This window comes from Oncorhynchus tshawytscha, linkage group LG15 (genome assembly GCF_018296145.1).
Source record: "Oncorhynchus tshawytscha isolate Ot180627B linkage group LG15, Otsh_v2.0, whole genome shotgun sequence".
Classification (NCBI taxonomy): domain Eukaryota; kingdom Metazoa; phylum Chordata; class Actinopteri; order Salmoniformes; family Salmonidae; genus Oncorhynchus; species Oncorhynchus tshawytscha.
The window spans coordinates 7,709,105-7,811,037 of record NC_056443.1 but is presented as its reverse complement, the minus strand read 5'-3'; the positions used below and the strand labels follow the sequence as shown (position 1 = coordinate 7,811,037).

At 45.2% G+C, this 101,933-nt stretch overlaps 3 protein-coding genes across 9 annotated transcripts; all 3 read left to right on the top strand.

Moving 5' to 3' along the window:
• Positions 1-31,765: 31,765 nt before the first annotated feature.
• On the top strand, positions 31,766-37,174 carry LOC112214930 (intestine-specific homeobox-like). Of its 2 annotated transcripts, none has more exons than XM_024373964.2 (3): positions 31,766-32,229; positions 33,168-33,319; positions 36,687-37,174. In XM_024373964.2, exons 1-3 carry the CDS (start codon positions 31,956-31,958, stop codon positions 36,972-36,974), a joined length of 714 nt encoding a protein of 237 aa, XP_024229732.2. In that variant the 5' UTR covers positions 31,766-31,955; the 3' UTR covers positions 36,975-37,174. The 2 variants fall into 2 exon arrangements, with proteins under 2 accessions (XP_024229732.2, XP_024229731.2); XM_024373963.2 differs by having other exon boundaries at positions 33,165-33,319.
• A 6,693-nt stretch (positions 37,175-43,867) lies between these two features.
• LOC112214322 (protein bicaudal D homolog 1-like) lies at positions 43,868-89,987 on the top strand. 4 transcript variants are annotated; one of them, XM_042298043.1, is made up of 10 exons: positions 43,872-44,589; positions 77,145-77,357; positions 77,534-77,686; positions 77,980-78,456; positions 80,519-81,553; positions 81,823-82,017; positions 82,316-82,467; positions 82,743-82,953; positions 88,674-88,759; positions 89,202-89,987. In XM_042298043.1, exons 1-10 carry the CDS (start codon positions 44,374-44,376, stop codon positions 89,326-89,328), a joined length of 2,865 nt encoding a protein of 954 aa, XP_042153977.1. In that variant the 5' UTR covers positions 43,872-44,373; the 3' UTR covers positions 89,329-89,987. The 4 variants fall into 4 exon arrangements, with proteins under 4 accessions (XP_042153976.1, XP_042153977.1, XP_042153978.1 ...); XM_042298045.1 differs by having other exon boundaries at positions 43,875-44,589; positions 88,684-88,759; positions 89,202-89,302; XM_042298044.1 differs by having other exon boundaries at positions 43,874-44,589; positions 88,684-89,345.
• Positions 89,988-91,477: 1,490 nt separating this feature from the next.
• On the top strand, positions 91,478-99,990 carry LOC112214321 (FYVE, RhoGEF and PH domain-containing protein 4). Of its 3 annotated transcripts, none has more exons than XM_024372971.2 (13): positions 91,478-91,634; positions 91,808-91,901; positions 95,306-96,153; positions 96,262-96,407; positions 96,659-96,815; positions 96,997-97,135; positions 97,376-97,434; positions 97,656-97,802; positions 98,313-98,497; positions 98,602-98,632; positions 98,736-98,813; positions 99,067-99,192; positions 99,383-99,990. In XM_024372971.2, the coding sequence occupies exons 1-13, from the start codon at positions 91,587-91,589 to the stop codon at positions 99,596-99,598; spliced, it is 2,274 nt and encodes a 757-aa protein (XP_024228739.1). In that variant the 5' UTR covers positions 91,478-91,586; the 3' UTR covers positions 99,599-99,990. The 3 variants fall into 3 exon arrangements, with proteins under 3 accessions (XP_024228739.1, XP_024228740.1, XP_042153980.1); XM_024372972.2 differs by having other exon boundaries at positions 91,479-91,634; positions 98,736-98,807; positions 99,383-99,989; XM_042298046.1 differs by lacking the exon at positions 91,808-91,901 and having other exon boundaries at positions 91,562-91,634.
• Positions 99,991-101,933: the final 1,943 nt, after the last annotated feature.

Genomic DNA, 101,933 nt, shown 5'->3' with positions numbered 1-101,933 from the left:
TGGTTTGCGCTTAGTGGGACTATCATTTGTTTTTCAACAAGACAATGACCCAACACACCTCCAGTCTGTGTAAGGGCTATTTGACCAAGAAGGAGAGTGATGGAGTTATGCATCAGATTACCTGACCTCCACAATCACCCGACCTCAACCCAATTGAGATGGTTTGGAATGAATTGGACTGCAGAGTGAAGGAAAAGCAGCCAACAAGTGCTCAGCATATGTGGGAACTCCTTCAAGACTGTTGGAAAAGCATTCCTGGTGAAGGTGGTTGAGAGAATGTCAAGAGTGTGCAAAGCTGTCATCAAGGCAAAGGGTTGCTACTTTGAAGAATCTCAAATATAAAATCTATTTTTATTTGTTTAACACTTGTTTGTAACACTTGTTTACTACATGATTCCATATGTGTGATTTCATAGTTTTGATGTCTTCCCTATTGTTCTACATTGTAGAAAATAGTAAAAAATAAAGACAAACCCTGTAATGAGTAGGTGTGTCCAAACTTCTTGACTGGTACTGTACATACTAAGTGAAATCTCCATAAATTACCTCTAGCCAGTTCCCTGATGTATCCAGCCTCACACAATGTGGCCCTGCTACTATGACCATGGAGAGGATTTACTTTCAAAGCCGAGTGGTCGTTCCCCTTCTCTCAATCCCCACGGCCCTTATTTCTAAGTACTGGGCCTACATGGAGCGTTCAGTGTGTGTGTGTGTGTGTGTGTGTGTGTGTGTGTGTGTGTGTGTGTGTGTGTGTGTGTGTGTGTGTGTGTGTGTGTGTGTGTGTGTGTGTGTGTGTGTGTGTGTGTGTGTGTGTGTGTGAATGAGAGCCCAGGGAGGGGAGATTAAACAGTTTTATGGGAGTGGGAGTCGGAGATGGCCATGTCATTATGAAATCACCCTTGTGCTAGAGTCAGAACCCCACAATGAGAAACTGGTTATTCCGTATACAGGGACCACTTTGTCCAGAGTGTGTCAGTCAACCAGGAAACTAATTATGACCATGGTGACAAAGGTGATTTCACTTGTGGTGCCAAATTGTCGACCTCGTGTATGTTTTTTGCGAGCGTGCAGAGACGTGTCTATTTTTCGGCTTAGATGAGGGGCTGTGTTTTGCCAAACATATGTTCCCAGGCTGTCGTCACACTCTGCACAGTCGCATGCACACACACACACACACCACATAGTACAGGTTGTCACACTGCCGTTAGAAAGTGGGAGATTATACAACTAAGTTGACACCTGGGGTGAGCATCAAGACACACACATGCACTGTAAAAAAAAAATATATATATATATATCTAGCTGTTTCAAATAATAATTATTAAGTAACTTGTTCCACAGCCTATTTTAGTTTTCATTTAAAGTGTTACCTGAACATTTTTAGTTGGCCCAAACTTGGCTCGAACTTTAGAAACCTCAGTCAATTTAAAATGATGTGTTTGCTCAACTTGTCTAATGCAGTATGTTAATCCAGTCCATTTGAACTAAAAAGGCTGTCTGGAACACACAACCAATGCTTTTAACAACAATTTTCTTCAACTTATATATTTGACACAGGCCGACCAGTGGAGGCTGCTGAGGGGAGAACGGCTCATAATAATGGCCGGAAGGGAGCAAATGGAATGGCATCCTACACCTGGAAACAATGCATTTGACGTATATGATACCATTCCACTGATTCCTCTCCAGTCATTACCACGAGCCCGTCCTCTCCAGATAAGGTGCCACCAACCTCTTATGACACTGACTTACATGATTACATCGTGCATGTTCTTTTATGCAGTAATTATTTTTCAACATGTCCTCGCCTGGGATTTGAACTCACAACCTCTTGGTTCATGGCATTCCTATCTACCTGCTACTCCCCCATGTCTGTGCCAGTTATCTGTTAATCTGATTATTCTCTCATCATTGATTTGATTGACTTAATTTCAGCAATCGTTGTGTTTTCTGTAAAGTTGTCTAATGAGGGAATATTTATCTATTTTATTGTTACTCCTTAATCACTATGATATATTATCGTTGTTCATGTGTACTTTTAACAGAGCTCAGATTGAAGTGCAAAAATGTAGCAATACAGGTGAAATCTGTAAAAAAACAAAACAGACATGGTGACATAGCAGGAAGATAGGAATGTCGTGAACCAAGAGGTTGTGAGTTCAAATCCCAGGCGAGGACATGTTGAATAATAATTACTGTATAAATGAACATGCACAATGTATGTCAACGTGTGTCGAATATGTAAGTTGAAAACATAAAAGCATTTTGTGTGTGTGTGTGTGGGTTTCCCTAACCTTCCCCACAGACTTGTTTAGTTAAGATGCCCAAAGAATTATTTCTCGTTGTCACGTTCTGACCTTAGTTCCTTTTTTATGTCTTTGTGCTAGGTTGGTCAGGGCGTGAGTTGGGGTGGGTAGTCTATGTTCTTTTTCTATTTTGTTATATTTCTATGTGTTTGGCCTAGTATGGTTCTCAATCAGAGGCAGGTGTCGTTCGTTGTCTCTGATTGAGAATCATACTTAGTTAGCCTGTTTTCCCTATTTCAGTTGTGGGTGATTGTTTTCTCAGTTTCCTCCATACAGAACTGTTTCGTTTTAGCACACCTTCTACAGATGCCATCAAGGCAAAATGGGAGGAAGAACTAGGGACTGACATTTCGGTGGCTGACTGGGAAGAGAGCTTGGAGTATATCCACACATGCTCCATTAACTCCAGACATCGTCTCATACATTTCAAGGTAACACAGACTACACTATTCCTAAACTGCATAGGATATTTCCTAATACATCCCCTACGTGTGATAAATGTCAGGCTGCGCAGGGTACACTACTCCACTGCTTTGCCCTATGCTCTAGCTTGCATGGTTATTGGTGTGGATCCTCTCTGAAGTTTTGGAGACTTCAATAGATCCAGACCCACTTCTGATAATCCTGAGAGTATCTGAGTCCCTAAACGGATTAACCCCCCCAAAAAAATCTCTTCCGGTCTCATTTTGGCAAAAAAACTAATCTTGTTGTTTTGGAAAAGGAGGGACGCGCCCTCTACCAAATTATGGCTCAGTGAATTGGCAAACACTGTACACTTAAAGAATTAGATATATTCTGAACAATAACTGATCAACATTTGATCAAATCTGGCAGCCTTTCCTCTCCTACTTAGACAAGTCGGCGCTGTGAATTTGTACTTATTAACACACTCTCAATTGTAATATTTGAATCTACCTTCGGGCAGCATGTGCTGGCCCTGCCACCCGAGCAGTTGGGGGATGGGGGGGACAATGGGGGGGGACAAGTGGGGGGGGTGACATCTACCCTCTTTCTTTCTACATGTTTTGCACCCAGAACTCTGGGTCTTGTTGTTCCTGTATGCTCTTATGTTTAGATAAGGATTGTATACCTATACACCATTCTTGTGTGTGTGTTCAATAAAAAAAAGAACTTTTTAGTTTCTGTCTTTCACTTTGTTATTTTGTATTTTCGTGTTCAGTGACTTTTCATTAAAAACGACGAACACTTACCACGCTGCACATTGGTCCGATCTTTCATACTCCTCGTCAGAGGAAGACGAATCGCGTTACACTCATTGAATGAACATGAGACAAGTTGAGCGAACACATTTTAAGATAATGGAATTTTAGCCGAAGTGAAAAGTTGAGTAAACTAAAAAGTTACATTAAGGTTGAGTAAGTTAGAATTTTGTTCTCATATGTACCCACATTTCTATTATACACTGAGTATAAAAAAACATTAAGAACACCTGCTCTTTTCCTGACTGACCAGGTGAATCCAAGTGAAATCTATGATCCCTTATTGATGTCACTTGTTAAATCTACTTGAATCAGTGTAGATGAGAGGTTGAAGATGGATTTTCAAGCCTTGAGACAATTGAGACATGGATTGTGTATGTGTGTCATTCAGAGGGTGAATCGGCAAGACAAAAGTTTAACTGCCTTTGAACGGGGTATGGTAGTAGGTGTCAGGTGCACCGGTTTGTGTCAAGAACTGCAAAGCTGCTGGGTTTTTCACGCTCAAGAGTTTCCAGTGTGCATCAAGAAAGGACATTCAGCCAACTTGACAACTGTTGGAAGCATTGGAGTCAACATGGTCCAGCATCCCTGTGGAAACCTTTCAACACCTCGTAGACTCCATGCCCTGATGAACTGAGGCTTTTCTGATAGAAAAAGGTGTTCCTAATGTTTGGTATACGCAGTGTATGTAAATATTTTATGATCAGTGAATGCCATAATGTAGTTATATTGTTAGATACTTATCCATATTAGCTTAAATATTTATTCATTAAAATTTCAACACAATTTTAGCTGTCACACTAGCTGTTCGGTACGAACATGGCATTGAATCATTGGAATTTGTCATGATATGCAGAAGTTGCCTCCCTCCCAGGCGCATGTGGATAGGCAACCCCCACGGACTTGCCCAGGCAGGCCATAGCTAAAGCCAGTGTGAGAAACTTGCTACCAAATGTTTTTGCTTATGAAACTAAATAAATCTGATCCACAACTTATTTGCTGGATTCATGATAGTTGTGTTATACACAAAGAAAGGAATGTAATGCAGTTTTAATGGGATTTGCAGTTGTTGTTGGTAAGTAATGAATCTGATCGCTTCTGACATAACTTACTCATCCTTTAATAATAGTTGAAACAACTTGAATTGTTTACAGTGTGTCTGAGATTTGGCTTAAAATGTGTTTTTGCCTGAGGTGTTTACAGTGGCGATTTTAGCATGTAAATGTTGGTTGGGCAAAAAAAAAACTAATGTGGGATGCATGTTAGTAAAGCCACAACACAACACTTAACAATATATGAACTGCACTATAACGGTGACAAACGGTGCCCACAAACTGTTAGGGCCCACATAAAGCTGTCCCAACAGCAGAGTCCCAACAGCAGAGTCCCAACACCTTACCACTGCTACAGTTCATTCAGCCTCGTTTACTGCCTTTAAAAAAACATAGCTGATATGGCTGACTTGCTTAAACAAATGTGGTTTCTACCGACAATTGAGATGTACAAACTATGGCATAAGGGGATGACAAGCAGATAAGAGGCAATTGAAATTAAGAGGTGAAAATAGACCAAATTATTGGCACATGGGCTACTAACATCTTACTACACAACATACATTTAGTATTACTTTCTTAGCTACAGTATACATATCTCCCTGGTATATTACGTCATTTATGCAGCAGCATATAATACATGTTTGGACTCCCCTTGTTGTGCTGGGCTCACTTGAACCGGTGGGTTGCGCAGCGGTCCTTCGTGGGCAATTTTTCTCATCAAAGAAGAGAAAGAGGCCAGATTTACAATTCTGAGTTGGATGACCATTCAAAATGTATTTCCCAGTCTGAGCTTGTTTATTCCCGACTTCCCAGTTGCAATTCTGGCAGTTAGCCCCTGTCACCGATTCCTTCCAAACCACTCATTGTTGAATTTGCAATTTCCAACTTATGTACTGTTTATGTCCAATGTTTGATGAGCACCGATACGTTTTATCTATAATTTCTCTTCGTTATTTATTTTCATATGACAAGGATTAAAAAGGATTTGCCAATAGATTGTCAACTTGATTCATGATGATGACTACTGGCTAAGATTTTGAAAGTAAGATATTGACATAATCAGTCCAACGCTACTGTACATATAACATGATTTGACAATTTTATATGTGGCCAATGACCTTGAGCCTTCTTGGAAGGGCACTACTAATGTAACTCTATGGCAGGACCCAAAAGGCTGAATTTTTGATGTCTACCCTTACTAAGGACTTACACTTTGCGGTGAGTAGTGTCCCCATGAGTGACAGAACACTGAGCCAATCACGGCGCAACGCTCCTATTTTCAGCTGGCTTGCCCCATCACCACAGGAAGCACTGAGCTAGGCTGAAACACCTGCATTTTGGAGCTGCCTTACTCAAGAAAACAAAAAAGAGACCATGTTTGTATGCGGCTTTATTAACTCAGTGGTATATTTTTTTTTTTACGTTGTTTGCAAACTTATGTGACTTGTATTAATGCCACAATTGTTTATGAGTTGCACGTGCTGTAATCAATGATGTGTATAAACCCTGGATGACTGATAAGGGCGCTGTATTGAAGCACCAAATATTTTGGAAGCTATAGAAATGCATTCGTTTTTGACTAGTACATTCTATTACAAACACATTCATGCATACTTTAAATTATATTATGTGAACTGAACATACATGCTTTACCATTTATGGAAACCTATTCCTTGAAGTATTTTTTTGAGAGTACTTATGTTACTCTCCCCACTACAATTTTTGTTCAACTAAAATTACACTTAATCTTGTCCTTGAAATGTTATTGAAGTACTGTAGAATTTCATTCGTTCCTACAGTATGGAGGACCGCTCCTTCTGAGGAGTACCAATATGGCGGACGGTTGCTTCAAAGCCTCTATACACATCCTTGGTATTAACATCGCATCTTGTTGGGGTTTGGTAAAACACTTCAGAACTGTCGTTAATAAGCCGTTTAAAAGGCTCATAAATTGCTTTAGAAATACTATTTACTATCTAATCTATCTTTATTTTTTACCCACCATAGAAATACTATTTCCACACTGGCACTCATGCACGTACGCACACACACAACCTCAGTAGGCTACAGTGCATTTTTGTATTCAGGATAGATGAGCCTGTTTCCTGCTCATGTCTTTGAGTGAAAACGGCCCGACTATGAAAGGGCCTTTTTTAGTTGGAGAAGTTCTGCTCCAATTCCCCGGACGATATATTCACCCAGCTGTTTGAAAATGGATGAAATCGCCTGATAGTACTGCTCTCCATTTTCTTGTTGGAATCACTGGTAAGATTTTTTTTTTTACCATGGCAACAACTTTGTCTACTACACGCATGGGCAAAAGGGAGAAAAGACCCGTTTGAAACCAAGACAAATATTTCTACACCATTGGATCAATGTAGTAGGCTAGGCATGTATTCATTGTTTTTGTACTCTTCTGATATTATAGGATGTTCAAAAATTTGGCCAATCAGTTGGTATTAGGAAACATCTCATTTTGGACTTGGTGTCAATTTACACTGAGTGTACAAAACATTAAGTACACCTGCTCTTTTCACGACAGACTGACCAGGTAAATCCAGGTGAAGGGTATGATCCCTTATCGATGGCACTTTTAAATCCACTTCAATCAGTGTAGATGAAGGTGAGGAGACAGTTTAAAGAAGGATTTTTAAGCCTTGAGACAATTGAGACATGGATTGTGTGTGTGTGCCATTCAGAGGGTGAATGGGCAAAACAAAATATTTAAGTGCCTTTGAACAAGGTATAGTAGTAGGTGCCAGGTGCACCGGTTTGTGTCAAGAACTGCAATGCTGCTGGGTTTTCCTGTGTATCAAGAATGGTCCACCACCCAAAGGACATCCAGCCAACTTGACACAATTGTATGAAGCATTGGAGTCAACATGGGCTAGCATCCCTGTCGAACACAACTCAATATTAGGAAGATGTATTATGTTTTGTATACTCATGTTATAGTTTATACAAAACACGCATAATCTATCACCAGAATTACTTTCTTACCTCATTTAGCCACGCAATCCAAAGTCTGACTGTCAAACTTCTGGGCTGACATTTTCCCAACATACGGGTCATAGAATCTCCACAAATGTTGATGACGTACACTGTCACATTCCGGGCTTGGGCCTCGCCTCATAACCATTTGGTGACAGCCAGACAGAATCACCTGAAATTGCACTAACACACACACACACACACATGCACACACACACTTATTTTTTCTCTTTTCCTTTCAGAGTACCTGTCACCCCCTGTGACGGCGTTGAACTTGACACTTTCAAAGGAGCAGGAAATTACGTTTGGGGGTTTTGAAGGGCCTTTTCTCCTCAGTCTCCCATTGAGAGGGCCAGACATGGCTGATTTGGGCTGCTTTCTGACTGGGAGCGGCTCTCTCCTCTCATTCTTTTCTATCTCCTTTCCCTCCTCTCAGCTGACCTCTTCCACTCACCATATTCCCTCATGTCACTCTCCTGTCCCTGTCGTTTCCTTTCCTCTTTGTCGTTCTCCTCTCCCTCTAGCTGTACCTCCCCCCCTATAGCTCCGTGTCTGCACCAGTGAGGTGAATAGTCCACTGAGCATGAGGTCTAGATGGCACCTAAACTATTCATCGCCCCTGTCACTTAGCGCCCGCCTCAACCTAGTCCTTTTAACGGGGCTATTGAGGGCAGCCATTGGGCTGGGGAGAAAGATGGCTGCATTTAAAATGGCACCCTATTCCCTACCGCAGCCCTATGGGCCTTGGTCCAAAGTAGTGCACTATGTAGGGGATAGGGTGCCGTTTGGAATACGTGCATCAAGTCCCATCCATTTTTCTCAGCCGGTGCTTGTTCAAAGTGCTAATGGCCATGACGGCAGCATGTGTGTCTGTGCACAGTTCTGGTATGAATGAGTACACATGCCTCCTGTCTGGACTGGTCTACTTCTCTGCTCTACTTCATAGTGAAGGCTCACCTGTTCACACGCGAGTTCCTGTTGATAAAAAATACTTAATTTAGCGGTGAAATATCTGCAGTAGTGTCGTAATCCAATTTTTATTTGGTAGCAATGCCATCAGAATTTCTCTCTCTGGCTTGTGGGGGAAAAAAACACACACTCCGTCTTGGCAATGGAAGAAAGTAAGGATTTAAAACTTGAGCATGGCAGCCAAGGTTACAGAGACATTATCACGCTGCACGGGGGTATGTGGTTTTACACAGTGGCATCCTACTCTGACATCTGTCTGAATCAGGAAAGAACACACATTCCCACAGACCTGCCCGTGTTGAAATCCTCACACACCTCAGGGCTAGAGGAAAGCCCAGAGAGTGAGAAATGGGAACAACAGTATAGTGGTTATAACCTGTCAGTAGTGGGTATTACCTGTCAGTAGTGGGTATTACCTGTCTTAGAAAAGAAAAGCAGCACAGTCTCATGCCTCAGATGCAATACGTAATAATAATAAACCAACATTTTTGACAGCTATGCTGCATGCTTTCCTCAGGGTTACCTGTCTGAACCTGTCAGTAGAGGTTAAGATCTGTCACTCTGTCACGATGTCTCAACTCTGTCTCAGTTCAGTCTCAGCGCTGTCTCAGCTCCACAGCCAGAGTGGGATTGTACAGCCATGCTGGCAGCTGACAGGAATTCTAATGGAGAACACTGGGCTCTCTCTCCCAGAGCAGCGCATGTACAAGACAAGGAGATGAAATGAGAGCATGAGACGTATTCTTGGACGAGAGAGGAGGAGGGGGAAAAAAGGAGATGGCGTCTGAGTGGACTGCAGATCTGCGCTGGGCAATTTATTTTCCGAAAATGTGTCTATGAAAGGGAAGGAAAAGGAAAGGGGAGACCTAGTCAGTTATACAACCGAATGCATTCAACCGAAATGTGTCTTCCACATTTAAACCCAACCCCTCTGAATCAGAGTTCAGCTTTCAGTACGCAGCATCTGGAAATGGATGGTCTTAAGTGCATTTTTTTATTCCCTTCACATTGCTAAGGTTGGGATGTGGAAAGGATACCGTATGCTGATCCTAGATCTGTGGCTAATTGGAGTTTTTCAGCAATGAATGATCTGCGTCCCAAATGGCACCCCTTTCCTTACGTAGAGCACTACTTTTGACCAGAGCCCTATGGGCCTCACTCCCCCCTATCTGAGATCCCTACAGCAGCCCTCATCCTCCACATACAACACCCTTTCTGCCAGTCACATGCTGTTAAAGCTCCCCAAAGCACACACATCCCTGGGTCACTCCTCTTTTCAGTTTGCTGCAGTTAGCGACTGGAACGAGCTGCAAAAAACCATTCAAACTGCATTGTTTTATCTCCATCTCTTCATTCAAAGTTGTGGCTTCTTCGCGTGATGTATTGTTGTCTCTACCGTCTTGCCCTTTGTGCTGTTGTCTGTGCCCAATAATGTTTGTACCATGTTTTGTGCTGCTACCATGGTATGCTACTGCCATGTTGTGTTGCCACCATGTTGTTGTCATGATGTGGTGTTATCATGCTGTGTTTTCATGTGTTGCTGCCATGCTATGTTGTTGTTGTTGTTGTCTTAGGTCTGTCTTTATGTAGTGTTGTGGTATCTCTCTTGTCGTGATGTGTGGTTTGTCCTATATTTTAATTAAGTGTTTTATTTTTAATCACAGCCCCTGTCCACGCAGGAGGCCTTTTGCCTTTTGGTAGGCCGCCATTGTAAATAATCATTTGTTCTTAACTGACTTGCCTCATTAAATAAAGGTTTTTTAAAAAATGAAGTAGTGCACTATATAGGAAATAGGTTGCCATTTGGGATGTAGCCCAGGTGTAATAAAGCTCCAGGCAGCAGTGGTCTGAGACCAGGAAGTCATCTGACTGAGGCTCTAGTAGAAGCTGACACGTCTCTTCTCCTCTAACTGGTGGAAAGTACTCTCTTTTCTTCTTCTACCTCTCATTTTCCCCCTTTTCCTTTCTTCTCTGAAATGGAAGCCCTGGAGACCTGATTTCCACTGCTGTCTCTTTCTTCTTTTCTCTCTCTCTTTCTCATTCTCTCTTTCTCTCTCTCTCCACCCGTCAGACTGACTCTTTGACTCTGTGCTAGACAGCTGAGGTAGAACCTTCTGGCCCTTATATTAGCCTGTATGAGAGGAAAATACCACAGTAACCCACCATTATGCTGGTCTTTTAAATTTCCTCCTTGGGAGGACAAAATAAACTATTATATTATATATTACAGTTGACATATTCAATACAGCATAAACCTGAACAGCTTGAGATTCAGGCCATGGGGTTTACTAATGTATATAACATTCTACAACACCGCCACAATACTGCACATTGTGGCAGGGGACATCGATTAGTGAGTGTCACACTATGTGAACACAATCAATCAAATCATTTCACGGGAGAACAAACTTGCAAGGGAAAAAACGTATTGCATAAATGTTATGACACTGCAAAGTGTTGGTATGGCTGCAGGCTGTGTTGCCTTTTACATTTTCTGTAGTATGTAAGTAATGATGCATAGGAACTGTGGAGAGAGAACAGCCATTGATTGTAGTTGGAGGCGTTTTGTCATTGTGGCGTTGAGATCTGTTTGTGGACCCTGTTTAGTTTTCTCATAGGTTTCTTCATATTGGAAGAGAAGCAGCATTTAGGGATGGAAATATGTGGATTGTTGGTTTATTAGGTATGCTGTGAAGTCTTCTCTCCATTGACAACAGAGGAACCTTATCGTCAATATAGTATGTTCAACATCAAAGCAAATCTTATGTGTTGTGACAGCCTCAGAGCAGACATAGAAAACACGCGCGCACACACACACACACACACACACACACACATTCTTCTCCCTGTAGTGAAACCAGAGCTTGGTGCTTCTATTTACACACACACTCACACGCAAATACACGTGCACACACAATCCTCTCAGTGAGTAACTCTGAAAATACCATCAAATTGTGTTGCCTGGTGTAATGGTACAGTTTTGTCTCCTCTCTGTTGTTCACTTCCCTTATCTCTCACTGGCTTGTTTTCAACCGAGACCAATGCTAGAAGGAACACAGCTCCTTTCTCTCTCTCTCTCTCTCACCCACTCTCTTTCTCCTCCCTCTACCTCTTTCTCGCTGTCTCCTCCCTCTCTTTATTCTTTGTCTCTCGATTTCTCCTCCTTCTCTCTCTCCTGCGCTCTCTGTCTTCTCCCTCTCACATCCTCAGTTCTCTCTCTCCTTTCCTCTTTCCCTCACTCTAACAGCGTGGAGTATGACTGCAGCAAGCCACAGTTCCGAGTCCCTCTCCAACCTACCTGCAGCACACACACGCACACACACTGTGTTTCGAGACAGCGTCGACCTATGTGCAATGCAGTCTCAAACAACACAACACTCAACCCGTATGATTGAGCACGTCTGGCAAATTTATTTTTCGTGGTCAAAACCAGGGGTTGGAACCAAAAACAAAATCTACTTGTTTTGTTATGAACAGAACCATATTTCTTTTCATTCCGTTCCACTGTTCCGACCACTGTTCGACCCAAAAGAAAGTAAAGGTTTACATCATTCCTTTCTGTTCTTTTTTTAAACATTTAATTAGACATTGAATTACTTCAACAATCAGTGTGGATAGAGCAGCTTGTTATGGAGCGGGCAAGCTATTCTTGATGTGCAATGAACAGAGAAATGTAGGGCACGAGATGCGACTAAAATTTTGCGGGTGGGGAGAGAGCCAGAGATGGTGGAGGAGGAGGCTTGGCTTGAAGTGCTGGGCATCATGTTATGACATGCATTATCTGAATTAGGCCCACACAATTAGGAGCGGCTTTTATGAAGGCACTTTGAATGTCTTTGAACTTCCGAGAGATGGCTTAAAGGTCGACTTTGGACATGTAAAACTCTGCCCCTTTCTACATTTTCAAATAGAAATGGGGTGTGCCTTTGGTGGTTTGTCGATGTGTCATTCTGGTCAGGCTCGTCGCATCAATCATATCTAGTGCGTTAGTTAAACTAGCCACCTTAGCTAGCCAGTAACTCTTCCAGTATGTGTTGACGTCATTTCACAGGAGTGGTTTTTGGATGGAAGCATTAGAGATCAGTAAGAAATGGCACTTCTGTAAACAAATATCTTATCCATCCTTTTTTATAAGCATTAAATGGCCTGGTATGATGGTGCATTGATCCGTTATATGCTGAACAAAAATATAACTGCAACATTCAACAATTTCAAAGATTTGACTGAGTTACAGTTCATATAAGGAAATCAGTCAATTGAAATAAATTCATTAGGCCCTAATCTACAGATTTCACATGACTGGGCAGGGGTGGAGGGCATAGGCCAATCAGAATGAGTTTTTCCCCACAAAAGGGCTTTATTACAGACAGATACTCCTCAGCATGCTGTGCTGAGGGAATAAACACACACTCATGCACACACTTAAACACACACACAGTCTTGTATAACTAACCTTGTGGGGACACACAATTCAGTCACATTCAAATTCCTATTTTCCTTAAACCTAACCCTGACCTTAACCCTAAACCTAACCTTAGCTCCTATCCCTAACCCTAATTCTAATTCTAACCTTAACCCTAAACCCCCTAGAAGTAACATTTGACCTTATGTGGACTAACAAAATGTCCCCAGTTGGTCAAATGTTTGTTTGTTTACTATTCTTGTGGGGACTTGTGGTATAATTAAACACTTCCACACACACACACACTAACATGTCAATGATTCAATGGAGGCCACGTCATTAAAAACACACGCTAACCTCCAGAGTGATAAATGATCACATCTAAATTTGGAAAGACAGATAACATCTGACTCGAGAGTGATCTGTTTGTAACAGAATGTGTCATTTAGCCTATTCAAAACAAAAACTATGTTTCACGTCAGAATTAGGCAGTTCTGATGCCGAAAAATATAGGAAATTCTTGCCTACTTCAACTATATCTTGTTTTATTTTGGCCAAAAAAAGTTTGGCTACATGGCAACAAAAACGTACTGAAAACACTACCAAGATTAGAATTTAGTTCAACCACCACCAAGCTACTGCATAATGTAGTTACAGTTTTTAACAATCACTTTGGCACTAATTTCAGAACCTTGTGGTCATTTAAAAAAAAAAGAAAAAACAGTTAAAGGTCAACTGCAGTGTTCCTTACCTGGCTTACTGTAAAACATCACTGCAGTGTTTCTCACCTGGCTTACTGTAAAACATCACTGCAGTGTTCCTCACCTGGCTTACTGTAAAAAGCAAAACTCTATATTTCCATCAACCGTGTCTAGTGGATTTGGCCACAGGTTCTCATCCACATCACAATGGATGTTTTCATTTGCCAAACATCTTGGGAAGAATCTTTGGGCATGGCGAATCCAGGCCTGACACTGGTCTGCCGTGATGTCATTGCATGCGTCATCCATGGCCCGGAGAAGGGTGGCTTGTTCGTGACGGCGCCTATCATATACCTTCCACCTCCATGTGGAGAAAAATTCCTCAATCGGGTTAAGGAAAGGAGAGTATGGGGGTAAGTACAGGGTGGTAAAATGTGGATGGGCCTAAAACCATGCTTGCACCATTTGAGAATGGTGAAACCTGACATTATCCCACACAGTGACATACGCTCTACAGACCTGATTTAGCTCATCAAGGAAGGTTACATTCGAACAGCGAATCATGTGGCTGCCTGCAACTCAATATATAGAGTATATAGAGTAGAGAGCTTTAGATGCGTAATCTAAGCAACTTTGACCGTGGTATGATTGTTGATGCCACACATGCTGATTCCAGCACCTCAGAAACAGCTGCCTTCCTAGGATTTTTACGCACTACAGTTTCTAGAGTTTACAGAGAATGGTGCGATAAACAAAACACATAAAGTGAGCGGCAGTTCTGTGGGAAAAACACCTTGTTAATGAGAGAGGTCAGAGGACCTCCAGACTCATTCAACCTAACAGAAAGGACACAAATGCTCAAATAACAGCTGCTTAAAACAGTGCTGTGCAGAAGGGGATCTCTTAACGTACAACACTGTGAATAATTCAGGCAGTTGTGGGGGCAAAAAGGGGTCCTACCCAGAACTAGATAGGTGTACCTAAAAAAGTGGCCAGTGAGTGTACTGTAACGGTTTTCGTCTGGTGAAGGAGAGGACCAAAACGCAGCATGGTAAGTGTCCATAATATAGCTTAATGAAATATCACTGGACACAGAAAACAAAAAAGAACAAGCAAAATAAATGAAAACCGACACAGTCCCGTGTGGAACTGACACGGAAAAATAATCACCCACACCACACAGGTGGGAAAAGGCTACCTAAGTATGATTCTCAATCAGAGACAACGAACGACACCTGTGAACCATACCAGGCCATACCAGACATTGAGGACCATACCAGGCCAAACACATAAATGCAACATAGAAAAAGGAACATAGACTTTCCACCCCAACTCACGCCCTGACCAAACTAAAACAAAGACATAACAAAGGAACTAAGGTCAGAACGTGACATGTACAGTAATGTCAAATCTGAAAACATGGTCTGGAAAAGTGGTACATGGGGCCATAGAAACAGTGTCTGATAAAGAGTGATGATGAAATATAACATCCATAGATAATGTAGTCCAATATTCCACGGTAATTGGTGTCAATGGATCTCGTTATCCTGAAACTTTCATGATCTTAACATGGAATATTGTTTGTCAGTTTCCATAAAACTATGCATAAAGAGTAATGCAACAGTTACTTATCATTTTGAGCAGTTGTATCAATTGATAGTTAGATCATTGTAATGAAATGAATAGACAGTCATCTCAGATGTAATGTGTGAATTGCATTTTGAAATGGTAATACTTTGATGTCTAGTTGTGTCATTTTGAACAGGTGATTTCAGTTCAATGAACAAATGATCTTAACTTTATGTGTATTGTATCCAAGCAATTGGAATAAGTGTTAGAGTTTTGAAAAATGTGCATTTTGATCATTGGTTATGAGTTTTGTGTCTAGAGTTTAGAAAAATGACATCAAGTTCCGAAATTAGTTTCAAAGTGATTGTAAAAAACTGTAAAGTACAAGTTCAAATCAAATCCAATCAAATGTATTGGTCACGTACTGTCACGTTCTGACCTTAGTTCCTTTGTTTTGTCTTTTGTTTTAGTATGGTCAGGGCGTGAGTTGGGTGGGTTGTCTATGTTAGTTTGTCTATGATTTTCTATTTCTGTGTTTGGCCTGGTGCAATGCTCCGGGTGTCGTGGGTGTGGAGTCAAATGCAGGAGACAGAGTTCAATGCTGTGCGTCTTTTAATAGCACCAACGCACCACAGGGTGCTCACAAAAGTTACGTTCCCAACCACAGGGAATCAAAATGTACAATGGAAAAAATCACGACCAGGCACTAACACGTACCTCTACAACAGAGCCGAAGGTTACATTGAAATAATCCCGCACAACAACCAGGCGGGCCGGCTGTCTAATAAAGACAAACTAATTAAACATGAACAGGTGCTACCACTAAACATACAAGGAGGGGGAGGAAAACAATCAGTGGCAGCTAATAGGCCGGTGACGACGACCGCCGAGCGCCACCCGCCCGGGAAGGGAAAACACCCTCGGTCGGACTCATGACAGTACCCCCCCCCCCTGACGCGCGGCTCCCGCAGCGCGCCGACACCGGCCTCGAGGTCGCCCCGGAGGACGAGGTGCAAGGCGATCCGGATGGAGGCGATGGAAATCCCTCAACATGGATGGATCCAAGATGTCCCCCACAAGATGTACCCAGCACCTCTCCTCCGGACCGTACCCCTCCCAGTCCACGAGGTACTGCAGGCCCCTCACCCGGCGTCTTGAGTCCAGAATGGCCCGGATCGTGTATGCCGGGGACCCCTCGATGTCCAGAGGGGGGGAGGGACCTCCGGTACCTCACTGTCCTGCAGGGGACCAGCTACCACCGGCCTGAGGAGAGACACATGAAACGAGGGGTTAATACGATAATAGGAAGGGAGTTGTAATCGATAACACACCTTGTTTATTCTCCTCAGGACTTTAAAGGGCCCTACACACTGCGGACCCAGCTTCCGGCAGGGCAAGCGGAGAGGTAGGTTTCGGGTCGAGAGCCAGACCCTGTCCCCCGGTACAAACACGGGGGCCTCACTGCGGTGGCGGTCAGCACTCCTCTTCTGCCGTCCACTCACTTGTCGTAGAGATTCCTGGACGGCCCTCCAGGTCTCCTTGGAGTGCTGTACCCATTCCTCCACCGCAGGAGCCTCGGTCTGGCTCGGATGCCATGGTGCCAGGACCGGCTGGTACCCCAACACACACTGAAAAGGGGACACGTTAGTAGAGGAGTGGAGTAGTGAGTTTTGAACCATTTCAGCCCAGGGAATGTATCGTGCCCACTCCCCTGGCCGATCCTGGCAATACGACCGCAGAAACCTACCCACCTCCTGGTTCATTCTCTCCACCTGCCCATTACTCTCGGGGTGATAACCGGAGGTCAGGCTGACAGAGACCCCCAAGCGTTCCATGAACGCTCTCCATACCCGAGATGTGAATTGGGGGCCCCGATCAGAAACGATGTCCTCCGGCACCCCGTAGTGCCGAAAGACATGGGTGAATAACGCCTCCGCAGTCTGTAGGGCTGTAGGGATACCGGGCAACGGGAGGAGACGGCAGGACTTAGAGAACCGATCCACAATCACTAGAACCGTGGTGTTCCCCTGAGACGGCGGAAGATCGGTCAGGAAATCTATGGACAGATGTGACCATGGCCGCTGTGGAACGGGGAGGGGTTGTAGCTTCCCTCTAGGAAGGTGCCTAGGAGCCTTACTCTGAGTGCACACTGAACAGGAGGAGACATAACCCTTAACGTCCTTAGCCAACGTAGGCCACCAATACCTCCCCTGAAGGCTCCCCACTGTCCTCGTCACCCCAGGGTGACCCCAGGAGGGTAGGACGTGAGCCCACCGAATCAGTTTTTCCCGAACACCAAGCGGCACGTACCTTCGCCCCGCTGGACACGGAGGAGGCGCGGGTTCAGCCCGTAACGCCCGCTCGATGTCCGAGTCCACCTCCCATACCACTGGGGCTACCAGCTTTGAGGCGGGAAGGATGGGAGTAGGTTCGGTGGACCCATCCTCCGTGTCGTAAAGGCGGGACAGTGCGTCAGCCTTTACGTTCTGGGAGCCCGGTCTATAAGACAAAGTAAACCGGAACCGGGTGAAGAATATGGCCCACCTTGCCTGACGTGGGTTAAGTCTCCTAGCTGCCCGAATATACTCCAGATTCTGGTGGTCGGTCCAGATGAGAAAGGGTGCTTAGCCCCCTCAAGCCAGTGTCTCCACACCTTCAGAGCTCTAACCACCGCTAGCAACTCCCGGTCCCCCACATCATAGTTACGGTCCGCTGGGCTGAGCTTCCTTGAGAAGAAAGCGCAGGGGCGGAGTTTTGGTGGCGTACCCGAGCGCTGTGATAGCACGGCACCCACCCCAGCCTCGGACGAGTCCACCTCCACTATGAATGCTAGAGAGGGGTCCGGATGTGCCAACACGGGCGCATCAGTGAACAGCGCCTTCAACTTGTTGAATGCTCCGTCCGCCTCTGCTGACCACTGCAACCGCACCGGGCCCCCCTTCAGCAGTGAGGTGATGGGAGCCGCTATCTGGCCAAAACCCCGGATAAACCTCCGGTAGTAGTTGGCAAAACCCAAAAACCGCTGCACCTCCTTTACCGTGGCCGGAGTCGGCCAATTACGCACGGCCCTAATGCGGTCACCCTCCATCACTACCTCCGAGGTGGAAATGCGATATCCCAGAAAAGAGACGGCTCGTTTAGAGAACACGCATTTCTCAGCCTTGACGTATAGGTCATGCTCCAGCAGTCTACCAAGCACCTTGCGCACCAGAGACACATGCGCGGTGTGAGTGGCCGAGTAGATCAGAATGTCATCGATATAAACAACCACCCCCTGCCCGCACAGGTCCCTGAGAATCTCGTCTACAAAGGATTGAAAAACGTCTGGAGCATTTTTTAACCCATACCGCATGACGAGGTACTCAGTGGCCTGATGTAGTACTAAATGCGGTTTTCCACTCGTCTCCCTTCCGAATACGCACCAGACTATACGCGCTCCGGAGATCCAGTTTTGTGAAGAACTGCACTCCGTGGAACGATTCCACCGCCGTAGCGATGAGAGGTAGAGGGTAACTATACCCCACTGTGATGGCGTTTAGACCTCTATAATCGATACACGGACGCAAAACTCCCTCCTTTTTCCTCACAAAAAAGAAACTCGAGGAGACGGGTGAAATGGAGGGCCTAATGTACCCCTGTCCCAGCGACTCCGTGACATATGTCTCCATTGCCAACGTCTCCTCCTAAGACAGCGGGTACACGTGACTCTTGGGAAGCACAGCGTCTACCTGGAGATCTATCGTACAATCCCTTCAAGGTCGATAAGGTGGTACACGTGACTCTTGGGAAGCACAGCGTCTACCTGGAGATCTATCGTACAATCCCTTCAAGGTCGATAAGGTGGTACACGTGACTCTTGGGAAGCACAGCGTCTACCTGGAGATCTATCGTACAATCCCTTCAAGGTCGATAAGGTGGTACACGTGACTCTTGGGAAGCACAGCGTCTACCTGGAGATCTATCGTACAATCCCTTCAAGGTCGATAAGGTGGTAAGATTTAGTCGCTTTCACTTTACTGAAAGCGATTGCCAAATCGGCATACTCGGGGGGAATGCACACCGTGGAACCCTGGTCTGGAAACTCCCAAACACCTTCCAGAACACTCCTCTGACCACCCCTGGAGAACCCCCTGTCTCCACGAAATTTTAGGATTGTGCCGGGCCAGCCAGGGAGTCCCCAGCACCACTGGAAATGCAGGCGAATCAATAATAAAGAAACTGATACGCTCCCTATGATTCCCCTGCGTCACCATGTCCAGTGGGACCGTGGTCTCCCTGACCATCCCTGACCCTAATGGCCGGCTATCTAGGGAGTGCACGGGGAAAGGAGAATCTATCGGCACCAGCGGAACCCCTAACTTAAGGGCGAGTCCGCGATCCATAAAGTTCCCAGCTGCGCTGAATTGACTAGCGCCCTATGCTGGGAAGAGGGAAAAAAGTGAAGGAAAAAGGTTAAGACAAACATGTGGCCAACAGGGGGTTCTGGGTGAGTTTGATGCTGACTCACCTGGGGTGACCGAGAAGCGTTCCGCCTGCCATCTCTACTCCCAGACGGATCAGACGTGTGTCCTCTCCGACCACAGTTGGTGCAGGGAAGACCTCCTCCTCCGGTACCCCTCGGCGCAGCCCCTCCCAACTCCATCGGAATGGGAGCAGAGGGGCTGGGTGGTGGAATGCACAGGACCCTCTCTGAACGCCCGCGGGCAGCCAGCAGATTATCCAGTCGAATGGACATGTCAATCAGCTGATCCAGTGACAGAGTGGTGTCCCGACACGCTAACTCCCGGCGGACGTCCTCTCGGAGACTACACCTGTAGTGGTCCATAAGGGGCCTGTCGTTCCACCCAGATCCGGCTGCCAAGGTCCGGAACTCCAGCGCGTAATCCTGGGCGCTCCTCCTCTCCTGCCTGAGATGAAATAGTCGTTCTCCCACCGCTCGGCCGTCTAGAGGGTGATCAAACACGGCACGGAAGCGGAGGGAAAACTCTGGGTAGTGCTCCCGCGCTGAGTCTGGGCCATTCCAGACTGCGTTCGCCCACTCCAAAGCACGACCCGTGAGGCAGGAGATGAGGACACTCACCCTCTCTGCTCCTGAGGGAGTGGGTCTGATGGTGGCCAGGTATAGCTCCAGCTGAAGCAGAAACCCCTGGCAACCCGCCGCCGCTCCATCATAAGCCCTCGGTAGCGTCAGACGGAGGGTGCTGGAGTCGGGAGATGGGGAGTCCGGAACCGTGGGTGCCGAAGGTGGAGAGAGGAGACCACTCCTCTCCCATCTGTCCATTCTCTCCATCACTTGATCCATCGCGGATCCGATCTCTCCATCACTTGATCCATCGCGGATCCGATCCGATGGAGGACGGTGGTGTGGTGGAGAACCCGTTCCTCCATCGATGGGAGAGGGTTGGCTGCTGCTCCTGCTGACTCCATTCAATTTGATAGGTGCGGGATTCTGTAATGCTCCGGGTGTCGTGGGTGTGGAGTCAAATGCAGGAGACAGAGTTCAATGCTGTGCGTCTTTTAATTGCACCAACGCACCACAGGGTGCTCACAAAAGTTACGTTCCCAACCACAGGGAATCAAAATGTACAATGGAAAAAAATCACGACCAGGCACTAACACGTACCTCTACAACAGAGCCGAAGGTTACATTGAAATAATCCCGCACAACAACCAGGCGGGCCGGCTGTCTAATAAAGACAAACTAATTAAACATGAACAGGTGCTACCACTAAACATACAAGGAGGGGGAGGAAAACAATCAGTGGCAGCTAATAGGCCGGTGACGATGACCGCCGAGAGCCACCCGCCCGGGAAGGGGAAACACCCTCGGTCGGACTCGTGACACCTGGTATGGTTCTCAATCAGAGGCAGCTGTCAATCGTTGTCTCTGATTGAGAACCATATTTAGGTAGCTTGTTTTCCATTGTGTTTTGTGGGTGGTTGTTTTCAGTCTTTGTGTGTCTGCTCCAGACAGAACTGTTTCGGTTGTTTCTTTGTTATTCAGTGTTCAGTTTTGATTATTATTAAAAATCATGAACCCTTACCACGCTGCACCTTGGTCCTCACCTTCTTCCATCGACGACAGCCATTACACATACACAGGGTTAGCAGATGTTATTGCGAGTGTAGCGATGCAAATGAATTACTTAAATCATACAATTTTCTGGATTTTTGTTTTAGATTCCATCTCTCACAGTTGAAGTGTAGCTATGATAAAAATTACAGACCTCTACATGCTTTGTAAGTACGAAAACCTACAAAATCGGCAGTGTATCCAATACTTGTTCTCCCCACTGTACATATGAGATGAGAAATGCAAGATATGTAAACATTACTAAAGTGGCATTATTAAAGTGACTACTGATCCATTTAATAAAGTGGCCAATGATTTCAAGTCTGTATGTAGGCAGCAGCCTCTTTGTGTTAGTGATGGCTGTTTAACAGGCTAATGGCCTTGAGATAGAAGCTGTTTTTCAGTCTCTCAGTCCCAGCTTTGATGCACCTGTACTGACCTTGCCTTCTGGATAGTAACGGGGTGAACAGGCAATGGCTCGGGTGGTTGTTGTCCTTGATGATCTTTTTGGCCTTCCTGTGACATTGGGTGGTGTCGGGGTCCTGGAGAGCAGGTAGTTTTCCCCCCGGTGATGCGTTGTGCAGACCGCACCACCCTCTGGAGAGCCTTGCGGTTGTGGGCGGTGCAGTTGCCATACCAGGCGGTGACACAGCCCGACAGGATGCTCTCAATTGTGCATCTGTAAAAGTTTGTGAGGGTTTTAGGTGTCAAGCCAAATTTCTTCAGCCTCCTGAGGTTGAAGAGGTGCTGTTGCGCCTTCTTCACCACGTTGTCTGTGTGGGTGGACCACTTCAGTTTGTCTGTGAGGAGGGGGGCTCCCTCTGCTGTTTCTTGAAGTCCATGATCATCTTCTTTGTTTTGTTGACGTTGAGTGAGAGGTTGTTTTCCTGACACCCCACTCCGAGTGCCCTCACCTCCTCCCTGTAGGCTGTTTCGTCGTTGTTGGTAATCAAGCCCACTACTGTTGTATCGTCTGTTGTGCCGTCATCACTTGATGATTGAGTTGGAGGCATGCATGGCCACGCAGTGTGATGGCGATTGCATCGTCTGTGGACCTATTGGGGTGGTGTGCAAATTCAAGTGGGTCTAGGGTGACAGGTAATGTGGAGGTGATGTTTAGTTTAGTTACCGTTGCCTTTTTGGGTACAGGAACAATGGTGGCATTCTTGAAGCATGTGGGGACAGCAGACTGGGATAGGGAGAGATTGAATGTGTCCGTAAACACAACAGCCAGCTGGTCTGCACATGCTCTGAGGATGCGGCAAGGGATGTCGTCTGGGCCCCAGCCTTGCGAGGGTAAACACATTTAAATGTCTTACGTCGGCCACGGAGAAGGAGAGGGAAGGCCCACAGTCCTTGGTAGAGGGCCGTGTTGGTGGCACTGTATTATCCTCAAAGCGGACAAGAAGGTGTTTAGTTTGTCTGGAAGCAAGATGTCGGTATCCGTGATGTGACTGGTTTTCTTTTTGTAGTCAGTGATTGCCCGTAGACCCTGCCACATACGTCTCGTGTCTGAGCCGTTGAATTGCGACTCCACTTTGTCCCTATACCGACATATCGCTTGTTTGATTGCCTTGCGGAGAGAATAACTTTCCATGGTTAAATGCGTTGGTTCGCGTTTTCAGTTTTGCACGAATTCCGCCATCTATCCATGGTTTCTGGTTAGGGTAGGTTTAAATAGTCACAGTGGGTACAACATCTCCAATGCACTTCCTTATAAACTCACTCACCGAATCAGTGTATAAATCGATCTGAGGCTGCCCGAACATTCCCAGTCGCGTGATCAAAACAAGCGTGGAAGCTTTGATTCCGATTGGTCAACCAGCATTGAATAGTTCTTGTCACGGTGTCATGGCCGTCGTTCAAGGAAGACCAAGGTGCAGCGTGGTGAGCGTACATTTTCTTGTTTTTGTAAAATGTCGCCAACAAAACAAGAAATAACAAAAAACAACCATGAAGCTTACAAGGGCTTTGGTGCCCCTAACTAAGACAACTTCCCACAATGACAAAAGGGGAAAAGGCTGCCTAAGTATGATTCCCAATCAGAGACAACGATAGACAGCTGTCCCTGATTGAGAACCATACCCGGCCAAAACATAAAAATACAAAAACGTAGAAAACAGAACATAGAATGCCCACCCAAATCACACCCTTACCGAACCAAAATAGAGACATAAAACGGCTCTCTAAGGTCAGAGCGTGACACACAGGTACATCCTGTTTGAGTTTCTGCCTATAGGATGGGAGGAGCCAATTGAAGTCATGGTCAGATTTGCTGAAGGGAGGGCGGGGAGGGCCTTGTATGCATCGCGGAAGTTAGAGTAGCAGTGATCCAGTGTATTGCCTGCACGACTGCTACAATTAATATGCTGCTAGAATTTAGGTAGCCTTGTTCTCAAATTTGCTTTGTTTAAATCCCCAGCTACAATAAATGCCGCCTCAGGATATATGGTTTCCAGTTTACATAGAGTCCAGGGAATTTCCTTGAGGGCAGTGTCGTGGTATCAGTTTGAGGGGGGATATACATGGCTGTGACAATAATCAAAGAGAATTCTCATGGGCGATGATATTTTCAGCATTTGATTGCGATTAATTCTAGGTCAGGTGAACAAAAGGACTTGAGTTCCTGTATGTTGTTACGATTACATCATGAGTCGTTAATCATGAAGTATACCCCCCACCCTTCTTCTTCTCAGAGAGATATTAATTTCTGTCGGCGCAACGCAAAAGAATCCTGGTGGCTGTACCGACTCCAACAACATGTCCCAAGAGAACCATGTTTCCATGAAACAGAGTATGTTACAATCCCTGATATCTCTCTGGAAAGCAACCCTTGCCCTAATTTTGTCTACCTTGTTATCTAGAGACTGGACATTGTCGAGTATTATACTCGGAAGCGGTGGGTGATGTGCACGCCTCCAAAGTTTGACCAGGAGCCCGCTTCGTCTACCTCTTTTGCGGCGATGTTGTTTTGGGTTGGCCTCTGGAATCAGATCACATGCCCTGGGTGGTGGTGCGAACAAAGGATCCGCTTCGGGAAAGTTGTATTCCTGGTCGTAATGTTGGTAAGTTGACGTCGCTCTGATATCCTATAGTTCTTCCTGGCTGTATGTAATAACACTTAATATTTTCTGGGCTAATGCAAGAAATAATACATTAAAAAAACTAAATACTATATAGTTTCCTAAGGACTAGAAGCGAGGCGACCCTCTCTGTCGGTGCCATGTTGCTACTGGTTGAACTACAGTACATGAAGTTCACTATTCCCCAACACTGGTATGCAAATGGCATGGTATGTGTGTGCGTGCGCATCCGATGTGTGTGTGTTGGATTTGATGAGATGAGTCGGGGACTGAGCTCAGTCCTACGTGGGCCTTACAGTACAGCTAATCCCTGACTCTGGTTCCAACTCACTGACTGTCTGCATCTCTCTCACTCGCTAAGTCTCTCTCTCTCTACACCTATTTCTCTTTCTCTACAGCTCTTTCTTGCTACACCTCTCTCTCTCTACACCCCTCTATCTTTCTCTCTGTCTTTCCATCTCTTTCTCTCTCTTTCTCTCTTCGAAGTCTCCTATTGAGCAGTGGAGGCTCCTCAGAGTGAATTTCATAAAAATAAAAATTGTAAAAGTTATCCTTTTTAAGTAAAACTATGCTAAATATAATCACGTCAACAAATAATGTATTATAGTTTTCCCAATTGTTAACACATGTTTGGGAAGCTACATCTCATGTACTCAAAACTCTAAACACAAAACAGTTAGCCAATTTCCCCAAACCCCACAGACATCTTGCAAAATGAAACACAGCAATCAAAATCATGTACTCCCTGCTCAAAATAGAACTCTGCCTACAAGACACCCACACACAGCAAATTAATCTAACTTAGTGACAACCCGAGATCACACTAATGTGACAGGTTCAAAACACTAATATGAGAAACTATTTCAGTGTAAAGACTAAGATGTTGTTGTTATACTGTATATTGTTTGTGTGTACTCAAATAAGAAAGGAACACAAATGTAAAAAATGTGGTTTTATATTTCAACATGACTCAATACAAGTCAAACAGCATACTGTAAGCACACAGTAAAATTGCAAATATACAGTAAATATATGTTGCATATGCAAAGTGTCACTTTCTGACCTTAGTTCCTTTGTTATGTCTTTGTTTTAGTATGGTCAGGGCGTGAGTTGGGTGGGTAGTCTATGTTCGTTTTTCTATGTTGTGGTTTTGTGTTTGGCCTGGTATGGTTCTCAATCAGAGGCAGGTGTTGTTTGTTGTCTCTGATTGAGAATCATACTTAGGTAGCCTTTTCCCACCTGTGGTGTGTGGTGTGGGTGATTGTTTTTTTTGTCATGTGTCTGTCACCTTACAGAACTGTTTCGTTTCGTTCTCTTTTGTTATTTTGTTTAGTGTTCTCTGTTTAATAAATATAATGATGAACACTTACCACGCTGCGCTTTGGTCCTCACCTCATTCCAACGATGAGCGTTACACAAAGGAAGAGAAATAGGCCTATATCGTACTGTATGTCAGATCAACTGTACAGAATAGATACCAAAATAATAATAATAAAACTGTCGAAATACAGTAAAATCTAAATCTTAAATCAAGAAACAAGTACTCCATTGCGAAAACAAAATCAGTCATGTCTGTTGTTTAGGTCCAGCCACAGTTTTTCATCAACATCACAGGCGATATTCTCCTCGGCCAGACAGCGGGGGAAATATCTTCTGGCATGACGCAACCACCCCTGACAGGAGTCTGCTGGAACGTCACCACAGGCCACTGCCTGGGGATGGGCAATATGTTCATGGGGTTTGTGATCATACACCTTCCGCCGCGATGCTAAAAATGACTCCTCAATGGGGTTGAGAAAGGGGAATATGGTGGGAGATGTAAACCAGTAAACCTGGGATGGTCATGGAACCAGTTGTGGACCTGAGCATGCCGTTGTCTCAAATTAGAACATACATTTGCTACTCAGGATCACCTGGCCCTCTTTGCTCTGTCTGGAAAAAGATTGTCATGTAAGGTGTTCAGGAAATTAAAGAAATAGGCAGTGTTGTATGGTCCAAGGGTGGCATTGTGGCTCATAGCTGCGCATATGGTGGCATTTCCCTCCGCGCTGGCCATGTACCTCAATGATGGCGCGTTAACCAATGATGTTCCTTCCTCTCCTCCTCATCTGTGCTAAATTGAATCCAGCCTCGTCTATGAATAATAGTTCCTAGGGGATGGGACTTGCATCCAACTCCACGATTCTCTGAAATGACAGTAAATACTGTAATTGCTGTATAGTAAAGTTCACTGGCAACATACGTGAGTCTCTAATGTTTCAAGAGAGGAGTACTAGTACATTACTTACTTGCACATGTCGTACCGTTTATCCTTCGCTCGTTGGGAATTCATTTCAAATGGGTCTCTGTGGATCTGCTTCCTCCGAAAGACTGTGTTTCTTAAGGATGGTTATAAGCTCACTCTGATGTTATGGAAGATGGCAGTGTTTTCAATAATCTGTTGTTGGTCTGTAAATAGACGCGTTCTATAAAGACAAAATAGCACCCAGCACAGTAAACACTACAGAAATAGAGCATACAAGATAAACATGTCACAAAGTCGTATAGCTCCCAATGTTATACATACAGAAACAGGAAACATTGACTTTGTTTCCCCTTACAGTATGTATTGGAATCTACAGTCTTTACTGTGCTTTACGTTGTACTATTGTCAAGTAATAAAAGGATTAGATAGGTATGTACTGCAGACATTGGACCTATTCTCATCTTGGAACATCCAGATGATGAATGCTATGGTGAAGCTGCTCAGATTGGGCTGCACTCTCTGCCCAGTCTCTCTCAAGGTCAAGGCATGGTTGACCACAAGGTCCACCACAGTCGCCCGAATTTCATCAGAGATGACTCTCCTTGTTCCTGGTCTTCCTCCACCTCTACCTCTCTCTGTGCACCACTCCATTTAGTTTGATATGTTACTTTATGATAGGTTTCAATATTTTATCCGTTTTGTATGATCTATTACGTTCGACTGCTTTAGTTTGATATGTTACATTTGGTATGGTTACATAAGACAGTAGGATACTTAAGGCAAAACCTTTTTTATTTTAAAGGGTGGTTGGAGGGTGGTTGGTTGCACATGACGTCTACTGTTACAAACCCAAAGGTTGCATGTTTGAATCTCGTCACGGACAACTTTAGCATTTTAGCTAATTAGCAACGTTGCAACTACTTACTACTTTTTAGCTACTATGCAACTACTTAGCATGTTAGCTAATACGTCTCCTAACCCTAACCTTAGCCCCTAACCTACTGTAGCATATCATACTTAAGCAGTCGAATGTAATATATCGCTAAACAGGTCAAAGCAAACTGGTGCAATCAAGATGTAGGATACACTTCGTCCTACAATTCGTAATAGGGCCAATGTCATTTAACCCAATGTAAAGTAACATATCATACTAAATGGAGTTGCATGGATTTGACAAAAATATTGTACGTTTTGCTCTGAGACCAGGTTGCTCTCTCTCTCTCTCTTCCCCCTGTAAGACAGTATCATGTGATAACACAAGTACTCTACTCCTCTAACCTCTCTCTTTATTTCTCTCTCTCTCTCTCTCTCTCTCTCTCTCTCTGGCCTCACCCATTAACATCCAACTACTACGCACTATTCAGAATTATTATATCTACGACATGGAGGGAAAGGAGAGAGAGAGAGACTAAGAGATGAGAGACAGTCCCTCATTCACTGTGCTATATATCTCTCTTGAGACAAAGGACAGAAGGGTTGAGAAAGAGAGAACTCCCTTGAGAAGCCTGTGTAGCCTCACTAGGCCAATGCAATCTATTTGTGAATCTGGGGGCCTGGTGATAGGACATCTGCTCCTTTCTGCATTGATTAGTTTGCCTGGTCAGACAAAACTGGATGATGATGTAACAGTGAGGACAAATGGAGAATGTGGGATCATGTATGAAATGTCCAAATCAAATTTGATTTGTAACATACGCATGGTTAGCAGATGTTAATGTGAGTGTAGCGAAATGCTTGTGCTTCTAGTTTCGACAGTTCAGTAATATCTAACAAGTAATGCCTTTATTCTTTTGGAATTTTTTTGAGTGTAATGTTTACTGATAATTTGTTATTGTCTATTTAACTTTTGTACTTCACTTGATTTGGCAATGTTAAAATATGTTTCCCATGCCAATAAAGCCCTTGAATTTACAGTTTTTCTCAATTGCTAAAACACTAAAACCCATTGGCTGAACAAAGTTCTCAGTTGCCTGGACTCATTTAGCTAATTATGCAGTCTGTTGTCAATACCTTAAACCATTTCACATGGTAAAACACAATTTGCAGATCTCACTTAGACTTTTCAGCAAAACTCTAAACACATTCTCATTCTCAAAACACATTCTGCACTCTAATGCACATGTCATCCATACTGTTAAACACAAGGGGCAACAATCAAATACAAATAGAGAACATATGTCATTGATTGAACACAACTCAAAATGGATTTAACCTGTTTCAAATGCTGCGACACAACCAATATAAGCCAGTTCAGAGAGCAAACAGGTTGTTGAAGGTGGGAAGGAGAAAGTCTGAGAATGGATACTGTAGTACAGTGCATTGTAGGCTGTATACTGTACAATGGACAAATTGTATGGCCCTGAACATTGTGCTTTCCATTTATTAACAGTACTGACTGCTCAATAGATTTTGACTGGTTGCAGGTTCATATCAACAAAGAACAAGAATTACAGTATCACAGAGACAAAGGACAAGTTTTTGAGATGCAGGGTACAGTACTGTAAAAATAGGGGTACAAGGAGGAGGAAGAACAATAAAACAAAATTGCAAAGTGCTAAGCAGAGTAGTAATTTCTGATCAATGTTGAGCTACTATGATAGAACATGTTTTCGTTCATCAAAAGACAATGACGGAAAAATATGAATATTTTTTTCGATTAAAATGTACTTCTCCCTGAAAATTGTATGTTTCGAACAATGTGTTTTCTATTTTTCGGTGTATTGTTTACTGACTGCTTGAGAGTGTATATCATTTTGATCACTTTGTTTATGATTTGAGAGCAGTGTTTGATTTTGAACACAGGTAAAAACTGTTTTGAGGCGAATGTTTCATTTTGCAAGAGGAGTCAGAGGTTATGTAAATAGTGCTTTTGTGTTTAATGTTTTCAGGAAATGGAGCAAGATTTCAGAAATTGTGTTTTAGCAATTGAGAAAAACTGTAATTGAATTGAGAGAGAGGGGGGAGGGAGAGAGAGAGAGAGCCATACAGACAAGATACAGCACAGAGGAGCAAAGAGAGAAGAGGAGAGAGGAGCACAGATGATAAGCTTCTGCTAAAGATGTTCCCTCCTGCCCCGACTAGTCCAAGTGATTAATGACATTCTCTCTCTCTCTCTCTTCTCTGTTTTAGCACAGTGGACACTGCCTCTCCGAGTGTAGTTGGAGTGAACTATGGTGGTTTGGTGTATTAGGCTGCCATCTAGAGGTGCAGTAATTGTAATAACACAATTGTTATTCAGGACCATCTTTCTCTCCAAAATATCCACCCAGAATTTTAGATGTATCACTTTGGATGGAGCAGGAACATCCATCTCCTACTTTACCACACACACACACACACACACACACACACACACACACACACACACACACACACACACACACACACACACACACACACACAGATACACACACACACACACACACACAGATACACACACACACACACACACAGATACACACACACACAGACACACACACAGATACACACACACACACAGATACACACACACAGATACACACACACACCATCCCCCATGCATCCTTAACAGAAGAAATACTCCCCCCTCCACTCTCTCTCTGAAATATATATGAATACACTTCCCACATTGCTTTTCCCAAAACAACTTTTCTCTTTCCTCTCTCTACTTTGTTCTGTGTTTCCAGACTGAGTCCCTAAGTAGGAAGTAGCTCCCAAAGTTCCTGTGGGGTTCTGGGAATCAGCTATGTGTAACATTTTTATTTTATTTAACCTTTATTTAACAAGGCAAGTCAGTTAACAACAAATTCTTATTTACAATGACGGCCTACACCTGCCAAACCCGGATGACGCTGGGCCAATTGTGCGCCGCCCTTTGGTACTCCCAATCACGGACGGTTGTGATACAGCCTGGAATCAAATCAGGGTGTCTGTAGTGATGCCTTTACCACTGAGATGCAGTGCCTTAGACCGCTGCGCCACTCGGGAGCCCAACATGACTAGTAACGTCATTTCCTGGACGCCTGTTGTAGTTTTGTCTTATAGATACAAAGAGACAGAGTAGAACTCATTTTAATTGTGTTAGAAGGGCTCCATAAACAGTGACTTTCTTTCTAATGACCACATGGAGGTGCTATAAAACCCCAGCTAAGTCAGGTCCTAACTGCAGAGCCTATCACTGGATAGAGGGTGCATCTCAAACGTCTAAATTGGCTTCCTCTCCTCCTCTCCTTGTCTCCCCTTCTTATGCATTGAAGGAGACTAGACGAATAGTCTAAAAAGCAGCATAACAATGTTTACCTATCAGGTGTTGGCCCCAAACAGAACAAATCTTCCATATGGGTGCAAAGGAATGAGAGAAGATGAGGAGAGGAGGAGAGGAAGCCAATTTAGACTATTGATACGCAGCCAGAGTTCACCAAAAGGCCACCAACTATTCCATAGATAGATAGTGTTATTAAGTCAGCTAATTCCACATCGTAAACCAACACAACACGTAAACATATGAGCCAAAACGCTATTATGATCAATGAGCACATTGATCTTTTCTGGGCTTTTCTAGTAGCCCCAGCCTCATTATGAGGTATCATTCATTTGGACTCATTTTGTAATTAAACACAAGGACACCTCGGAAAATGGAATATCATTTTGTGGATGTTTATGAGTTTGGCAAAGAGGTTCAGCTGGCTTACTCTGGTTGCTAAATCTCTTTCTGCTGTGGCCAACTTTGTGGCATGTCAACAACAAAGAATTTGGCCCGAGCAGAAACAGAATGCTACCCTTTAACTTAGCTACACTCCTAAGTCTTTAACGATCAAATGATAATCTTCAAAGTTTTCTCGACATTGAATGAGAACAGTCAGCTGTCAAGGTAAAGGAGTTTATGGCAGTGTGTGAGTTGCACAGTAAACCTGCTCCTCCTTCTATTGATCCTAATGATCCACTGCATTAGCCTACAAACCCTATCTGTCTTTACCTGGGGACACAGTTATGACACCTGATAGGAGTTACATGACAGCGAGGTAGAGAGACTAGGAAGGAAGATAGACGGACCGAAATCGACCTACAGCGAGAGAACAGGCTGGACAGAAAGAGACACGGAGAGACAGACAGACAGACAGACAGACAGACAGACAGAAGGAGGTATATAGATACAAAGGGAGGAAGAGAGAGCCCGAGAGGAAGAGAGCGATAGAACAAGACAGTGAGAGAGAGAGAGAAACACACACAGAGAGAGCGAGAGAGAAGTAAGTCTGAATCCTAGACTACAGACAACCAGTGAGGGGACCAGGAGGTGTAACAAAGGAGAGAGTTGTACCCCGTCTACAGAGCTCTGATTCGCAGGCTGGGTCACCCTCTACGGATGAGCCTGGAAGTCAGTGGGGAACCAGATATCCTGCACCGCCGGCCTATGTCAGTGCACAATGGAGGCCCACAGAGACAGACTCCAGAGTGTGTGTCCCTCCCCAAGGTGTTGTCTCACTCCATCGAGCGGATCCTGAGGAGAGCACCGTGTCTGGATGGGGAGGAGAGGGGGGGCGGCGGAGAGGAGGAGAGAGGGAGCATGGCGGGAGAGACGGGGGCTGTGTGTGTGAAGACCACCGCTGAGCAAGAGCCTAAAGTCAACAGATGCCCAGGTGTGTTTAGTCAGTGGTTCCAAAGGCTCAGTTTGTCGGAGCACGCTGTGGATTTGATGAACTGTATGCTGCGGTTTTCATCAAAGTATCTGCTAAATGACCTTATTAGTAGCAGGAGAAAACTTCAATATCCAAAATACAAGGGGGGGAACTAATTTCAATGAAGCAAGATCAATAGATAGATATATTCAATAGTGTAGATTGTGTTTCTTGTGCTACATCCTTCTAAACTGTAGAGTTTAACTCAGAGTTTGGAAACAGAGTAAGTAAATGGCATTGTGACAGTATTGCATGAGGAACGAGTGCTTTATATTTGATTTGAAGAAGGTTTAAGTTTGTTCTGGCTAAGTATTTCTATCCTCTCCAGTGTACTAAAGCTCAGTTACTGCAGAGGCAAGAGTCAGAGGTTGTTTTATGGTTTCGTAGCTTTTTTTCTACCCTTTTATATGGTGCTGCTTTGATGTTGATTTTGAAAAATGTCTTGTTAGTGATTCATAAATGCTCAATGCTCCGTCTTTTCTAAAAGCCGCTTAGAGAATTGGATTACTTCAAATTCCATTCTGGAGGAACATAAAAAAAAAAAAACGACAATAAACAAAACAATTGTGATTAGAAATACACTTGAGACACGTTAATGGGAATTACTGTATAGCTGTGGGTTGTTTTAACCTTTACTTAAGGACAAAAATGTTCTGCAAATGTGTTACCGCCTGTATATTTAGTGCACAAAATAATAACTTATTTCCCGTCATAACCGTTTCTGTAACTGTCAAGGTCTAATTGTATTTGGATAGTTACCTGTAAATACTGTAGACTTTAAGTGCCACATTTAGCTAAACGGCCAAACACATTTACAGAGTTTGCTAAATATCCGCTTTCCATTTCGAAAGCAATAAATTGTGTGTGTGTGTGTGTGTGTTTTGTTTTGTTTGGAGTAGAGTCACGGAGCAGCAGTCGGCGGGTACGAACCACATTCACCTCGGCCCAGCTAGAGGTGCTAGAAAGGTCCTTCCAGGAGAGCCAATACCCTGACATATATTCCAGAGAACTACTGGCCTCCCAAACACACCTGTCAGAGGCACGAGTACAGGTGAGTACACTACTGTGTGTATTTGTGCGCGTGTGTGTGCGCATGCATTTCTGTGTGTTTGGTTGGTTTCTTGATGGTCCTCTAACATACAGTGAGCACCATAATTCATTGGACAGTGACCCTTTTTGGGTTATTTTGGTTCTGTACTCTAGCACTTTGAGTTTGAAAGGATACAATGACAATGAGGGTGAAGTGCAGACTGTCAGCTTAAATTTGAGGGTATTTTCATACATATCGGATGAACAATTTAGAAATTCTAGAAGCTTTTGTACATAGTCCCCCCCATTTTCGGGCATCAAAAAACATTGGACAGTTTAACATAATGTAGAATAAAGTAATCATTGTTAATATTTGGTCGCATATCCTCTGCATGCAATGACTGCTTGAAGTCTGCGATGCATCGACATCACCAGACGCTGGGTATCTTCCCTGGTGATGCTCTGCCAGGCCTGTACTGCAGCCATCTTCAGTTCCTGCTTGTTTCGGAGACTCTTGCCTTCAGTCTCCTCTTCAGCATGTAAAATGCATGTTCAATTGGATTCAGATCTGGCGATTGACTCGGCCAGTCAAGGATTTTCCACTTTCTGGCCATCAAAAACCCCTTCGTCGCTCTAGAAGTATGTTTAGGCCCATTGTCGTGTTGCATGATGAAGTGCAGTCCAATGAGTTTGGAGGCATTTGGTTTCATCTGAGCAGAAAAAATATATCTGTCGACTTCAGAATTCAGTGTTCTACTTCTGTCTGCAGTCACATTATCGATGAAGACTAGTGAGCCTGTTCCACTGGCAGCCATACAGGCCCAAGCCATAACACCTCCTCCACCATGTTTCACGGATGAGGTGGTATGTTTTGGATCATGGGCATGTCTTTTTCTTCTCCACACTTTCCTATTTCCATCACTCTGGTACATGTTCATCTTTGTCTCATCTGTCTACAATACTTTTCCCCCCAGAACTCTTGGGGCTCTTTTAGGTGCTTTTTAGCAAACTATAATCTCGCCTTTCTGTTCTTCAGGCTCATCAGTGGTTTTTAATCTTGTAGTGTATCCTCTGTAGTCCTGCTGGTGTAGTCTTCTACTTATGAAAGACTTTGACACATCTACACCTGTATCCAGGAGAGTGTTTTTGATCTGTTGGGCTGTTGTTAGGGGGGTTTTCTTCACCATAGAGAGTATTCTCCAGTCATCCAATACAGTGGTCTTCCTCAGTCTACCGGGTCTTTTGACATAATTGAGTTCACCGGTTGTTTTTTTCTTGTTAATGATGAACCAAACTGTTGACTTGGGCATGCCGAGGCATTTTGCAATGTTCCTGATGGATTGATTTTCATTTCCGAGCCTTATGACGGCCAGCTTCATTTGCATCGACACTGCTGTCTTCCTCATGTTGTCACACCCCAACAACAACCTTCAAAGGCAATAGCAAAGTCTAGAATCAATACTATTCATCAACAGCTCTCCTGCATTCACTAAAAACACAAATGAATACACCTGCCTAACGACACACATCTGTGAAGCCAACTCAACAAATACAGTGCATGCGAAAGTATTCGCCCCCCTTGAACTTTGCGACCTTTTGCCACATTTCAGGCTTCAAACATAAAGATATAAAACTGTATTTTTTTGTGAAGAATCAACAACAAGTGGGACACAATCATGAAGTGGAACGACATTTATTGGATATTTCAAACTTTTTGAACAAATCAAAAACTGAAAAATTGGGCGTGCAAAATTATTCAGCCCCCTTAAGTTAATACTTTGTAGCGCCACCTTTTGCTGCGATTACATCTGTAAGTCGCTTGGGGTATGTCTCTATCAGTTTTGCACATCGAGAGACTGAAATTTTTTCCCATACCTCCTTGCAAAACAGCTCGAGCTCAGTGAGGTTGGATGGAGAGCATTTGTGAACAGCAGTTTTCAGTTCTTTCCACAGATTCTCGATTGGATTCAGGTCTGGACTTTGACTTGGCCATTCTAACACCTGGATATGTTTATTTTTGAACCATTCCATTGTAGATTTTGCTTTATGTTTTGGATCATTGTCTTGTTGGAAGACAAATCTCCGTCCCAGTCCCAGGTCTTTTGCAGACTCCATCAGGTTTTCTTCCAGAATGGTCCTGTATTTGGCTCCATCCATCTTCCCATCAATTTTAACCATCTTCCCTGTCCCTGCTGAAGAAAAGCAGGCCCAAACCATGATGCTGCCACCACCATGTTTGACAGTGGGGATGGGGTTCAGGGTGATGAGCTGTGTTGCTTTTACGCCAAACATAACGTTTTGCATTGTTGCCAAAAAGTTCAATTTTGGTTTCATCTGACCAGAGCACCTTCTTCCACATGTTTGGTGTGTCTCCCAGGTGGCTTGTGGCAAACTTTAAACAACACTTTTTATGGATATCTTTAAGAAATGGCTTTCTTCTTGCCACTCTTCCATAAAGGCCAGATTTGTGCAATATACGATTGATTGTTGTCCTATGGACAGAGTCTCCCACCTCAGCTGTAGATCTCTGCAGTTCATCCAGAGTGATCATGGGCTTCTTGGCTGCATCTCTGATCAGTCTTCTCCTTGTATGAGCTGAAAGTTTAGAGGGACGGCCAGGTCTTGGTAGATTTGCAGTGGTCTGATACTCCTTCCATTTCAATATTATCGCTTGCACAGTGCTCCTTGGGATGTTTAAAGCTTGGGAAATCTTTTTGTATCCAAATCCGGCTTTAAACTTCTTCACAACAGTATCTCGGACCTGCCTGGTGTGTTCCTTGTTCTTCATGATGCTCTCAGCGCTTTTAACGGACCTCTGAGACTATCACAGTGCAGGTGCATTTATACGGAGACTTGATTACACACAGGTGGATTGTATTTATCATCATTAGTCATTTAGGTCAACATTGGATCATTCAGAGATCCTCACTGAACTTCTGGAGAGAGTTTGCTGCACTGAAAGTAAAGGGGCTGAATAATTTTGCTCGCCCAATTTTTCAGTTTTTGATTTGTTAAAAAAGTTTGAAATATCCAATAAATGTCGTTCCACTTCATGATTGTGTCCCACTTGTTGTTGATTCTTCACAAAAAAATACAGTTTTATATCTTTATGTTTGAAGCCTGAAATGTGGCAAAAGGTTGCAAAGTTCAAGGGGGCCAAATACTTTCGCAAGGCACTGTACTTGTAGTACCTTAAAATGGGTGGACCATGTACAAAAGGTGCTGTCATTTCTAAACGGTTCTTCCGATATGTACGAAAATACCCTCAAATTAAAGCTGACAGTCTGCACTTCACCCCTAGAGTACAGAACCAAAATAACAAAAAATGGTCACTGTCCAATGAATTATGGTGCTCACCCTATCTGCTGTGTGTTGTCATCCTGACCCAGATTTGGTTCCAGAACCGCCGGGCCAAGTGGAGGAAGACTGGAGCTCTGGGAGAGAGCAGAGGATTGGACAAACTCTTAGACATCAACCAACAGCCTGAGAGGATAGTGCCGCTTCCTCCCCTGATTGGATCCCTACAAACCAGGCCACACCCACTACGGCACAAGATCTTCATCTCCAGGCCTCCCTACCATCCCATTGGTGTTTACCAGAACTTCCTGCCCAAGCTCCACCCAGCCCTGGTACCCTACTCTGAGCCCTACCTGCTTCCCCTCCCAGCCCAGTCCTAGTTGACCCCAATGACACACACCATACCTGGACACACACTCAGCTGACAGACGAACACACCGGATGTCTTGTATGTCCAATATGTCTGTCCCTGTACATATGTGTTTTCTGTACGTGAAACAATTCTACTCATACAGAAATCTGCTATTTTCATTAATTTCATACAAAGTATCATAAATAAAGGTCTTCAGTCTGAGCATGACTAGCTGAATCAGGTGTGTTATTGTAGGGCTGGAATGAAACACCCAGTAGAGGTCTCCAGGACCAGAGTGGGAGAGTTGGAGACACATGTCTCAGACTGATCCTGGGTTCTCTGGGATTCTTAGAAACACTCGGACTCAGTCATCATCCTCAGTGTTACGTCACTTCCAGGGTCAACCATATAGTTCCTTGGATCTGAGTAGTCCTCTCAAAGGGTAAAGTAGTTTATGTGATATGATATGATTAATAGGACAATGTTCTGGAGTCGTTAAACAATGAACATTTATGGGTGACGATTGCCAAGGAAACCATTATATATTATCATAAGGTATTTATAGTAGAAACTCAATAAATTACATATAGCCCACACATACGGTGCCAGGGTTTGAGAGAAAGAAAGATAGAGGGAGAAATAAAGAGAGGGAGAGAGAGGGGGGGTGTTATTTCAGATGATATGGGGCCTATAAAAGGGATACTGTGTTGAGCTTTCAGATTATTACTCAATTGGTTTATTGCACTCTACATATATGGTACTACCTTATCTTAATTCACCTGGGGTGAATCTGAGGGCAGGGCATGTGTACAGTCATTATCTGAGACAGACACACACACACACACTACCAGATGTAGAGTCATCATAAAACAATTGTGTAAGATGGTTCAATGTTTCAGTGTTGCAGACAGAAATAGAGTAGATCAGTAGATCTCTGAGAATTATGTTTTTAACTGCAAGTTCTGGAAATGTCATCCCAACTGAACACATGATCATCTACAGTGCCATGCAAAAGTATTCATCCCTTCCTGTTGAAAGATGGATTGGACCAAAGCGCAGCGTGGAAAGTGTTCATGATTTTTAATACCGAACTCCGACAAAAACAACAAAATACAAAACAGAACGTAAAGTTCTGCACGGCTAGACAGCAACTATGCAAAAATAAGATCCCACAATCTAAGGTGGGAAAAAGGAATGCCTAAGTATGATCCCCAGTCAGAGACAACGATAGACAGCTGCCTCTGATTGGGAACTATACACGGCCAACAAAGAAATAGAAAAACTAGAATGCACACCCAAACACACACCCAAACCTAACCAAATAGATAAATAAAAAGGCTCTCTAAGGTCAGGACGTTTTGTTGCATTACAACCTGTAATTTAAATGATTTTTATTTGGATTTCATGTAATGGACATACACAGATAGTCCAAATTGGTGAAGTGAAATGAAAAAAATAACTTGTTTCAAAAAATACAAAAGATTTCAATAATGGAAAAGTGGTGTGTGCATATGTATTCACCCCTTTTGCTATGAATCCCCTAAATAAGATCTGGTGCAAACAATTACCTTCAGAAGTCACATAATTAGTTAGATTGCACACAGGGGGACTTTATTTAAGTGTCACATAATCTGTCACATAATCTCAGTATACATACAGTGGGGCAAAAAAGTATTTAGTCAGCCACCAATTGTGCAAGTTCCCACTTAAAAAGATGAGAGAGGCCTGTAATTTTCATCATAGGTACACTTCAACTATGACAGACAAAATGAGAAAAAAAATCCAGAAAATCACATTGTAGGATTTGGTATTTGGTCACCTACAAACAAGCAAGATTTCTGGCTCTCACAGACCTGTAACTTCTTCTTTAAGAGGCTCCTCTGTCCTCCACTCGTTACCTGTATTAATGGCACCTGTTTGAACTTGTTATCAGTATAAAAGACACCTGTCCACAACCTCAAACAGTCACACTCCAAACTCCACTATGGCCAAGACCAAAGAGCTGTCAAAGGACACCAGAAACAAAATTATAGACCTGCAACAGGCTGGGAAGACTGAATCTGCAATAGGTAAACAGCTTGGTTTGAAGAAATCAATTGTGGGAGCAATTATTAGGAAATGGAAGACAGACAAGACCACTGATAATCTCCCTCGATCTGGGGCTCCACGCAACATCTCACCCCGTGGGGTGATCACAAGAACGGTGAGCAAAAATCCCAGAACCACACGGGGGGACCTAGTGAATGACCTGCAGAGAGCTGGGACCAAAGTAACAAAGCCTACCATCAGTAACACACTACGCCGCCAGGGACTCAAATCCTGCAGTGCCAGACGTGTCCCCCTGCTTAAGCCAGTACATGTCCAGGCCCGTCTGAAGTTTGCTAGAGAGCATTTGGATGATCCAGAAGAAGATTGGGAGAATGTCATATGGTCAGATGAAACCAAAATATAACTTTTTGGTAAAAACTCAACCCGTCGTGTTTGGAGGACAAAGAATGCTGAGTTGCATCCAAAGAACACCATACCTACTGTGAAGCATGGGGGTGGAAACATCATGCTTTGGGGCTGTTTTTCTGCAAAGGGACCAGGACGACTGATCCGTGTAAAGGAAAGAATGAATGGGGCCATGTATCGTGAGATTTTGAGTGAAAACCTCCTTCCATCAGCAAGGGCATTGAAGATGAAACGTGGCTGGGTCTTTCAGCATGACAATGATCCCAAACACACCGCCCGGGCAACGAAGGAGTGGCTTCGTAAGAAGCATTTCAAGGTCCTGGAGTGGCCTAGCCAGTCTCCAGATCTCAACCCCATAGAACATCTTTGGAGGGAGTTGAAAGTCCGTGTTGCCCAGCAACAGCCCCAAAACATCACTGCTCTAGAGGAGATCTGCATGGAGGAATGGGCCAAAATACCAGCAACAGTGTGTGAAAACCTTGTGACTTACAGAAAACGTTTGACCTCTGTCTTTGCCAACAAAGGGTATGTAACAAAGTATTGAGATAAACTTTTGTTATTGACCAAATACTTATTTTCCACCACAATTTGCAAATAAATTCATTAAAAATCCTACAATGTGATTTTCTGGATTTTATTTTCTCATTTTGTCTGTCATAGTTGAAGTGTACCTATGATGAAAATTACAGGCCTCTCTCATCTTTTTAAGTCGGAGAACTTGCACAATTGGTGGCTGACTAAATACTTTTTTGCCCCACTGTACTCCTGTTCTGAAAGGCCCCAGAATCTGCAACACCACTAAGCAAGGAGCACCACCAAGCAAGCGGCACCATTAAGACCAAGGAGCTCTCCAAACAGGTTAGGGACAGAGTTTTGGAGAAGTACAGATCAGGGTTGGGTTATAAAAAAAAATCCGAAACTTTAAACATCCCACGGAGCACCATTAAATCCATGATTAAAAAATGGAAAGAATATGGCACCACAACAAACCTTCCAAGAGAGGGCCGCCCACCAAAACTCACAGACCAGGCAAGGAGGGCATTAATCAGAGAGGCAACAAAGAGACCAAAGATAACCCTGAAGGAGCTGCAAAGCTCCACAGCGGAGATTAGTGTATCTGTCCATAGGACCACTTTAAGCCGTACACTCCACAGAGCTGGGCTTTATGGAAGAGTGGCAAGAAAAAAAGACATTGCTTAAAGAATAAACTCAGCAAACACGTTTGGTGTTAGCCAAAAGGCATGTGGGAGACTCCCCAAACATATGGAAGAAAGTACTCTGGTCAGATTTTTGGCCATCAAGAAAAATGCTACGTCTGGCGCAAACCCAACACCTCTCAACCCCCCGAGAACACCCACTGTGAAGCATGGTGGTGGCAGCATCATTCTGTGGGGATGTTTTTCATTGGCAGGGACTGTGAAACTGGTCAGAATTGAAGGAATGATGGATGGCACTAAATACAGGGAAATTCTTGAGGGAAACCTGTTTCGGTCTTCCAGAGATTTCAGACTGGGACGGAGGTTCACCTTCCAGTAGGACAATGACCCTAAGCATACTGCTAAAGCAACACTCAAGTGGTTTAAGGGGAAACATTTAAATGTCTTGGAATGGCCTAGTTCAAAGCCCAGATCTCAATCCAACTGAGAATCTGTGCTATCTTAATGACTGCTGTACACCAGTGGAACCCATCCAACTAGAAGGAACTGGAGCAGTTTTGCCTTGAAGAATGGGCAAAAATCCCAGTGGCTAGATGTGCTAAACTTATAGAGACATACCCCAAGATACTTGCAGCTGTAATTGCTGCCAAAGGTGGCTCTGCAAAGTATTGACTTTGGGGGGTGAATAGTTATGCACACTCAAGTAAAAAATGTTTGGTCTTATTTCTTGTTTGTTTCACAATGAAAAATATTTTGCATCATCTAAGTGGTAGGCATGTTGTGTAAATCAAATGATACTAACCCCCCCCAAAAAATCTATTTAAATTCCAGGTTGTAAGGCAACAAAATAGGAAAAATGCCAAGGGGGTGAATACTTTCGCAAGCCACTGTAAAAGTTTCTCAACTCCATTCCTAGGGAAACAACTGGTTAATGGCTTGATGATTAGTTTAATTGAATTGAATCGGGTGTGTAAGAGTCAATGAATGGGCTGGAGTAAACACATGCAGCCCTGTGCTGTGAGGCCTCAGGGCTGGTGTTGAGGAAATCGATTCAAATATTTCAGTGAGGTGGTTTGTTCCATCCTTTACCTGAACAGGTTAGAAAAATCTGTAGCCAATTTACGATGGCGCTCTTGCCTTGACTCAACAACACTTCTTCCCTCTGCTGAACTTTTGACCCCCTCTTATCTGTATTTTCAGGCGCTTAGCATTCGGGTGAACCCTGTGTTATAACAGTCTTATCAGACGAGCTAAGATGTGTCCCCGTCCACAGGCTAACGTTAGAACACACACACACCAGTTTGGCCAAAGGCTGGCAGATTTGTGTGGGTGTTATTGAATTTTCCAAGAATTTGTTTGGTGTGTTTCCGAAATGCCTGAAGTGCTGAGCTTTAACCAACGTCCAATGTTCAAAGTCATGCATTCCAAATGGAGGAACATTTCATTTTTATTTTACAGTTCTGTTTAACTGGTTTATTATGGTGTGAACAGTGAGCGGTACGCTGTATATATATATATTAATGTATTGATTTCTTTTTAAAAAATGTGCTTGTTGCTATATCACTTCATTTTCAAATGTATATCAGGAAACAATAAAAATAATAATAAAATAATAAAGGACTGAAATAGGCTACTGAAAGCTGATAAATTCAAACTCGTATTTTAAAATAAATTGGACATATATTTTGATGAGCTTGGCATGGCATGGGTGTCCTCTTGTGGTTCAATAAGGGTGTCACAGCTGTGAGACCGTATTGCTGGGTTCCTGGTTTGAACAGGTGGTGGTGCTGTAGGACTTAGAATAAGCTACTGTGGAGATGCTATCTCCACTTTCGTTTCCTCTCCTGGCTCAAACATGATATTGTTTCCTGTCATCTTTCTCACTATGATTTGTATTAGAGGCCTATCTGGAGCAACTTATAAATGAGCATCATAGGGGCATTGCAGTTGACACGTCAGGATCTGGGCTAAAATATACCAGGGATCCCAATAGGGACCATATACAGTGTCTTCGGAAAGTATTCAGACCCCCTTGACTTTTTAATTAAAAAATGTTTTCCTCCTCCTCAATCTACACACAATACCCCATAATGATAAACAGGTTAATGAATGTTTTGCCCAAAAATATAAATAAAAAAATGAAATATCACATTTACATAAGTTTTCAGACCCTTTACTCAGTACTTTGTTGAAGCACCTTTGGCAGCGATTACTACAGCCTTGAGTCTTCTTGGGTATGACGCTACAAGGTTGGCACATCTGTATTTGGGGAGTTTCTCCCGTTCTTCTCTGCAGATCCTCTCAAGTGCTATCAGGTTGGATGGGGAGCGTTGCTGCACAGCTATTTTCAGGTCGATCCAGAGATATTCGATCAGGTTCAAGTCCAGGCTCTGGCTGGGCCACTCAAGGACATTAACAGACTTGTCCAGAAGCAACTCCTGCATTGTCTTGGCTGTGTGCTTAGGGTCGCTGTCCTGTTGGAAGGTGAATCTTGTCCCCAGTCTGAGGTCCTGAGCACTCTGGAGCAGGTTTTCATTAAGGATCTCTCTGTACTTTGCTCCGTTAATCTTTCCCTCGAACCTGACTAGTCTCACAGGCCCTGCCGCTGAAAAACATCCACACAGCATGATGCTGCCACCACCATGCCTCACTGTAGGGATGGTGTCATGTTTCCTCCAGATGTGACACTTGGCATTCACGCCAAAGAGTTTAAACTTGGTTTCATCAGAATCTTGTTTCTCATGGTCAGAGATTTTTTTAGGTGCCTTTTGGCAAACTCCAAGCGGACTGTCATGTGCCTTTTACTGAGGAGTGGCTTCCGTCTGGCCACTCTACCATAAAGGCCTGATTGGTGGAGTGCTCCAATCAAGTTGTAGAAACATCTGAAGGATGATCAATGGAAACAGGATGCACCCGAGCTCAATGTTGAGTGTCATAGCAAAGGGTCTGAATACTTTTGTAAATACGTTTTTTATTTTTTAAATACATTTTCAAACATTTCTAAAAACATGTTTTTGCTTTGTCATGGGGGTACTGTGTGTAGATTGCTGATGAATTGTTTTTGTTTAATCCATTTGAGTTTAATGCTGTAACATGACAAACTGTGGGAAAAGTAAAGGGGTCTGAATACTTTCCGAAGGCACTGTACAGGAACTATATATGGGGACATATCAGGGGTCCATGGGTGGAAAGGATTGGAAACCCCTGGTGGAGAGGGATGGAATAAAACAAATGATCAGGCATATAGCTTTCCTGACACATGAGTTTATTAATAACCGTGATCACCAACGGTGAAGAAGGGTTGTAAAAAGCAACAGATGTCATCACCAACATAAACATGGTCCTCCTTGTCTGTGGACCGGCCCAGCGTGACGAGCAGTATTCATACCGTACAGCAGAGGGAGAGATGTGCGGGTGAACGGTCGACGTCACAGCCATAGGCAGCAGAAGGATGGGCGAGAGTTGTGTGTACCTTGCCGCTGCTTCATGGCAATAGAGAGAGATGGCGTCCGCATCCCGATGAATAACCAAAAAAAGAAGAGGAAAATGGGTGATGCTGGACCCTACTACGCCTAGAGGGGAAACCGTTCAATTCAACACATCAGCTATGGAGGGATTCATCTCTCTTTCACAATCATTTCGCTCCGGGGATGTTAACGCCCTTTTCATGCGTTTTTAAACTCCTCGTCTGATTCCTTCCAACGGGGGTGTGGGGATTGTTGTCCGGTAGGCTACATCTGTTTTCTTCCTCCGCTTCTCTGCCCATCCGACGCAGGGGCGAGGAGAAGAGGAGAGAAGGGGAAGAGAGGGAGAGCGATGGCTGCTGGAGGAGGATGCGGGGAGACGGTGGAACATTGCCGGGCAGAGGTGGAGCGTTTGACCCGTGAGCTGGCGGAGGCGAACCGGGAGAAGATCCGGGCTGCGGAGTGCGGTCTGGTGGTTCTGGAGGAGAACCAGACCCTGAAGCAGCAATATTCGGATCTAGAGGCCGAGCAAGAGGCGCTCAGACAGGAGCTGGAGCAGCTACAAGAGGTATCAACCACTTAAAACACGCTATTAAATAACACCCGAAGTTAACCATAAACATTGGCCTATGTGATATAAGTTCAGTGCTTCCTGGAAATGTATTCGTTAACATGCATTTATTAGTTAGCCTCCAAATCCAACTTCCTTCTGCCCCCCCCAGGCGGGTAGGCTACATCCCTTCCAAGGAATGCGTGATGTCAGCAAGATTAGGGCAGACCCCCCCCAGACCCGCCTCACCCACAGAAGTTGGCACCAGTCAGACACCACACAGCGGGTCTGAGTCTGTCAGAGATACACAGGCCTCAGCAGAGAACTAGGAGGGGACGGAGAGGTCTTTGTTGTCCGAGCAGGGAGTAGCGTAGTAACTTGATGCTATGCGCAAGTCTGACGCGCAGGTATGGGCTTTCCAAGGTGTGCTAATGATGCGCATTTTGGTGCAATGGAATATCATATGTTTGCTGTGGTAGGCTACTTTGTGTGTGTAGATGGATGTAAACCATGGTTGTTATTATGTGTCAAACAGCTTTTGCATGCCTATTTTAACCGATTTTTAAAGAGATACTGAAGTCTGCAATACACTTGAACGCCTATGGGGGGAAGTGTTATCCGGCTATTCAAAAAGTAGGTCTGTGGAACATTGTGTAAATTATACAGTACTTAGTACCACCGTAGTACACAATTCCCCATCTGGCAGACTCACTAAGTGCTAAGTGGCACACCCACATTTGGGATATTCATGTCCTACTCTAAGAGTCACACCTCTAAAATAATTGGAGGAGGACAGTGCTCTCTCTCTCTCTCTCTCTCTCTCACTTTTCTCCCTGTCCTCTGTTCTCATATTATTATTAGTATTCTCTCTCTCTCCCTCTCCCTCTCCCTCTCCCTCTCTCTCTCTCTCTCTCTCTCTATCCTTTGTTCTCTGCTCAGAATTGGTGTCTGTCTCTCTTCTTCCCCACATCTTTTTCTCTGACTGTTCCCAGTGAGTATGTGCTTCACAGTAAATCAGTTAGTATTTGCAAATTCACTAGAGTTTGATATCAAAACAAAACAACATTACAAAGCAAATCAAGGGCATCATCAAGCCTGATGGAACTTGATTTAACCAGAATGCTATATTACTGGTCTAATCAAAGCAAGCCTTTTCATCTGCACACTACATATAATCATAATATATATTTCTCCATCAGACCTGGGTTCAAATACATTTGTATATGAGTATCTGGTGTAAAAGTTTTTAAAAATCTGAGTATTTGAGTATTTTCCAATTCACAGCCCAAAACAAGTACCTTTTTTTTTGTATAAACCAAATAGTCGACCAAATACTCATTTCAAATACTATTTTCAAATACCTGGGTAAATGCATGAGTGTGTATTTGAGTCAGTGTACAGTATTTGCATTTTTCAAATACTCTCCAAGAGTATTTCCAAATATATTAAAAAGACTCTTCTTTTTAAAGAGAAATCTTTTTGTTTTTGAATACTTCGAATACAAGTAAAAGCAATTGAGATATTTTAATAGTATTTTAACACAAGTATGTTCTTCACTACCATGGTTGGTCATTTATTCCTGTTCATTTCAATAATCAATTCATGCTAATTAGCTACACTGTGCCAAGGTGTAATACATTTTTTTACAAATACTCTGGATTTGCAACAAACAGTGCTTTCTCTGCCATATGGAACCCTATGGCAGTATTCATTCACTGGTTTGTTAGCTATAATACAGACGGGTGTGTCTGTAGGCAGCTGAGGATGCATTTACAGTAACTGAAGGTCAGTGTGTGTGTGTGTGTGTGTGTGTGTGTGTGTGTGTGTGTGTGTGTGTGTGTGTGTGTGTGTGTGTGTGTGTGTGTGTGTGTGTGTGTGTGTGTGTGTGGATTTGGCATACATTCTGGAGTTCTATTAGATTGGTTTGGACGTGGTGTAGGCAGCCAACAATGAAGGCATGCCTGTGACTTGTCCTGTCCACTCTGGATATGTCATATGCATGGCAACAATAACGCCACATAGTGAGGTCATTTTAAGACATCTCAGGTCAGTTTAAACCATGTGTATTTAGATGTCAATCAGCTCAGCATTTGCTGTAGTACCCTGTCTTCCACTCTCTCTATCTCCCCCTCTTTTTTTTCCCCCCCACCTCATTCTGTTTTCTGTGATACTGTGAAGGACATCACACTGCTTGCTGAAAAGCTATATATTCACTGGTGCAAGTGGGGACACTTCAGGCTGAGGAGTAAGTTTCACACATCCCCATTTGCGATACCACCCCCAGTTCTCTCTATTTCTCTCTGTCCCCCTTCTGCTCCTCTCCACCCTCTCCCCCTCTCCTCTCCTCCTCTCTCCCCCTCCTCTCCTCCTCTCTCCCCCCTCTCCTCTCCTCCTCTCTCCCCCTCTCCTCTCCACCCTCTCCCCCTCTCCTCTCCACCCTCTCCCCCTCTCCTCTCCTCCTCTCCCCCCCCCTCTCCCCCTCTCTCTCCCCCTCTCCTCTCCACCCTCTCCCCCTCTCTTCCTCTCTCCCACGCTCCTCTCCACCGTCTCCCCCTCTCCTCCTCCTCTCTCCCCTGCTCCTCTCCACCCTCTCCCCATCTCCTCTCCTCCTCTCTACCCCTCTCCTCCTCTCTCCCCCTCTCCTCTCCTCCACCCTCTCCCCCCTCTTCCTCTCTCCCCCGCTCCTCTCCACCCTCTCCCCCTCTCCTCTCCTCCTCTCTTCCCTGCTCCTCTCCACCCTCTCCCCCTCTCCTCTCCTCCTCTCTCCCCCCTCTCCTCTCCTCCTCTCTCCCCCTCTCCTCTCCTCCTCTCTCCCCCTCTCCTCTCCTCTCCTCCACCCTCTCCTCCTCTCTCCCCCTTGGCCATGGCCACTGATCCTTAGAGAAAGTCTTCATCTGGTCTAGGTTTCCATCAGAGTCAGCTCAATACCTAATTTCATCTCAATGAACTCCTATCGATCACCAGGTTTCTCAGGCATACCGCTGCTGCTGGGGAAAGGGCTAAACTGATCGCAGAATGATCTATCTAGATTGGACCATTTGTTGACAGTTATCTCACGTCGCTGTAATACGAGGTTTTCCTTACCACTTTGAGAATAGGTAGATGTCCTACCTTTACTAGTCCTGTGGGTAGTAGTCTTCCACACGGTGGTCTGGTCCAGTTGGGAAAAGATCATCATAGCTGAAGTAACTGAATGAACTGTCACTTCGTAAACTGAAGCTTTGATTGGTTTATTGGGGCTGACAGTTGGCTTTGGGGTGCAGGGTTATACTTGGGACATATGGCAGTATGCAGGGTTAGTACCTGCTAAAATTGGAAGTATCAAACAACCACTTCTAGGTTTTTCTTGATGTGTTGTGAGCTGGACTACTCTGTTCCTCATTGCTCATTTAGACCAGGTTCAGTTCAGAAGGAAAGCTACTTTAGCACAGACATGCATGCTGGAAACAGTCCACCGTGACCACCGTGTTCCCTCTCTGAGCTTTACTGGAATCAGTCCACCATGACCATCGTGTTCCTTCTCTGAGCTTTACTGGAAACAGTCCACCGTTACCACCGTGTTCCCTCTCTGAGCTTTACTGGAAACAGTCCACCATGACCACCGTGTTCCCTCTCTGAGCTTTACTGGAAACAGTCCACCGTGACCACCGTGTTCCCTCTCTGAGCTTTACTGGAAACAGTCCACCGTGACCACCGTGTTCCCTCTCTGAGCTTTACTGGAAACAGTCCACCGTGACCACCGTGTTCCCTCTCTGAGCTTTACTGGAAACAGTCCACCATGACCACCGTGTTCCCTCTCTGAGCTTTACTGGAAACAGTCCACCGTGACCACCGTGTTCCCTCTCTGAGCTTTACTGGAAACAGTCCACCGTGACCACCGTGTTCCCTCTCTGAGCTTTACTGGAAACAGTCCACCATGACTTTCCTGGATGAAAGGGCAAAAGAGAGACTCTGTCATAAATGATTCATCATAGCATGCTTTGCTTTCATCGTGGTAGTGTTGTGCTCGACTGTCAGTGTTATTTCACGGGAATGTACAAGCCTGATTGGTAATTATCAACTCAATTACCTCACAAGGTCTTCTCAGTGTACAGGTAGCAGGAGTCAGTGTATCTAAGCACTATTGGGTCTGCAAACCTTTCATCACGAATTGCTATCAGCAGGTTTGATGAAAGGATGCTCATGAAAAAGCAAAGGAAAAAGATCACTTTTGGTGGTGGTCGTGGTACATAATGAGTCACAGATTGATTTGTTAATCAATGGAATGGACATTTCTAATTACAAAGGTTCAATTGATAATATTACCATATGTAATCACATTTGTGATGTATAATTTCTTTCTTCAAGAGAATGTCCAGGTGCCAAGTGGTTATGTTAGATATTTCCCTTAGCCAAAATGAAGCCTGCATTTAAACCACCATTTTCTAATTCAGACATTAACCTACAATGACATAGTCTGTCTTCTGTTCTTCGTATTCTAAAACATTAGGTAATTGAGTCCTGGTATAATGTAATCTAATAGCCATTGGTTAACAGCAGGATATGACCCAGAAGGACCAGCCTTGGCAATAAAGATCTACTGACTACTTGATGTTAATCAGCTTGCTCCTCAGTAGCCCATTAGATTGGTTTTGAAGGGAGGTATATTTAGGCTCCACTCATGTTATTTATTTGCTTTGGGAACATAACGTACTCTCACTCCATCCAGGAATTGGTGCATTCATTTGTTCATTGGAAGTGGGTTTCAAAGAGTAGGTTATAGTACTATGTAATACAGTGAGCTCCAGAAGTATTGGGACAGTGACAATTCTTTTGTTTTGGCTCTGTACTCCAGCACGTTGAAATGATACAATTACTATGAGGTTAAAGTGTAGACTGTCAGCTTTCATTTTAGATTATCTTGTGTTCAGTAGAAATGAATGGGAAATTATGTTTTGTGTCATGTTGGAGTCACTTTTATTGTAAATAAGAATCATTCATGTGGATGCTACCCATTGGTGACCCATTATTCAGGGCAGAGCCTCACTTGTTTTGAGCCAACACTTTTAGGTTAAAAAAAAGTGTTCGGGGGCTTGCCTGTTTTGCTTATTATTTTGGCATTAATATGTGTCAAATATCAGTTCTCAAACAATGTAAAAACAAATAAAAATGTCATTGAGTTAATAAAGCCGCATACAAACGTGTTCTCATTTTTGCTTTCTTGAGTAAGGCAGCTCCAAAATGCAGGTTTTTCAGCCTAGCTCAGTGCTTCCTGTGGTGATGGGGCTAGCCAGCAGAAAATGAGTGTTGCGCCTGATTGGCTCAGTTTTCTGTCATGATTGGCTCAATTTTCTGTCACCCATGGGACATTACGTCATCCCCAATTCAAGGTTAGAGGTCGAAAATTTTTGCCCCTTGGGTTCTGCCATAGAGTTAATATTAGAAGTGCCTGTCCAAGAAGGCTCAAGGTCATTGGTTACAGATAGAATGACATCATATCACATTATATCTACAGTAGCTTTGATTGGACTGATCATGTCAACATCATACTGCCAAAGTCTTAGCAAGCAGTCATCACCATGAATCAAGTGACAATCCAATCTTTTTCAGTCCTCGTCATAATGAAGAGAAATTAGAGATAAAACGTCTCGGTGCTGATCGGCCATTGGACATAAACATTACACAACAAGTTGGAAATCGCAAATTCAACAATGAGGGGTTTGGGAAGGAATCAGTGGCTAACTGTGAGTTCAAGACAACTGGGAACTTGGGGAAAAAACGAGCTACGGCTGGGATAATACGTTTTGAACAGTCATTCAACTCGGAATTGTAAGTTCAGCATCTTTCTCTTTGATGACAACATTTGCCCAATGAAGGACCGCCTCGCCAATTTCCTGTTCAATCTAAATCAAATCAAATGTATTTGTCACATACACATGGTTAGCAGATGTTAATGTGAGTGTAGTGAAATGCTTGTGCTTCTAGTTCTGACAATGCAGTAATAACCAACGAGTAATCTAACCTAACAATTCCAAAACTAATACCTTATACACACAAGTATAATGGGATAAAGAATATGTACATAAAGATGTGAATGAGTGATGGTACAGAGCGGCATAGGCAAGATGCAGTAGATGGTATCGAGTACAGTATATACATATGAGATAAGTAATGTAGGGTATGTAAAAAAAGTGTCATAGATAAAGTGGCTAGTGATACATGCATGACATAAAGATGCAGTAGATGATATAGAGTACAGCATATACATATACATATGAGATGAGTAATGTAGGATATGTAAAGGATATTAAGTAGCATTGTTTAAAGTGCCAAGTGATATATTTTACATCAATTTACATTATTAAAGTGGATGGAGTTGAGTCAGTGTGTTAGCAGCAGCCACTCAATGTTAGTGGTGGCTGTTTAACAGTCTGATGGCCTTGAGATAGAAGCTGTTTTTCAGTCTCTCGGTCCCTGCTTTGATGCACCTGTACTGACCTCGCCTTCTGGATGATAGCGGGGTGAACAGGCAGTAGCTCGGGTGGTTGTTGTCATTGATGATCTTTATGGCTTTCCTGTGACATCGGGTGGTCACAACGTGAGTCCAAAAATGTGTTGCGCTGCTTCATACATTTTATAGGATGCCAGAGAGATATGTATACTGTAGCTAAAGTAATACTAAGTGTATGCTGTTAGTAGCCCATGTACCTCACCTTAATAATTTGGTTTATTTTCACCAACGCGGTATTGTAAACACATCGTTCGTGGCTGGTGTCTGCTTGTTTGCCTATAACCTGTTTTTAGAGAAATGTAATCATCGAATATTGTAAGAGCTTTCATTGTCTGTTTATATGTTAGAACGGCCCAGGTTCTGAATTCTGTCGCTGTACATTTCAAAAGTGCCGAACAAATAGTTATATTGACTACGTCCGTCGTCTCTCGCTCATTAATGTCTTAATCGAAATTACGGATTGCCTCTTATCCGCTTGTCGTCTCCTTATGCCATAGTTTCTACATCTCAATTGTCGGTAGAAACCACATTTGTTTAAGCAAGTCAGCCATATCAGCTATATTTTTTTAAAGGCAGTAAACGAGGCTGAATGAACTGTAGCAGTGGTAAGGTGTTGGGACTCTGCTGTTGGGACTCTGCTGTTGGGACTACCAATATTTACATGCTAAAATCGCCACTGATGCTACCATGATTACAGACAGTCCTGAATTAATCGTGAATAATGATGAGTGAGAAAGTTACAGACGCACAAATGTCATACCCCCAAGACATGCTAACCTCTCACCATTACAATAACAGGGGAGGTTAGCTTTTTTGTGGGGATATGCTTATAACTTTCTCGCTCATCATTATTCATGATTCATTCAGGACTATCTGTAGTCATGGTAACATCCACATTAATGTAGAAGTGTTTAGAAACATATTCTACAGTATAAGTGACTCCAAGATGACAAAATACATTATTTACCTTTATTTAACTAGGCAAGTCAGTTAAGAACAAATTCTTATTTTCAATGACGGACTAGGAACAGTGGGTTAACTGCCTGTTCAGGGGCAGAACGACAGATTTGTACCTTGTCAGCTCGGGGGTTTGAACTTGCAACCTTCCGGTTACTAGTCCAACGCTCTAACCACAAGGCTACGCTGTCGCACCATTGACTTCTATTGGGCACAAAATCATCTGAAACACAACCAAAACAAACAGCAAATGCATCCAACAAATGTGTAGAGTCACAAGCTTGATATAGTCCTTGAGTGCTAGGAATATGGGACCAAATACTTAACTTTTTACTACTTTAATACACATTTAAGTGAATTTGTCCCAGTCTGCACTTGTATAACTTCAAATCCAAAGTGCTGGAGTACAGAGCCAAAATAACTTCAAATGTTTCACTGTCCCAACACTTTTGGAGCTTCCTGTATATGTACTGTGCTGTATGTTTACAGAGCTACTTCATTGGGCAAATGCAATCTCAAATGGAGAGGGAGAGAGTATAACACCAGGGAGGGAGGGAGGGAGCGAGAGAGAGAGAGAGATAAACAGTTACTGATATTCCTTAAACACTTAAGAGTCCTTGAAGTGAGCATTTTCCATTTCCTGTGTAAAGTGCACCAGTGTCTGGGAGGAGCTGGGTGGAGTAATAACAAGCTATCTACAATTGACAGGTCAATCTACACCTCTCTGCTATACATTCCTTTATCTAAGCCTGTAAAGCCTCCCTCACTCTATAGCTATACATTTCACACATATTACATCATGCTACATACACACACCTGTATCTAAATCTACCCCATATTCCTCTCTGCTATACATATTACACACACACGTGCCTTTGTGGCCCTAATCGACTTAGAGTACTGCTGTGTTATCGACTATATTCTCACCACTCAACATTTTCCTAAATCCATCTGTCTCGCCATCCTATAACATGGTCCAATAGTCTTTATATTGTTTAATAAACCCTAGGCTATCAGTGATAGTGTAATGAGCTTATTGGAGTGCATTGTCTCTCTACTTGTCTCTTCTTGCATTAAGAATAAAACACTTCAGCGAGCAGGCCTTTCTAATCGACCTGGCCGGGGTATCCTGGAAGGATATTGACCTCATCCCGTCAGTAAGAGGATGCCTGGTTGCTCTTCAAAAGTGCTTTCCTCTCCATCTTAAATAAGCATGCCCCATTCCAAAAATGTAGAACTAAGAACAAATATAGCCCTTGGTTCATCCCAGACTTGACTGCCCTTGACCAACACAAAAACATCCTGTGGCGTTCTGCATTAGCATCGAATAGCCCCTGCGATATGCAACTTTTCAGGAAAGTCAGGAGCCAATATACTCAGTCAGTTAGGAAAGCTAAGGCTAGCTTTTTCAAACAGAAATTTGATTCCTGTAGCACTAATTCCGAAACGTTTTGGGACACTGTAAAGTCCATGGAGAATAAGAGCACCTACTCCCAGCTGCCCACTGTACTGAGGATAGGAAACACTGTCACCACCGATAAATCTACGATAATTGATCATTTCAATAAGAATTTTTCTATGGCTGACCGTGCTTTCCACCTGGCTACCCCTACCCCGGCCAGCATCTCAGCGCCCCCTGCAGCAACCTCTGGCAATCTCTATGGGGGTGCCACAGGGTTCAATTCTCGGGACAACTCTTTTCTCTGAATATATCAATGATGTCGCTCTTGCTGCTGATGATTCTCTGATCCACCTCTACACAGACTACACCATTCTGTATACATCTGGCCCTTCATTGGAGACTGTGCTAACAAACCTCCAAACGAGCTTCAACACCATACAACACTCCTTCCGTGGCCTCCAACTGCTTTTAAATGCTAGTAAAACTTCAACCAATCGCTGCCCGCACCCTCCTGCCCGACTAGCATCACTACTCTGGACAGTTCTGACTTAGAATATGTGGACAACTACAAATACCTAGGTGTCTGGTTAGACTGTAAACTCTCCTTCCAGACTCACATTAAGCATCTCCAATCCAAAATTCATTCCTGCTGCCAAACATACCCTGGTAAAACTGACTATCCTACCGATCCTTGACTTCGACAATGTCATTCACAAAATATCCCCCAACACTCTACTCAGTAAACTGGATGTAGTCTATCACAGTGTCATCCGTTTTGTCACCAAAGCCCCTTATACCACCCACCACTGCGACCTGTATGCTCTCATTGGCTGGCCCTCACTACATATCCGTCGCCAATCCCACTGGTTCCAGGTCATCTATAAGTCTTTGCTAGGTAAAGCCCAGCCTTATCTCAGCTCACTGGTCACCATAGCAACACCCACCCATAGCACGCGCTCCAGCAGGTATATTGCACTGGTCATCCTCAAAGCCAACACTTCCTTTGGCCACCTTTCCTTCCAGTTCTCTGCTGCTAATGACTGGAACAAATTGCAAAAATCTCTGAAGCTGGAGTCTTATATCTCCCTCTCTAACTTTAAGCAGCAGGTGTCAGAGCAGCTTACCGATCACTGTACCTGTACACAGCCAATCTGTAAATAGCACACCCGACTACCTCATCCCCATATTATTACTTACCTTCTTGCTCTTTTGCACCCCAGTATCTCTACTTGCACATCATCATCTGCACATCCATCACTCCAGTATTAATGCTAAATTGTAATTATTTTGCCTCTATGGCCTATTTATTGCCTTACCCCCTACTCTTCTACATTTGCACACATTTTACAGAGATTTTTCTATTTTTCTTTTCTATTGTGTTATTGACTGTACGTTTGTTGATGTGTAACTCTGAGTTGTTGTTTTTTGTTGCACTGCTTTATCTTGGCCAGGTCGCAGTTGTAAATGAGAACTTGTTCTCAACTAGCCTACCTGGTTAAATAAAGGTGAAATAAATAAAAAATAACTGAATGATTTATGTGTGACCCTTGTGACGGGGGTTTAAAATGGGAAAGGTTTTATAGTCACATGTTGGAGCAAGGGCTGTTAAAGGGGAAGTAGGGGGAAAGGTTTTGTGTTTGATTGAAAAGAAAATATGAAAAATTCAGCGTGCATTAGCACTGCTGTCAGGCTAAAAGCAGAAGCGCCCAACCTAACCCTCACCTCCCACGATGTCATACACAAACAACCAATGGGATGTATCCTTCTCCAGCTTGACAACTCTATTATGAACTGTATATAATCAAGTCGTCCCTAGACGCTGATCCCAGGTCAGTTTATGTTCTAAGGCCTAATGGTTAATTTTAGAATGTGTGGGATGGTAGGCTGATCCTAGATCAGTGTCCGAGAGCCACTGCCACCTGGACCTTACCTTGACAGAAAGCAAATGGATCCATGTCTGCATGTCTATAATAAGGCATTCGTGTGAGTTATGGTATAGCTACTGACGGTCTATCATTGACTCTCAGAGCAAGGAGAATGGCTTAGATCTATTAGGAAATACCATTAGCCACACTTGGGCACCCAAATGCATTATGTCTTTCCCACTGTGGGCTATAGTGTAGTTGGCTGGGAATCTATCCCTCATCTGATCATGCTGCTATTGTGCAGAATGATCTGAAATACTAAAGTAAGTACTTCTTCACACTTACTGTAGTGTGTCAGTGAATCTTTTCAGTTCATTGTGGATTCACTGTGGGCAAAAAAAAGAAGTGAGGCCTACTTTGACTGAATGGCTAAAGTCTCACAGACCTTTCAAACCCCAGAGTGGATGAAATCCCTTAACAGTAGGCTAACTGTTTTCTTCAACAGCTACTGTAGCTGGGCTGCATCCAAATGGCACCCTATTCCCTACATAGTGCACTACTTTTGACCAATCAATCAATCAATCAAATGTATTTATAAAGCCTTTTTTACATCATGTCACAAAGTGCTATACAGAAACCCAGCCTAAAACCCCAAACAGCAAGCAATGCAGATGTAGAAGCACGGTGGCTAGAAAAAACTCCCTATAAAGGCAGGAACCTAGAAAGAACCCGAGAGAGGAACCAGAATCTGAGGGTGGCCCGTCCTCTTCTGGCTGTGCCGGGTGGAGATTATAACATGGCCATTTAAGGCCAGATTGTTCTTCAAAATGTTCAAAGGTTCATAGATGACCGGCAGGGTCAATTAATAATCACAGTGGTTGTAGAGGGTGCAACAGGTCAGTACCTCAGGAGTTTATGTCAGTTGGCTTTTCATAGCCGAGCATTCAGAGGTCGAGACAGCAGATGTGATAGAGAGAGAGAGTCGAATACAGCAGGTGTGATAGAGAGAGAGAGTCGAATACAGCAGGTGTGATAGAGAGAGAGAGAGTCGAATACAGCAGGTGTGATAGAGAGAGAGAGTCGAATACAGCAGGTGTGATAGAGAGAGAGAGTCGAATACAGCAGGTGTGAGAGAGAGAGAGAGAGAGAGAGAGAGAGAGAGAGTCGAATACAGCAGGTGTGATAGAGAGAGAGAGAGAGTCGAATACAGCAGGTGTGATAGAGAGAGAGAGAGAGTCGAATACAGCAGGTGTGATAGAGAGAGAGAGAGAGTCGAATACAGCAGGTGTGATAGAGAGAGAGAGAGAGAGAGAGTCGAATACAGCAGGTGTGATAGAGAGAGAGAGAGAGAGAGAGTCGAATACAGCAGGTGTGATAGAGAGAGAGAGAGAGAGAGAGTCGAATACAGCAGGTGTGATAGAGAGAGAGAGAGAGAGAGAGAGAGAGTCGAATACAGCAGGTGTGATAGAGAGAGAGAGAGAGAGAGTCGAATACAGCAGGTGTGATAGAGAGAGAGAGAGAGAGAGAGAGTCGAATACAGCAGGTGTGATAGAGAGAGAGAGAGAGAGAGAGAGAGAGAGAGAGTCGAATACAGCAGGTGTGATAGATAGAGAGAGAGAGAGAGAGTCGAATACAGCAGGTGTGATAGAGAGAGAGAGAGAGTCGAATACAGCAGGTGTGATAGAGAGAGAGAGAGCCAGAGAGTCGAATACAGCAGGTGTGATAGAGAGAGAGAGAGAGAGTCGAATACAGCAGGTGTGATAGAGAGAGAGAGAGCCAGAGAGTCGAATACAGCAGGTGTGATAGAGAGAGAGAGAGAGAGTCGAATACAGCAGGTGTGATAGAGAGAGAGAGAGCCAGAGAGTCGAATACAGCAGGTGTGATAGAGAGAGAGAGAGAGTCGAATACAGCAGGTGTGATAGAGAGAGAGAGAGTCGAATACAGCAGGTGTGATAGAGAGAGAGAGAGTCGAATACAGCAGGTGTGATAGAGAGAGAGAGTCGAATACAGCAGGTGTGATAGAGAGAGAGAGCCAGAGAGTCGAATACAGCAGGTGTGATAGAGAGAGAGAGTCGAATACAGCAGGTGTGATAGAGAGAGAGAGAGCCAGAGAGTCGAATACAGCAGGTGTGATGATGAGAGAGAGAGAGTCGAATACAGCAGGTGTGATAGAGAGAGAGAGCCAGAGAGTCGAATACAGCAGGTGTGATAGAGAGAGAGAGAGTTGAATACAGCAGGTGTGATAGAGAGAGAGCCAGAGAGTCGAATACAGCAGGTGTGATAGAGAGAGAGAGAGTCGAATACAGCAGGTGTGATAGAGAGAGAGAGAGAGTCGAATACAGCAGGTGTGAGAGAGAGAGAGAGAGTTGAATACAGCAGGTGTGATAGAGAGAGCCAGAGAGTCGAATACAGCAGGTGTGATAGAGAGAGAGAGCCAGAGAGTCGAATACAGCAGGTGTGATAGAGAGAGAGAGCCAGAGAGTCGAATACAGCAGGTGTGAGAGAGAGAGAGAGAGAGAGTCGAATGCAGCAGGTGTGATAGAGAGAGAGAGAGCCAGAGAGTCGAATACAGCAGGTGTGATAGAGAGAGAGAGAGAGAGTCGAATGCAGCAGGTGTGATAGAGAGAGAGAGTCGAATACAGCAGGTGTGATAGAGAGAGAGCCAGAGAGTCGAATACAGCAGGTGTGATAGAGAGAGAGAGAGAGTCGAATACAGCAGGTGTGATAGAGAGAGAGAGAGTCGAATACAGCAGGTGTGATAGAGAGAGAGAGAGCCAGAGAGTCGAATACAGCAGGTGTGATAGAGAGAGAGAGAGTTGAATACAGCAGGTGTGATAGAGAGAGAGAGCGAATACAGCAGGTGTGAGAGAGAGAGAGAGAGTCGAATACAGCAGGTGTGATAGAGAGAGAGAGAGTCGAATACAGCAGGTGTGATAGAGAGAGAGAGAGCCAGAGAGTCGAATACAGCAGGTGTGATAGAGAGAGAGAGAGCCAGAGAGTCGAATACAGCAGGTGTGATAGAGAGAGAGAGAGTTGAATACAGCAGGTGTGATAGAGAGAGAGAGAGTCGAATACAGCAGGTGTGATAGAGAGAGAGAGAGTCGAATACAGCAGGTGTGATAGAGAGAGAGAGAGAGTCGAATACAGCAGGTGTGATAGAGAGAGAGAGAGTTGAATACAGCAGGTGTGATAGAGAGAGCCAGAGAGTCGAATACAGCAGGTGTGATAGAGAGAGAGAGCCAGAGAGTCGAATACAGCAGGTGTGATAGAGAGAGAGAGAGTCGAATACAGCAGGTGTGATAGAGAGAGAGAGAGAGTCGAATACAGCAGGTGTGATAGAGAGAGAGAGAGAGTTGAATACAGCAGGTGTGATAGAGAGAGAGAGTCGAATACAGCAGGTGTGATAGAGAGAGAGAGCCAGAGAGTCGAATACAGCAGGTGTGATAGAGAGAGAGAGAGAGTCGAATACAGCAGGTGTGAGAGAGAGAGAGAGAGAGTCGAATACAGCAGGTGTGATAGAGAGAGAGAGAGAGTCGAATACAGCAGGTGTGATAGAGAGAGAGAGAGAGTCGAATACAGCAGGTGTGATAGAGAGAGAGAGAGTCGAATACAGCAGGTGTGAGAGAGAGAGAGAGAGAGAGAGTCGAATACAGCAGGTGGATAGAGAGAGAGAGAGTTGAATACAGCAGGTGTGATAGAGAGAGAGAGAGAGTCGAATACAGCAGGTGTGATAGAGAGAGAGAGCCAGAGAGTCGAATACAGCAGGTGTGATAGAGAGAGAGAGAGTCGAATACAGCAGGTGTGAGAGAGAGAGAGCCAGAGAGTCGAATACAGCAGGTGTGATAGAGAGAGAGAGAGAGTCGAATACAGCAGGTGTGATAGAGAGAGAGAGCCAGAGAGTCGAATACAGCAGGTGTGATAGAGAGAGAGAGAGTTGAATACAGCAGGTGTGATAGAGAGAGAGTCGAATACAGCAGATGTGATAGAGAGAGAGAGAGAGAGTCGAATACAGCAGTTGTGATAGAGAGAGAGAGAGAGAGTCGAATACAGCAGTTGTGATAGAGAGAGAGAGAGTCGAATACAGCAGGTGTGATAGAGAGAGAGAGAGAGTCGAATACAGCAGGTGTGATAGAGAGAGAGAGAGTCGAATACAGCAGGTGTGATAGAGAGAGAGAGAGAGTCGAATACAGCAGGTGTGATAGAGAGAGAGAGAGAGAGAGTCGAATACAGCAGGTGTGATAGAGAGAGAGAGAGCCAGAATACAGCAGGTGTGATAGAGAGAGAGAGAGAGAGTCGAATACAGCAGGTGTGATAGAGAGAGAGAGAGAGAAGTCGAATACAGCAGGTGTGATAGAGAGAGAGAGAGAGTCGAATACAGCAGGTGTGATAGAGAGAGAGAGAGTCGAGTCGATACAGCAGGTGTGATAGAGAGAGAGAGAGCAGAGAGCCGAATACAGCAGGTGTGATAGAGAGAGAGAGAGAGAGAGTCGAATACAGCAGGTGTGATAGAGAGAGAGAGAGCCAGAGAGCCGAATACAGCAGGTGTGATAGAGAGAGAGAGAGAGAGTCGAATACAGCAGGTGTGATAGAGAGAGAGAGAGCCAGAGAGTCGAATACAGCAGGTGTGATAGAGAGAGAGAGAGAGAGAGTCGAATACAGCAGGTGTGATAGAGAGAGAGAGAGCCAGAGAGCCGAATACAGCAGGTGTGATAGAGAGAGAGAGAGAGAGAGTCGAATACAGCAGGTGTGATAGATAGAGAGAGAGCCAGAGAGTCGAATACAGCAGGTGTGATAGAGAGAGAGAGAGCCAGAGAGTCGAATACAGCAGGTGTGATAGAGAGAGAGAGAGAGCCAGAGAGTCGAATACAGCAGGTGTGATAGAGAGAGAGAGAGAGAGCCAGAGAGTCGAATACAGCAGGTGTGATAGAGAGAGAGAGAGAGCCGAATACAGCAGGTGTGATAGAGAGAGAGAGAGAGTCGAATACAGCAGGTGTGATAGAGAGAGAGAGAGAGAGTCGAATACAGCAGGTGTGATAGATAGAGAGAGAGTCGAATACAGCAGGTGTGATAGAGAGAGAGAGAGAGTCGAATACAGCAGGTGTGATAGAGAGAGAGAGAGAGAGAGTCGAATACAGCAGGTGTGATAGAGAGAGAGAGAGAGAGAGAGTCGAATACAGCAGGTGTGATAGAGAGAGAGAGAGTCAAATACAGCAGGTGTGATAGAGAGAGAGAGAGTCGAATACAGCAGGTGTGAGAGAGAGAGAGAGAGAGAGAGAGAGTCGAATACAGCAGGTGTGATAGAGAGAGAGAGAGCCAGAGAGTCGAATACAGCAGGTGTGATAGAGAGAGAGAGAGAGTCGAATACAGCAGGTGTGATAGAGAGAGAGAGAGAGAGTCGAATACAGCAGGTGTGATAGAGAGAGAGAGAGAGAGTCGAATACAGCAGGTGTGAGAGAGAGAGAGAGAGTCAAATACAGCAGGTGTGATAGAGAGAGAGAGAGTCGAATACAGCAGGTGTGATCGAGAGAGAGCCAGAGAGTCAAATACAGCAGGTGTGATAGAGAGAGAGAGAGAGTCGAATACAGCAGGTGTGATGAGAGAGAGAGAGAGAGTCGAATACAGCAGGTGTGATAGAGAGAGAGAGAGTCGAATACAGCAGGTGTGATAGAGAGAGAGAGAGAGAGTCAAATACAGCAGGTGTGATAGAGAGAGAGAGAGAGAGTCGAATACAGCAGGTGTGATAGAGAGAGAGAGAGTCGAATACAGCAGGTGTGATAGAGAGAGAGAGAGAGAGTCAAATACAGCAGGTGTGATAGAGAGAGAGAGAGAGTCGAATACAGCAGGTGTGATAGAGAGAGAGAGCCAGAGAGTCGAATACAGCAGGTGTGATAGAGAGAGCGAGCCAGAGAGTCAAATACAGCAGGTCTGGGACAGGTAGCACGTCCAGTGGACAGATCAGGGTTCCCTAGTCTCAGCTAGAACAGTTGAAACTGGAGCAGCAGCACGTCCAGTGAACAGATCAGGGTTCCCTAGAGAGGCAGAACAGTTGAAACTGGAGCAGCAGGTGTGAACAGATCAGGGTTCCCTAGCCGCAGGCAGAGTCGAACTGGACAGCAGGTCCAGTGGACAGATCAGGGTTCCCTAGCCGCAGCTAGAACAGTTGAAACTGGAGCAGCAGCACGTCCAGTGGACAGATCAGGGTTCCCTAGTCTCAGCTAGAACAGTTGAAACTGGAGCAGCAGCACGTCCAGTGAACAGATCAGGGTTCCCTAGCCGCAGGCAGAACAGTTGAAACTGGAGCAGCAGCACGTCCAGTGAACAGATCAGGGTTCCCTAGCCGCAGGCAGAACAGTTGAAACTGGAGCAGCAGCACGTCCAGTGGACAGATCAGGGTTCCCTAGTCGCAGCTAGAACAGTTGAAACTGGAGCAGCAGCACGTCCAGTGGACAGATCAGGGTTCCCTAGTCTCAGCTAGAACAGTTGAAACTGGAGCAGCAGCACGTCCAGTGAACAGATCAGGGTTCCCTAGCCGCAGGCAGAACAGTTGAAACTGGAGCAGCAGCACGTCCAGTGAACAGATCAGGGTTCCCTAGCCGCAGGCAGAACAGTTGAAACTGGAGCAGCAGCACGTCCAGTGGACAGATCAGGGTTCCCTAGTCGCAGCTAGAACAGTTGAAACTGGAGCAGCAGCACGTCCAGTGAACAGATCAGGGTTCCCTAGCCGCAGGCACAACAGTTGAAACTGGAGCAGCAGCACGACCAGTTGGACTGAGGACAGCCAGGAGTCATCAGGCCAGGTAGTCCTGAGGCATGGTCCTAGGGCTCAGGTCCTCCAGGAGGGGAGGAAGAGAGAATTAGAGGGAGCATACTTAAATTCACACAGGACACCAGATAAGACAGGAGAATTACACCTGATAAAACAGACTGACCCTAGCCCCCCGGCACATAGACTATTGCAGCATAGATACTGGAGACTGAGACAGGGGGGGTCGGGGGACACTGTGGCCCTTGTTGACCCTGTCAAATACCCCCGGACAGGGTCAACGAGGCAGGATATAACCACACCCACTTTGCCAAAGCACAGCCCCCACACCACTAGAGGGACATCAACAGACCACCAACTTGCTACCCTGAGACAAGGCTGAGTATAGCCCACAAAGATCTCCTCCACCTGCACGAGCCTGAGGGGGCACAAAACCGGACAGGAAGATCGCGTCTCAACCCACTCAAGTGTCGCCCCTCAGCCCCCGTAATAGGGTCAAAGGCAGAGAATCCCAATGGAGGGAGGGGAGCTGGCCAGCCAGAGATAGCAAGGGCAGTTCGTCGCTCTAGCCTTGCCGTAGAAATTCTAGGGACAATAAGGAGGCCTGCGTCTTGTGACCGTAGCGTACGTGTAGGCATGTACGGCAGGACCAAATCGGACAGCTAGGTAGGAGCAAGCCTATGTAATGCTTCGTAGGTGAAATCAGCCAGGAGCCCTTTAGGGTGCCATTTGGGACACAGTTGTCCCTGCAAATGATGGATTCTTCCTCTAGGTCACATGTTCATAGGCACTTAAGTGACGGCTGGAAAAAAATCTCTGGATGCCTGATGTCAGTCTGTATTCCCCACATAGAGCACAGGGATAGGCTGAATAATTCAACGATATGAGGCTGTGGTTCTCTCATAATTAACCCTTAGACTCCTGAGAGGGGGGTGGAGAACAGTATCTCATAAGTGTTCCTAGTGTGGTTGTTGATGTAGTGGTTGGAGGGAAGAGGGAGACGATGTGACCTGACTGAAAGATTCATGTTAGTGTCCCTCCCTCCCTATCTCAGAATACCATCCATACATGACACCATCATATTACACACACGGGCATGATGCTCCGAGGTGGAGACTGGGGAGGAAGCTACCCACCCTGCCTCCCAGCCTATCTCCTGTTCTGTTCCTGGTCCTGTCCAGCCAACCCAAGGTTACCTTCCAGAGAGGGTGTACTTCAAAAGGCCTGTGTTGTGCTGCAGTGGGGTTCCTTCTTCAAAGTGCACTGGGTCTCCCACATCTGCAGCCCTCCTGGGCCCTGTATTGATTAGTGTCTGTTTAAGGCTGCTGAGCCAGTTGCTGCCAACCCTTAGCTAGCGAACTCTCTAACTCAGCTAATCGGGACACAGTGAGAGGGGCATACAAACAGGGCACGCAGTAAGGATAAGGTGTATTGTGCTGATTTGATTCTGCATGACACTTCATGCAAAGTGTTTGATGCGAGTTAACCTGCAAAAACACCTCATCTGATAGATAGGTAATTTTTATTCATGTTATGTGTTTGCGTGATTACCTGTTGACTTATGGGGGTTTGATGACAGGGAGGACACTGTACACATAACACTGTGTATGCGAGACGCAAATATACAGATAACTGCCAAGGTAAAGGAAACCCCAACATAAAGTGTCTTAATAGGGCGTTGGGCCGCCACGAGCCAGAACTGCTTCAATGCACCTTGTCATAGATTCTACAAGTGTCTAGAACTCTATTGGAAAGATGTGACACCGTTCTTCCATGAGAAATTCCATCATTTGGTGTTTTGTTGATGGTGGTGGAAAACGCTGTCTCAGGCGCCGCTCCAGAATCTCCCATAAGTGTTCAGTTGGTTTGCAATGGTGGTGTTTCCTTTTGAGATCCCTATTTCAAAGTCACTGAGATCTCTTCTTATAGTCATGGTAGTCAAGATAATGGGCAACTGGGCATGACCCTAAGCATGATGGGATGTTAATTAACTCAGGAACCACACGTGTGTGGACTCAACTGCTTTTAATATACTTTGTATCCCTCGTTTACTCAAGTGTTTCATTTATTTTGGCAGTTACATGTACAGTGCAATGTCTACAGAATGAATTGTCCTTGAATCCCCACACCACTCCAATCCCCTCCCTCAAGCCCACCTCCTCTTGCCCACGGTGGGGGGGCAGCTATAGTCTGATTACTCCAGTCCAGAGGTCCCCCACTGTCACTGACCAGGCAGGAGGAAAGTCAATTAACTAACAGTGATATGTCCTTCATATTGATCGAACTGGGCCCCATGCTGTGAGTTTAGTGTGGCGACGCTAAGATATGACAGCTGTGGTCACCAACCCGTGTCCTGGGAGAGTTATAGGAAGTGCAGGTATTTGTTCTAGCCCAGCACCCTGATTCAAGCATTCCATAATTATCAAGACCTTAGTTACAGTAGTTGAATCGGGTGTGTTTTAGAGTTGGGCCGGAATGAAATCCTGCATCGTGCATACTAGGGGGTAGAAGAGAGGCTGTGTATCTAACAGGAGTGTGTGTGTGTCCAGGGCCATCGACCAGTGTTTCTCTCCACAGGTGTTGTGCTAGTCTGGCACGGGTCAGATGGCTCCTGACAGATCCAAGATGGCGTGAAATGGAGCGTTTAACAGGGTGTCACTGTGCCAGCGCATGGCCTTGTGTGAGCTCAAAGAGCTGCTAATGATGACATCGCCCCTGTTAACGAGTGTGTCAGAGGAGTCCGTCTGAGGGAGAGGGGACGGGGGAAAGGCTACTGTGAAGAGAACAGACGAGTGAAGAAGGGTAGAGAGACAGGGCAGTAATGGTGAATCCGTCTATTGTCCTGGGAAACGCCTGCCCGTGAGAACGGTTGCTGAATACTGCTGTTGTGTATGTGAGTGTCCATTTATGTAACATAGATCAAATAAAGCTCGTAGGTCACTTTCATTCGACCCCTTTGGTTGATGTGTGTTGTTTGGTCTGTTGATACCTCAGCGGAAAGCTATGTGAATCCTTGGCACGGGCAGTCTACAACACTGGCTAGCTCTACGGGGAGGGACAGTGCGTGGCCCATTACTGGTCTCTTAGAGTAGTTGTCTAAAGACACAAAGGGGAGAAGAAAAAGGAGAGATAAAGAGAAATGGAAGAGGGAGGGAGATAGAGGGGGACTGAATAACAGGGAAAGTGCAAGAACCAATTTCAAATGGCTAATATCTCTCCCATTCTTCTCTGTCAGGCTGGCTGTGAGGGAAAGAGAGAGAGAGAGGTTGGGAGAAAGTAAAATAGTCTGTGATTATAGTAATCAACAAAGTTACTTTCCCTGCCATCCTCTCTGCAGACCGTGGTATCCTATGGGATAATAAAGACTGAGAGGGCCTCTGTCAGAGGAGCAGACAGTCTGTCTCAGAGGAGCAGACAGTCTGTCTCAGAGGAGCAGACAGTCTGTCTCAGAGGTGCAGACAGTCTGTCTCCCTCCGCGGGGTGTCGTCTCTTAGTCAGTCTCCGTGGTCCAGTCCCGTGTGGCTCAGTTGGTAGCGCATGGTGCTAGCAACGCCAGGGTTGTAGGTTCGATTACTGGAATTTTCCAATGCTGGAAATCTACGTGTAAAGGATTTCATGCTGCTTGCTTAGCGAGTAACACATCCTTGCGATTTGGCCCATATCTGTCTCCAACTCAGGACCTCTGTCTCACAAACACACGTGACCATCCTCCCTCAAGGGTCTTAGCTGATCGCGCCACCTAAAAAGCTAGCTAAGGTGGCGACGCAAGCGGGGGACCTTAAGGCTGAGGAGTCCGTTTCACACATCCCCGTGTGCTACATATGCACTCACTACCATGAGTCGCTCTGGATCAGTGTCCCCTAAATGACAAAACATTCTCTCTCTTTCTTGGAGCGTTACACCTCCTGTTTGCATGAGGGGGGCCAAGGGCTGATGGACATTGGGTCCAGGGTGACAGCTTCCTGTGCTTTGAGTGTTCACAGAGATGTTTCAAAGCCAGGGGCATGGATAATGGAGGAGCCACATTTTCACAACCCACTTATCCAGATCAGAGTGCTGACCTCTGCCAGCCTGTGAGAGCGTGGTTTACTAGGTCCGGTGATCAGAGTGCTGACCTCTGCCAGCCTGTGAGAGCGTGGTTCACTAGGTCGGGTGATCAGAGTGCTGACCTCTGCCAGCTTGTGAGAGCGTGGTTCACTAGGTCGGGTGATCAGAGTGCTGACCTCTGCCAGCTTGTGAGAGCGTGGTTCACTAGGTCGGGTGATCAGAGTGCTGACCTCTGCCAGCTTGTGAGAGCGTGGTTCACTAGGTCGGGTGATCAGAGTGCTGACCTCTGCCAGCTTGTGAGAGCGTGGTTCACTAGATCGGGTGATCAGAGTGCTGACCTCTGGCAGCTTGTGAGAGCGTGGTTCACTTGTGAGAGCGTGGTTCAGATCGGGTGATCAGAGTGCTGACCTCTGCCAGCTTGTGAGAGCGTGGTTCACTAGATCGGGTGATCAGAGTGCTGACCTCTGGCAGCTTGTGAGAGCGTGGTTCACTAGATCGGGTGATCAGAGTGCTGACCTCTGCCAGCTTGTGAGAGCGTGGTTCACTAGATCGGGTGATCAGAGTGCTGACCTCTGGCAGCTTGTGAGTGGTTCACTAGATCGGGTGATCAGAGTGCTGACCTCTGGCAGCTTGTGAGAGCGTGGTTCACTAGGTCGGGTGATCAGAGTGCTGACCTCTGCCAGCTTGTGAGAGAGTGGTTCACTAGGTCGGGTGATCAGAGTGCTGACCTCTGCCAGCTTGTGAGAGCGTGGTTCACTAGGTCGGGTGATCAGAGTGCTGACCTCTGCCAGCTTGTGAGAGCGTGGTTCACTAGATCGGGTGAACAGAGTGCTGACCTCTGCCAGCCTGTGAGAGCGTGGTTCACTAGATCGGGTGATCAGAGTGCTGACCTCTGCCAGCCTGTGAGAGCGTGGTTCACTAGGTCGGGTGATCAGAGTGCTGACCTCTGCCAGCCTGTGAGAGCGTGGTTCACAAGATCGGGTGACCTGTAAAAAGGGTGGAAATCTGCCAGTGTCGTGGTGGAGGACTCCTCCATAAGGAGGCTGCTGCAGTAGGTGGTGGTGGATTCCTCCATAAGGAGGCTGCTGCAGCAGGTGGTGGAGGACTCCTCCATAAGGAGGCTGCTGCAGCAGGTGGTGGAGGATTCCTCCATAAGGAGGCTGCTGCAGCAGGTGGTGGAGGATTCCTCCATAAGGAGGCTGCTGCAGCAGCTGGTGGAGGACTCCTCCATAAGGAGGCTGCTGCAGCAGGTGGTGGAGGACTCCTCCATAAGGAGGCTGCTGCAGCAGGTGGTGGAGGACTCCTCCATAAGGAGGCTGCTGCAGCAGGTGGTGGAGGATTCCTCCATAAGGAGGCTGCTGCAGCAGGTGGTGGAGGATTCCTCCATAAGGAGGCTTCTGCAGCAGGTGGTGGAGGATTCCTCCATAAGGAGGCTGCTGCAGCAGGTGGTGGAGGATTCCTCCAGAAGGAGGCTGCTGCAGCAGGTGGTGGAGGACTCCTCCATAAAGGTACGTTCAAGTAAAGTGAGGTTTTAGCCTTTAATGATGTAACTATTGGGCCAATAAAGGTAGTATTTTATTTTTCTAAGTTGAGTGGGTGACAGAGATGGCCCTAAGGTACTGTGTCAGCAGGATGTCTCTCTGAAAGTAGGACACAAAACAGTGGAACAGATTTCTTAGTGATGCCTGAAGAGTACTGTAGGACTATATGAGTGAGTGGCACAGATTTCTTGGGTGCACAGATTTCTATGTAAAACCTGGACAATGAGTGAGTGTAGCTGGTTAGAGACCTCTGAATGACTGGAACATCTGTTTGTGATGAGAATCGGAGTGAAGAAGGGGACTAAAACAGACCCAGTTTACTGTAGCAATGTTATAATGACACACACACACACACACACGTCACACACCTCAGACGCCACAAGTCTGTTATTGTCTGTGGTATTGTTTACTTTCTGTCATATTGGAGATTCCAGGAAACGACTCTGGTTGATCATCAATATATCGAGAGGCTAATATCACTTACATGGTACATGATGTAATCTGATGTCCTCCCCTGTGCTTTCTCTCCTCTCTCTCTCTCTCTCTCTCTCTCTCTCTCTCTCTCCTCCCTCTCTTCTCTTTCTCTCTCTCTCTCTCTCTCTCTCTCTCCTCTCTCTCTCCACTCTCTCTCTTTCTTGCTCTCTCTCTCTCTCTTCTTTCTCTCTCTCTCTCTCTTGCACACTCTCTCTCACACTCTCGCGCTCTCTCTCTCTCTCTGAGATGAGGACAACCCTAAAACAGAGAGAGGGTGTGAGAGAAGGAGAGAGAGAGAGAGAAGACAGAGAAGAGAGAAAGCACATGGGATGACATGGGATGACGACGTCTCAGACAGTCTGCCTCTCTGTGGAAACCAATACCAACCTGCGGGTTTGAACTGCCATGTTTTCAACCGGGCCCACCTTGTAGAGGGGCGGATTTAAGAACCATTCCATCACTACTGTTACCACCAACCACCATCTTTGGATGAAGACCATAGACTGTGTTTGACTGCTTGACCAGGCATCCCTGAGTGTGTCTGTGTTTGTCTGTTGGAAAGAGCCCAAACCCTCCATGTGCTCTTAATACCTCTCTAGACTGCAGCCCTAAACCCTCCCATGTGCTCTTAATACCTCTCTAGACTGCAGCCCTAAACCCTCCCATGTGCTCTTAATACCTCTCTAGACTAAAGCCCTAAACCCTCCGTGTGCTCTTAATACCTCTCTAGACTAAAGCCCTAAACCCTCCCATGTGCTCTTAATACCTCTCTAGACTGCAGCCCTAAACCCTCCCATGTGCTCTTAATACCTCTCTAGACTGCAGCCCTAAACCCTCCGTGTGCTCTTAATACCTCTCTAGACTAAAGCCCTAAACCCTCCGTGTGCTCTTAATACCTCTCTAGACTGCAGCCCTAAACCCTCCCATGTGCTCTTAATACCTCTCTAGACTAAAGCCCTAAACCCTCCCATGTGCTCTTAATACCTCTCTAGACTAAAGCCCTAAACCCTCCGTGTGCTCTTAATACCTCTCTAGACTAAAGCCCTAAACCCTCCCATGTGCTCTTAATACCTCTCTAGACTAAAGCCCTAAACCCTCCGTGTGCTCTTAATACCTCTCTAGACTGCAGCCCTAAACCCTCCGTGTGCTCTTAATACCTCTCTAGACTGCAGCCCTAAACCCTCCGTGTGCTCTTAATACCCCTCTAGACTAAAGCCCTAAACCCTCCGTGTGCTCTTAATACCTCTCTTGACTAAAGCCCTAAACCCTCCCATGTGCTCTTAATACCTCTCTAGACTAAAGCCCTAAACCCTCCCATGTGCTCTTAATACCCCTCTAGACTAAAGCCCTAAACCCTCCGTGTGCTCTTAATACCTCTCTAGACTAAAGCCCTAAACCCTCCCATGTGCTCTTAATACCTCTCTAGACTAAAGCCCTAAACCCTCCGTGTGCTCTTAATACCTCTCTAGACTGCAGCCCTAAACCCTCCATGTGCTCTTAATACCTCTCTAGACTGCAGCCCTAAACCCTCCATGTGCTCTTAATACCTCTCTAGACTGCAGCCCTAAACCCTCTGTGTGCTCTTAATACCTCTCTAGACTAAAGCCCTAAACCCTCTGTGTGCTCTTAATACCTCTCTAGACTGCAGCCCTAAACCCTCCGTGTGCTCTTAATACCTCTCTAGACTGCAGCCCTAAACCCTCCCATGTGCTCTTAATACCTCTCTAGACTAAAGCCCTAAACCCTCCATGTGCTCTTAATACCTCTCTTGACTACAGCCCTAAAGCCTCTGCGCTCTTAATACCTCTCTAGACTAAAGCCCTAAAGCCTCTCTGTGTTTCTCCCTGACTAGAGCATCCTAGCAGTACGTCTGCTGACTCACCCTCTTCCTGTAAATGATGTCATTTATTTATCTTTTGAAGGAGCAGAGAAAGTGTCCTGTCCTCTGAGGAATAATATACTGAGACATCTCCTCTCCTCTGAGGAATAATATACCGAGACATCTCCTCTCCTCTCCTCTGAGGAATAATATACTGAGACAACTCCTCCTCTCCTCTGAGGAATAATATACTGAGACACCTCCTCTCCTCTCCTCTCCTCTCCTCTGAGGAATAATATACTGAGACACCTCCTCTCCTCTGAGGAATAATATACTGAGACATCTCTCCTCTCCTCTGAGGAATAATATACTGAGACACCTCTCCTCTCCTCTGAGGAATAATATACTGAGACACCTCCTCTCCTCTGAGGAATAATATACTGAGACATCTCTCCTCTCCTCTGAGGAATAATATACTGAGACATCTCTCCTCTCCTCTGAGGAATAATATACTGAGACATCTCCTCTCCTCTGAGGAATAATATACCGAGACATCTCCTCTCCTCTCCTCTGAGGAATAATATACTGAGACAACTCCTCCTCTCCTCTGAGGAATAATATACTGAGACACCTCCTCTCCTCTCCTCTGAGGAATAATATACTGAGACACCTCCTCTCCTCTGAGGAATAATATACTGAGACATCTCTCCTCTCCTCTGAGGAATAATATACTGAGACACCTCCTCTCACCACTTCCTGACATCAAAAAGCAGGAATTCCTGTCAATGACTATAACAAACTTAAACATGCATACCAGGTGACCAGTTTGTAAGCATTTGTACCGCTGCTGTCTCTGTCCTTGGTGCTGAAATACTAAGTCATGCTGAAGCGTTAGCCCACGGATGCAGTTCAACATGATCTCTATCCCATATAATGTCTGTTTGAAACACTGCTCATATTGGCTACCACACAATTGAGCCAATGTTTCATGTTGGTTAGAAGTGCACTACACAGGGAATACATAGGGTCTCATTTGAGACATAACCACACTAGGATAATGTCTGTCCTAGCCAGACAGAGACAGTCACACTAGGATCATGTCTGTCCTATCCAGACAGAGACAGTCACACTAGGATAATGTCTGTCCTATCCAGACAGAGACAGTCACACTAGGATAATGTCTGTCCTAGCCAGACAAAGACAGTCACACTAGGATCATGTCTGTCCTAGCCAGACAAAGACAGTCACACTAGGATCATGTCTGTCCTAGCCAGGCAGAGACAGTCACACTAGGATAATGTCTGTCCTAGCCAGGCAGAGACAGTCACACTAGAATCATGTCTGTCCTAGCCAGACAGAGACAGTCACACTAGGATCATGTCTGTCCTAGCCAGGCAGAGACAGTCACACTAGAATCATGTCTGTCCTAGCCAGACAGAGACAGTCACACTAGAATCATGTCTGTCCTAGCCAGACAGAGACAGTCACACTAGGATCATGTCTGTCCTAGCCAGACAGAGACAGTCACACTAGGATCATGTCTGTCCTAGCCAGGCAGAGACAGTCACACTAGGATCATGTCTGTCCTAGCCAGGCAGAGACAGTCACACTAGAATCATGTCTGTCCTAGCCAGACAGAGACAGTCACACTAGGATCATGTCTGTCCTAGCCAGGCAGAGACAGTCACACTAGGATCATGTCTGTCCTAGCCAGGCAGAGACAGTCACACTAGGATCATGTCTGTCCTAGCCAGGCAGAGACAGTCACACTAGGATCATGTCTGTCCTAGCCAGACAGAGACAGTCACACTAGGATCATGTCTGTCCTAGCCAGGCAGAGACAGTCACAGGATCATGTCTGTCCTAGCCAGGCAGAGACAGTCACACTAGGATCATGTCTGTCCTAGCCAGGCAGAGACAGTCACACTAGGATCATGTCTGTCCTAGCCAGGCAGAGACAGTCACACTAGGATCATGTCTGTCCTATCCAGGCAGAGACAGTCACACTAGGATCATGTCTGTCCTAGCCAGGCAGAGACAGTCACACTAGGATCATGTCTGTCCTAGCCAGACAGAGACATAACCACACTAGGATCATGTCTGTCCTAGCCAGACAGAGACATAACCACACTAGGATCATGTCTGTCCTAGCCAGGCAGAGACAGTCACACTAGGATCATGTCTGTCCTAGCCAGGCAGAGACAGTCACACTAGGATCATGTCTGTCCTATCCAGGCAGAGACAGTCACACTAGGATCATGTCTGTCCTAGCCAGGCAGAGACAGTCACACTAGGATCATGTCTGTCCTAGCCAGACAGAGACAGTCACACTAGGATCATGTCTGTCCTAGCCAGACAGAGACAGTCACACTAGGATCATGTCTGTCCTAGCCAGACAGAGACAGTCACACTAGGATCATGTCTGTCCTAGCCAGGCAGAGACAGTCACACTAGGATAATGTCTGTCCTAGCCAGACAGAGACAGTCACACTAGGATCATGTCTGTCCTAGCCAGGCAGAGACAGTCACACTAGGATAATGTCTGTCCTAGCCAGACAGAGACAGTCACACTAGGATCATGTCTGTCCTAGCCAGACAGAGACAGTCACACTAGGATCATGTCTGTCCTAGCCAGACAGAGACAGTCACACTAGGATCATGTCTGTCCTAGCCAGGCAGAGACAATCACACTAGGATCATGTCTGTCCTAGCCAGGCAGAGACAGTCACACTAGGATCATGTCTGTCCTAGCCAGGCAGAGACAGTCACACTAGAATCATGTCTGTCCTAGCCAGACAGAGACAGTCACACTAGAATCATGTCTGTCCTAGCCAGACAGAGACAGTCACACTAGGATCATGTCTGTCCTAGCCAGGCAGAGACAGTCACACTAGGATCATGTCTGTCCTAGCCAGGCAGAGACAGTCACACTAGGATCATGTCTGTCCTAGCCAGGCAGAGACAGTCACACTAGGATCATGTCTGTCCTAGCCAGGCAGAGACAGTCACACTAGGATCATGTCTGTCCTAGCCAGGCAGAGACAGTCACACTAGGATCATGTCTGTCCTAGCCAGACAGAGACAGTCACACTAGGATCATGTCTGTCCTAGCCAGGCAGAGACAGTCACACTAGGATCATGTCTGTCCTAGCCAGGCAGAGACAGTCACACTAGGATCATGTCTGTCCTAGCCAGGCAGAGACAGTCACACTAGGATCATGTCTGTCCTAGCCAGGCAGAGACAGTCACACTAGGATCATGTCTGTCCTAGCCAGGCAGAGACAGTCACACTAGGATCATGTCTGTCCTAGCCAGGCAGAGACAGTCACACTAGGATCATGTCTGTCCTAGCCAGGCAGAGACAGTCACACTAGGATCATGTCTGTCCTAGCCAGGCAGAGACAGTCACACTAGGATCATGTCTGTCCTAGCCAGGCAGAGACAGTCACACTAGGATCATGTCTGTCCTAGCCAGGCAGAGACAGTCACACTAGGATCATGTCTGTCCTAGCCAGGCAGAGACAGTCACACTAGGATCATGTCTGTCCTAGCCAGGCAGAGACAGTCACACTAGGATCATGTCTGTCCTAGCCAGGCAGAGACAGTCACACTAGGATCATGTCTGTCCTAGCCAGGCAGAGACAGTCACACATAGGATCATGTCTGTCCTAGCCAGGCAGAGACAGTCACACTAGGATCATGTCTGTCCTAGCCAGGCAGAGACAGTCACACTAGGATCATGTCTGTCCTAGCCAGACAGAGACAGTCACACTAGGATCATGTCTGTCCTAGCCAGGCAGCCAGACAGTCACACTAGGATCATGTCTGTCCTAGCCAGGCAGAGACAGTCACACTAGGATCATGTCTGTCCTAGCCAGGCAGAGACAGTCACACTAGGATCATGTCTGTCCTAGCCAGGCAGAGACAGTCACACTAGGATCATGTCTGTCCTAGCCAGACAGAGACAGTCACACTAGGATCATGTCTGTCCTAGCCAGGCAGACAGTCACACTAGGATCATGTCTGTCCTAGCCAGGCAGAGACAGTCACACTAGGATCATGTCTGTCCTAGCCAGGCAGAGACAGTCACACTAGGATCATGTCTGTCCTAGCCAGGCAGAGACAGTCACACTAGGATCATGTCTGTCCTAGCCAGGCAGAGACAGTCACACTAGGATCATGTCTGTCCTAGCCAGGCAGAGACAGTCACACTAGGATCATGTCTGTCCTAGCCAGGCAGAGACAGTCACACTAGGATCATGTCTGTCCTAGCCAGGCAGAGACAGTCACACTAGGATCATGTCTGTCCTAGCCAGGCAGAGACAGTCACACTAGGATCATGTCTGTCCTAGCCAGGCAGAGACAGTCACACTAGGATCATGTCTGTCCTAGCCAGACAGAGACAGTCACACTAGGATCATGTCTGTCCTAGCCAGACAGAGACAGTCACACTAGGATCATGTCTGTCCTAGCCAGACAGAGACAGTCACACTAGGATCATGTCTGTCCTAGCCAGACAGAGACAGTCACACTAGGATCATGTCTGTCCTAGCCAGACAGAGACAGTCACACTAGGATCATGTCTGTCCTAGCCAGACAGAGACAGTCACACTAGGATCATGTCTGTCCTAGCCAGACAGAGACAGTCACACTAGGATCATGTCTGTCCTAGCCAGACAGAGAGTGTGTAGAGAGAGGCTACATATTGGGATTTGCAGCAAATAAAAAGGCTTGGTGACACTGTGGCTTGTTCTGCTCTGCTCTGTAACGCCCCATCTGTCTCTCGTCAAGCGGGGAGAATGTTCTACTCTACTGTCAGTGGAAATTGGATGACCAGCGTTAGGGTATGCATCCCAAATAGGCACCCTATTTCCTATTTCCTTACCCTAGTAAAACTGACTATCCTACCGATCCTCGACTTCGGCGATGTCATCTACAAAATAGCTTCCAATACTCTACTTAGCAAACTAGATGCATTTTATAATAGTGCCATCCGTTTTGTTACTAAAATACCTTATACCACCCACCACTGCGACCTGTATGCTCTAGTCGGCTGGCCCTCGCTACATATTCGTCGCCAGACCCACTGGCTCCAGGTCATCTATAAGTCCATGCTAAGTAAAACTCTGCCTTATCTCAGTTCACTGGTCACGATAACAACACCCACCCGTAGCATGCGCTCCAGCAGGTGTATCTCACTGATCATCCCCAAAGCCAACACTTCATTCGGCCGCCTTTCCTTCCAGTTCTCTGCTGCCTGTGACTGGAACGAATTGCAAAAATCGCTAAAGTCGGAGACTTTTATTTCCCTCACCAACTTTAAACATCTGCTATCTGAGCAGCTAACCGATCGCTGCAGCTGTACATAGTCCATCTGTAAATAGCCCACCCAATTTACCTACCTCATCCCCATACTGTTTATTATTTATTTATTTACTTTTCTGCTCTTTTGCACACCAGTATCTCTAGCTGCACATGATCATCTGATCATTTATCACTCCAGTGTTAATCTGCCAAATTGTAATTATTCGCTCCTATGGCCTATTTATTGCCTTCCTCCTCATGCCTTTTGCACACAATGTATATAGATTCTAGACTTTTTTTTCTACTGTGTTATTGACTTGTTTATTGTTTACTCCATGTGTAACTCTGTGTTGTTGTCTGTTCACACTGCTATGCTTTATCTTGGCCAGGTCGCAGTTGCAAATGAGAACTTGTTCTCTACTAGCCTACCTGGTTAAATAAAGGTGAAATAAAATCAAATTAAAATAAATGTGTAGCCCATATGGCTCTGGTCAAAAGTAGTGCACTATATAGGGAATATGGTGACATTTGGGATACTCCCTCAGCTTCTCTTCTCCACTTAAAGTGAGTGGCTGCGTTAAGAGTTGATGCCATTGTAATGACATTGGAGGGGGACATTGTTTCTTTTTGGATGACATTTACTGTAGAAAAAGAAACTATGATTTTATGTGGCTTTTATCTTGATGTATGCAGTCATAGTGTAAGTTACTCCTCATGCATGTATATAGGTATGACCCACCTCTTTGACCATAGATTGGTAGACCAGTTGCTTGCCATGGGTAATATAGGCACTGTCTTTCACTTTACTGTGTACTGTACTGTACATGTGTTCTGGAAATCCATCTTTTTGTAAGCTGAAATTTGATGTGCTCTCTTTATTAAAGGACACCTTTCCTGAAACGCTGGCATATAGTGACATCTGACAGAGTGAATGATTGTGTGTGTGTGTGAGCGTGCACACATGCGTGTGTGTGTGAGTGACGTGTGTGTTTTGGCAGATGAAGGGCAGTGTCATCAAACCACACATGACCTTTAAACCTTCAAAAGCTGGAGGAAAGGTCTCGTCCCTTTTCAGCTGCAAACAGCAGAACATATAACGGTCTTAAACTACACGACATCCCAACGTTCCTCAGTGTCTCCAATAGTTCTGATGTTTAATTATGTTGAATATGTTAGTTTACACAAATACAGCCACCGCTGAAGCTGAACTAATAGGAGAGTGATGAACAGCCTGCGGTAGTCCACTGTGGAGTCCCTGCATGGCTGTTTCAGTAGACTGTACTTATTCAGTGGCCCTGTAGGGAACATTACGATCGCCTTCCCTCTTGTCCGACTTTACGTTAAGTGCACTTAATCCCATGTATTTACATGATCATTATATTTAGGTTCCGTTCAGGTTCAGCGCCACGTCATTTAAAGTGCTTCCACGTCTGTGTTCTGTTGCTAGAAGCCCAGGGGAGAGCAGGATTCTTTGCCTCTCTGTTTCTCTATTTTCCGCCCAACAGTCTTTGTTTTATCCCTCCTTGAGTTTACCGTCGCTCTGCACCGTAAATAGATGCACCTACTCTATGATGTACTTCCTCTCAGCCTCTTGCTGAGCTGTGTATTGATTGGTGGTGGTGGTGGTGGTGGTGTGCGTGCGTGCGTGTATGTATTAGGGCTGCACAATTAATCCCTCCCCCCCCCAAAAAAAAATGTTATCAATGTTTTTGCCTATATGATGCAGCCCTACTGTGTGTCCACCAGCCCAGACTAGGCGGTGGAACAGTTTCAGATGGTGGTTTCTCTTTACCTCTCCATGTATGTTTTATAGGAGTCAGAAAATAGCATTTACATAACCAGGACAAAACAACAGGCTATGCTACTAAAATGTCATAACTTCTCTCTCGCCCCTCCTCTGCCCCTGCCCAGGCGTTTGGCCAGACCTTCTCCACCCAGCGCAAGGTGGCTGCGGACGGGGAGACCAACGAGGAGACCCTCTTGCAGGAGTCAGCCACGAAGGAGGCGTACTACACGAGTCGCCTGCTGGTGATCCAGTCAGAGCTCAAACAGAGCCGGGCCGTCACAGTCAACACACAGGCCGACAACGAACACCTCAGTACCCTGCTGCAGGAGCTCAGAGAGGTGAGGCACCAGGGGTTAGAGGCCGGGGGGGTGTGGTTTAGAGGAGACCCAGAGCAGTGGCTACTTACTATATACATGTATGCACAGTTATTGATAATAACCACAGGTCTTGTGTATTTGATAGTAGCCGGGTTGTGTGTGTTAACTAAACCCTGGTGTTTGTGTCTGTCATGTAGAGTAATGAGATGTTGGAGCTGCAGCGGAGCCGGATGAGAGAGGAGATCAGGGAGTATAAGTTCAGAGAGGCTCGACTCCTACAGGACTACACTGAGCTGGAGGAGGAGAACATCACCCTGCAGAAACTAGTGTCCACTCTCAAACAGAATCAGGTGAGAGAACACAGTACATACACACGCATGCGGTTGCACACACACACACACAAACGCACACCTACACGCGCATGCACACACAGACACACTTGCACATACATGTGGTTACACACACGCACGCACGCACTCACGCACACACACACACACACACTCTCTCACACTCACACACAATGTGTCCCCATCCCTAACACCACATTATGCCTCTCTCTCTCTACTTACCTCTTCCTACCCTCCACCTTCCTCCCCCTTCCTCCCTCCTACCCCCCCCCTACCTCCCTCCTTCGCTCCCTCAGGTGGAGTACGAGGGGTTAAAGCATGAGATCAAGGTTCTGGAGGAGGAGACCGAGCTGCTGAACAGTCAGTTAGAAGACGCCTTACGTCTCAAAGACATCTCCGAGGCCCAGCTAGAGGAGGCCCTGGACTCCCTGAAGAGCGAGCGGGAGCAGAAGAAGCACCTCCGCAAGGAGCTGGTCCACCACCTCAGCCTGTGTGACGTCCAATACACGGGCAGCGCCCACCTCACTTTCACCTCAGCGCCACCTAGTGGCACGGCTACGCCTGTCTCCGCCCTGTCGCCCAACTCAGAGGAGCCAGGCAGGTGTAACGGGCATCTACATGGAGGGTCAGGAACTGGGACGGGGACAGGGTCGCTGCCCAGGGCCAATGGAGAGTGTCGGGGAGCGGGGAGGAAAGGAGAGGGGATGGTGTCGGATCTGTTCAGTGAGATGAACCTGACAGAGATACAGAAGCTCAAGCAGCAGCTGCTACAGGTGGGTGGAGAAGTACGGTTCACTCGGTTTGAATGAGTAGAGGGGCGTTTCGGGAGCCTCTGGAGTTTGGTGCTCAGATTTCTCAGTGTTATAAGCATGTAACAATGACATACAGGAGGACATCAGAACACTGTGGCAAACAAACATACTCATTCTAGCTCATCAATGTAAACATAAACAATATTACAAAGTGAACACACCGATGCCGTACAAATGAACACATCTATATCCCCTCAGCAGCCCCATATTGTAGATGTAGGAATAAGTGTTGAATTATTCAGTGAGAGACTGCTGACATAACCTCACTGCATACAGCGCTCTCTCTCATCTCTCTCTCTCTCTCATATCTCATCTCTCTCTCTCATCTCTCATCTCTCTCTCTCTCTCATCTCTCTCTCTCTCTATCTCAATCGCTCGGCCTGCCTCTCCCCTTTTCAACCTCTTAAGAGGATAAATAATAAAGGTTATCCCAGCAGTCAGATAAAGTGTTGTAGCACCAGTGAGAAGCTGTGGGATCAGTCGTTACTGGACCACTGGCTGTTACGTGGACTCTAATCAAAATGGCCGCCATTTTGTTTCATAGTGGGTGTCTTCTCTTCTGTAGTTTCCTCCAGCCCAGTTGGCCAGTGAGATGAAGATGCAGTAGCATGTGTGTGTCCAACCATTTACTGCAGTCCCTATAGGTGAAACTGCATCTCCCCACACATTCCCTCAGCCTCGCTCCGATTGGATGGACTGGAGGAAAGGCTTATTTATATCCTCACTGACACACTAGACTATTGATTCACCCTCAGTCTCAGTAGTGTGCAAGGTTTACTGTTTCCTCTGAAAGTGTGCAGGGTTTAGGCCCTGCTGAAATAAAACAGCATAGACCAGCATACATTTCAAGCTGGTCCATGCTGGTATTTGCTGGTCTATGCTGGTTAGTTCTGGTCAAGCTGGTCTGTCCAGCATGGTCTAGTTGTGTATGATGGTTTACTAGAATAGTCTAGCTGGTTTTGCTGGTGACCAGCCTTCGCTGTGTTTTGGACACATACCAGTTTATGCTGGTGATGTTGGTATGCTTGTCCATGCTGGTTACCAAGCTGGTCCATGCTGGTCAAGCTACCCTGACCATGCCCATCATTATTACATTTCCCAGCATGTTCTATTGCAGTAGATTTTTTAAATTGTTTGTCTCAATATCTCTCTTGTTTGTGGTGCTTTTGCATGTACATTGATTGATTAAATAATCTTATGCTACACAAAGATAAATAACATACATTTTTTCTAAACTAATACAATCTGTTAGTTGGACTTATTGCTCCAGTTTAGATCATTTGGGTAGTCTCATTTATTCCCCTTTCTGCCCCTGGCAGTCATTCTGAATGCATATCGTGGGTGAAGAAAAGTTACAATTATTGGATATCCCCACACTGGCTGGATTCCAATAGAAATTAAACATCACTTTTAAATCCAGCATGATATGACTTGATACTGGTTTTGCTGGTGACCAGCTTTTGCAGGTCACTGTGTCCAAAACACAGCGAAGGCTGGTCACCAGCAAAAACACAGTGAAGGCTGATCACCACAAAAGCACAACGAAGGCTGGTCACCACAAAAGCACAACGAAGGCTGGTCACCACAAAAGCACAATGAAGGCTGGTCACCAGCAAAAACACAGCGAAGGCTGGTCACCAGCAAAAACACAGCGAAGGCTGGTCACCAGCAAAAACACAGCGAAGGCTGGTCACCAGCAAAAACACAGCGAAGGCTGGTCACCAGCAAAAACACAACGAAGGTTGGTCACCAGCAAAAATACAGCGAAGGCTGGTCACCGCAAAAGGCACCAAGAAATCAGAGTGAAGGTTGGTCACCAGCAAAATCAACACCTATGCTGGACCAGCCTATGCTTATCTGTGCTGTTTCTTTCAGCAGGGGGGGGCCTAAGGGATGAGGTGGACTGTGCTGAGTGTGCAGGGAAATGATGCAGCTTATTTAAGGTTGTGGGGTTGGAGATGATAAGAAAGCTACTAGTTTAACAATAGGCTGAAAATAGCTGTTTGTGTGTGTGTGTTCATAGGCAGAGCGGGAGAAAACAGGGCTGTTGATCAGCCTGCAAGAGTGTCAGACGCAGCTGCAGCATACACAGGGTGCCCTGAACGAGCAGCACGAGAGGGCCCTCCGCCTCAGCGAGAGAGTCACCGCCCTCAGGCATCTGCACCGGGAGGCCCATCTCGCCCAGGAGGCCCAGCACGACCAGGAGGCCCACCTCAACCGAGAGGCCCTGATGGAGCAGGGAGAAGAGGAAGAGGAGGAGAAAGAGAAGGGATTAATACACAGCAGGGGCCAGGCATTCTGCCACCAGACCCCGGGTCTGGAAATACTCCAGTGTAAATACAGGGTGGCTGTAACCGAGGTGGTCGAGCTAAAGGCTGAGCTGAAGTCGCTGAGAGAGAGGTACAACCAGTGTGTGGAGGGCGGGGTGGACGAGAGGACACGCGGAGAGGCCCAGCACAGATCTCTGGAGCAGCAGGTGGGGAGGCTGGAGAGGAGCTGCCGGGAAGGTAGGGAGAAGGTGGGGGGCCTGGAGACGGAGCTGAAAACAGCCAAGAACATGGCCAGCGAGAGCCAGGGGGCGCTCAACGCAGCACAGGACGAACTGGTCACCTTCAGCGAGGAGCTGGCTCAACTTTACCACCATGTCTGCCTCTGTAACAATGAGACGCCCAACCGGGTGATGCTAGACTACTACAGACACGGCAGAGGACTAAGGGGCATCAGTGCCTCGCTCAAGGGTGACGACACCCGCGTTCTACTCACGCCCCGCCTCGCCCGGCGGCTCGCAGCCGTTGCCGCAGCAACCTCGTCGTCCACGGCGGAGTCTCGTAGCCCCTCGGAATCCCCATCCAAAGAGCGGTTGTCAGGAGAGAGAGGCCGGGACGGGGGAAGGGACAGAGACAGTCCTGTACCCCGCACCCCTCCTACGGGGTCCCCCAGCATCAGTGCCTCTTCCTCATCTTCATCATCATCATCGTCGCCTGCGGTAGAGCCAGCTGGAGACCTGCGTAGGGAACCCATGAACATCTATAACCTCAACGCCATCATCAGAGAGCAGGTGACTCCGTTTGAATCATTTGAATAAACATGTCAAACAGAATATAGTTTCACTATTCGTAGTACATTCACTAGCAAGCATATATCATCACACCTTTTGATTTCATTGGCAGTTCAAACCTGAAACAGTTTATCCCAGTTTGTATGCCAGGTGTCACCTTTAACCTTCCAAATGGTCATCATGAAGCTAACAGACACAGATTCCAGTGTATCTGACTGACAACATTAGCTAATGTTCGCTAACAACCTCCCTTGATGAACATGCTGCAGGTGAGGCACCTCCAGAGGGCAGTGGACCGGTCACTCCAGCTGTCCAGACAGAGGGCTGCAGCCAGGGAACTGGCCCCACTGTTTGACAAGGACAAAGAGGCCTGTATGGAGGAGATACTGAAGCTCAAGTCCCTGCTCAGCACCAAGAGAGAACAGATAGCTACCCTCAGACTGGTGCTCAAAGCGAACAAACAGGTCAGACATGGATATGGTATCCGAGATATGGATTCGCTGTCTAACACGGCCTTGCTAGAATCTACTTTGAGGCTGGTTCCAATGATTCTCCGAAAGCGGTAGATGGTTCTCACCAGGCTACGGTAGCCATTAGGATATATAGAGTATATAGAGACTGCTGTCACAGTCACACTAATGTCCTCACTTTGAATTTTCAATTGTCTTCTAACTCACTAGGGGGGAAATGTATTCTGACTTCAATGTGGCTTTCTGTTTAAATAAAGGTGAAAGAAATGTCCCTGTTCCCTTGTTCTTGCAGACTGCAGAGAATGCCCTGGCCAACTTGAAGAGTAAGTATGAGAATGAGAAGCACATGGTGACAGACACCATGATGAAGCTGAGGAACGAACTGAAGGCCCTGAAGGAGGACGCTGCCACCTTCTCATCGCTCAGAGCCATGTTCGCCACCAGGTGACTATTTCCCTCCTTGCTCTATCCCTTCATCTATATTTCTTTTATTTAATTTTTACTGTTCACTACCAGGGGAGAGACCAAGGACCAGGGATAGATTGTTAAAGGGATAGACTTCCACATCCTGCCTTTCCTATTTCTCCCCGGCTCTCTCCATTCTTCTCTACTTCTTCTTCTGATCACGTTATTTCTTCTGAACCCATCTCCACCTACACTGTGTAACCAAAACTTTTGTTTTTTGCAAGCACCCAACCCCTCTCCTTGAAACTTCTCAGGTGTGACGAGTATGTGACTCAGCTGGATGAGATGCAGAGGCAGCTGGCTGCGGCGGAGGACGAGAAGAAGACGCTCAACTCTCTCCTGCGAATGGCCATCCAGCAGAAACTAGCCCTGACCCAGCGTCTGGAGGACCTAGCCTTCGACCAGGAGCAGTCGCACCGCACCCGCGGCAGCAAGGTGGCCCGCATGAAGAGCAGCACCCCCAAAGTAAGTCCTGCTCCTCCCTCCAGCCCCACCACCGGCGCTGGCGCCCCCTTAAACTTGACCTCTGCTACTACAGACGCCCTAGCTCTGAGCTCCCCTACGTCACATCATAGACACTCCGTCAGCCCCTCCTCCACGGCCCCCTCAGGCCCCAAAGTACCAGACAGCCCCCCCTCCCTGGAAGCGCTCTCCTCCTCCTGGACCCCCCCATCCACTCCCCACATGCTGGATCACTCCCAGTGGGCACTGGGTGTCCGGACGTTAGAGGTCGACTCCCACAGTTTCAGTCTCGACTCCCACAGTTTTAGTTTAGAACGTAGCAGTACTGGGCTCTCCAGGCATTACTCCTCAGACTCACGGCCGTCTCCTAGCAGGGGTGCTCAGCCTGGCTCGGCCCCCTCCTCCCCCTACTGTTCTCCCATACTGAGGTCTCGCCGGTTGACATGGAGCTCCCCTCGAACTCGCCCCCTTAGCAACCTGACGCGTACCTCAGCCCTTTATACCCCCTCTTCTTACACCCCTCCTAGTTCCTATATCCCTTCTAGTTCTTACACCCCTTCCTCCCTTTATACCCCCTCCAGTTCCTATACCCCTTCATCTGCTCATTACTCTCCTTCATCATATACCCCACCCTCGTCGTACACCCCCCACACTTCATATAGTCTCACCAGCAGCTACAGTCCACTCTACCCTAGGTACTACGGTTCCCATCGGCCCCCTCACTGACACTAAACCACAGTTCCCATTAACCTCCTCACTGACAACACTACAAATCCCATGAGTCCCCTCTCTAAACAGAACTACAGATTCCATCGGCACCTTCGCAGACACTAAGCTACAATTCCCATCAACCTCCTCACGGACACTACTACAAATCCCATCAGCCTCTGTAATGATGCAAAACTACATTTCCCATGAGCCCCTGGGAGAGTGGGTGGGGCTTACAGAGAGGAGGACAGACTGGTTTCCTGTTTCTTGTGCCTAAGCCTCTGGCCTCGATGCAGCATGTGGATGTGGCTCTGTATCGGCGCGAATGTTCGGACTGACTCTGCTCAGGGATTTAACACAACATGGAGCACAAGTGGCCCTGCCTTCCTCTTATTCACAGACTGTTGATCGGTCTAAGCTACAGGAGAGACAGGACACTTTACAGACTATACATACACAGTAGTTTTGGTCTCGCCCTTTAAATCAAGTCGCCATCCACACAAGCAAGTGAATACGTGTGCAGGACCTTGCCGCTGTTTGGAAAGACGGATGAGAAGGATGTTTAGGTTAACTGGACATTTGAAGGAATTTGTTCACATGTTGGACTGATGTCGCCACAGATCAACCACTTGACAGTGTTATTCGCGCTCTCTGTTTTTAATGAAAATCACAGATACTGTAACCAAATGTCATTCAAAGCAAGTATTGCATAAGACAGATCAATGATTATGGATTGTTTGCTATTTTTAATTGTTCAGTTATTACTCACAGCTCTGTACACACTGTCCTCATAATGTTATTGCAGTCATCCTCACATCTGCTGTGTAAACCTGGCACATATTTGGAGTCTAGCACCACCCAATGGCAGTTTGTAATGTCACTGTATATTCAGAACTTAGTCTGAAGACGTGGTTGAATGTCATATTAAACATAAATGACCTGGAATCAGCACACCATGATGGTTTTAATGTTAGCATTATGAGACAGAGCGAGATGGGTGATTCTGGTTTTCATATCAGTAGGCGAGACAGACAGTGAGCTGTGGCTACGTAGCACCCCTAGTGCCTCGGAGGGTAACTCCAGAGGAACACAGCAACATAGATGGATGAATGTCATCATAGAAAACTCACTTACCACCAAACTCAGGGAAGCTGACACACACACACTTTTCAACTGGGGTTCAACAAGGATGTATTGTTAACCAGAATTATCCTTACGCTGATCTAGAAATATAGACCAACATTTGAATGACATTTAGGCTATGGGTTAGTTAGTGTAGAGCTACTGTATGATGCATAGATGGGATTCCACAGTTTCTGCACATGTGAGTGTGTCACCTGTGTATGTGTGTGCCTTAACAACTACAGCACCTGATTAGTACAACCTGATCATGCCAACAACAACAGTTTTCATATTGTTTTTTGTTTTTTTGACCCTATCCAATAAGTTAGAATGGACAATAACAAAGCCTTGCCAGATGATCAGCGTAAGTGCTCTTGATGAGGGATACACTGCTACTGGGTGTTGGCCAGTGAATAGCCTTTGCCAACTTTGGCCCAATCCATGCACAGTTTGGTTTTGACGGGAAGAACTAAGGGGACATAGCTGACGTGCAAACCGATATTTAATTTTTGAATTGGTTAAAATGACGTGAAGGTTATGAGTTTGGTTAAGGGTCAGTTATAGATTTTGTGCTAGTTGTGCTGTCAATGGGATGCTGGTCAGAAAAGTCTCCTTAGTCTCTCCCTGTTTTGACTCCCCTCTCTAGTATTGACCCAGTCCGGTCTCCCCCTCCCCCGCCAGTCCCAAATCTGGAGCCCAGAGTACCACAACAACCCTGTGTGTCTATACTCTAACAATCCCAGTCTCCATTGGTTCAAGTGATCTACATGTTGTTATAACAGGCAACATGGAGCAAAAAAAAAACGCATTTGACAGGACTCCTCTCAGCTACATTGTTGACAACGTTAGGTGAACATTTACATATTTCTCACAACAGAAATACTCACTGTTCTTGCACTCATTGTTGGGCTGATTGAGCTGGTGGAATGTTTTTTTTCCAATAGGCATCTAATGGTGACTGTACAGAAACACAATGAACACTGTAGATTTGGTGTGGGAACCACCTCAGTGACCTTTTATACATGGAGTTTGTATTACTCTGTTTCATTCATTACCCTTCATCACGTTAGCAATTACTTGACATGAGTCTGTCCTTCACTCCAGTTTCTACATCTGCACCATCTACCTGCCTTGACACAACACTGTATGCCTGTTACTTTGAGCAGAACACCTTTGTAGTTGTAGTATAGTGTAGGTTATAATATGAAACATTTCCATCGTAGGGTAAATTAGCTGGATATAGATATTTTCTGCAATAAGGGAATAAAAAGTGAAGGATTGTCAAATATCAAATAGATGCTAGGGGTTGCCGTCTTAGCTTCTCAAGAAAGGAAACCAGTGTGACCTCCTCTCTGTGAAACCCTCCTCGTTCCGCCTGACTCGCACTCTCCAATATACACACACACACACATCACACACCCACCAAACTCATTCCTGTCTTCGGTCCCGCGACATCATAATTCCATCCGTAAATGCAAGAGGATTTTAATCCTGTCAAATGTGTTTTTGACCTCCTTCCCCTTTCCAATGTATTAGTTTCCCACCGCATCTATTGGCCTGTGATTTCTCCCTCTATGTGATTACAGTGAATGCCATTTTCCTCTTCTGCTCTCTGTTTCAGGCGTCTTTCATAATGTGGAACATTGTCAATTTTAACATCTTTGCCTGTGCTAACGCCATATCCATTTCCAGGCAGACTGTTAATAGTTACCACTGATTGTCAGCCTGTTAGCTTTTGAGCACTTTATATGCATGTGTATATAACACAGGGTATTGGAAAGCTGTATGCTGTGTACAGTGCTATGTTCATACTCTTCGTATATACTGTAAATATCATGTATAAATGACCTGTATTTTGTGTGTCGTCATCTTTTCTGTTTTGAGTGGCCTTGAGCATCTCTCTCATGTGTTCTAGGGAGGAATTCCTTATAATCTCAGTTTCATGAAGTTGCTGTCGTGTGTTCCACTCAGATATGCATAGGCCTACTTTACACAGCCTGCTCAGTTATTGCACAAGCACACGGGTTCATCAAGCATACTGTAAGCGTACATTCCATTGAACAGTACAATATACAGTGCCTTGCGAAAGTATTCGGCCCCCTTGAACTTTGCGACCTTTTGCCACATTTCAGGCTTCAAACATAAAGATATAAAACTGTATTTTTTTGTGAAGAATCAACAACAAGTGGGACACAATCATGAAGTGGAACGACATTTATTGGATATTTCAAACGTTTTTAACAAATCAAAAACTGAAAAATTGGGCGTGCAAAATTATTCAGCCACCTTAAGTTAATACTTTGTAGCGCCACCTTTTGCTGCGATTACAGCTGTAAGTAGCTTGGGGTATGTCTCTATCAGTTTTGCACATCGAGAGACTGAAATTTTTTCCCATTCCTCCTTGCAAAACAGCTCGAGCTCAGTGAGGTTGGATGGAGAGCATTTGTGAACAGCAGTTTTCAGTTATTTCCACAGATTCTCGATTGGATTCAGGTCTGGACTTTGACTTGGCCATTCTAACACCTGGATATGTTTATTTTTGAACCATTCCATTGTAGATTTTGCTTTATGTTTTGGATCATTGTCTTGTTGGAAGACAAATCTCCGTCCCAGTCTCAGGTCTTTTGCAGACTCCATCAGGTTTTCTTCCAGAATGGTCCTGTATTTGGCTCCATCCATCTTCCCATCAATTTTAACCATCTTCCCTGTCCCTGCTGAAGAAAAGCAGGCCCAAACCATGATGCTGCCACCACCATGTTTGACAGTGGGGATGGTGTGTTCAGGGTGACGAGCTGTGTTGCTTTTACGCCAAACAACGTTTTGCATTGTTGCCAAAAAGTTCAATTTTGGTTTCATCTGACCAGAGCACCTTCTTCCACATGTTTGGTGTGTCTCCCAGGTGGCTTGTGGCAAACTTTAAACAACACTTTTTATGGATATCTTTAAGAAATGGCTTTCTTCTTGCCACTCTTCCATAAAGGCCAGATTTGTGCAATATACGACTGATTGTTGTCCTATGGACAGTCTCCCACCTCAGCTGTAGATCTCTGCAGTTCATCCAGAGTGATCATGGGCCTCTTGGCTGCATCTCTGATCAGTCTTCTCCTTGTATGAGCTGAAAGTTTAGAGGGACGGCCAGGTCTTGGTAGATTTGCAGTGGTCTGATACTCCTTCCATTTCAATATTATCGCTTGCACAGTGCTCCTTGGGATGTTTAAAGCTTGGGAAATCTTTTTGTATCCAAATCCGGCTTTAAACTTCTTCACAACAGTATCTCGGACCTGCCTGGTGTGTTCCTTGTTCTTCATGATGCTCTCTGCGCTTTTAACGGACCTCTGAGACTATCACAGTGCAGGTGCATTTATACGGAGACTTGATTACACACAGGTGGATTGTATTTATCATCATTAGTCATTTAGGTCAACATTGGATCATTCAGAGATCCTCACTGAACTTCTGGAGAGAGTTTGCTGCACTGAAAGTAAAGGGGCTGAATAATTTTGCACGCACAATTTTTCAGTTTTTGATTTGTTAAAAAAGTTTGAAATATCCAATAAATGTCGTTCCACTTCATGATTGTGTCCCACTTGTTGTTGATTCTTCACAAAAAAATACAGTTTTATATCTTTATGTTTGAAGCCTGAAATGTGGCAAAAGGTTGCAAAGTTCAAGGGGGCCGAATACTTTCGCAAGGCACTGTATCAAATACATGAGTTGTTAGGCGTTTGAGAATATTTAAGAAGATTTTTTTTTCACTATATGTACTTCTTGAAAACGCTGGGGTGATGGGTGGGTGATTTTCTTGGTAAGTAGTCTGTATTTGTCCCTTGAATATGATCATCTGTGATCTCCCCTGCTCCCCATCCCTGTCACCTCTCCATCTAATCTGTCAGTCTCTCATAGATCGTCAGAAGTCTGCTGCCACAGTGCCGCCAGTCTCCTCACAGCTAAGGTGGGAGAAGGCCTCCCAAGTCAGCAGGTAAACAGTTTAGACCAGAATTTAGTGCCAGTCTGTTTGTGCTATCATCCCAACTCCTCACTCATTGTCATGCCACAAAGAAACAATGAGTTGGCAAGAGCACTAACAGATCTGGAACCAGTCTAAAACTCTACATGGGCCTGAAACGTTGCATATGTTTACAGTATATGTTAATTATTCCATATCATTTTGCTTGTGGAGTATAGCCAGGGTACAGCATCAGAAAATCAACCCTGTGTGTTTTGGGTGTGTGAGTTTTTTTTATGCCTTTCTTGACCTACCATGAACACTATAAATGAGTCTATTTTAAATCCTCATTGATACGTCCTTTTGTCTGTGAGTGATTGAGGTAGATGTCTGAGATCTTTGTCAGGTACAGTGTATCTCCTGTTATCTCCTCTTCCTCTTGTCTTCTGGTTGTCTCTGGTCATGCTCCTCCCAGGCGTAGCATTGTGTCGGCTATCCGGGAGTACCGAGCTCACTGCCCCCTGAGCAGCTACAGCAGCAGCCCCCCACGAGTGCCTCTCCTTTGGCTCGCCCAGCCGCCTTGTTCCCCAGGTCCTCTATAACCCTGGAACTACTGACCTCTAACCCCATCACAGGACTCTGCGGAGCAGAGCCAGAGCAGTGCCTCTCACTGAAGGAAGAGAAGGACGACACTCACCAAGACTTATAACAGACTGTCTGACTTGAGGGTCTGTGGGAGAAAAGAGCGACATGCAGCCATCTTTACTACCGCGCTAGCAACTAGTCATTATTCATCATGTATTTGTCTATGGTGTTTTGGGGGTTGTTGAAACATACTTTTATGTTACGACCAGGGATGATAATTTTGTTGGGTTCAAGAGGTGGACAATTGTTGGGTTTTGCTGAATGTATAGCTAGCTGTACAATCATTAATGGTACCATACAGTATGTAGTGAACGCCAAGGGGGCAGAGGACAAAGCCATAACTGTGTATTTGAAATGCATGTAAAAAGGTATTAGCTTTTCGCAAACCCAGAATGTTTGAGTCCTTTTCTGCTCTTTTTGGATTGGATTCATTGCTTGTCCCCACCCCTCACCAAGATCGTAGCTTGTTTTTTATATTCTACGGAATTTCTTTAAAATGCACTTTGCTCACACACACACCCTGCGGTGTGTATATATAAATGTTTCTATTGCACTTTGAATGTGTTTTACAGGATAAGAGATTTCCAAACATTGTAAAAGCTGACAGTGTACCGTTTGTACCGTTATCATCCTTCCTTGGTTCTACAGTATCTATGTTGAAACATCATCTACGTCCCAAATGACACCATATTCCCCAAAGTAGTGCACTACATAGGGAATAGGGTGCCATTTGGAAAGTACTCTTGGTCAACCTGTTTCTCTGAAGGAATCAATCAACCTCCTGATTTACAAGCACAAACTGACCAATGCATTCCAATACTAGTTGTGATCGACTGTTAACCCCCACTGGGTTAAATAATGATGTTGAATGTAGATCTCTATCCAAGATTGCCTCTTGTTTTCTACATCCTGTGTATGGAAGTAACCATGCTGGATCGGCGTGTAGACAGATTTTGCTATAGAATAGTAGTACTAGTAGCACTGTAGTTGTAGTAATAGTAGAGGTAGTTGGCAGTTTATGCTGTACTGTATTCAACCATGATGCTATGTATGCTAGCCTAGAAATACCAATTTGGAGCGTTTCTCAAACCACCACCCAGCAACTTTTAACCATCTATATAACACGTCCAGTCACAGCTCAGAGGCGTGGCAATGGGATGAATTCACACACCTCAACCTGGCTTTAGGCTGAACATTCTATTTCTACAGGATCTCTGACCAGACCTGTGGTTGCTAACTACAGTAAGGTTTCAAAAACGTTGGGTTTTGTCATCCTTTTGTGTTATTCTGGTAAATGCTGTCCTTTCTGCTCCGTTCCCTACATCTATTGCAACTGGAAGCCATGTAACAAACTGCCAAAGACCGCACTAGGCTTCTCAGACATCATATGAAGCAGATGAAGGAGAGGGGAGCAGTTTTGTGTAACCAGCCAGAGACTGTATTAACCCACAGAGCTAAAACCCTAGGCATTAGTTTGGGAGAGCAAACTGGCTTTGGAGCCCAAGGGCGAGAGTACGGGAAATGGGATGTCTAGTCAGTTTCACAATTGAACGCGTTCAAACGACATTTGTCTCCCGCATCTGTTTAGCGGATGGCACAGTTAGCAGTCACAATGTCTCCTCAATAATGAGGATATCAGGAGTATTCTGTATGTTGTAACACTGTGGTTCGCTCTGTCTATTTTCCCCCACCATATGTATTGCTCATGTATATGAAGGTTTCTTTAAACTTATCAGATGGTTCACAGACCATTGAAGTTGTACATAGGCCAACTGGACATACAGTAAGCTATGGAGAAAATGATGAATGTTACTAGCTACTTTTCCTAGACCTGGAGAGTGTATAGTAGACGGGGCACAAAGATGAAGCACTGAACGTGGTTTGCACAATATCAACACTACTCGACAACTCGATAAAAAACATTATAGACATTCAGACAGCAATATATAATTGTATGGTATCTTCAAATCATTTTTATTGCATATTAAACCATGTAAATCCTACATTTCAAAATACAATAAATTCCCCCTAATCTTATAGGGGACTGCTAAACATTTGTGTATCTTTTTGTAAAACTTTACCATAAACACCTTTCGCAAAATGGCCTACAGTATTGGGAGTTCCCTCTACAGAAGGCTCTCAGTGGGCGGAGGGTTTATAAAACGGGGGCGGTTTTGTGCAGTTGTTTAAGATCTATCGGGATTCGATTCTACTGATGGAGATTCATGGCATGTGGAAATCGGTATTGGACTTTTGGAATTTGGTACGCTTATTTATGTTTTTGTTGGAGGAGCAGCTCGGTAATTACCTGCGTAAAGCCCTCCGGCGTTCGTAGACTACACGCCTCGAATACGATCATTATTCACGCTCAAGGGAACAATAAGTGGTATAAAAGTTATTATTATAAATCATATTACCATGTTTGACGGTGAACAGAGGGAGAGTGTGAAGACCACTCATCGTGAGACGGAGGAGTTTAGGCGGACGGCGGTGAGGAGAAAGTCGAAGGGAATACCGCGGGAGACTGAAGGTCAGCCTTCTCAAACTGCAGTTGTTTTTGGAAACGTTGAGTGATTTAACACTGGACAGATTTCAAATGTATCCTATTATAGCCTAGGACGTCTGTGTTTTTTGCAATGCATGTTATGATGGATTTAACTCATTTTGAGCAGAATAGTGGAGGGATCCTCTGTGGTTTCTGATCCGAAGTCATATTTTGAGGAAACGGTGAAGATGTCCACAGCCAAGTTATCTTTAGATAGATAGATAGACATTCTGACCAGAGAGTGGCAAACCCTGGTGTGGTGTGTTTACATATGGACGACGTTTACATGTAATTGGGGAGCCCAATCTAATGCTGTAGGAACTGTCTGGTCAATCCTGTACAGTAGTGACGGCCCCAGTGTCTCCTGTTTAGTCCCTAGCTGAGGGCTTTCAGTCATGGCCACAATGGAGACGCGATATTAGCGCATATTCTTTACAAAATAATCTACTGTGTCATTTTCTAATTGTAAACTACTCGGGCAACGTATAATTAGTGGTTGAATTACCCGACACTTTTTTTTTTTTAGTGTGACCATCTCAAGTGCTTTGAAGTGGGTGAACTCAGCCATGTCTAAGGCAGAAGAGTCAGTAGTTTCACTGGTTATGCTAATCTACCACCGGCATGCCCTGAAAACATAACAGGGTTTTGTTTGTAAACAACGTTCTCTAGGTATTGTGTGTGTGTGTGTGTGTGTGTGTGTGTGTGTGTGTGTGTGTGTGTGTGCAAATTGTCAGCAGCTGGGCTCAGCTCTTTGGATTACTGAAATTGAGCTAAACTGAAATCTCCGTTCACCTGCACAAATCTGACTGGATTACCTCGTGTCTATGTAGTTCTGAAGCCATAACATAGTGTCTGTGATGTCTGCCAAGGCGTTGACTGAGCACAGCTAACTGGCATAATATGTTAGTGATTTACTGTCCCTTAGACACGGATGTAGTTTGTGGAGATAACTATTTCTCATCCCAGTCTCCTCACTGGACAATAGTCTGACGTTTATGTTATTTCCCCCAGTAATAAACTGGAGGCGGTAGGTCCTAGGTTAGAAGGGTGAAAAAAATAAAAGGTTGTAGATTCAACCTAATGTAAGATGCTAACCAAATACTCTTGAGTTATTGATGGAACTGTTTTGTCACCTGATTTCACTCAGGAAACTCCTCCCCTTACACGTCCTCTGACAAGACAGTCACACAGTGACCACTCAGAGTCAGAAAGGGACACTCGCTGATAAGCAGTGAGTGACTGTGTTTGCGTGTGTATGAGTCTGAGACCGACGCAGGACTCAATTCAAGAACAGCAGGTGCGTGTGCGAAGCGCTCCTCTGTCCTCTCTGGAACACTTTTGTCAGAGACCGACAACACATCTTGTGGATTTAAGTTGTGGGCTTTTTCTTGATCAGAAACATGCAAATGCCGATCATTCAGTTGGTTCACTATTTCACAGTGCCATTTAAGCCAGCGAAGTAATATTCGATTTAACTGGCCACTGTATGACAAACACACAGGGTTTGAGTGTGGCTGTGAACACAAACTGTGCCAATACTGCAGAGTCCGTGTTTATTATGCTAAACTAATGTTGGCAGTTGGCATTTTCCGTTGATTTTTTACCTAGCCTGGGTACCGGTCTATTTGAGTTATCATGCCACTCCTTATCATGCTAATCAGCATGACACCGAGTACATGGAGTGGAATGTTAGCCTGACATCCAGAACCTGTTTTGCTAACTTTTGCCCACTTCGAAACAACAAACTGTCACTTTGGCGGTCCTCTCCTCCTCAGTAGACACATAGACACTGACTTGACATGTAGCCTATTATCTCTCCAGCGAAGTAAGTAAGAAAGAAAGGCTTAACATGTTGAGGGAAGTGAGAAGGAAAAGCAGTCAGATGACCGGGAGAAACACCATCTCTGCAACACGTGGGGAATTTGATTCCTGGCGTTGGTTATAATGTCAGTGCGCTTGGCATTGTTTTTGTCCGGGAATGCAGTTGTTAATCATTCATTTCTCCTGACATCATTGGGGAAAACTCCTGAAAGCATTGGAAACTCGTAGAAAAAGCACGCTAACGCCTTCAGTGAAAGAACAATGTCCGCTTTTACCAAAAATAAAGGCCGCTTCGTTTACAAAGGAATTGAGAGGCACCACATTTGGGGGTAGAGAACAGTCTCGTAGTGAGCTACACCCTATGAATACTGTAACAAGGTAACACAGTTCTCCTGCCCAAACACTTTTTTTTTTTTTTACAACGTTTATTCAGTTTTACACACATTTCACTCATTAGTCAACACAATATAATAATCCCGAAAAGAAAGCGGTGGGGGAGGGACAAGTAGCCACTGTGTTCATGTTCCTGTAAACAGCTGAAGAATAGGGGTGGAGAAATGCAACCACTCTCACATTCATAGACCGCGCTATGGATGCAAAGACTGACCAACCCCGAGACGAAAACTATATAGTTTTAACCATTTGAGGCTATAGTGTTTTGTTTACAAGTACATTGTTCACAAACAACGGGGCTAAACAAGCTTACATTTTTGGTTCCGTCTGGGAAAGACGGTTGAACCAAGCTCATGAGGCATCTGCAAGTTACATTATTCAAGAATCAATGGGCACACGTCACCAATCTCAAAACCCCAGAATGGATGTAGCAAACACAGATTTCCCCTCCAACCATTAAGTCACAGGGGTGTCGATTACAGATTTATTTAAATTGAACCTTTATTTAACTAGGCAAGTCAGTTAAGACCAAATTCGTATTTACAATGACGGCCTAAGTACGCCATCAGAGGATGGACTGTTCAAAGTATGTTAACTTCCTCATATCCTTACTGTATGTCACTATGGCAGGTGTCCATTCTCACTCTAATTAGATCTCTCGCTCTCCCTCAGTACTAAGCAGCAGTACATGTGGCTCTGTGTATAGTACTGTAGCTGTGGGAGCACCATTGCCACAATTGGAGAGGAGGTCAATGGAAAGAGCCCTGCTAAGAAATCCCTACTCAAACCACAAAGCACAGTACGGGGACTGAGGGGAGTGTGGTTGGTTTAAAATGCAGTGTTCAAATACCACTACAAATGCCCTGTAGACTCCACTGCAAGCTAAATGTAACCTGGTCCAAAATCTGTTTGTGCTGTTTTGCCAACTTCTATGGACATTGTCATGCCAATAGGAGTTGGCAAGACAGCACAAATACACTGAACAAAAATATAAACGTAACTTGCAACAATTTTTAAGATTTTACTGAGTTACAGTTCATATAAAGTAATTAATCAATTCCCTATTTCAGCTCATGAAACATGGGACTAACACTTTACATGTTGCGTTTTATATTTTTGTTCTGGAACCAGGCTAGGATAGATCCCTTACTCAGCTTCTCCCTCCCTATCTCCAGTGTCTCCTAAACCTGCCCATCTCCAGAGCCCTGGGGAGTGCCCTGTCACGGGGCCAGAAGGAGCTCTACTCACAGGGACGGGATCAGGACCCCAAGCTAGGGGGCTAACGGGCCACAGCCCAGGAAAATGTCATGGGACCAGGCCGAGGCACAGCCAAGTGAAGGGGGTACCACCAGGGACCCAGAGCCCAGGAAAGAGACTAGGTGTCCACAGCCCAGGGAAGCGCTCCAAACTAGGATCTCAGTCCACAGGGAAGGGAGCAGGATCTAGGCTGAACCAGCTGAGAAGCCCTGGGGCCAGGATGAAGAGACATGGTCACATGGCAGGATCACCCTGCAGCCTGCCTGACCTCATTCACCTTGAGGAAAACCAGTCTGTGCTCAGATCAGCTAACAGCAGCCCAATGCATACCACCACCTCTATAAGCCTAGACCAGCCTAGAGACCCAGACAGTGGGTCTACCGACAGCTCCCACACAGGACTGGATGCTCACAGACACAGTCCAGACAGGGCAGTAGTAGTGGCACACAGGGAGGGCAGAGCGAGGGAAATCTCTCCCATAAATATGAATGGTTTGGACCTGATGAGGGACGCTGTACTGGTCGATGGCCATGTAGGAGACGGAGGGAAGGTGGATACAGGGCTCGATGTGGACCTGTCCCCCTCTCACAGAACTGGGACTGAGGAGGCCAAGCTTCAGGAGAGCTCTACAGATGAGAAGAAGATGGAGGGAGGGAGTGAGGAGGTGAGGGTGCAGGACTCCACTGAACAGAAGCTGTATAAGATTGCCAACGAGCTTCTGCTCACAGAGAGGGCCTATGTTGCTCGCCTTCACCTGCTAGACCAGGTCAGTGTGTCACTGTCAACTTCACGGTTTCTGTTCATCCACTGTAGTTATCACCACATGACTTGATCAGTATGTATTAATTAGCAGTGTTTTAACATGTGTGTGCAGGTGTTCTGTGCCCGGCTGACTCAGGAGGCCGGTAAAGGCTTGTTCCCTGTAGATGTGGTGAGGACCATCTTCTCCAACATCTCCTCTATCCACACCTTCCACAGCCAGTTCCTACTGCCAGACCTGGAGACGCACATGGGCCAATGGTGAGACAACCCAAATAGATGATGTTGCAATTGAAGTACATGAAGTAATTATTTACAATGGAACTGAAGGACATGATTGGATTGGAACCTTGTTATTAAATGAAAATACGGTTATATTTCATGTAATTCATCCAGCCTCACAAAGACCGCCGTGGTTTTAACATTCCTACTTTAAATCGCTAGCATCATCTCTAAACAGTGATTAAATAATCATTTTTTTGACCTTTGATCTCCGACCCTTGACCACACAGGTCTGTGAGCCCTCGTCTGGGTGATGTCATGCAGCAGCATGCTCCCTTCCTCAGGATGTATGCTGAGTACGTGATGAGCTTCAACCACGCCATGGAGCTGCTTAGAGTCTGGACGGAGAGGTCCGCACCATTCAGGAACGTCATACAGGATATACAGGTACAGTGGCTGGGCAGGGACACCGAGTAAATCTCTGTTCACACTTTACCTGAATATCTTTATTCATTCTCTTAATCTTCATATCACCATTCACCCAATGGAAATCAATAGCTGCTGACTTTGCAGTGGTGGAAACGTTTAGTCGGTCTTGCCCTGTTGTTGATTTAGAGTTATCTTTCAGAGTCAGGAGGTGTGTGGTAGTCTGACCCTGCAGCACCACATGTTGGAGCCGGTCCAGAGACTACCTCGTTATGAGATGCTGCTGAGAGACTACCTCAAGAGATTGCCTGATGATGACTCGGACCACAGTCATGCAGAGAGTGAGTTGGCACCTGCCTTACTGTAGCATAGACATAGTCCAACATACAGTAGATCCACAAAGGCTGGCCTCACTCTTACTGTAACAGAGATCAGGTAGTCCTCATCGCTAGCGAAGACTCACGCAGTGTCATCACAGTTACTAAAAGTCTGAGGAATTGTCACAGAAACCATAATAGATTAGGTTTTGTGGTTTTGCTATCCTAAAAAAATAAGGTGTTGTTCTCTTTGTCTGCCTTCAGAGTCTCTGCAGGTCATTTCTATGGCAGCAACGCACTCCAACAGTGCCATCCGCCAATCAGTACGTGCAGAACTAATATGCTAATCCTCTACTTACTGCAGATAACAATTGTCAGTACAGTATATCTAGAGACCATTTTTCTTTATGCATAGTGAGTAAAATGTTACTACTGTTAACCACTGTTACCATCCTGTACTTCGTTATTTTGCAATCGGTTGGAACAGAAGTTTGTGATCTGCTTTGTTGTCTAACATCCTCCGCTCTGCTGTGTTGTCCTCTAGGAGAATCTGAAGAAGCTGCTGGAGATCTACGAGATGTTGGGGGGGGAGGAGGAGGACGTGATGAACCCCTCCAATGAGTTCATCCGGGAGGGACGTATCCTGATGCTGGCTGCCAGGCACTCCGCCATGGAGCGACACCTCTTCCTGGTTAGACCAGCTCACAATATTTTAACCTTTATTTTACCAGGAAGTCCCATTGAGGTCAGACCATCTCTTTCCCAATGGAGACCTTATGGCGTTTAGGAGGACGCAACATTACATAATGTTGCTCTAGAAATGTATAGTGTAGAACAGACATGATTTTCTGCTATGTATAATTTGAAATTAAATCATCTCTATTTCATCAGAATCTTGCACTTCACTGACTAGGAACCACTGAACATCCATCCATTTAACCCACACATGTCAAACTCATTCCACGGAGGGCGGGTGTTCTCTCCACCCTTGTGCTTGATGAATTAAGGTCACCAATTAGTAAGGAACTCCCTCACCTGGTTGTCTAGGTCTTAATTGAAAGGAGAAAAAAAACAGACATTCTGCCCTCCGTGGAATGAGATCAACACTCCTGCATTAATGGGTCATTCAGGAGACTCTTGTGGCGCATACTTAAAACCCTCATGTCTTTCTTGCCTCTCCCTCCCCCTGCTGTCCATCCAGTTAAACAACATGCTGCTGTGCTGCACTCCTCGGTTCAGCCTGGGGGGGCAGCGCTTCACCGTGCGGACACGGATTGACGTGGAGGGCATGACGGTGCAGCGCACCACCAACGAACACCACCCCCACACCTTCCAGGTATCTGGCAAGGAGAGGACCCTGGAGAGAACCCTGGACCTACAGGCCAGGTGAGGGGATTGTGGGGGGTGTCACAATAATATAACTCACCTGAAGGTCTTGGATGAATGTATATATTTTGTATCAATGTTAACATGTGGCGTTGTCTTTCTAGCTCTGAACAAGACGAAGAGGACTGGATAAAGGTAACAGTGTTTTGTCATATTTTGAAACCCGTTTAAATGACCAATGGCACATAATGAGTATATAGGGAGAGTACACATGGACTAACGTGCCTTGTACTTTCAGGCTTTTCAGGACACCATTTATGTTTTCCAGCAGAAGAATGAGACTTTTAAGTCAGCTTCTAAAGAAGTAGAGGTATCTGTAAGGATCCCTTATTTTTGTGCAAAACCGAGACCAATACAGTATTTTCTTCCATTCTTTTGTGTGTTTCTCCATCTGTACAGTATGCTTGCAGTATTCGTATAGAGGGATAAATCACAGGCAAATGGGTGTGGAGGGGAACTGATCATTTAGCAAAAGGGAAGGAGAAACGACTCATTTGAGATCCTCTTGCATGTATGGGTGGAAAAACAAGTTGGCGAGACAAACTGATTTTGTGTGTGTGTGTGAACAGACTGAGGAGCTGGGTCGGCGTGCCCCTCGATGGATCTGGGACAATGAGGTGACCATGTGTATGAAGTGTAGCGAACCCTTCAACGCCCTCACCCGATGGAAACACCACTGCAGAGCCTGTGGCTGTGTGAGTTAATACACACACACACACACGGGTACATAGACATACACACATAGATGCACACATTCACTTTACCTAAGGCTGGGCTAAGGTTATGATTAGTTGAAATGGCATTCATGTTCCGTTTACTTCCATTCTTTCTAACATAACCAGACCGATATGACCATGACGTCCTGTGTCTCCACCTGTTTGTTAGGTGGTGTGTTGGAGGTGTTCAGACAACAAAGTAACTCTGGAGTACGATGGCAACAAGGTGAACAAGGTGTGTCTAGACTGCCACTCCGCCCTGACCCTCCGGGCCAACAGAGGGGAGAGGGGAGAGGTCAAGGAGGGGGGGCATTCTAGAGGTTCCACACCCCACCTCCCCATTTCCATCCCTACCCTTTCCCCAGGATCTGAAGGCCTTGTCTAGGGTCCCCTTGCAGGGGATGGGTGACTGCGGTTGTCAATGAAAATGGGATGGTGGTTAATGGGATGACAACGCTATGGTTGGCAAGGGGACTTTCATCATTGGCAACGGAAGTGTCACTGATAATGGTTACGGGAGTGTCTCCAATAGAAACGGGTTGGCTGTCAATGACAGTGAGGAGGCTCGCTTGAACAGCCTCAGTGTTCACACACTATCCCCAAGTGTCTGTACTTGTGATCAGTGTTATGGCCTTAATGAGATAGTGAGCTCCAACAGTATTGGGACAGTGACAATGTTTAAGTGCAGACGGGGGGGACACGTTTAGAAATTACAGCACTTTTTGTACATAGTCCCCCCCCCCCATTTTAGGGGACCAAAAGTATTGGGACAAATTCACTTATGGGTATTAAAGTAGTACAAAGTATTTGGTCCCATATTCCTAGCACGCAATGATGACATCAAGCTTGTGACTCTACAACCTTGTTGGATGCATTTGCTGTTTGTTTTGGTTGTTTCCGATTTATTTTGTTCCCAATAGAAATGTATGGTACATAATGTATTGTGTAGTTTTAGGGTTACTTGTATTGTAAATAAGCATATCATGTATGTTTCTAAATACTTCTACGTTAATGTGAATGCCAATACAGATAAGTGAATTTGTCCCAATACTTTTGGTCCCCTAACTATATACAAAAGGTGCTGTAATTTCTAAATGTTGGATGAAAATTCCCTCATTAAAGCTGACAGTCTACACTTTAATCCCATAGTCATTGTATCATTTGAAATCCAAAGTACAGAGCCAAAATGTCACCGTACTTTTGGAGCTCTGTATACCGTAATGAGATGTATTTTGTATAAAAACTCTATGTAAGAGTATTCTGGCTATTCCCTATCTGGATCAGAAAATCAAGTAACCTTATAGTTTGTATTTGAAATGATTTACCTTTTGAAAAAAATAAAGTTAAACTTGTTTAAAAGTGAAGCAAGGTGTTTATTGGACTAGAAAAGAAAAGTTGAAAACTTATCAGTTAAGTTTCTTATGTTAGCAGTATGTGTTATTAAAGAGATTGTCTTATACTTTTTTTGCCTGTAGTTCTGAAAGTAGCACTCGTGACCCAACAATGGTCCATCACATGTGCAGGTACAGTTGAAATCGGAAGTTTACATACACTGAGGTTGTAGTCATTAACTTGTTTTTCAACCACTCCACAAATTTCTTGTTAGCAAACTATAGTTTTGGCAAGTCTGTTAGAACATCTAATTTGTGAATGACACAAGTAATTTTTTCAACAATTGTTTATAGACAGATTATTTCACCTATATTTCACTGTATCACAATTCCAGTGGGTCAGAAGTTTACATACACTAAGTTGACTGTGCCTTTAAACAGCTTGGAAAATTCCAGAACATGGATTTAGAAGCTTCTGATAGGCTAATTGACATCATTTGAGTCAATTGGAGGTGTGGATGTATTTCAAGGCCTACCTTTAAACTCAGTACCTCTTTACTTGACATCATGAGAAAATCAAAAGAAATCAGCCAGGACCTCAGGATAAAAATGGTAGACCTCCACAAGTCTGGTTCATCCTTGGGAGCAATTTCCAAATGCCTGAAGGTACCACGTTCATCTGTACAAACAATAGTATGCAAGTATTAACACCATTGGACCATATTGCTCAGGAAGGAGACACGGTCTGGTTCCTAGAGATGAACATTGTCGTGGCAGAATCAGAATCCTTTAGGTAATATTTATAAATAAGATGTTTTATACATTTTTATAGTATGCTTATGTGGGAAAAATTACTGGGGCCAGAGTGGGGTAAAAGGTTCTTTGTGTAATGTTCCTAAGATCTGTTATTTGTCATGTGAGTTTTGATGGGTGGGTCTTGGCTATAAATGATACTAAGGACTGTTTTGTAAGCACGCTCAGAGAATTCATTTATGGACACTGAATTGATCTGAGAGTCACAGGGCTATGGTGAAGCTCATATAATTAAAGATGGACTTTATGATAACTCAGACTTGTGTGTGGTTTGCTCTCATGGTAATACAGGACATTTCCACGACAACATACTTTGGTGTGAAAAGTGCAAATCATCCCAGAACAACAGCAAATGACCTTGTGAAGGTACTGGAGGAAACAGGTACAAAAGTATCTATTTCCACAGTAAAACGAGTCCTATATCGACATAACCTGAAAGGCCGCTCAACAAGGAAGAAGCCACTGCTCCAAAACCGCCATAAAAAAGCCAGACTACAGTTTGTAACTGCACATGGGGACAAAGATCATACTTTTTGGAGAAATTTCTTCTGCTCGGATGAAACAAACACAGAACTG

Coding starts and splice junctions, on each gene's coding strand:
- LOC112214930 (XM_024373963.2), top strand. CDS start 31,956: ATGAGCCTGGAAGTCAGTGGGGAACCAGATATCCTGCACCGCCGGCCT. Junction 32,230..33,164: donor TAAAGTCAACAGATGCCCAG/GTGTGTTTAGTC, acceptor TTTTGTTTGGAG/TAGAGTCACGGAGCAGCAGT. Junction 33,320..36,686: donor TGTCAGAGGCACGAGTACAG/GTGAGTACACTA, acceptor ATCCTGACCCAG/ATTTGGTTCCAGAACCGCCG.
- LOC112214322 (XM_042298042.1), top strand. CDS start 44,374: ATGGCTGCTGGAGGAGGATGCGGGGAGACGGTGGAACATTGCCGGGCA. Junction 77,687..77,979: donor CCACTCTCAAACAGAATCAG/GTGAGAGAACAC, acceptor TCGCTCCCTCAG/GTGGAGTACGAGGGGTTAAA. Junction 81,554..81,822: donor ACGCCATCATCAGAGAGCAG/GTGACTCCGTTT, acceptor AACATGCTGCAG/GTGAGGCACCTCCAGAGGGC.
- LOC112214321 (XM_024372971.2), top strand. CDS start 91,587: ATGGAGATTCATGGCATGTGGAAATCGGTATTGGACTTTTGGAATTTG. Junction 91,902..95,305: donor AATACCGCGGGAGACTGAAG/GTCAGCCTTCTC, acceptor CCCTATCTCCAG/TGTCTCCTAAACCTGCCCAT. Junction 98,633..98,735: donor ACGAAGAGGACTGGATAAAG/GTAACAGTGTTT, acceptor TTGTACTTTCAG/GCTTTTCAGGACACCATTTA.